This window comes from Triticum aestivum, chromosome 6B (assembly GCF_018294505.1).
Source record: "Triticum aestivum cultivar Chinese Spring chromosome 6B, IWGSC CS RefSeq v2.1, whole genome shotgun sequence".
In the NCBI taxonomy this organism is placed as follows: Eukaryota; Viridiplantae; Streptophyta; class Magnoliopsida; order Poales; family Poaceae; genus Triticum; species Triticum aestivum.
The window spans coordinates 523834511-523978689 of record NC_057810.1 but is presented as its reverse complement, the minus strand read 5'-3'; the positions used below and the strand labels follow the sequence as shown (position 1 = coordinate 523978689).

General features: G+C 45.5%; 1 pseudogene; it reads left to right on the top strand.

Annotated features, from left to right (window-relative positions):
• Nucleotides 1-26657: 26657 nt before the first annotated feature.
• Nucleotides 26658-28499, top strand: LOC123135834 (uncharacterized; annotated as a pseudogene).
• Nucleotides 28500-144179: the final 115680 nt, after the last annotated feature.

Genomic DNA, 144179 nt, shown 5'->3' with positions numbered 1-144179 from the left:
TGATCGGTGTGAACAAATTTGCAATTACTTATTGCATTGTAATCTGCAATGTGACGATAAACAAAGTCAAAATTTATTGATGGTTCTAGGCCTACAAAGCCCCCTTTGGATCAACCGTATGCCACGCATCGAAAGCCCAAAACGTGGGCCCGTGTTCTCGGATGTACGTGTACGTGTCTTCCCACTATCACACATGGTCATGATATCCCCATCGTGTCCTATGGATGCGCCATCGTGTCTCCCACGGGATGCCAGAAGGTTGACCACGTGGTTGCTCGCCGTGGCGTCCCTGTGCGCGCTCTGCTCGCCATTGAGGCAAATTTACAATGGCAACGGCTAATAATTGTCTTACAAATTCAGGATAATTTAAAATGCCACATGCGGCAAGGCACAAAACACTCACGACCTACTTATGCATACAATTATAATAAATAACATATAGGCTAAAAGGCTGAGCCGGCGGCCTTCCGACGACGGTCTTCTCGGACTCCATGATCAGCATATCACCCTTGCGGCCGTTCATTATGTGTAACTTACTAGTCACTGCACATGAGTACTCGCAGACGCATCATGTGCCATACTCCAAGCCACCGCGAGCAAATAGTTTCCATTTTTTAAAGTTTTTTGTACGAACAAAATCGCACATGAACTTACTATAGTAATCTTCGGTGTTATAATTTCTTATCGCAAACAGTTCATCCGAGTGGGTTGTTTGCTGCATATCACACTGAAAGGATCGAGAAGAAGTGTCTAGAGGGGGGGTGAATAGACTCTAAGCAAGAAAAGTTGCAGTTTTTAATTTCTTTAAGTTGAAGTGGAGTTTTGGCACAAGTTTAACATTCACAATACATATCCAGCAAGCATGCAAGGAGTATATGAGCAGCAGAAAGTAAAGCATGCAAATTGCAAGAATGTAAAGGGATGGGATTGGAGTGTGCAAACGCAATTTGGAGACACGGAGATTTTTGAGTTGTGGTTCCGATAGGTGGTGCTATCGTACATCCACGTTGATGGGGACTTCAACACACGAAGGGTAACGGTTGCGCGAGTCCACGAAGGGCTCCACCCATCGTGGGTCCACGAAGAAGCAACCTTGTCTATCCCACCATGGCCGTCGCCCACGAAGGACTTGCCTCACTAGGGGCAGATCTTCATGAAGTAGGCGATCTGCTTGTTCGTACAAACTCCTTGGTTCAACTCCATAATCTTGTCGGAGGCTCCCAAGTGACACCTACCCAATCTAGGAGACACCACTCTCCAAGAAGTAACATATGGTGTGTTGATGATGAACTCCTTACTCTTGTGCTTCAAATGATAGTCTCCCCAACACTCAACTCTCTCTCACAGGATTTGGATTTGGTGGAAAGAAGATTTGAGTGGAAAGCAACTTGGGAAGGCTAGAGATCAAGATTTATGTGGTAGGAATGGAAGATCTTGACCTCAACACAAGTGTAGGTGGTTCTCTCTCAGAAAATGTATACTGGAAGTGTAGGTACATTCTGATGGCTCTCTCCATGAATGAAGAGTGGGTTGAGGGGTATATATAGCCTCCACACAAAATCTAACCGTTACACACAACTTACCAAACTCGGTGGGACCGAATAGTGAAACTCGGCCGGACCGATTTAGGAAATAATGTGACAATTAGGATTTTCGGTGGGACCGACATGTCATCTCGGTGGGACCGGTATGCTTAGGGTTAGGGCATAACGTAATCTCGGTGAGACCGATTACACAAACTCGGTGAGCCCGATTTTGGTAATGGACACACAGAGGGTTGGTCAGGAAAACTCGGTGGGACCGATTCACTCATCTCGGTTAGACCGAAATGTTACGAAGAGGAACAGAGAGTTTGCATTGTAAGCTCGGTAGAACCGATTACACAAACTCAGTTGGACCGATTTTGGTAATGGATATACACAGAGAGATTACAATCCCATCTCGGTGAGACCAAGATACCTATCGGTGAGACCGAAAAGACTAGGGTTTTTTGGCAGTGGCTAAGTCACGAGAACTCGGTGGCGCCGGGTAGAAAGATTCGGTAGGGCTGAGTTTGACTTTTGGTTTGGGACATATGTGGATGTGAGAAAGTAGTTGAGGGCTTTGGAGCATATCACTAAGCACTTTGAGCAAGCAAGCCATTAAGCAACACGTCATCCCCTCTTGATAGTATTGGCTTTTCCTATAGACTCAATGTGATCTTGGATCACTAAAAGTAAAATGTAGAGTCTTGTGCTTTGAGCTTGATCCAATCCTTTGTCCTTAGCAACTTGAAGGGGTTCCACATACTCTAGTCCATGCCACTCCATTGTTGAACTTATCTTAAACATACTAGGTAAAAGTATTAGTCCAACAAGAGATATGTTGACATTAATTACCAAAATCACCCACGGAGCACTTCTGCTTTCAATCTCCCCCTTTTTGGTAATTGATGACAACATACATCAAAGCTTTAGATAAAGATATAGAGAATTAACAAGTAAAGCTTTGGAAATACATGTAACATGCATAGGCTCCCCCTACATGTATGCAATCATGTAAATGTGGAATATAGGAGCATGTGAATGCATAAGCATGACGAGTAAGCATGTGTTACATGTATCTTGTCTATATGCATCAGAGCAAATGATGTGAATATAGGAAATGTACCTTCATGCTCATGAGTCCTTCTTGCAAACTGTATGTACATCAGCAAGAAAACCTCATACACATGACTGTGATGCATATACTTACCTTGTGGTCTTGAGTTGGCTTAGGAAGGAATGAACCTGCGTAAACAAGGTTAGATAACACAGATACACCTACTAGCTAGAGCAAACAAAAGAAACCACAAGAGAACCAAGATTGGGATGACATGTAGAGAGTGAGTACTGAGTACCACATTGGATATAGACATGTCCCCAAAGGTAAAGATGTGCAATGAATTCAAAGGATTTCCTTCCGTTAGATGTCTTGCTCCCCCTGAATCTAGCATGGGATACTGGGAGAAGATAGGGAACAGAAAATCAGAGCAAAGAAAAGAAACAGAGCTAATGCAAGCAATCAAATATGAACATATCGTTCCCCTCTTAAAGACGTGTGACTTATCTCCTCTTGAACACCAAGCATCTGGGTCTCACTCCCTTCCTGATTATTCCTCTTCCTATAGAAATGATTAAGCTTTGATGTGATCTCTCTCTCCCCCTTTGACATCAATTTCCAAGAAGAGTTCTTCTAGATATTTGTTACAAATGGGTTTGCTCCTTGAGTCACAGAGCAAAGCAGCGAGTCGAATGTGATGCTGGTAGAGGACAAGAGTCATTGAGTGGAGCTGGATCAAGAAGAATGCAGGAACAAGTGGCAAGCTGTTTTTCCTGTAGTGAAATTGGTGGCACCGAGTTGTGTGCTTTGGTTGCACCGAAAACAACAGACCGGTGTGACCGAGTTCATCATAGAGAAAACACTTGTCACCTCAGCTCACTAGACAAGTAAGATTTCACAAGCATTTGCAAGGAATTAAATGAAGGATTTGCAATGAATTGGATGCAGGGAATGCAGAACAGAAATAAGAGAAAAGAAATCTAGATAAAGTTTTTTTTTGAAAGGGGAAACAAATATGCATGAGACAAATGCAAGAGCACAGAAAAGAACACAAGAGAACTTCATCTAGAATTGGTCGGTAACAAAGTCACCTACGTTAGAGTATATTGACTTAGGAGTCAAGTGAGATCACTTGATCATAGGTCATACTCATCGTTTAAGCTCAAAATGGGGTTACCATTTTTCGTTTAAGAATCTTGATGTATTCACATCTTGTCGAGTTGTTTTGACCCATGACTTGGAATAAAGCTTCTCTAAGATGGAATAACATACCTTGGGTGGTGGTGTTGATCGTGATCATGTAGTTGAACTTGTGTGGGTTGCTCAAGGTTGATGTAGCTCATCAAGAGTTGGGAGCAACACTTGGAGTTCGAGTTCATCTACCTACATGGGTTAGTTTTTGCAAGGAAGAGCACTTGTGTATCCAAAATGACAATCATGAAACTCAATGTAGAATTTGTCAAAGGATATGTTTGAATGGTTTCGTGCTTCCTCGTCTTCAACCACCATTGTGTAGAGACTTGGTGATGTAGAGATTCCTCAAGATGTGAGTGAGTTGCAATCTCATAGATTTAGATTCATCCAAGTTCCTACAAGGGTTAGATAACATGCAAGGTGCAAATATATCCAAGACATAAAATTTTCATCATAAGAGAAATATCAAGGATTTTTCATAGGCTCATGTCTTGCATGTATCCAACATGGAGTTCCTACTCCAAGTTTGAAGCATCAATGATGTTCAGTTCACCTCTCAACCTGCAAAACACTTTCTTATCAACTGGTTTAGTGAATATATCTGCCAATTGCTTGTCGGTACGAACATGATTCAGGTTAATATCACCCTTAGCAACATGATCTCGAATGAAATGATGACGAACTTCAATATGCTTAGTTCGAGAGTGTTGCACGGGATTGTGAGCAATCTTGATATCACTTTCATTGTCACAAAGCAATTGAACATGTTTCACATATATCCCATAATCTTTAAGAGTTTGGGTCATCCAAAGTAATTGAGCACAACATGAACCAGCGGCAATGTATTCCGCTTTGCCGGTGGATAAGGATACCGAGTTTTGTTTCTTGGAGGACCAAGACACACGAGATCTACCAAGAAATTGACAAGTACCCGAAGTGGACTTTCTATCAACCTTGTCACCGGCATAGTTCGAGTCGGAGCAGCCAACAAGATTGAATGAGGCCCTCTTAGGATACCAAATGCCAAAATTTGGTGTATGGATTAAGTATCTCACTATCCTTTTCACAGCCTTAAGATGACATTCTTTAGGGGCGGCTTGATATCATGCACACATGCACACACTTAGCATGATATCGAGACGTGAAGCACATAGATATAACAATGAACCAATCATGGAGCGGTAAACTTTTTGATCAACTGGTTCACCATCTTTGGTAAAATCAAGATGTCCACTAGTAGGCATGGGTGTTGCCATACCTTTGCATTCTTGCATATTGAACTTCTTGAATAAGTCCTTGGTGTACTTCATTTGAGAAACAAAGGTACCTTCCTTAGTTTGCTTGATTTGCAAACCAAGAAAGAATTTGAGCTCACTCATCATCGACATCTCAAACTTCTCCGACATTAGCTTTCCAAACTTCTCACTAAAGTGAGCGTTAGTTGAACCAAATATAATATCATCAACGTAGATTTGGCACACAAATAGTTCTCCATTAACCCTTTTAGTAAAAAGAGTAGAATCAATTTTTCCAATTTCAAAGCCTTTTTCAATAAGGAACTTGGTCAAGCATTTATATCACGCTCTAGGAGCTTGTTTAAGACCATAAAGAGCTTTGTGAAGTTTGTAAACATGATTCGGTTTCTTAGGATTGACAAAGCCGGGAGGTTACTTAACATAAACTTCCTCCTCTATTTCGCCATTTAGAAAAAGCACTTTTAATGTCCATTTGGTACAAGGTGATATAATGGTGATTAGCATAGGCAAGTAAGATGCAAATGGACTCAAGTCTAGCAACGGGGGCGTATGTCTCACCATAGTCCATACCTTCGACTTGAGTGTAGCCTTGGGCGACGAGACATGCTTTGTTGTGAACTACTTGTCCATCTTCATCTTGCTTGTTGCAAAACACCCATTTGGTACCGATGATGTTGTGGTTGTTGTCGGGCTTCTCAACCAATGTCCAAACTTGATTTCTCTCAAATTTGTGTAGCTCTTCGTGCATGGCGTTTATCCAATCCGGATCTTCCAATGCTTCTTCAACCTTCATAGGTTCAATGCTAGAGATGAATGAATAATGTTCACAAAAGTTAACTAAACGAGTTTTAGAGCGAGTGATTCTCCCGGTTTGGATATCATTATAGATTTGCTCGACGGGATGGTCTTTAGCAATTCTTGCTCGAACTCGTGAAAGCTTTTGCTTGGATCTTGGTGGAACATTTTCTTCATCTTGTTCTTCTTTGGTCTTCTTCATTGTTGACGTTGTCGTTCTCTTGTAGTGGTGGAGAAGGAGGTTGTTGTTGTTCATCTTGATGTACTTCCTCGTTTTCTTCATCTTGGTGTGTCCCACTTGTGGATGCTTCCATATCAACTCTTGGTTCACCTTGTCGTGAGGTGGAAGCTTCCACTTGGACTGACGAGGTACTTCATTCACCTTCGTTGGACGAATCTTGCCAATAGACAAGTCTTGGATTGCTTCCGAAGGGTCTTTGTCTCCTGCATCGATTGGCAATTGCTCTACTTGCAAGCCATTAGATTCATCAAACTTCACATCTACCGTCTCTTCAACCTTTCGGGTGAAATTATTTTAGACACGGTAAGTGTGAGAGTTTGAGCCATAACCAAGTAGGAAACCTTCATGAGACTTAGGAGCAAATTTAGAATGACGATGCTTATCAAGAATGTAGCACTTTGAGCCGAATACTCGAAAGTATCCAACTTGGGGTTTGTTACCGGTGAGGAGCTCGTATGCCGTCTTGCCGAGTAGCTTGTGAAGATACAAGCGATTTGTTGCATGACAAGCTGTCTCAACCGCTTCTGCCCAAAAGTGCTTCGGCGTCTTATACTCATCAAGCATCGTTCTTGCCATTCTGATGAGCGTCTGGTTCTTCCTCTCAACAACTCCATTTTGTTGAGGTGTGTACGTGGCCGAGAACTCATGTGAAATCCCTTCTTCGTCAAGAAAGGTGTCCACATTTGCGTTCTTGAACTCCGTTCCGTTGTCGCTGCGAACCTTCTTGATCTTCACTTCAAATTGATTTTGGGCCTTCCTAGTGAAGTTTTTGAAGATCTTTTGGACCTGCGATTTATAATCCAGAAAGAACACTCACGTAAATCTTGAAAAATCATCAACTATAACTAGACCAAAAGAGTTTCCACCGAGACTCTTGTAAGCGTTGGGACCGAAAAGATCCATGTGAAGTAGCTCAAGCGGCCTCCTTGTGGTCATGATGTTCTTTACGGGATGCCTTCCTCCAATCTGTTTACCTGCTTGACAAGCACTGTAAAGTCTATCCTTATGAAATATGACATCGTTAACGCTAAGGATATGATTTCCTTTAATAAGCTTGTCAAGGTTTCGCATGCCAACATGACCTAGCCGTCTATGCCATAACCAGCCTTTAGATGATTTAGCAATTAAGCAAGTTCTAGGTTGAGCCTTTTTAGTGAAATCAACAATGTAAAGATCACCTCTGCGTATACCGGTAAAGACCATTTTATGATTATCTCTACAAAACACTTGGCAATCTACTTCAGTAAATAGGACACTGAAACCGAAATCAGAAGTGTAGATACTGAAAGTAAATTATACCCAAGAGATTCAACGAGCATGGCATTTTGTATGGAGCTATCATGTGAGATGGCCACCTTACCGAGGCCAACCACCTTACCCTTTGAGTTATCACCAAAAGTGACATACTTTCAAGGGACGTTGTTTTCAGCAAGCTCACGGAACATATCTTATCTCTGGTCATGTGATCGGTCATCCACTATCAAGAACCCATTCCTTTCCTCCTGCCATATATCCCTGAAGATTTTCCATAAGACCAAAGTGTCTCATTGCATCATCAAGATCAAAGTCACTATCATCATCCTCATCATAGTATCCATGTTCAACATCGTCATGTGATGGATCAATTCCTAGAGAGGGTGATTCGTTAGAATGAGTTTGACAATGATCTTCTTTATGAATTTTAATAGCTTTAGAAATAGTATCACTAATAATTCCAACATCTCCCTTGGCACGCATAAGATTTGTAAGCTCAAATAGACAATCACCAAACTTAGGATCATTGGAATTCATCTTACTCAAGGCAATAGACTTATGGAGAATTTCATCTAGATTTTTTAAGGAATAATTTGGAAAATGTTCCTCAAGAAATTTCCATATAGTATAGGCACACTCAAGAGTAGGCAAACATCCAATCAAGTTTCTAGGCAAGCCCCTAGTGATAAGATTAACAGTTCTAAGATTGCGAATCATGTCAATTGACTCATCAAGGGTAGGATGCATAGGATCAACATGAGGTTCACAAGGGCTAGTAATGTACTTTTTCAAATGATATTCATTAAAAATCACAAGCATCTCATTTTTACACTCATGAAAATACTCTCCATCAAGTATAGGCACTCTATGTCTAAGACTCCCCAAAGTAGACTCATCCATCTTCGTCCAATGGTGTTTAAACCAAAGCAATGGAGACCAAAGCTCTGATACCAATTGAAAGGATCGAGAAGAGGTGTCTAGAGGGGGGTGAATAGACTCTAAGCAAGAAAAGTTGCAGTTTTTAATTTCTTTAAGTTGAAGTGGAGTTTTGGCAAGTTTAACATTCACAATACATATCAAGCAAGCATGCAAAGAGTATATGAGCAGCCGAATGTAAAGCATGCAAATTGCAAGAATGTAAAGGGATGGGATTGGAGTGTGTAAATGCAATTTGGAGACACGGAGATTTTTGAGCCATGGTTCCGATAGGTGGTGCTATCGTACATCCACGTTGATGGAGACTTCAACCCACGAAGGGTAACGGTTGCGCGAGTCCACGGAGGGCTCCACCCACGAAGGGTCCATGAAGAAGCAACCTTGTCTATCCCACCATGGTCGTCGCCCATGAAGGACTTGCCTCACTAGGGGTAGATCTTCATGGAGTAGGCGATCTCTTTGCCCATACAAACTCCTTGGTTCAACTCCACAATCTTGTCGGAGGCTCCCAAGTGACACCTAGCCAATCTAGGAGACACCACTCTCCAAGAAGTAACAAATGGTGTGTTGATGATGAACTCCTTGCTCTTGTGCTCCAAATGATAGTCTCCCCAACACTCAACTCTCTCTCACAGGAAGGTGGAAAGAAGATTTGAGTGGAAAGCAACTGGGGAAGGCTAGAGATCAAGATTTATGAGGTAGGAATGGAAGATCTTGACCTCAACACAAGTGTAGGTGGTTCTCTCTCAGAAAATGTATACTTGAAGTGTAGGTACATTCTGATGGCTCTCTCCATGAATGAAGAGTGGGTGGAGGGGTATATATAGCCTCCACACAAAATCTAACCGTTACACACAACTTACCAAACTCGGTGGGACTGAATAGTGAAACTCGGTCGGACCGATTTAGGAAATAATGTGACCGTTAGGATTTTCGGTGGGACCGACATGTCATCTCGGTGGGACCGATATGGTTAGGGTTAGGGCATAACATAATCTCGGTGAGACCGATTACACAAACTCGGTGAGACCGATTTTGTTAATGGACACACAGAGGGTTAGTCAGGCAAACTCGATGGGACCGATTCGCTCTTCTCGGTTAGACCGAAATGTTACGAAGAGGAACAGAGAGTTTGCATTGTAATCTCGGTAGGACCGCTTACACAAACTCGGTTGGACCAATTTTGGTAATGGATATACACAGAGAGATTACAATCCCATCTCGGTGAGACCGAGATCCCTATCGGTGAGACCGAAAAGACTAGGGTTTTGTGGCAGTGGCTATGTCATGAGAACTCGATGGCGCCGGGTAGAAAGATTCGGTAGGGCCTAGTTTGACTTTTGGTTTGGGACATATGTGGATGTGAGAAAGTAGTTGAGGGCTTTGGAGCATATCACTAAGCACTTTGAGCAAGCAAGCCATTAAGCAACACCTCATCCCCTCTTGATAGTATTGGCTTTTCCTATAGACTCAATGTGATCTTGGATCACTAAAAGTAAAATGTAGAGTCTTGTGCTTTGAGCTTGAGCCAATCCTTTGTCCTTAGCAACTTGAAGGGGTTCCACATCCTCTAGTCCATGCCGCTCCATTGTTGAACTTATCTGAAACATACTAGGTAAAAGTATTAGTCCAACAAGAGATATGTTGACATTAATTACCAAAATCACCTAGGGAGCACTTGTGCTTTCGCACACACATATGGTTTACACGAATCGTTTGTGTTCTTTTGGCTCATCGCAAATGTCGCATATCACACACATCTTGTTAAGATGAACCATTTCCGTTCTCTTGCCTAATCAAAAACAGTTTGTCTGAGTGAACCATATGCCATATATCACACACACCTTGATCTGGCTGACCGTTTTTGTTGCATTCCCTAATAGCACACAGTTCATCGGAGCGAACTGTATGTCGTATATCGCACAAACATTGATATGGATGCCTGTTTCTGTTCCTCGCACACAGTTCTGCTGGATCAACCGTATACCCAGCATCGCACACGTAACTAAAATCTGACTCATGTTTGGTGTCTTCGTCACCGCACACGTTTTGCACCTTTTTTGACGGATTTTTTACACCACCGTTTGCCATTATTGCATCGCACACAGTTTCGTTGAAGGGTCTCTGATCGTTGTGTCACGTTAGCAGCATCCTGCAGCAGTGAGGGCCATCCCGTCTAATCTTATACCGCAATGCACCGCATACCGAGCATGCATTCAAATTCTCGTACTCCTCATCACGGTAGAGGATGCAGTCATTAGGGCATGCATGTATCTTCTACACCTCTAATCCTAGAGGGCAGAGAACCTTCTTTGCTTCGTACGTATTGTCAGGCAATTCTTTATCCTTCGGAAGTTTCTTCTTCATAATTTTCAGTAGCTTCCCAAATTCGTTGTCAAATACACCACTGTCTTCCTTCCATTGCAGCAATCCCAGTGTGGTACCGAGCTTTGTGTTGCCATCTTCGCAATTTGGGTACAACCCTTTTTGTGATCCTCTAACATGCGATCGAACTTCAACTTCTCCCTTTCACTTTTGTATTCTCTCTGTGCATCAACAATGACCCGGCGAAGATCATCATCGGGCACATCGTCTGGTGCCTCTTGATCTTCAGCTTCCCCCGTTGCAGTATCAACGTATTCAGGGAACATAGGATAGTTGTCATCATCCTCTTTTTCTTCGTTGTCGTCCATCATCACCCCTCTTTCTCCGTGCTTGGTCCAAACATTATAGTGTGGCACGAAACCCTTCTCAAGCAGGTGGAAGTGAAGGTTTTTGTGATCAAATGTTATTACTGAAAAAATAAATACATAGAGTTCATACATAGTTCTCATAGAACAACACACAGCTCTCTAGAGCATCTAATTAAAACATGCATTGAAACTTACATACAACTATGTAAAACATTTAAATGCAACAACAAATGCGATCATAATCGCACCTAAGGTAACAATTGATCCAACAACATAATGATATCAAGCCTCATTATCAATGGCATATTTTCTAATTTTTCTAATCTTCAAGCGCATTGCATCCATCTGGATCTTGTAATCATCGACGACATGGGCAACATGCAACTCCAATTTCATCTTCTCCTCTTCAATTCTTTTCATTTTTTCTTTCAAATAGTTGTTTTCTTTTTCAACTAAATTTAACCTCTCGACAAGAGGGTCGGTTGGAATTCCCGGTTCACATACCTCCTAGATAAAGACATCTATGTCAAGTTGGTCGGCATAATTTTCATAAACACTAAATGAAAAAATAGTTATAAAAGATAATATACCACATCCGAATCATAGAGCAGACGAGAGCCGACAGGGGCGATACCAAAACCATGGCACTGTATAATATCAAAAAATAATACAAGTAAGAGAATCATACAAGTAGCTATATAAATCATACAAGTAAGAATTTTTTTCTTTAAAAAAATAAGAACAAGAGGCTCACCACGGTGGTGTCGGCGACGAGATTGGCATGGGCGATCGACAACGGTGAGGACCGGGACGGGGACGGGATGGCACCCTACACATGTGCACACTAAGAAGTTAATTTGAGCTCACATTGTGCATCTAAATCAAATAAACTCACACATACACTCCTCAACTAAAACCCACAAACCACACTACTTCTAGAGCATTTGAAATGAGATAAACTAGAAGTGAGAGATGAAAGAATGAAGTTGCTAACCTTTTTAGAACACTTGTATAGTTGGTGCACCACCAAATATAGACAAATCTTGCGGAAAATGGAGCTTGGAGGCCGAGCTTGGAGGAAGAACAGAGGAGAAAGCTTAAGTGTGGCTCCGACATTTCATCGAACACCTCATGTGCATATATAGGCAAAAAACAGAGTAGCCCACACCTCCACCCTTCCACGGCCAAAAAACAGAGGAGAAGGGGGCGTGGATATATATAGGCAAAACTTTAGTCCCGGTTTGTGTCTAAAACCAGGACTAATGGCATACCCTTTAGTCCCGGGTGGTGGCTGGAACCGGGACTATAGGTCCCAACCGCACCGGGGTTGATGCGTGCCGAGGCCCGGCCGGCATCCTAGCCTCTCGAACCGGGACTGGTGCTCCCATTAGTCCCGGTTCGTAACACGACCGGGACTGATGCTCTGATCTGCCCAGGACCAAAGCCCTATTTTCTACTAGTGTGGGCATGTGGGTAATACTTTTCTTGGATGTCTAATAAACTTTCAAAATAAGTATTTGAGTTCTTTATGACTAGGGTGAGTTTACGGACTATAAGCGCTTCCACCTATCCATATTTTGCTAGCCTCTTCGGTATTGTGTGTTCCCGTTCTCACTTCGAGACTTGATGCAAACTTTGACTTGGTGAGTTTTTATACACCCTTTGTTCTTAAATCTCAAAAATATCATACCCACCAAGAAGATCATTAAGGCACAACAAGATATTGGGTAGCTGATTACTAGAGGTTGCAAGTGAGGCACAAAGAAAAATAAAAATAAAAATAAAAATGAAGGCATCACGAAGATAAATCAGAAAGGAAAACCTACAAAAAAAGAAGGGGAAGGCTAGCAATCGGAGCCAACCGAATCCTCAGGAAGTCGGACCTGTACCGTCGTGGCTTGGCGAGGCGAGCCAGGTGCGACGATGAAGGTCCTAACTAGCCAAGACCACACCTTAGTACACTGCGTCCTGTACACGTCATCGAATGGCAGTACAAAGTCAAGCGACATTGTGGGCACAACCCAACCAAAGCTAGAAACCAAGAAGACACCCCACATATTAGAGTCGTCACCACAACACCAAACACAAGGACTAGGGTGGAAATATGTGGACACCAAGCACATGAGCATGCCGATTTCAAAAGGGCATTGAATAACTGAGAATAAACTTTGACACCAGTGTGGTGTTGGTGAACGAGAAAATCAGTGGACAACCGAGACCAAGTTTCACAATGATGCGACCACTAAAGTCGAAGGCAAACCGCCAAGGTGCCAAGGCACACATCGCGAGAGGGAGGATTAGGCCCGCAGGGGGGGTGGCAAAGGATGCCTCAATGGACCAAAACTAAACTTTCAAAGTCGGCACCATCATCGTGCAAATCGAACTGAGTTTCCTTCTCAATGCCCATATTGCGGAGGGTTTGTGTGTGTGTGTGTGGAGGGGGGGGGGGGGGGGCAAAGGATGCCTCAAGGGACCAAACCAAGACTTTCAAAATGTTCGAGGTATCAAATAGTTCATGTAAATGTGGAATGTGAAATATATTGAATGTGTGCACATCTTCCTTGTAAGTTGTAACCAAAAAGTAAGGAATTGAACACAACATTGTGGGAAAAAGTATGGATAATGCCAATCTAGCTTCTTTCGAGGGGCATCATATATTGAATCCAAATTTCCTAAAAGAAAAGAGTAGCTTCGGGCCCCTGGATCCATTGACGATACACATATCCATCGTTTAGTGCGAAGTATGAGGTTCACATAGTAGTAATTCAAAAGGATAAAAACAAGGGTATGCTGACCGACATGCAATAAAGATTACATGACACTCATGCTGAACTAATAATCCTAGAATGAGACCAACGGCCACATAATAGTCGTACGCGTGCGCTCTGCAACCCACTTATTCACTGGTCCAAGTTCAACATGAGTTACCCGTTGTGAAACGTTCACGGTAAAGACGATCATGCATGTAGCCGAGCAGTAGGCGCGGCCGCGGTCACTGTTCCCGAGAGAAGCCGGCCTGCGGCCGCGGCCAGAAGCAGCCGGCAGGAGCACAGTGCGCGCGCAGGCGGCAGAGGTGTGGGTGAGGGCGGCAGGAGCACTGGTGAGGAAGACGGTCGAGCGATATTCAACGAGCGAGCACAGTGCACAGGAGCCGCGCAGGGGACCAAGCAAAAAAGAAAGCCAAAGGAAACGGCCATGTGCTAGCTGGGTGTGCGTCTATGCATGGCCACGTAGCTTTCACGCGCCGATCAACAACCCGTTTCCTGCCCTCGCTCGTTGGGCCGAAGCGCCCGACCATGGAAGCGGACCGGAAAGAGCGCGTACTTTTTCTTTTGGATTTGGAATGCATGAAATACTAATGATGGCGAAGTAGTTTTGCAACGTACCACTGTATAAATGCCTCTGCAATGTACATATACGGTACATACGTACGTACTACGTGCATGCGTGCTTTGCTTTTGCATGCCACGCAACCTTTTAATTACCCTCTCCAGTCGCCGTAGACCTGCCGGGAGAGTGGCTGCAGCAGCCAGTGCCCGCGACAGTTGCCCTAGCTCCCGACGTCTATAGAGTGGTGTCAAGCACAAGGTACAACGTATTGCTGGCATCTTCGCTTCGTGCCACCTTTGATTGCTGTAGCCATGTAGTAGTTGTATAGTAGGAGTGGCATCTTCGACGCTTGGTGCCACCTTTGCTTTGCTGTAGCCGTGTAGTTATGGGAACCTTTGCCGCGACGGAAAGCTCACATGGCATGCATTGAATTGCTGGGCGGTAAATAACCGAATATACAGAGGAGTTGTTGCGGGCACACAGAAAGAGAGGGAGACGGAGAGGAGGGGCAGAAATCACAGATTTGACCTGAGGCAGAAATCAAATCACAAACTGACCTGTTCAGGAAAAAATTTCACTCTGCTGACCCTTTGGTGTGGCGCCCGACTGCTGGGCGCCGCACCCTACTGTGCAGCGCCTCTCCCTTAGGTGTCGCACATCCTGCCAGCGTGGCAGCCCTGGTCCAGTTGCGGCCCCACACGCACCTATGCAGCGCCTAAGAGCTAGGCGCCACACTTTGACGTGCAGTGCCTAGTCCTTGGGCGCTGCACAGTGACTTAAGCGCGGCCGCCCCAGCCCGACCAGGCAGTTCTTCATCTCTCCGCTCTCTGGACAGAGAGCAGCGGCGGCGGCGGCGTCCCCATCTAATCCCCCCACATCCCTTTCAGATCTGAAGATTTGATCCGTGGATTCGATCCCAATCCATCCTACTAGGTAAACTCTTCCCTTCTCTTTCTTTTGCTCCGTAAATTTGTTGCCATTCTAGAGAGTTGTCCATGATTTGATGGAACCCTTGATTTGTTTGGTTTGCTCGATTTAGGATGTGTATTCATATTGGTAGTACCGTAGTGTTATTTATTAGTTCACAATATATGATTCTTGTTGTTGAAACCCTAGATTGTTTAGTTTTTTAGATATATATGAGATGCCTATTTTATAGATAACTATGAGGTGTTGATTTTTGTAGACATATATGAGAAGTTTGTTTAGATATATATTAGATGTTCAGTTTATTTCAAATATTAGATGTTGAGTTTATTTGAAATATTAGATGTTTAGTTTATTTGAACACATATGACATATTCATTGTGTGAGAAGGAGATGTTGAGATTCTTGTAGTTGAACACATGTTATATGTTTAGTGTATACCGATATTTGAGATGAAGATGAACTTTTATATGTTTATTGTTTGAAATTGTAAGGATGGTTTGGCTTCTGGACGATGTCTACGACGTGCAACACCGGGCCTACATGATGCGCGAGAAGGATAAGGTAATAATGAGTAATCTAAATATTTTGCAAATTTGCTTTTAGTTGAAATTTACATGCCCTAAGATTTGTCATTACTTGTTTTTTGCAGAAGCTTGAACCTCTGAAGATTCGGTATCACGGGGTCTCTGGTCCTGCCATGCCTTACGATGAGCGGTACACACCGTACATCAAGCAGGCAGGACTACTCCCGTGGATTCTGTTGGTCAGCCGGTCCACGCCGAATCTGAACGCTCCACTGGTGTCCGCTCTTGTTGATCGGTGGAGGCCAGAGACCCACAGTTTCCATCTTCGGACCGGGGAGATGACCGTGACGCTCGAGGATGTCTCGTTGATCACCGGTCTTGCTATCGATGGGAGGCCTCTATGTATGAGCACCGATTCTGATGGGTGGCGCGAGCAGATGATTGCTCTTATCGGTATGGCTCCTACCGAGGCTGAGGATGATGTAGAGGAGGGAGAAGAGAAGAAGAAGAGGGAAAGGAAGGCAGCCGGAGCTGCTTTCACGTGGATTCAAAATAACTTTGCGACGTGCCCTCCATGGATGTGGTACATTGTGTCGAGGACTTTGTTTCCTGACTCCATTGGCAAGAACGCTCCATGGATGTGGCTGAAGGCGTTGACCATCTTCGATAGCAAATGGAGCTGGGGTTCAGCGACTCTTGCCTACTTGTACCGACAGGTAGTTGGTCTGTTTTGTGATCAACTCATTTATTCATTAGCAATGCAAGCTTGCTGTCAAGTTAACATTGTTTTTCTTTCATATGTAGTTGGATGATGCGTGTTGCAGGATCACACCTAGTGCAGGCATTGGTCGTAATCTGCTTCTACTTTCTGTATGGAGCTGGGAGAATCTGCCTGTTGGACGCCCGAAGAGCGTCAGGTTTGATCCTTAGTATGCAGATAAACATGACGAATTACGGCGCCCCACGTGGGCTTATAAGTGGGATATCGTTTCCGAGATGACGAACGATGTCAATCTCATGTACCAAAAGTACATTGCCGAGTTGGACACGATTACGCCAGAGCAGGTAAGGAGGTCATTACTTTAGTCCTTTCTCATGCTTGCTTGAAAAATAGTTGGACACGATTACACCACGACCTCTACCACCACCACGGCCAAGACCTTCACCACGACCAACACCATCACCACGACCTCTACCACCAGCACGACCAAGACCATCACCACGGCCAAGACCTTCACCACGACCAAGACCATCACCACGACCTCTACCACCACCACGGCCAAGACCATCACCACGGCCAAGACCTTCACCACGGCCAAGACCATCACCACGGCCTCTACCACCACCACGGCCAAGACCATCACCACGGCCAAGACCACCACCACGACCTCTTCTAAGACCAAGATGACTCCCTCTTTGTTGCCTAGTTCCTCGTTGGCTTGTTTGATTTGAGTGGTTTGGCACTCCACCACTTGTTTGACTTGGTTGGCTACCCCTTGGTTCACTTGGTTGGCTATCATTTGTTTGGCTTGTGCTTGCACCATTTTTTTTTTGATCTCTTTCTTGGTTTGGGACAAGTTCTTGTGTTGTGTCCCCCATTACTGCAGCCCCCACAACGTGATTGCTCACGAGGCTCTTGGAATTGGCCGGTGCCGTATTCTCCACCACCACCACGACCCCATCCGTCCATGTCACCTCTAAGACGCTTTGTCTTACGTCTTCCCCGTCTAACGATCTTCAATTCCGGGTCCGGTCATAGTTGAACTCCATGATACTTCGGCCATTGTGATTGGTCCAAGTATGGCTGGAACCGTGGAGTCCATGTATTCTTTACCGTCATGATTGAGAACTCGGACTCCCTCACGGTAAGAGGGTGATTGACGTCCACATTCCTAACCCGGGATGCATTTAACAAGTGCGAGCATGGGAGATGAAGCAAAGACGGCCTCATGCAGCTGCAATCACACCGTGTTAGGGAGACCTTGAAAGCCCGGCCTCCGTGTTGGCGGCCATCGTTTGTGGTTCCTCCGGGCTCTTTCACCTCATACTTCCACTCGTTGTCGTCATATAGTACAGCTTCTTCGGAGTCTGCCTTTCGTGATTGAAATTCCAACCATTCTTCGACCTTTGGTGGGAAATTGTACTTGTGCTTATCCTTGTTCTCACCAGCAATCTGCTTATCAGTCTCCATTGAGTGCTTTAAAAAGTATTCATTCAACTTGTCAAATGTGTATTGAACTATTGCCGTCACGGGTAATGCACGTACACCCTTGAGCACCTTATTGAAGCATTCTGCCATATTGCTTGTCATTTGACCGTACCTCCGGCCATCTTCATCGAAAGCACGTGCCCACATATTCCTTTCGGCAATGTTCTTATTCAGAAACTCCTGACCGCCGGGGTCAAGTTTCTTGTGTCTGAGCAATGCATTGAACAATGTGGAAAACCACTTGTTGGTGAAAGCGAGACAACAATCCTGAAGATCATCGGCCAACTCCTTGATACCACATGCCCTATAGAAGTTTGCACAAAAGTGCCTCATGCACCATCGATGATGCAACTTTGTATGTCCGGGAATGTCAACCACCACCGCATTTAGAATTCCAGGATGGCGATCCGATATGACACAAATTTCCCTTTCAGCAGGTAATACCCTTGTTCTCAGTTGACGCAAGAACCACTCCCAGTTATCATTGTTCTCCACCTCAACCAAAGCGAAAGCCAAAGGCAACACCCGGTTATTGGCATCACTTGCTATTGCAACCAATAAAGTGCCCTTGTATTGTCCGGTCAAGAACGTGCCATCAATGGCGATGACGGGCCGACAATGCTCAAAAGCCCTCACGCATTGCTCAAAGGCCCAAAATGCACGGCCAAATACTCGGACGGTCCTCCCGTTATGAATCAATGTTTGGTGCCCATGAGGCTCAACCACGTGAACCATGCCTGGGTTTGTGGCGGCCATAGCTAACAACAACCTAGGGAGTCGGTTGTATGCTTCCTCCCAATTGCCATACAACATCTTGAATGCGGCTTGCTTCGCCTTCCATGCCTTGCCGTACTTCACCTTGTAATGAAAGATGGCTTTCACAAGGTCAATGACACTCTTGATGCTCATTGTTGGAAGTGTGGATATTTGGTTGGACAGCCTGTAAGCAATGAACTCGGACGTGAGTTGTCTGTGTTGTTGGTACACAAGCTTGCCATCCGCATTCTTGTGCCGGCACATGTGAGTTGGTAGACAACTCACTATGCGCCAAGTGGGACCTCCTTTCCATGGCCTTGCACGCACAATCCATGGACATGTTGGCACTTCACATTTGACCGTGTAACGCACATTCACGTCCGAGTTGGCCACTTTATGTGGACGATAATGTGTAACCGAGTAGTTGTCGAGCCACATCTTCAATTCCAAGAAGGATTGAAACTCACAACCGGGATATATCCCGTTCTTGCCGTCTTCCAAATCACGGTGAGAACTTGGCCTAGCTCCAAGAGATATGCATTTTCCACCATCCACAACGGCTTCATCCGCGAGACTAAGATCCTTGAACAATGGTGTCTTGTGATCCCGCCCGAATACCTTCTTGAATGCTTCGGCCTCCTTCGGTGTGAACCCCTCCTCATCAACTTCTTCATCAGGACCATCGTCATCCGAGTCCGATGCATATGCACGGGAAAAAGGGATGGATTGGTCCATTGTCTCTTGCACATGATATTGGTCGAGATCACCCACATTGTTGTCATGGAGGTCAACTTCGTTGTCATCCTCCTCGTACTCATCATTCTCCTCTTCAAAACCTTCATTTTGGTTGTTTGGAGTCGGGCTCAATGTTGGCCAATCTTCTTGCGTGAATTGAGGTTCACTCATTTGATCTTGGTTCATGGGTGGGGGAGTGCTAGCAACCAACGGGGAGGGGTTCCGGTTCAAGTCTAAATTCAAAGTAGACTCAACCTTCTTGGAGGCAAATAACTCAAGAGCCTTGTCTAGAGATTCCGCAACCGTCTCCTTGTATGCAACCCAACGTTGCTCGGAGTTCACACGCATTGTCTTCCAACGGATGTGCATTCCTAAACCAACATTATGCCTTCCCTCGAACTCAACAACGTCACTTGGGTCCATCCAATTCAAATCTTTCCTCACTTGTTTCAAAAGCTCCGCATAGCTAGGACTACTCTCAAACACCATGTCAAGCTCATCCGGGTCCGTCTCAACATTGCCTTTCAAAAAGGCCTCTTTATCCACATGATGAACATAAACACATGTTCTCCCCATCCCTACAATAATCAAAAACACACATATATCAAGTAAATACTTAAGAAAAATATTTGCACACATATGCCCTAACATATATATGAATTAATAACCCTAACCCCCACATAACAATAACCACAACCCTAACACCAACATAACCCTAACACCAACATCAAACACACATAACCCTAACCCTAGCATACTATGGAAGCCTAAACAACCCAAATTAGCAAAGAAATATAACATCATTCAACACAAATTTCCAAATCCTATCAAAATCTAGGGTTTCCCCAAACTAGCAAGATTTGAGCAAATGTGACAATTCCTATGGATGAAAACGAGGGGATCGGAGGAGATTACCTTAAGGGAGGGGTTGGCTTCGAAATCCACGGTGTGTGGCGGATTTGCAAGATTTGAGAAGGATTTGAGAGGGGGGAGAGGGGAAGAGAGGAGGGCCGCAAGTCTAAGGGTTTGGGTCGGGTGGGGTGTGTGGGGTGGGGGTGGGAGGGGAGAGAGGGTGGGGCCAGCCCAAGTGGAACACAGACTGTGCAGCGCCCAAGAGCTAGGCGCTGCACATTACAGGTGTGTGGCGCCTAGATCTTAGGCGTTGCACAGGTGCGTCTGGGGCCGCAACTGGACCAGGGCTGCCACGCTGGCAGGATGTGCGACGCCTAAGGGAAGGGCGCTGCACAATAGGGTGCGGCGCCCGGCTGTCGGGCGCCACACCAAAGGGTCAGCAGAGTGAAATTTTTTCGTGACCAGGTCAGTTTGTGATTTGATTTCTGGCTGAGGTCAGATATGTGATTTCTGCCGAGAGGAGGCAGGGCATGCATGCAGTTATAAAGAAGGGAAGGCCTTTTCCAGTACTTTTGGTGATTTGACCTCACACTATCCCATCACCTCGCCCCGCAACAAAACTGCCAGGAGCAGTACAGGACAGAGATCCTCTCTACTGCACACGACACGCCGCGTGCCCTACACCTCCTTTTTCCCCCTCTCTCTCTACATTCTCTCTCTCTCTCCGGTGGTATACTTCACTTTGAATTCCTCAAATTCCGCCCGTCATACTTTTTCTGCCGACCACCCAGTTGGTCTCCCGGAATATGTACGGACACACAGAGTATTTTCCGCTCTCAGCGGACGCAGGCAAAACTTGCTTTCGCACCGTAGTGTGCTGTGGATGGCGTCTACGAGATACTATCGAGGCAGTGATCCATCGGTACATTTTCCATGTCACGATGCAAGTCTATGCAAAATTTGTATATTAGCTGTTTGCGCTCTACAATGTCCAGAAAGTAAGGAGATGGGTTAGGGCATCTCCAACACTGACCTGTGAACCAGACACCGCATACGTCTGCGGGTGGGGAATCAATCCACGGACACAGATGCGGAAGCCGGCCATCCAAAAAACTATCTGCATACATTTCAAATCGTCTTTAAAGTAACCGAAAAAATTATATGCAAACAGGATGAAAATATTTACATTTCGCGCATATTTTAACTAAACTCTACCGGTATGAGGTAAAAGTAGTCTATGGCCGACCACGGTGGATCTCCACTTTAGCGAAATGTCTTCCCTATATTTGACAACCCGCTCATCAGACTGTCGAGAACCCTGTAGGGATATGCTTCAGTGAGAGGGGGAGAATAGCCTCGCTCCGCTTTCATGAAGCACAATGTTTGGGCGGGGGAAGACGGTCATCGTGGTCTACGCCCCCGCTCACCGGGTAGGACACCGGTTGTGTAACACAGCGACGCAGTGGCGGTGGCCTTCGTGGGACCCAAGCGGCGACGGCCTCCCATGATCTACTTTTCCTCGTTGTCTGCGGTTGCGGTGGACGTGCCAGCCTCCGTCGACATCGCTTTTTTCCCCACCTGCCTGACGCGTTGCCGTCATTGCTCGCAGCGGATTTGCCAGGAGACGGCATTTTCCAGCCTGGATCTGGACGAGAAAGGAGGTGGTGGCGATGGCGATGATGGTGGCACCGGATTCAGAGGGTTTGCTGGGAAGCCAACCTGTATCTAGATGGCTCGTTGGGTAACCGAGGCAGCTACAATGCCGTAGAACTCCTTCGTATGTTTACAGAGGCCATGTTGGGTTTTGTACAAGGAGGAGATGGAGAGAGTACGAGGTGAGGTGTGGTTCTTGCACAGTGCCTATACTCGTTTATATAGCGGGCGAATGTGAGGAGCTAGCTGGAGAGACGTTTAATGTAGGACGACATAGGAATGGACATGTGGCATTCGGGACGTCGGAGTAGATTCCTCGCCACATGCGCCTATTAATGGAGGTAGTCGGGTAGACAGATGTTGTTTCAATGCGAAGAGAAAGCATGCACAACAGGTCAATGGCGGGTGGTGGCGCTCTTGGCCGGTGAGCCGCTTCAATGCTGGCTCCAATGAGTGGTCGCGTCCGCTCTAGGCCGGCATGAATGCGGACAGCTGGCTTCACATGGGAAAACACGCGGGCACGGGAGAGGGGTTTTTGGTGGACCGGGTCAGTCAGACGCGAGCGTGGCAGCGGTCCAGACGCACGCAAAGCCCCACCTTTTAGTTTGTCTTGGGTTTGCAAGAAAAAGTGTGGCAGGACCGTCAAACGGACCAATACAGGACAATGTTGGATGAAAAAACACGTTCTGGACATGTGCAGGTGGTTTGACAGTCGCATTGATTTAAAGGCCTCTTTGATTCATCGGATTGTAAAAACGCGGGAATAAGAAAAACACACCAATGAAATGTCATGCCCATTCAGTTCCTATTGGATTTGTACTTGTTTAACTGCATCACTATATTAACAAAGGTTTTTTTCTAAGGGGTTGGGGTAGATGCTATTTAAAAAAAAGTTAAATTGGTTCCACTGAAAAAATCCCTATGGTCCAATCCTGAGAATCAAACAACCAAACGTATAAAAATTTATTAAGGATTCTAATACTTCAAAAATCCTTTGATTCAAAGAGGCCCTAAAGGTTTAACCACACCACTGAAATGGAGAGACTTCTTTTAAATGTGGAAGTTTCTTGAGGACACTAAACTGAAAGACTGCATGTTTTTTTAAGAGCAACTCTAACAGAGTCGCCATTTACGCAGCTTGCGCATAACGTGTATGGAGTGCACTATGTATTTTTTTGCAGGCAGCCGAGGCGGCACGCAAACGCGGCGCCGCCATAACAGAGCTTCCATAATTTGATTTCTATTTGTTTCTTTTCTTTTGATTTTCATTTGAAATTTGTAGATGCCATTTTAAGCAATCAAACAGCGAGCAATTCGACTAATTTGAGACTAAAGTTGATTAAGAAATAAATATATTTGAGTTGGTTATATAGTGATCAAAAATTCATCCATTTGCATGTATTTTATGACTTGAAATGTCGTTAAGCGACATTTGTAAAATATTAAATATGCAATGTCGCTATTCGACATTGCTAGCTACTACTAATCGAGGCCTTCTAGCCCTCTTCATCCTCCTCATATACTACTAATTGTGGTGTGAGTACGAAGAACATGAAGTTTAACTCGTGCCATGACAATTGGGTTTGGAATGCACTCCAAACCAGGCATACGCAACGTCCAAATGTGGAGGCTACGAGAGCGAGCTCCATAAATTATGACAATCCAGATGTATATGACAACTCTGCTAAAGAAACATTTGTGTGTTGTTCTTTATATTAGCTGGTACCGCACTTGATTGTATTTTGCCGATCCACGGTGCACACTAGATCATAGGAGGTACCAGACTTAATTGTATTTTTCCGATCCATAGACCACACTAGATCTGAAAGTACGTACTGTGTTATATCACATCAGAGGACTCACTTCGAACTGGAGCTGTTCCTGCCTGTTCACTCCGCATTTCCATGGATCTATCATCTATGTTGTTGCTTTACCGGTGCATGTCCCAACTGCCCATCCACAATGACTGATGTGCATCCGAACAAACCAAAAGAACACGAAGAACGGAAGAAGCTGCGCAAGACTAATCAAGCATGCGCGAGCGCTCTCTCATCGAATTTCTTCATTTAGTTCTCAATTTGCAATAAAGTTTGTGGAGGCACTTCACAGCTCCAGTGCTCCACATGCTCTTACTGTCAAGCTTTATTCCCTTCTCTGGCCCTCCATCTGATTGTTGAGTTTGCCATGGATGATCACTTTGGTGCCTACATTTGTGGCACACAGAAAAGTGCCCCACAAACTTGGTTTTCATGGGCCATGCGGTGCATTTACCATCCGTAGAAGTTATCTATGCTCACCTGGCATTGTATTTCCATTTGGAGCCGTGTACTCTGCCTAGGTGGCGTAGGGTGGGTCCCACCGTTCAACAAACAATACAAATGAATAGTAATTGCCTACGTGGCACCAGGTGGGTCCCGCCTATCAGGTAAACGATACAAATTGTAATAGATTGAAAACTAGTCCGCTCGGGCGTTCGATCTGGCGAACTATAGCTAACCCGCGTGCGGGGCTAAGCCACCCCACCTCGATTACATGTGATGTCTTAAGCAGTACACTCGCTTTAGATCTTTCGACTGAACAACATAACCAATGACATTTCACGTCTCGATAGGATTGTTATTGTTTATGTTTATAACACAACGCGTTCGTGGGGTTAAAATATACTACAGTTACTGTGGACTATTTTCAACATGTTACTTTCCTCCACTTTTAGAGTTTTTTAAAAATATGAAAGTTATAATTGTGTGTTTTAAATAATATACATATAAATAAAACATATTACATTAAAAAATATTCATGTAATTTCAAAAAATGTTCACATATTCATTTTACAAAAAATCCACAAAATTAAACTATATATTTTTAAAACATCCATAATTTTAAAAACTTTTGACATTTAAGGAAAAATATTAAAGTATTTTTAAAAATATTTCTTTAACTAATTTCTAATATAAGTTCAAAATTTTCAACTTTATGACAAAAATATTCATGTAGTATTTAAAAGTGTTCGCGTGCAGGCGTCTGGACCACTGCCACGCTTGCGTGTGACTAACCTAGCCCACCAAAAAAACCTTTCCCGCACCCGTGCGCTTTCCTGTCCGAAGCCACCCACCTGCATCATGTCGGCCCCGAGCGGACATGACCGCTCACTAGAGTCGGCGTTGAAGTGGCTCACCAGCCAAGAGCGCCGCCAGCTGTGCACGCCTCCTCTTCTCATTGAAATGACATCCAATTGCCTGCCTACCTCCATTAAACCGGCACCTGTGCGGTGGAACCTACTCCGGCACCCCGAGCGCCACACATGCGTTCCTGTGTCGGCCGACATTAAATAGCTCTGCGGCTGGCTCCTCGCAATTGCTCGCCATATATATGTGTCCAGGTGTCGGGCAAGAACCACATCTCACCTCTGCTATCTCCATCTCCTCCCACTAGTAGAAAAAGGACCTAATATGAGACATATTAGTGCCGGTTTGGTTTTGAGCCGGCACTAATGTGTCCAATAGTGCCGGTTCCAACGGCTAGCCGGCCGTTCTCATTAGTACCGGTTCGTGGCGAACCTATTGTACCGGTTCGTGGCACGAACCGGTACTAAAGAGGGTGGTGGCAGGGTGTTGTCAGTCTGGGGCCCCTCCAGCACCTTTAGTACCGGTTCGTGGCACGAACCGGTACTAAAGGCGACGTACATAAACCCTTCGTCCCCCCCGAGCCACTCTGTTCTTCCCCTTTCCCCTCACTTCCTCTGTTCTTCCCCCTCTCTCCTCGAGCTCCTCACAAATTTTGCCCAAAATTTGTCAAGGTTTGAAGGCCCCCATCCATTCAAATGATCACAAAGGTTAGCAACTTTGTCCTTTCAACTCTCATTGCTAGATTAGCTCTTGCAATGCTTTGTATAGTGATTAATTTGGGAGGAATAATTATATTTGCCAGTATTTGATTTACATGCAATTTGAGCACAAAAATAACACTTAGTTTGCATATGTAGGTGTGGTTTACTTAGTGCCTTCTAAATCTCCGTCGTAACCACCGTCGATGGCCCACACCGTCCCGTCGCCGGCACCACCTTCTGGTGAGGCTCTTGTTCATGAATGTTTTACATTACCAAATTGATGTTTATGTGATTTGGATATATAGTTACTTGTATAATTATCTTACCCGTATGTTGTTTGTTATACATAGTGCCATGGTTTTGATATCCGTCCCCGTCGGCCCTCGTCCTTGTTATGATTCGGATGTGGTATATTCTCTTTTAAAACTAGTTGTTGCATTTCATGTTTATAACAAATTATGCCCATCAAGTTGACATAGATATTTTTATCTAGGAGGTATGTGAACCGGAAATTCCAACCGACCCTATTGTCGAGAGGTTAAATTTAGTTGAAAGAGAAAGCGAGTATTTGAAAGAAAAATTGAAAAGAATTGAGGGGGAGAAGATGGAATTGGAGTTGCATGTTGCCGATGTCGTCGATAATCACAAGATCGAGATGGAGAAAATGAGGTTGAAGATTAGAAAGATTAGAAAATATGCCATTGATAGTGTGGCTTGGTATCATTATGTTGTTGGATCAATTGTTACCTTAATTGCGATCTTCATCGCATTTGTTGTGCATTTAAATTCTTTAGCTAAAGAGTTATTTGTATGTTGCATTTAATTAAGTGTTGTATATGAACTTTATGTATGAACTTGTATTAATTTGGTCTATTCGGTGTTGTGTAATGAAGATGAGCCGACAATGGATGTATGATGACAGATGCTCTCCCGAGTTCATTAATGGCGTGCATACTTTTCTGCTTGCCGCTAAGGCAAACAAACGGGCGGATGGTTTTATGCCTTGTCCATGTGCTGGCTGTAAGAATGGTCATAGTTACTCTACGTCAAGAACCATTCACGTCCACCTATTTGAGTCCGGTTTCATGCCCCACTATAATGTTTGGACCAAGCACGGAGAAATAGGGGTTATGATGGAAGACAATGAAGAAGAAGAGGACGACGACGGCTATCCTGGCCATGGGTTCCCTGAATACGATGATACAACAATGGGGGAAGAAGCTGAGTCGGCAATGCAGAAAGAAGCTGAAGAAGAGGCATCAGATGAGCCCACTGATGATCTAGGTCGGGCCATTGCCGATGCAAAGAGAAACTGCGCAAGTGATCTGGAGAGGACGAAGTTGCAGCGCATGTTAGAGGATCACAAGAAATTGTTGTACCCGAATTGCGAAGCTGACAAAAAAAAGTTGGGCACCACACTTGAATTGCTGCAATGGAAGGCAGAGAATGGTGTATCTGACAAGGGATTTGGAAAGTTGTTGGTAATGATAAAGAATATGCTTCCAAAGGACAACGAATTGCCCGAGAGTACGTATGAAGCAAAGAAGGTTGTCTGGCCTCTAGGGTTAGAGGTGCAAAAGATACGTGCATGCCCTAATGACTGCATCCTCTACCGCGATGAGTACGAGGATTTGAATGCTTGCCCGGTATGCGGTGCATTGCGTTATAAGATCAGCCGCGATGACCCTGGTGATGTCGAGGGTGAGCGCCCCAGGAAGAAGATTCCTGCCAAGGTGATGTGGTATGCTCCTATAATACCACGGTTGAAACGTTTGTTCCAAAACAAAGAGCATGCGAAGGCGATGCGGTGGCACGCAGAAGACCGTAAGAAAGACGGAAAGTTGAGAGCACCCGCTGACGGTTCGTAGTGGAGAATAATTGAGAGAAAGTACTGGGAGGAGTTTGCAGGTGACCCAAGGAACGTGTGGTTTGGTCTAAGCACAGATGGCATTAATCCTTTTGGGGAGCAGAGCAGCAACCGTAGCACGTGGCCTGTGACTCTATGTTTGTATAACCTCCCTCCTTGGTTGTGCATGAAGCGGAAGTTCATTATGATGCCAGTGCTCATCCAAGGCCCTAAGCAACCCGGCAACGACATTGATGTGTACCTAAGGCCATTAGTTGAAGAACTCTTACAACTGTGGAATGGAACAGGTGTACGTGCGTGGGATGAGCACATGGGGGAAGAATTTGACCTAAAGGCGTTGCTGTTCGTGACCATCAATGATTGGCCTGCTCTCAGTAACCTTTCAGGACAGACAAACAAGGGATACCGCGGATGCACGCACTGTTTGGATGATACCGACAGTATATATTTGAATAGTTGTAAGAAGAATGTGTATCTGGGACATCGTCAATTTCTTCCGAGCAGGCATCCCATAAGAAAGAAAGGCAAGCATTTCAAAGGTGAGGCGGATCACTGGACGAAGCCTCGCCACCGTACTGGTGCTGATGTACATGATATGGTCAAGGATTTGAAGGTAATCTTTGAAAAGGGTCCTGGCGGACAACCTGTTCCGAAGGACGCTGACGGACGCGCACCCATGTGGAAGAAGAAATCTATATTTTGGGACCTGCCATATTGGAAAGACCTAGAGGTCCGCTCCGCAATCGACGTGATGCACGTGACGAAGAATCTTTGCGTGACCCTGCTTGGCTTTTTGGGCGTGTATGGGAAGACAAAAGATACACCAGAGGCACGGGAGGACCAGCAACGTATGCACGGAAAAGACGACATACATCAGGGTCAGGCCAGCTATGCTCTTACCAAAGAAGAGAAGGAAATCTTCTTCGAATGCCTGCTCAGCATGAAGGTACCATCTGGCTTCTCGTCGAATATAAAGGGAATAATAAATATGACAGAGAAAAAGTTCCAGAATCTAAAGTCTCATGACTGCCAGGTGATTATGACGCAACTCCTTCCGGTTGCATTGAGGGGGCTTCTACCGGAAAATGTTCGATTGGTCATTGTGAAGCTATGTGAATTCCTCAATGCAATCTCTCAGAAGGTAATCGATCCAGAAATCATACCAAGGTTACAGAATGATTTGGTGCAATGTCTTGTCAGTTTCAAGTTGGTGTTCCCACCATCCTTCTTCAACATCATGACGCACGTCCTAGTTCACCTTTGCGAAGAGATTAACGTTTTGGGTCCTGTATTTCTACACAATATATTTCCCTTTGAAAGGTTCATGGGAGTCTTGAAGAAATATGTTCATAACCGTGCTAGGCCAGAAGGAAGCATCTCGAAGGGCCATGAAAATGAGGAGGTCATTGAGTTTTGTATTGACTTTATTCCTGACCTTAAGCCGATTGGTGTTCCTGAATCGCGGCATAAGGGCAGACTGGAAGGAAAAGGCATGCTAGAAGGGCATCAAATAATATGTATGGACGGGCATTCTCTCACTGAAGCACACTACACAGTTCTATAGAATTCCGCCTTGGTGGCTCCGTATATGGAGGAACACAAGAATTTTCTATAGTCCAAACACCCAGAGAAGTCTGACGACTGGATTACACGCGAACAAACGAGGACTTTCGCCGGTTGGTTGCAGATACGTGCCCTGAATGATGGCAATATTCAAAATGACCTGTACTCACTGTCCCAGTTACCATCTTCGAATATAATGACTTTCAAAGGGTACCAGATAAATGGGAATACATTTTACACGATCGCCCAAGATAAGAAGAGCACCAACCAAAACAGTGGTGTCCGCTTTGATGCAACAACCAACACGGGAAAGCAAACATATTATGGTTACATAGAGGACATATGGGAACTTAACTATGGATCAGGTGATTTGAAGGTCCCTTTGTTTCGGTGCAAATGGGTCAATATGACACGAGGCGGGGTAACGGAAGACCCACAGTACGGAATGACAACAGTGGATCTCAACAATCTTGCGTATGCAGACGAACCATTCATCCTAGCCAATGATGTGGCACAGGTTTTTTATGTGAAAGACATGTCTACCAGGCCGAGAAAAAGAAAAGATAAGGAAGCGAATGGATCATACGACGAGCCAAAGCGCCACATAGTTCTTTCACGAAAAAGAAACATCGTGGGAGTGGATGACAAGACAGACATGTCAGAAGATTATGAAAAGTTTGATGAAATTGCTCCATTCACAGTGAATATTGACCTGAGCATCCAGTTAAATGATGAAGATTTTCCCTGGCTACGGCGCAAAGGGACACACGAGAAGAAAAAGTTTCACACCCAAATATCTGGGATGTGATTGGCTTCACTATCATCACTTTCTTCTGTGTTTCACACCCAGGAGGGAATGTCTGTAATAGTTAGGGTAGTTAATTATGTGTTTTGGCATTTGAAACGCGAAGAAATTTTATGTGCAAACAAATTCTTTTTCATACATTTACTGATTTTTTTCCAGCTAAATGACCCTGAAATTGAAAATCATTTGAAATAAACTCAGAAAAGGTTGAAAGTTGGCATGATATCATAATTTCATACAAATAGCATGTGCAAAAAAGTAGAGAGGGTGACGGCAAAAACTGGATACACTTCGTGTACAAAATGGACAATCTTTTTCGAAGTATGAGGCTTTCCGACGAAAACTGAAATGTTACAAAGGCATTTCATTTTTTAAATAACCTAAGCATTACCAAATTGAATATAATGATAAAACACACTAATATTAATCATAAGAAAAAAGAATCACTGAAAAATCTTTTTCCAAAGTTAAGTTATTCACAAACTAGTGATTCACACAAATTTCAAATAATTCAAAATTTAAACTATTCAAATTGGAAAACTACCGACACTAACAGATCAAAGTTTGTAAATTTTTGTACCTAAAGCAAAAATATTCACAAAGAAACTCTAAATACAGCAAAAAACAACTCAAAATAAATAAAACAAATAAAAAAGCAAAAAAAATAAGAAAATAAAAAAGCCCGCCTACTGGGCGAAAGCGGCCTGCATACGACTAGAAACTCAACCTTTTGTTGGGCCAGGCCCGCAAAGGCCCAGTAGGCCCACATGGCAGCAATGAATTGATAGGCCCAGTAGGCCTGCTTAGGAGAGGAGCTCGAGAGAGCTACCGCACTAGGGCTTATAAACCAGTGCGGTAGCCCTTCGACTAGCGAGGTGGGACTAAACTTGCCGCACCGCACTGCGCCAGCGCACCACCTTTAGTACCGGGTGGTGGCACCAACCGGTACTAAAGGGGGGGGGCCTTTAGTACCGGTTGGAGCCACCACCCGGTACTAAAGGGGGTGCGCTTCTCGCCGCTTGGCCTGGCCAAAACAGACCTATAGTACCGGTCGGTGGCTCCAACCGATACTAAAGGTCCATCCTATATACAACACTTGAAAAAAATTCAGTTTCCCTCTCTGTTCTTCCCTCTGTTTCCTCCCTCCGTCGCGCCGCCCTGCCCCGATCGTCGCCGCCCCCGCCCGTCGTCGCCTCGCCGTGAGCTCGCCACGGCCGCCAATGTCCACACACACACACACACACACACACACACACACACACACACACACACTACACACACACACACACTACACACATTAGTTTGTTTGTTATTAATTTTTCTGTTTTTTAGTTATGGAAATGTTAGAAATTATTCTGTTTTTTAGTTATATAAATATTAGAAATGTTAGTTTTATAGAAATGTTATAAATGTTTTCTGTTTTTTAGTTATAGAAATGTTAGCAATTTTTCTGTTTTTTAGTTATATAAATATTAGAATTGTTATGGAAATGTTAGTTATATAATCATGAAATTTTAGAATTAGTTTTAGTTAGATGAATTAGATTAATGTCAAATTGTTAGAATTTGCATATATATAGAATTTTAGTTATCTCAATTCAATCATTTAAAAAATGTTACTTTTTGCGGGCATATAGTATTTGTTCTCGACGATATGCCCGGCCCGCATCCTCGCCGTCGACCCGTTCGCGACGACGTCATGCTTCAGGGGACCCATGTCCGGGACTGGGCTCTGCCGGGCTGGCACTGGGAGGTGCTACCTGGATGGGCGCGCCGCTTGGTGAGGAACCCGACCTCGGGTCCCGTCGTCGACCCTGATCTTCTTTGGTGGCATTCGCGTGGGCCACATTCGGTGCAGAGGCAACCGGCCCCGCCGGAGGTGGTGCGTCACCGTGTCAGGGAGGAAGATGAGCACGTCCATCGCTACATGGCTGCTATGGACGACGTCAGGTTCTCCACTACTTGGCGGGTTCTTTGGGCAGATGACCGGAGATATGATCCTGTGATGGTTCCTTCTCTTTGGGTGTGCACCGCCCGCGCCCCAGGAACCGCGAGTGGCGCCCTAGATTCTTCTGTAGTACTTGATCTTTATTAGGTACCTAGCCAGTGATGTATTCGATATATAGTATTCAAGACGATGTATTCAAGATTATATATATTAAGATGATGATGTATTCGAGATTATATATTCGAGAGGATGTATTCGAGATTCAGATTTTCCTTATTGATTAATTGCATCCATGCATTGTAATTTGAATACTAAATTGTTTTATATTTCTTCTGTATTATTAGTAAAGTAAAAGCTATGGCGGACAATACCGGCAGAGAGAGAGAAGAGGAATTGTTCGACGTCATATGCAGCCCTCACTGGCTAGATGATCTGAATGAAGCAGATGATGGCTCCCAATATCTTAACAATACCGGAGAGGGTGATGAAAAGATATTCGATCTCGACGACCGGGCTGATGAAGTCATGAACTATAATTATGATTATGACACAGACAATGTTTGTGATGACACAGACAATGCTGATCTTCAAATAACAAACACTACCGGCGAGGTATATTTATATAAGCATGCATCATGGTGATCATCACATGTTTTTTTATTGAAGATATATTTACGAATCGATCTTTCTTCTTTCAGCCCTCCGGATCGAGCAAATCTGCTTCTACAGACAGCAAGACAAAGCGAGGCCCGGGCAAATTGTTGAAGGATGGTGTAAAGTACCACATCGAATCCATCAAACCTAGTGGCGAACCCCTCACGCCTAAGAACATTGCGAACAAGTGGACTCGTCAGTGCGGAGTTCTTGTGAAGGACAAACTCCTGATCTCCATTCAAGAATGGAAAGAGCCAAAGACTAAACGTCCAGGTGTTACTTGGGTCGATGGCAGAGCCAAAGAAGACCTAGTGAAATCTCTGATGGAACATTTCACCCTACCAGATCATTTCACTAAAGCATATGTGGACAAAGTCAAGGCCGCTGCTCTTAAGAAGATGGCAATTGCATTCAACACCCACAAGAAAACTGTATGGGCCAACTACCTCGCTAATGAAAGGAAGACTCCAGATTTCAAGGGAACACTGAAGAAGCAAAGAGAACATTGGGACGATTTCGTGACCTTCAAGGATTCAGACATATCTAAGGAACGGTCGATGAAAAACAAGGCAAATGCCGCAAGAAAGACGCAGTTCCATAGGCTGGGTCCAGGTGGCTACGCGGTGACATTGCCTAAGTGGAATAAGTCTAAGCAAGAGATGGAGGATGCAGGGGTCACTCCGGTTACCCGGCACTGGCCCCCCAGGTGCAGAACTTGGTTCTATGAGCATAGGGGGGCGTTGGACCTGAAGACAGGCATGGTTTCGAAGAAGGCAAGTCTAAAAGGAGCCGAACAAAAGATAATTGACGCAATAGAAGAAGCTCGAGCGGGGGTGTTCACGCCCAACAGAGAGAACGACGAGTTTATGCGCGCCCTTGGAAATCCTGAACACCCGGGAAGAACACGAGGCATGGGTGTTATTCCCTGGTATGAGGGCTTTTCAGACTGGAATGAAGACTACAGGTCCCGTGCAAGAAAGAAGATGGAGGAGAAGAAGAAGAGGAAGCTGGAGGAGGAGCAGAGGAAGCAGGACGCAAAACGCCTTCAAGGCCTAGAAGCAAGGCACGCGGACCTGGCACTCAAATTCCAGCAGCAGCAGTAGCAGGTCGACTCACTTAGCCAGGAAAGGGGGTCTCAGCAGCGGCAGCAGCAAGCGGATGATCATTCAGCATTGGATAGCACCGTCCCATCCATGCCGAGAAGCAGCGTTGGTTCTGCTCCGGGCGACACACTGCTGGATAAATACCCTGTGGATGATATCATAGAGAACACTAACTGCGAACTACACTCCAAAATGAAGAACATATCCATGAAGGTGGCGGACGGCGTTGCTTTTCCAGTTACCCCCGAAGCAACCTACCATTGCATCCCGATTCCAGAGGGCTATGCTCGTGTCATGGTGGATGAAGTGGTGGATCCATATTCGGGGCTAATGCTTGACATTCCTGGAGGTGAAGACGAGCGCACACTTGGAGAGGCCATACATCGTATTATCCTATGGAGAAAGGATTGCATAATCTTTTGAAGTCCACCGACACCGCGTCGTCTGCCGACTCCTTGAAGTCCGCCGCCGAGTCAGTAGACTCTCGCTCCTCCAAGTCCACGAACGCGTGAGACGACTCCTCTTCGAAGTCCGCCACCTCCTCCAAGTCCCCGAACGCGTGAGCTGACTCCTCCGGTTTCAAGCCCGGCACAGCGTCATGCCACTTCTCCGGTTGCAAGTCCGGCACCGTGTCAGGACACACCTCCTGCTTCAAGTCCGACACATTGTCAGGCCACTTCTCCTGGTCCAACTCCACGTCAGCCGTCTCCGCCGTCTCAGCAATCGCAGAAGAGACATCCCGCAGCTTTGGTGCGTAGCGGTACGAGTCGAGGTAGTTCAGGAAGTACAGGCGAAGGCAAGCGATATAAATATGGTCCAAGCATCGCTCCTCTTCCTCAGAGGCCTTACGACATGACCAAGGAGCAAAACACAACCATAGTGCAAGCCCAAGTGGACACCCATTTTGGACCGAAACCGGCACCGCCGCCAAAGGAGAAAGTGTCTGAGAAAGTAATTGACCACTTCATTCGTATGGCTAGAGAACCAGCTCCCAAGCCTATTGACTCGGACTATGAGCGCCAAATCAGGAAGGCACATCGAGCACGACTACAGAAGGAAGCGAGCTCAAGCTCGAGCCAAAAAGCAGCTGGCAAAAAATGCGGGAAAACCGTTCCCCAGTTGGGAGAACAGGCGGCGCAAGCGATCCCCCCGCTTGTTGTGCCAACAACACATGAGAGGAGTAGTACGCGCGCCAAATATTATTGTGGGCAAACCGTTAGCGTTCCCCAGCATGGCGATGTGGTAATAATAGAGGATCATATAATGCAGGCTCAAATGCTCAATATCTATGTTGGACAACTCCTCCAAATCGAGCCCATGTCTGCGCTTAAAGAATCGGAAATAGCATGGCAATATGTCTGGGGCAAACCTTTGGTCCATCCAGACAAGGTCAAGGACCTCCCAATGAGAATGTATCAATTGCATCAATGGTACATGAACATTACCAAGATTTCCAATCGAGAGTCCCTCATGGTGAATGTCAAGCATGAGCATTATTACCATGAGAAAGCTCTGGCCATTGAGTATCCAGAACTATTTCAGTTATTTAATCAAGACGCACTCGACAAGTCTATCGTCAGTTGCTATTGTCTGTAATTGATTTCTTTCTGTAATTTAAGTCTCAAGCTAGTTATGTAGTGATAATTTTGATCAATCATTACATGTAATTATCCTCACTATATTCTTTTTCTGTGGTATTATATGCAGGATGAAGATGTATGAAATGAAAAAAGCTGGACGCTATGGCGTTGGGTTCATTGACCCAAATACCATTAATCAGGACATATGGCAGATTGAATGTTGTCGAGATGATGTAGAAGAAAGCATGCTAGAGTTCTTGAAGCGCCTCAATACCAATGAAGATATACTACTTCTTTACAACTTTCCATGAGTCACACTGTCTTGTACTACAAATTCTGTTTTTGCTTACTAGCTAGCTAGATGTTAATAATTAAGTGTATACGATTTACGGTAGTTGATTAATTTTATGCACATACCCGCTTAATTAAGACATGCAAATGTGTGCGTATGCAGTTGACACTGGGTCTTGTTAGACATTAAAGTTGAGGAAGGAAAAGTTGAATTACTTGACTCACTAACTAAAGAAGATACAGACTACACCATCGTGAAGGGGATAGTCAAGAGGTAAGTTCAATCATTATTAACTATTAATTAGTTCCTGATATGAACTATTTAATAACCCCTTTATTAATTTTCTTTGCCGGCGGGCAAGACATGGGCAAAGTTCATCAAGGTGACTCCAGGCACGTGGCCAAAAAAGTTGTTTTGGCATGGACCCAAGGTAAGTAATTAAGTAGTACTAGCTAGCTACCATCTCTTTAATTCTTGTTTCAATATCATTATCTGATTCAATTCCATTCTCGTAAAGTCCCTAAGGCAGACGAAAGGGAATAATCTGTGTGCATACTACGTTTGCGAGAACATTCGCATGATGACGTGCGAAAGGAGCAGATCTGATAGACATGACTGGGTACGTTTTTGTCAGAACACTATTCACACCATTATCGATATCTAGTCACATAACTAACACACATGCATATTGATCTCCTTCTTAACAGTTCAGATCGGTGCGGGATAAGCTCCTACCATCGGACCGCATACAAGCACTTCAAGAGGAAATAGCCGGATTTTTGCTCGACCAGGTCATAGATCCGAAAGGAGAATACTATTACCCGCTACCGCCCCCATGAACCACTTGTCATCGTGCTCCGAAGGCACCAAGGCAACATGTAGTAGAAATTGTATATGTATATCCATGTGTATATGTGTGAATAGTTAATGGTGTTGGCTGTGAGACATTCGATGATATATATATATATATTATATATATATATATATATATATATATATATATGCGGTTCTACGTACGAGAAAATCTATTTAATATATATGCATAACGTGTAAAATTTGTAGTATCGTGAAATACCAGCAAACAAAAAAGAATTAAATGGAAAATAAAGCCAAATTGAAAACACAAAATTAAAGCAAAAATTAAAAAAAACACCCAAACATTTAGTACCGGTTGGTGTTACCAACCGGTACTAATGTCCTACACACACACGGGCCTGGCTCGTGCCACGTGTTTGCACTTTAGCGTCGGTTCGTGATGAACCGGTACTAAAGGAGGGGGGGGCCTTTAGTCCCCACTCTTTAGTGCCGGTTCGCCAACCGGCACTAAAGGCCGTCACGAACCGGCACTAAAGCCCGGTTTTGCACTAGTGTCCTTGTACAACACCCGCCATGGCCTCCGATGAATAGAAGGAGTTCTCCGGCATTGCAGCTTCCTGGGTTGCCCAACGAGCTAGTCCAATTCAGGTTGGTTTGTCAACAAACCCTCCAGATCCCGTGCCACCACCATCGCCATCGCCACCCCCACCTCGCTCGTCCAGATCCAGTCCGGACAACGCCATCTCCCGGCAAATCCACCGTGATCAATGGAGGCAACGCGTCAGATAGGTGGGGAAAGAAGCCATGTCAGTGGAGGCCAGTGTGTCCGCGGCCACCACGGACAGCGAGGAAAAGTAGATCATGGGATGTCGTCGTTGCTTGGGTCCCACGAAGGCCACTGCCACCGCGTCACCGGGTTACACAGCCGGTGTCTTGCCCAGTGAGCGGGGGCGTAGACCACGACAATCGTCTTCCCCCGCCCCAAAACCAACCCTAATTTGTGCTTCACGGAAGAGGGGGAGGCTATCCTTCCCCTCTCGCTGAAGCATATGCCTCCAGGGCATCCAATAGTCCGATGAGCGGGCTACCGGATATAAGGAAGACATGTCGTGAGAGTGGCGATCTGCCGCGGCTGCCCATAGACTTGTTTTACCACAACGCGGTATAATTTAGTTAAATATTCCCGAATTGTAAATGTTTTTGTTCGGTTTGAATGAAAATCATCCGGTTTGCATGGAATTCGTCCGGTTTGTTTAAAGAAGTGTTTGAAATGTATGTGACAGCATTGGATGGCCGCCTCCTGCATCTATGTCGTGGACTGCTCCCCACTATCCCCGGACGAATGTGGTGTCCGGTTTACGGGTCAGCATTGGAGATGACCTAGTAACACTATCATTTAGCCCCACGCATACTCTTTGTTCGCACACAATGCAAACATGGAACATGTCTACTTTTAAAAAATAGTAGCTTTTGATTTAGATTATTTTCTTCATATACAATTCATCTGAAATTAATCTTTAAATTTCTGGGGCAACGCGGGGAGGAAATCAATAAAACCCGGATGTAGTGCTCCATAGAGCTAGAAGGAGAAGTGCTATACACACGACAGATTTCAGACGATTCACGCACGACGGTTAAATCCAGCCGGACATGGTATGAGCTAAAAGGGCACTGGCCGCTGGATTACAGGTCGTGCAAAGATCGTGCATGAGCATCGTGCATGGAGCAGTTTCGGATTCCGTGCCCTGGTTGCCTGAGTCCTTTGAACAGCTGGTCCCCTTGGCTACATACTAGCGCTCGTACACTGCATACTGTGTCACTCTTCTCTTCCTTTTAATCCATTGTTGAAAAATCGAAACGGACAAGAGAAGAGAGAGCTAGAGCCAGGGACCAACTGTTGTAGCTAATGTTTGCACAGCGTACATGTGCTGCTGCTGCGGCTACATGCATCTAGCTGATGCTTGGCATGCAAACGTACAGGAACCCACCAGCCCCGCTGTGATGTTTCCATGCACGCCTATATGTTGTGTGAAGAGAGGGCGCGGTAAATTAATAAATGACGCGTTAATCTTGAAGCTCTCGTCTGATAGTATAAAATATTGCGCCGCGCGCGCAGGTCCGGAGCGATCACATTTGCATGCATGCAGCTGGCCGAAACACGTACGTACACCATACTGCTGCAGCTCAGAGCTCATCAGAAGCTGTATTTGCAGGAAGGCTATCGGAGTAATGAGATCTACTACTCGCAAGCTTTTGCAGTAGCTACCCGCGAGCCAAATCACAAAGTCAACTTAGCTGGCTACTCCCTCCGTTTCAAAATAAATGCCTCAACTTTATACTAACTTTAGTATAAAGTTAATAAAAAATTGGTCATCTATTTCGAAATGGAGCGAGTAGTTTGCACAAGCGGACATACATCACGTACCACCGCCATAGAAGATAAGATACAGGTAAACTAATATTTTCCTGGAGAAAGAAATAACAGCAGCTGGCCTCGCCATGATCTTCCAGGGAGTTAATTGCACGTTGATACCACACTTGCTTACCTACTCACGAATCAGTACTACTACTCGTGCATGTCGCAGTTCAGTACCAACTCAGGGCCTAAGTGATACAAAACGGTCTAAGCTGTGTATAAAGACGTATTGACGGCATATCTGACCGCTGGGACCCGCGTGCCAGGAGCCAACTTGGCATATTTTTTACAGAAAACACCTTTGTTTTTAATTAAATCACTCCCAGCCGCCTCACCTGTGCCCCACCGCCTCTACCTTGCCGGGCTTGCTCGCCGGAGCCCCGTTGCCGGGCGCCGGAGCCCAGTCGCTGGCTCGTCGGAGCAGCGGCTGGCTCGCCAGAGCACGGTGCCCCTCTCCCATCCCCTTCATTTCCTCTCCTGTTCGCTGGCTCGCCGGGGCGGTGGTGGTCGGCGACGCTGGTGGGGTTGCACAGGTGGGTGATGGTGACGGTGTGGGCGACGAGGGCTGAGGGCAGCGTGGTCGCCGGTGGCCAAACGGGAACAGCCGCTGGAGTCAAACCCCGCTGCCCGTGTGGTTCATCCACGAATCCCAGATCCGATATTCCGATCGAGGCAGATGCAGCTTCGCATGGGCTGCAGGACGCCCAACCGCGGCCCAGGACCACACACATATATTCCTAAAAAAGGATAATTCTTATCAGCTTTTTTTGTAATTATATGTTAGTACTATTTAGTGACAAGCACCACACTAGAACCAACATTAGAACATATACATTCGAATCAAGCTCGACGCGGCAGCTAGCAGCGCCATATACGTACGGCGCTACAGATACGTAGACTGCGCGTAGTATTAGAGACGACTGCTTGTGTACAAGCGTATACAGACAGATAACCTTTTTGAGGAAGGAGGAATGCGAATGGCTTTGGTAGTTACTATAGCTCTGTGTGCGTGCAGCGGGTCCGATCGAGGTGACTGGTGTAAAAGACCGAAAGAACAGCTACCAGAAGCAGCTCGAACCAAAGCATCTAGCTAGGCCTCCGCCTCTGTAACGGCTCATCAGCGGTCGATCAGTTGATGACCAGAGCCAGAAGCATTTATTATATTGCAGCCAATCATGTTCATGTTAAAATGAGGATCTTGGCCAAATTACCATGTTTCCTTTATATGTTTTGAAGCAACAATAAGAACATCTTGTAAATGTTTCTTTGTCCTTTTTTTGTTCGTACATTTTTAGTGACCTACTATTCTACCTTTTTTTGAGAAACTACTAATCTACTTCCTCCATTCCTAAATATAAGTCTTTGTAGAGATTTCACCATGAACCACATACTGATGTATATAGATGCATTTTAAGTGTAGATTCATTCATTTTGTTCCGTATATAGTCCATCTAGTGAAATCTCTACAAAGACTTACATTTAGGATCAGAGGGAGTATATTGAAAGAACGTCGTAAATATACACATATCTCTAGACTTAATTAGAATAATTAAATTAAATTATTAAATACACATCTTTTCCACACAATTTTTTTATTAAATACACATCCGACTATCGGATCGTTGTTGGCAATGAGCTTAGCATTTCTTTCTCGTAAAAAACCATGTGGACAACGATGTCACACTGGTAGACTTAATTTCTAGAGAATCAATCGGTTTTCACCTCAAAACTAAGACCACCCACTGCAATGGTAGCAAGGTTTTGTTTTAGATCACCAAAAGTGACAGATCATTCAAAAGAATGCCCATTTTTTCCCGCCAAAAAAAAGAATGCCCATTTTCAAATTAAATATTTTATCAGTCATTGACACAAAATTAAATTTACTACAAAAGGCATTTTTATATTTGCTGGAAATATCTATAGTCAAGTTTTACTCAAATATGCACAAGACTGTGTATCATATATTATAGGAGAGAAGTGTACAGAAACCCAACCACTTGGATGGGGTAAATGTTACATGGTAGCCCATCCTCTACTCTTGATTCACCCACCTAACCAGCACCGCAAAGAAGCCATTGTCTCCCTTCAGGATCCCAGCTTGCTACCATACTCGGCCTTCGTTGTCAATTTTGCCTACGACCGTTCACAGGGATGGCGAGGTGCCATCGAAGACTATGGAATTCCGGTGCTTCCACAATTCCCATAAGACTAGCGTGGTGATAGTCTGTGTTTCCTTCTGCTGCCGACCGATGCATCTCCTGCTACTGCACCAAGGAATGAGGGTGTCCCCCACAGAGGAGACATGTCTAGGTACCCAAGCGCCAACCACGTCGTGTGCCACACCGACCTTGCGAAAGTGCACTCAATCCAGATGTGGTTGATAGACTCCTCTTGTTGATCACGGAACGGGTAGCAATCGTGGTGGGGCAATCCTCTTCTCGCCGGACGATCCGACGTCCAGCATCAGATTCTCACAGCGAGCCATGCGGAATACCTGCATTGTAGCGGAGACTTCAAACTTATGTCGAATTTGATTCAACTAGACCTACAAGCACTCGCTCTATGAGCCCACCTCAGCCCATGGGGTATAATTTCTGGCCGTTTGGTACGAGTACCAAACTAGACTCTAACACATTGATGGGCTACGTAGAATCCAGCCTAAGACCAAAGATTCAGAAGATCTATGCAAAATCAATGTATCGTTAAAAGAGATTTTTTTAAGAAAAACAAGCGCGCGCTAATAGACTACTTTTGCAAACTATAAAATGTATTCCACCATTCATCATTCCCCTTGATTGGGGAGATATTTAGTTGGGCACTTTAAACAGGAAGGAATGTGAAAGTGCAACTATCCCTAGGTGGTTTTGTAATTATTAACAACATATAGCTCATTGAACTAATGCTATTTCAAGATAAATATTTCAGGAAAGTTCAATGATTGGCATTGGCATGGATTAGGAATGTGGAACCCTCAAAATGCTAAGGACAAAGGATTGGCTCAAGCTCTAAAGCTCAAGACTCTACATTTTACTTTTATTGATCCAAGATCACATTGAGTCCATAAGAAAAGCCAATACTATTAAAAGGGGATGAGGTGTTGCTTAATGGCTTGCTTGCTCAAGATGCTTAGTGATATGCTCCAAAAACCCTCAACCACTTTCTCATATCCACATATGTCCCAAACTAAAAGTCAAACTCGGCCCCACCGATCTGATCTATCCGGCGCCACCGAGTTCATTTGACATAGCCACTGCCAGAAACCCTAGTCACTTCAGTCTCACCGATAGGGATCTCGGTCTCATCGAGATGGGATTGCAAACTCTCTGTTTCCCTTCGTAACATTTTGGTCTAACCGAGATGAGCGATCGGCCCCACCAAGTTCGCAATGCAAACTCTCTGTTTCCCTTTCGTAACGTTTCGGTCTCACCGAGATAAGAGAATCGGTCTCACCGAGTTTGCCTGACCAACTCTCTGGTTAGCTTATCACCAAAGTCGATCCCACCGAGTTTGTGTAATCGGTTTCACCGAGATTACGTTATGTCCTAACCCTAAAGAAATCGGTCCCACCGAGTTGACATGTCGGTCCCACCGAAATGCCTAATGGTCACATTATGAACTAAATCATTGTGACCGAGTTTCATGATTCGGTCTCACCGAGTTGGGTAAATTATGTGTAACCGTTAGATTTTGTGTGGAGGCTATATATACCCCTCCACCCTTTCTTCATTCGTGGAGAAAGCCATCAGAACATGCCTACACTTCCATCATTCATTTGCTGAGAGAGAACCACCTACTCATGTGTTGAGGCCAAGATATTCCATTCCATCCACATAATCTTGATCTCTAGCCTTCCCCAAGTTGCTTTCCACTCAAATCATCTTTCCACCAAATCCAATCCTATGAGAGAGAGTTGAGTGTTGGGGAGACTACCATTTGAAGCACAAGAGCAAGGAGTTCATCATCAACACACCATCTATTACCTTTTGGAGAGTGGTGTCTCCTAGATTGGTTAGGTGTCACTTGGGAGCCTCCGTCAAGATTGTGGAGTTGAACCAAGGAGTTTGTACGGGCAAGGAGATCGCCTACTTCGTGAAGATCTACCCTAGTGAGGCAAGTCCTTCGTGGACGATGGCCATGGTGGGATAGACAAGGTTGCTTCTTCGTGGACCCTTCGTGGGTGGAGCCCTCCATGGACTCGCGCGGCCGTTACCCTTCGTGGGTTGAAGTCTCCATCAACGTGGATGTACGATAGCACCACCTATCAGAACCACGCCAAAAATCTCCGTGTCTACATTGCGTTTGCTCCCTCAAACTTCTCCCTTTACCTTCATGTGCAATGTTTTACATTCCGCTGCTATACTCTTAGAATTGCATGTGTAGGTTGATTGCTTGACTTGTGTAAAGTTGCTAAAATCTGCCAAGACTTAAAATTCGGAAAAGGCTAGATTTTTATTTGGTCAAGTAGTCTAATAACCTCCCCCCTCTACACATACTTTCGATCCTACAAGTGGTATCAGAGCTACGCTGTCCATTTGCCTTGATTTCCATAGCTTTTGGTGATCATAGCCTTGGTTTCACAACCTAGGAGAGTATGGCGTCTAGCGAGGGAAATTACCACCATAGAGGTCCTTACTTTGATGGTACTAATTTTGCTAGTTGGAAGCATAAGATGAGAATACATATTCTTGGACATAACCCCGACGTTTGGGCTGTTGTGTGTATTGGCTTGCAAAGTGAGTTTTTCGATGGGAGAGAACCAAACCATTAAGCTACCGCGGAAGAGTTGAAGATGCTGCAATACAACTCTCGAGCTTGTGATATTCTCTTCAACAGAGTGTGCCCCGAAGAATTCAACAAAATCAGCCGTCTTGAGAATGCAAAGGAAATTTGGGATACTTTGATTGATATGCACGAAGGTATTGACTCCGTCAAGGAATCCAAATTGGATGTGATTCAAAGTCAGCTTGACAAGTTCAAAATGAAGGATGGTGAAGGTGTTGCTGAAATGTACTCTAGGCTTGCTCTCATCACAAATGAGATTGTCGGTTTAGGAAATGAAGAGATGACCGACAGATTCATCATCAAGAAGATCCTAAGAGCCTTGGATGGAAAATATGATACCGTGTGCACACTGATCCAAATGATGCCCAATTACAAAGATCTCAAGCCAACAAAAGTTATTGGAAGAATTGTTGCTCATGAGATGTCACTCAAGGATAAAGAAGAGCTTCACAAAAAGTCAGGTGGTGCTTACAAAGCCTCATGTGATGCTCCTACATCATCAAGTGAGAAACAAACCTTCAATGAAGAATTGAGCCTAATGGTGAAGAACTTCAACAAGTTCTACAAGAGTAGAAGCAAGGAAAGAAGTTCCAAGTCAAGGTCATACAATGACAAAAGATCTTCGAGTCGTGAACAAAATTGCTACAATTGTGGAAGACCCAGACACTACTTCAATGAGTGTATGGCTCCCTACAAAAGAAGAGAAGATTCACCTAAAAGAAGAAGCAGAAGAGAAGAATCACCACCAAGAGAGAGAAAGAGTAGAGATGATCGTTATGAACGAAGAACCTCCCGGAGAAGCAAGGATTCGGAAAGGAAGGACAAATCATCAAAGAGCTACACAAAACGAAGACATCAAGCTCATGTTGGTGAATGGGTATCCGGCTCCGATTCCGACCATCACTTTGAAAGAAATTATCACTCTGACTCCGAATATACTCAAGATGAAGGTGTTGCCGGTCTAGCACTTGTGTCAACCAACTCCTATGACATATTTGACTCACCAAATGAAGGAATTGGAAGATGCTTCATGGCCAAAGGCCCAAAGGTATCACACCCCGAGTATGTTGATTTCAATAGTGATGAAGATGATTTTCTAGGTGATGATGATTTACTTGTTGATAACTCTAGTTCTGAAAACTATGATGCATTTGCTATTAATCATGCTAATCAAGATAAAACGAATGACGATGATAAGAAGGAGATTGATCGTCTAACTAAATAGCTAAATACTATTAAGTTAGCTCATGAAACTACCTTGGAAGATCATCGAGAACTTTTAAAGACTCATGAGAAGCTACACTTTGAAAAGCTCAACCTAAAGCAAGAGCATGAGTTTTTAAAGGAAATCAATGATGATCTTCTCAAGAAAAGTTCTTCTTACATTGCCAAGCATTTACTCTTGTCTACTTACATGCCACAAGTTAAATCTAGCAACAAAAGTAAGAAAGATTCTTCCTCTACTAGTAACAATAATCATGCTAAATGTAAGTGCATCTAGTGCCCCTTAGTGATTTTGGTGTATTGAAGACTTACAGGTTAAGGTACTAATATGTTTGTGAGTGTACACAGGCTCTATAAGTCGATGAGGAGTTTGATATTTACAGTGAAAGTCGACCCCTAAAAATGAATGTCTTCGGCTGAAGACTTTGGTTCTCCTAAAGACTTTGAAAGTGAAGAAATTGGTGTGACCTTGAAGACTTGGATATTCATGCGAGGATTATGAAGCGTGAAGACTTTTGTTTTTATAGTTTCATTTTCTCTTTCTTGAGTCATAGGAAACACCGTACTATTAAAGGGGGTCAAGGTAATACTAAGGAAACTAATTTCCAAGTGATGCTCATCTCAAATCATATACCTACCCAATCCTTTCGAGTGAAGCCATTGGAAATCTCATATCAGTTCAGTCAATTCCTTCAGTGACAGAGACGAAGATCTTCTGGTCTCTGAGGAATTTGTCCTGACTGAGGAGTTAAGAATTCGCCAGTGCGGATTGCCTACACAGTGAGGAACATGATAGCCCTGAGGAATTAGAACCTCAAATCCGACCGTTGATACGCCACGCGCCAGCTGTCCAAAATATCCTACCACCTAACTGTCATATCCTTTAAGGGCATTTATGTCTTATCATGTTGGGTTGCTCCCTAGGCTATAAATAGCCCCCCCCTACAACCACTAGCTGGTTGGCTGCTCGAAGAGAAACTGATACTTGTCAATTGAGAGCATCCCATCCTCCAAGGACTTTGAGTGAAAATCATCAAGTGAGGAAAACCCAAAGCCCGAACCCAAAGTGATTGAGCATCACTGAAGAGATTGTTCCTGTGTGGAACCGATGCTTGTTACCTTTGAGGACTGTGTATCCTCCAGACGGTTAGGCGTCATGGTATGAGCATCCAAGAGGAATTGTGGATCGCCGAGTGACCTAGTCTGTGAAGGTTTGGAAGTCACCTGTGAAGACTTACCACGAGTGTTGGGTGAGGTCGGTGTGATCTTAGATCAAGGAGAATACGGTGAGGAATGTGTGTCCGGGACTGTGTGACCTCGAGTTTAAATACTCAGCCGCTCCAACCAGACGTACAACTGTCACAGCAGTTGGAACTGGTCTACCAAATCATTGTCTTCACCAAGCCTACTGGTTCTATTTCCTCAACCCTTTCATTTCCTCATTCATGTGTTGACGAACCTGATCATTACTGTTTGAAGACTTTGACTGAAGACTTTCTATATTTCCTCAATCCAATTTCTTCAGCCACATTGTCTTCTGCCTTCTTATCCTGTGTTTACGCTTTCTGTACTCTGTGTCTGTCTTTCATTTTATCATGATGACTATGCTATTGCTCTATTATGCTTATGCCTGAGTACTTATTCCGCTGCTTGTACTTCATGACTTAGGAATTTCCTCACCCTCAAATTGCTTAGTGACGAATTTGTAAAAATTGCCTATTCACCCCCCTAGTCGACTTAACGCACTTTCAATTGGTATCAGAGCAAGGCACTCCCTTGTTCTGTGTGATTTTGGTTTAACCGCCTGGAGTTTTAGTTATGTCGACTACATGTATGATCAAGGTCTCAGCTGGGTGTCCTACCTTTGATGGGACGGACTACCCCTACTGGAAGAACAAGATGCGCATGCATCTTGAGGCAATTGATAACGATCTCTGGTATGTTGCGAAAAATGGCGTTCCCTCAGTCACCCCGTTTGTGAATGCTACTGATGTGAAGAGATTCAAGCAACTCGATTCTCAAGTGAAGAATATCATATGTGGCCATCTGAGCAAAGGACAGTACGACAGAGTGAGTGCACTGGAAACTACCAAGCTTATTTGGGACAGGCTGTCCAAGGTCAATGAAGGCGTCTCAACTCAACGTGACTCCCGAGTTGATGTTCTTCGCAATCTCTTCAACCACTTCAAAAGACTCGACAATGAAAATGTTTAGCAAACCTTCGATTGCCTCACTAACATCTCAAATGAGCTTCAAGCACTTGGTGCCACTGACATCAACAATCATGAGGTGGTGAAGAAATTGTTGAGATCACTTGATTCCTCATTCGATACTCTTGCGCTGATGATTCAAGAGCGAGCTGATTACAAGTCACTAGATCCCGCTGATATCCTCGAGAGGCTAAACACTCATGAGTTCCAGCTTGCTGAGAAGAGAGACCTCTATGGACCGAGCTATGGAATATCACGTGCACTGAAGGCCAAGGCAGTCTCTGAGTCTGAAGCTGAAGACTCTGGTAGCAGCCTTGGTGATCCTGAAGAACTAAGCCAGGAGCTAGCAATGCTCGTGAGGAAATCCTAGAAGTTCTCTCGCCGCGGTTGTTTTGGAAAGTCTCCAAGAAATGATGATTCCTCATCCCGTGACTACAAAAAGAGAACTTGCCACAAATGCATGAAACCTAGTCACTACATGTCCGATTGTCCTCTGTGGGAAAAGGAATTAAAGAAGAAAAGTACAAAGATGACGATTCTGATGACTCAAAGAAGAAGAAGAAATCTTAAAAGTCTTCATCATCAAAATCTTCAAAGTCTTCATCTCACAAGAAGAGCAGTTCCAAGAAGGCCTGGGCATTCATTGGCAAGGAAATGGACTCTGAAGCTGAATCTGAGGAAAATGTGGAAGAGGAGGAATCTGAGGAATCAGACTCTGTTGTGGCGAGCTTAGCCCTCGCTACCGCTTACGTCAGCAAGTCCATCTTCAACACTGAAGAAAATGACCTCCCAAACTCTGCTGACAAGAGCGTCAATGGCTATGCTCCCACCTACTGCTTCATGGCAAAAGGTGCCAAGGTACTCAAACATTCCCCCTCTAACTCTAGTGAGGATGAATCTGATGACAATCTCAAGCCTAGCTATTCCAAACTTGCTAAAATTGTTGTTAAACAACATAAGGCTTTAGAAAAGATTCAAAATCAAGTAGACAGAAGCGATGACCTGTTGGGTGAGGAATTGAATCGAACCAAGACTCTGACAGGTAATCTTCGGAGACTTCAAACTAGGTTTGACAACCTTCAAAATCATCATAACACTCTCTTAACTGATCATGAGAAGCATTCTTATGAATTTCTTCAGAGAAAGCAAGATCTCGAGAAGTTAAAAGTGAGTTATGAAGATCTTCAGAAGGAAAACGATTCATTGCTTGCTCAACATATCAGTTCCGCTGAGGAAGAATTTATTCCACCATGTCTGAAATGCATTGAGCGTGAATCTGCTAATTCATCACCTAAATGTTGAAATGCTTCTATTCCTGCAAATTCTTCAACTGTCTCTATGGTCTCAAATTCCTCATCTGAGGATACCACAAGTATCATTGACGATAATGCAGGGCTGAAGAAATTGTATGTGACAGGCATTTACAAAAGCCTCAAAGGGCATCAGACTCTATGTGATGTGCTCAAAAAGCAGATCTTGAACATGAACCCTAGGAAAAAGGGTATTGCCTATGAGAGGAAACTCAATGCTGATGGGACCTACTGGAAACCTGAGCAGTATCCCAAAACCTCATGTGTTGCTGCAAAAGGACCTCTTGTAGATTCATGTACTCTATCTGCTTTACTTGTGATTCTTCATATTCCTCTAATGAGTCATTTGACTCCAACTATAAACTGTTTAAGAATCAGAATGGTGAAGTATTTGCTCGATATGTTGGAACTAACTACAGGAACGGTCCCCCTATGAAGAAAATCTGGGTTCCTAAAAGGTGCCTTGAAAATCTTCAGGTGAATGTCATCATGACACCAACCATGAAGAAACCCCAGATCAGATTCTTCATATGGATCAAATTCCTCACATGGATCAAAATCCTCATATGAACATCATCATGCTAACACTTCGGTTTCTCAAGGAATGTCTAGAGGCCATGAATATGTGCATTATTCTTCAAACCATTATGTTCATAAGTCCTCGAAGAATTTCTCTGCGTATTCATATGCTTATCCTAATCACTCTTCTATGAAATGAAGTGCACTGGCTTCAATGCCATCTTTTTCTTATGGAGCTCGCAGAATGATAAATTCTTTGCCACCCCTCCAGATGTGGGTGTTGAAGAAAAGGAACTAATCTCCTATGCAGGGTCAGGTCTCCAGACGAACTTGATCGTCTGAAAAAATTGCCGGAGACCTGAATGTGCTTCAAAGGACGCAAGCTAATCATGAAGAAATGAATCACTCATTTCTCACGTCCTCATATTACTATGTCTTTTACTGTTGATGAAATTGACATCATATTCTTCACTGATGAAGTATATGGGTTCGTAAGTTGCACTAATCCATCTGCATGATGAACAACCTAAAGCTATTGAGTGGGTCCTCGACAGTGGATGTACAAATCACATGACCGGTGACAGGAACTTGTTGATGACACTAATTTGTCACCATCTCATCTGAAGCATATCACCTACGCTGACAAAGGCAAAAGCAAGGTATTGGGTCTAGGTAAGGTTGCAATCTCAAAGGATAGACACATGGACAAAATCATGCTTGTCGAGTCCCTAGGATTCAACCTCATGTCTATCTCAATGCTTTGTGATCTTGATATGGTTGTCATCTTTGGCAAATATTATTGCATTGTGCTGATGGAATCTGACAATTCCAAAGTCTTCGAAGGCTTTAGGAAAGGAGACTTGTATATTGTTGATTTCTCTGCAGGACCACAACCTGCCACATGTCTACTTGCAACAGCTTCAGAATGCTGGCTATGGCATCGACGACTTGGTCATGTTGGGATGAGGAACTTGCATACACTCGCGAAGAAGAAGCATGGCATTGGCATCGAGGGTGTCAAATTCCTCAAAGATCATCTTTGTGGGGAGTGTGAGGCTGGAAAGATCACTAGATCCAAGCATCCCTCGAACACTATCATGACCACTTCTAGTCCCTTTGAATTACTTCATATGGATCTTTTTGGCCCTACTCATTATGCCATGCTCTCTAGTTCTGCATTATTATATGGCTTTGTCATAGTTGATGACTATTCTCGTTACACATGGGTGCATATCATCACTTACAAAAATGAAGTGCAGGAAGTCTTTAGATGATTTTCCTCAAGAGCTACTACTAACTTCGGTGTGAAGATCAAGCATATCAGGAGTGATAATGGAACGGAGTTCAAGAACACTGTCCTCGATGAATATCTTGATATACTTGGCATTACTCACGAGTTATCTACTTCCTATACTCCTCAGCAGAATGGCGTCGTGGAGCGCAAGAATAGAACTCTTGTTGAGATGGCTCGCGCCATGCTTGATGAATACAAGACACCTCGGCGCTTTTGGCCCGAAGCCATTGATACTGCATGCCACATCATCAACGGGGTATATCTTCACAAATTCTTGAAAAAGACCTCATACGAACTCCTCACTGACAAGAAACCCAGTGTAAGTTATTTCAAAGTCTTCGGTGCTAAATGCTGGATTAGAGATCCTCACCATCACTCTAAATTTGCAACGAAAGCACATGAGGGTTTTATGCTTGGTTACAGAAAGGACTCGCACACCTACAGAGTCTTCAACATCAATCATCACAAGATTGTTGAAACTATAGATGTGCGGTTCAATGAAACTAATGGCTCGCAAAGAGAGCACCTACCTCCTGTGCTAGATGAACTGTCACCTGGGGAATCCATCAAGTTCAAAGCTACTGAGGATATCATCCCTACCGAAGAATCCGCTGAAGAAGGCATTCTGGATCGTGAAAAAAATCCCTTTGGTACTGCTGAAGAAACTGGTCCTGAAGAAATTGTCTTGCCTAAGCAAAGTCGTCAACCCGCACATCCTCGCATTGAAAACAAAGTGCAGATCGAGAAGATCATCGATGACATCAACGCACCAGGTCCTCTCACGCGCTCAAAAGCCTCACATTTATCTAACTTTTGTGGGCATTTTGCGTTTGTATCTATCACAGAACCCACTAAAGTTGATAAAGCATTCATGGAATCTGACTGGATTCAAGCCATGCAAGATGAATTGCATCAATTCGAGCTCAACAAAGTGTGGGAGCTTGTCAAGAGACCAGACCCACGCGAGCACAACATCATCGGTACCAAATGGATCTACCACAACAAACAAGATGAAAATGGCCTTGTGGTGAGGAATAAGGCTCGTATTGTAGCTCAAGGCTACACACAGGTTGAAGGAATTGATTTTGATGAAACTTTTGCACATGTTGCTAGACTTGAGGCTATTCGCATATTGCTTGCTTACGCTAACCATCATAATATCATCTTACATCAAATGGATGTGAAAAGTTCATACCTCAATGGTATGCTTGAAGAAGAAGTATATGTTGCTGAACCACCAGGTTTTGAGGATCCAAAATATCCAGATCACGTCTATAGACTCAACAAGGCCCTCTATGGCCTCAAGCAAGCACCACGGGTGTGGTATGACACAGTCAAGAAATTCCTCATGAAGAAAGGCTTAAAACCCGGTTCACTTGATCCAACTCTTTTCACCAAAGCATATGATGATGAATTATTCGTGTGCCAAATATATGTTGATGATATTATCTTTGGTTGTACTAACCAACGTTACAGTGACGAATTTTCCTATATGATGAGTGAAGAATATCAAATGTCTACGATGGGAGAATTGAAATTTTTCTTAGGTCTTCAAATTCGTCAACAATACAATGGCATATTCATATCTCAGGAGAAATACCTCAAGGATGTGTTGAGTAAATTCGGTATGCAAGATTGCAAAGGCGTCAAAATCTCTATGCCCACAAATGGCCATCTATGCATTGATGAAAATGGTAAAGACTTCGATCAAAAGGTATACCACTCCATGATTGGCTCTTTATTGTAGCTATGTGCATCTAGGCTGGATATTATGGTTAGTGTTTGCATGTGTGCCCGATTTCAAGCTACACCGAAGGAATCACACCATAAGGTGTGAAGCATATTCTTCGATATCTAGCTCACACACCAACACTTGGATTATGGTATCCCAAGGGCTCTTCCTTTGATCTCATTGGATATTCAGACTCTGACTATGCTGGTGATCGGGTGGACCACAAGTCAATGTCAGGCACATGTCATTTCCTCGGACGATCCTTGGTATGTTGGTCCTCGAAGAAGCGGAACCGCATATCACTCTCTACTGTTGAAGCTGAGTACATCGCTACTGGATCTTGCTGTGCTCAATTGCTATGGATGAAGCAAACCCTCAAGGACTATGGCATCAATGTGAAGAATGTGCCACTCTACTGTGACAATGAAAGTGCTATCAATATTGCACACAACCCAGTTCAGCACTCGAAGACAAAGCACATCCTGATTCATCATCATTTTCTTCGTGACCATGTGTTGAAGGGCGACATCTCCATCGACCATGCAAATACTGAAGACCAGCTGGTCGATATCTTCACAAAGCCCTTGGATGGGAATAGATTTAGCAAGTTGCGGTGTGAGCTAAATATCTTAGAATCTTTGAATGTTCTTTGAAAAGAACACACATCCTAACACTTATGCAAACTTGATGACTTAGATGTGCAACACACGAAGTAACATTTTTCTTCAATGAATGAAGACTAACCCTCTAAGTGTGAAGAAATTAATGAAGAATTTGATTCTCAGAACCCTACGACAATTGTATGTGGTGTCTGAAATCATCATTCTTATACGGTGGGTTGCGCTACCAACCAAAGTTGAAAATCTTCAATTTGAGTTTTTCTTCATTTTTTGAAATTTCTCTGTTTTTCAAATTCTTCAACTTTGCATTGTCTTCACTCTTTCCGTCGTTGTTCCTCATTGACAATATATATAAATATATATATATATATATATATATATATATATAGAGAGAGAGAGAGAGAGAGAGAGAGAGAGAACATGGATTTGCTATCAACAGCCACTAGAGTGGGTGCTATCGGAACCGTCGGCTCTCTTCGAGATTCGCACCTTCTGAAGATAAGGTTCTGAATTCCTGATTTGTTGATTTTCGCCATGACCGAAGCGGAAAGTTCTGAAACCTACCTCTATGCTAGTGCACACCCTGTTTGGAAACCTAGCGCCTGACATGTCAGTGTATTTTAGGGCGATAGCAGCGGTTCCTTTCTTGTGCTGCAGAGTGTGACAGTAAACCTTTTCGGTAAACAGCTGCAGGGTCCACTTTAGCTCATTTTTAGCAAGAATTCCTTGCTGCGCTGCCCCGTGGTGAAGTTCAAAACTGACATTTTGGGCATTGTTCAACTCATTATGCAAGGTTCCGCACCGTTTTGGGTGGCTCTTTATGTAGCAGTAGGGGTTTTGTGTTTAATCCGGCCACCGAAACAATGTGCGTGAGTAATTTTGTAGTAACGTACGCAGCACCGTCCAACTGCCCCTGCCCTCTGAACCCGCACCGTCCATACGATAGCAATAGATGAAGCCATGTTCCAGCTTTATTGTTATTGCTTCTAAGATTTTTCAGTCATAACATTTCTCCCCTTAGCCAGCGCCTCCACCTTCTCTGAACCCAGAAACACAGTCCGGGCTTCATTTGTATCAACGGTGATGGATCTGGCTGGAGATCGTAGTGCAATAGATGAAGCCATGTTCCAACTGAAAGCGTGTTTGCAGGAACCATCGGCCTCGGCCCTGCTTCAGTCGAGCTCCAGCTGCTATCTGGGCTTTTAGCAGGAGAGCAAACGACCGCCCTCGTGTGTAAGGTAGTCGCCAGGCATATTTTTCCAAGCCTACTCGTGAATCCGAGCACGGGCCGGCCTCCCCGCCTACGATCAATACGTACATGTGGATCCCGACAAGAAAGACCAGGAAAGCTCTGAAACCGGGATTCGAGGACTCACGAGAATCGTTGGTTGGCCGGTGCAGTTTTTTTTGTTTGACTTTACCCATTATAATCTTTGTTCTTTTCTGCTGCCCCTAGTCCCTACTCCTGTTCTTCTTTTCAGCTGGTCCTTCCCGGGTCAAACTGCTCGTACAGGGCCCCTCGTACCAGCCAATGCACGACGCCGCCTCCCTTTGGCCTGGTCTTCTCATCTTTTTGCTGCCACCCGCAGCCCCGTGATGCAGTACATACATCTTGCCCATGATGCAGCTATTTTCAAAGCCACCCAGGCTGCCCTTTGCACGCCCGTGTCCACACTGTAGCAACAGTTTCGACGCAGCTATGGCGGCTAGCTCGCCGGCGTAGAAGGTGCTTGGCGTCGACTCCTGTGATATGCAATTTATTTTTTATACCCTGATAAATGTTTTCTGAAATGGTGTGCAGTACATTTTTCCGTTTATCCCCTGTAATGAACATCAAATTGTTTTGCGTTCAGAGCTGTTACAATTTTTCCCTTTCTAACAATTAATATCTGTTTTTTCCACGTGTCATTTTTTTGGGTGCTATGTTTTTTTTAAAAAAGCCAATAACACAGTATAATGGGTTTAAAACTCCGTAAACACATGCACACTGGTGCTTGCGCCGACGTGCTTTTTTTCACCGTTTGATCATTTTTAAAGTACTCCCTCTGTCCCAAAAATCTTATCTTAGATTTGTCTAAATATGGATGTATCTAGATATGTTTTAGTGTAAGATACATCTATATCTAGACAAATCTAAGACAAGAATTTTGGGACGGAGGGAGTACAAAAAATGACATATAATTAGCCCACATAACAATTTTCGCATGAGTTGGAAATTAAATTCAGAAGAGATGGAATTGTATTTTAAAAACTAGGTTTGAACTAGGGGCACGAGCTGCGAGCATGCAGAACTTATGAAAAAATTCCAAAACGATTTGGGGTGCGACAATAACGAAGGACGGTTCTTGCTCTCGATATGGAAGGGACTTGGTGGTGGGAATGCACACAGGGGGCATGGGTGGGGTACGGTTCGTTCCGCGCAAAAAAGGGGTTCCCCACTCGGATCGGCGTGAGGCTCCGACAGTAAAAAGGAGTGTTCTATCCCTTTGAAGACTCCGGGGGGGGGGTTCAATATGGGAATGCATGTAGGAGGTTCGGGAGTCATATTCGTAGCGAGGGAGAATATAGTTGCACATCCATATACATGTGTTTATCAAACGTCTCGTTCAACAACCGAAAATGACATGATCGGTGGGGGGGGGGGGGGGAGGGGTCGACTCGGTGCTACGGTATCAACTGACTATGAAGCCAACATCCATTTCTGGTGTCGCTGGCACGCGAATTTTCCTTACCGTTCTCATATCGTTCCTCAACCGAGGTGCTTGAGGTTATAACACAATGGAATGTAGTCTCCTCCATCAATGAGATTGCAGGATTGTTTTGTTCTTTGGGGGCGATGCCTAAACAATGCGCACGTGATGTTTGTTTTATAATGGAATGGAATGGGCAACTCTTCCATGGGTGGCCCGATGAGTTTACAGAACTACCTGAAAGTTCCTCACGCTCAACGGAGGGTTCCCTTCATCGGGAGCGGGTGGGGTTCGTGCAGTAAGGAAGGGTTGTTCTCATCCTCTATATTTTCGTGTGATGAGGTTCCCGCAATAAAAACGAGGGCTCTCTATCTCAAGGAGGTGGGAACCGGGGGTGGGGGGGCGAATGCATATAGAATGTCCGTGCAAATGTCCCGCGAATGTTCCTCAACACCTCAAAGGGGTCCCTCGGCCAGGATTCTTGAGGATATAACACAATTAAATGGATGGTTATGCAGATGTGAGAAGGGGGATTTGTTTTTTTCTTGGGGGCATATGCCTAAACATGCACGCGCGAGGCTTCTTTCATAATGCTGCACGGTTCCTTTCACGCAGAAAGAGAGTTCCCCCTTCCTACAATAATGAAGGACAGTTCTCGCCCTATATATTACAGGGCAAGGGTCCAACAGCAAATATGAGTGTGCTCTCTCTCAGGGCGGCGTGAACCAAGGTGGGGGTGTGGTAATGCATATAGGAAATCCGTGCGTCATATTCAAAAAATCTCGTTCAAGTAAAAAAATGAGATGACCAGTGGGTGGTTCGGTGCTACTGGTTCAAATGTGTATGAAACCAACATCCTTTCCTTGTATCGCCGTCCTGCGAATGTTCCTCACAAACTCAGAGGGGTCTATCAGCCCGTGTTGCTTGAGGATATAACCCAAATAAATGGAGGGATATCCATCAGTGAGATGGGGTGTTTTTTTGTTCTTCAGGGGAGATGCCTAAACATGCACGCGCGAGGCATGCTTTCATAATGTTGCACGGTTCCTTCCACGCAGAAAGAGAGTTCCCCCTTCAGCACAGGGTGAGGTTCCGACACGTCTCTACCAAGACGAAAAACCAAACGACAGGGGGGTCGATTTTGTTTTGTTGCCCGATGAGTTTGAAAACTCCTTGAAGGTTCCTCGCGCGCGAACGGAAGGTTCCCTCGTCAGTAGCGGGTGGGGTTCTTGCAATAATGAATGACATTTCACACCCTCCATATATAAGGACGACATTCCCACTGTAAATACGAGGGTTCTCTCTCAAGGAGGAGGGCAACGTGGTGCGGTGTGGGATTCATATAGGAGGTCCGTGCGTCTCTACACAGACGGAATACATATAGAGGGCCCACATTAATTCGCATGATTCTGACCGTGCGAAGGAGAAGACTCGCCCGTCCATGTACATATGGTCTGTCGCGTCTTGTTGAAGGCAAAAAATGACATGACAGGGGGGAACCGTTCAGCGCTACTGTATAAGACTTGTGTAAAAAAACATCCGTTTCTGCCATGGTGGAGGTCCGGCTTCATATGCATATGGTTTTGACCGTGCCAAGGAGAAGACTCGCCCATCCATATACATATTGTTTTCACGCGTCTCGACCGAGATGAAAAAAATGATAGGGGGATCGATTTCGGTTCTACAAAAGGATTCTGTTATCGCCGTCTCGGGAATGTTCCCTTAGCCGGGGTGCTTGAGGGTATATCAGAATTAAATGATGCACTCTCCGTCGGTGATGTGGTTTTTTTGTTATGTTTTCTCACGAAATTCCTAAATGTGCACACATGAGGCTGCTTTATAAATGGAGTATAAGGTGCAACTATTCCATGTGTTACCCGATGAGTTAGCAGAACTACTTGAATGTTCCTCACGCGCAAACGGAAGGTTCCCTCGTCAGGAGCGGTTGGTGTTCCTGCAATAATGAAGGACAGTTCTCGCCCCTATATATTAAGGGGCAAGGGCCCAACAGCAAATACGAGTGTGCTCTCTCTCAGGGTGGCGTGAACCAAGGTGGGGGTGTGGGAATGCATATAGGAGATCTGTGCGTCATATTCAAAGCATCTCGTTCAAATCAAAAATTGAGATGACCAGGGGGTTGATTCGGTGCTACTGGTTCAAATGTGTATGAAACCAACATCCTTTCCTTGTATCATCGTCCCGCGAATGTTCCTCACAAACTCAGAGGGGCCTATCAGCCCGTGTTGTTTGAGGATATAACCCAATTAAATGGAGGGATATCCATCAGTGAGATGGGGTGTTTGTTTTGTTCTTCATGGGAGATGCCTAAAAATGAACGCGTGAGGCGTGCTTTTGTAATGTTGCACGGTTCCTTCCATGCAGAAAGAGAGTTCCCCCTTTAGCACAGGGTGAGGTTCCGACAAAAATGAACGACGGTTCTCTCTCTATCGAGACGGTGTATACTGGTGTGTGGGTATTGGCATACATATAGGAGGTCACGCGTCGTATGCATATAGTTTGGACAGTGCGAAGGAGTAGACACCCCCATCCATAGACATACGGTTTTGTTGGGTCTCGCTGAAGACAACAAGTGACAAGACATGGGGGCGTGATTCGGTGCTACGGAATCATATGTGTATGAAACAAACATCCGTTGCTGCTGGGTGGGGGTCCGGTGTAATATGCATATGGTTTTTCACGTGCCAAAAAGAAGACTCGCCCATCCATGTACATATTGTTTTGACACGTCTCTACCAAGCCGGAAAATCGAATGATAGGGGGATCGATTTTGGTGTGTTGCCCGATGAGTTTGCAGAACTCCTTGAAGGTTCCTCGCGCGCTAACGGAAGGTCTGACCTAGGGTTTCGCCTACTACCCAAAAAGGGGCCCAGGTAGTGCCAATGGCAGTCCCTCCGAGAAAGGGAACGCCCCCCACCAGCCAAACACCCCGCTCTCCCCGCCGCAAGTGTTCACAGCGCCGTCCTAAAATGCTGATATTTGCAGTGATGCCGAAGGTGGCACGGAGTGCCGTCGGACTTGCGAGCTTCGTTACAGGGCGTGGGTTGTGTGGCCGAGCGTAATGAAAGACAACGATATGTGACGGTGGCCGGAGCCCCGCACAAACTAGGGACTGGAAAACGCAGATGAAAGGACTTCCGGGAGCAGAGTAGTGGAGTGTCGGCTAAACCTATGAGCTGCAAGGGGGTGTAGCTCCCGGGTCGAGCCGGCAACTCAAAACTGGCGGCCTTTTTTTTTAAATGTTCACATTGTTTTCAAACCACATCAGCACTTTGTATTACTCTCCGTATTTTCATTTTTTACACCTTAAACCACATCGGCGTTTGTATTACTCTTCATGTACTTACTTTTTTTTAGTTCAAATGGAGATGTGCAGGGATGGATGGTGGGGCGATGCCAAACAGACAACGAGCTAGGGAGGTCGGAGAAGATAGAAAAAACAGAATTTCCAGTCGTCTAAAAAGATTTTTTAAATAAGGACCCAAAAATGCATGCATGTTCAAGTTGTTGTACAAGCACCGGGGGCAGCTTTCTGTTGAATGGAACGAGTACGCCGTGTTCGCTGCCGGTCTGTGAGGTGGGCAAGGTTGAATCCATGCAGTATATGTTTGTACGGGTGAGGTGTAGTGATGCATGCTTATTCATGGTTTGAGAGTGGATTTTTGCATGGATGAATGTATTTTTTATTGCGAAAAACGAACTACCGAGCCAGCAGAACATCTGCAGATTGGAGGGCTGCTTGGTCAATATTTTTGCGTGGCTGTCGTCGGGATGTAGGCAGTGGCGGGCAGTGATGATGTTTTGGCCGGTTGGGGGAGGTTCGAACCTTCAGGAAAAGGTTCTCCACAGCCCGCCTGCGCACACCATGGGCCCAAGGCCGGTGGTCCAAGCCTGCTGCACTGCGCGCTTGGCAGCCTAGTTCTGCCATGTTGCAGCCCGCCTGGTCCACTTTTGCTATAAGAGGTAAAAAGCATCAAATGAAAAATGGAATGAAAATGCAAAAGAGGTAAGAGGAGGGACCAGATCCCCATGCGAATGAGCGCTTGTGATTGCAGCCGCGCTAGCGAAACTTTTTATCTTTGTTTTTCCCTATATATATATATATATATATATATATATATATATATATATATATATATATACTTGAGTTTATGTCCTCTACAACATTCACTTATTGCTAATTCTTCAAGTTGATTTTTCTGCTAAGTGAATGTGATCGGACCCTTTCCCCCTCTATGCTAAACTCGACCCAGTCTGTTCACAAATTCTTCATGTGCGTTCTATTTTGAAACCCATTCAAAATCTTCACTGTGTCCTCGTCCGCTGAAGAAATTGTGTACGAAACTTTAAAATATTCTTATCTGAATTTTCGGCTTTTGCCGCTCAAACCGTTACACTTCCCACGATAAGAGTTATATATTCACCCACGATCTTACACGATCTCCACCACACTATACGTGGGTGACACATGTCGCTAGGATGAGAAGGGTCAAGGGCACGTTCGTCCATTTTCCTCGGGCGAGCGGTTTTTCACTGCGGCTATAAATACCCCTCACCCTCCTCAAACTGCATTTGCCCCGCTCGATCTCACTTCCCTCACTCGAGCTCTCAAGCCCTAGCGCCGCTGCTACCTTCATCGTTGCCGGTGAGGAAGAGCTTCACTGCCTCAACCTTGTCGCTGATACGTCCATTTTGCATCATGATTTTATATCAATATTTATTGCATTATGGATTGTTATTACACATTATATCTCAATACTTATGGCTATTGTCTCTTATTTTACCAGGTTTACCATGAAGAGGGGGAATGCCAACAGCTGGACTTTTGGCTGGAAAAGGAGCAAACATTGGAAACCTATTCTGCACAGCTCCAAAAGTCCTGAAACTCCACGAAACAACTTATTGGATTTAATAAGAATTTCTGAGCGAAAGAAATAGGCCAGGGGGCCCACACCCTGTCCAGGAGACAGGGGGCGCCCCCCCTATAGGGCGCGCCCCCTATCTCCTGGGCCCCCTGGTGGGCCTCCGGCGTCCATCTTCTGCTATATCATCACTTTTACCCTGGAAAAAATCGTGGGCAAGCTTACGGGACGAAACTCCACCGCCACGAGGCGGAACCTTGGCGGAATCAATCTAGGTCTCTGGTGGAGCTGTTCTGCTGGGGACACTTCCCTTCGGGAGGGGGAAATCATCACCAACATAATCACCAATGATCCTCTCATCGGGAGGGGGTCAATCTCCATCAACATCTTCACCAGCACCATCTCCTCTCAAAACCCTAGTTCATCTCTTGTATCCAATCTTGTATCAAAACCACAAATTGGTACCTGTGGGTTGCTAGTAGTGTTGATTACTCCTTGTAGTTGATGCTAGTTGGTTTACTTGGTGGAAGATCATATGTTCAGATCCTTTATGCATATTATTACTCCTCTGATTATGAACATGAATATGCTTTGTGAGTAGTTACATTTGTTCCTGAGGACATGGGTGAAGTCTTGCTATTAGTAGTCATGTGAATTTGGTATTCGTTCGATATTTTGATGAGATGTATGTTGTCTTTTCCTCTAGTGGTGTTATGTGAACGTCGACTACATGACACTTCACCATTATTTGGGCCTAGAGGAAGGCATGGGGAAGTAATAAGTAGATGATGGGTTGCTAGAGTGACAGAAGCTTAAACCCTAGTTTATGCGTTGCTTCGTTAGGGGTTGATATGGATCCATATGTTTAATGTTGTGGTTAGGTTTACCTTAATACTTCTTTTGTAGTTGCGGATGCTTGCAATAGGGGTTAATCATAAGTGGGATGCTTGTCCAAGTTAGGGCAGTACCCAAGTACCGGTCCACCCACATATCAAATTATCAAAGTACCGAACGCGAATCATATGAACGTGATGAAAACTAGCTTGACGATAATTCCCAATGTGTCCTCGGGAGCTCCTTTATCATTATTAGAAATTGTCCAGGCTTATCCTTTGCTACATAAAGGATTGGGCCACCTTGCTGCACTTTATTTACTTTATTTACTTGTTGCTCGTTACTATTTATCTTATCACAAAACTATCTATCACCTACAATTTCAGTGCTTGCAGAGAAAACCTTACTGAAAACCGCTTATCATTTCCTTCTGCTCCTCGTTGGGTTCGACACTCTTACTTATCGAAAGGACTACGATAGATCCCCTACACTTGTGGGTCATCAAGACTCTTTTCTGGCGCCGTTGCCGGGGAGTGTAGCGCTTTTGGTGAGTGGAACTTGGTAAGGAAACATTTATATAGTGTGCTGAAATTTTCTGTTACTTGTCACTATGGAAACTAATCCTTTGAGGGGCTTGTTTGGGTATCTTCACCCCAACCAGAAGAGCAAAGAGTTGCTCCTCAACCTACTGAACTTTATGAAAATATTTACTTTGAGATTCCTTCGGGTATGATAGAGAAACTGCTAGCTAATCCATTTGCAGGAGATGGAACATTGCATCCCGATTTACACCTTATCTTTGTGGATGAAGTTTGTGGATTATTTAAGCTTGCAGGTATTCCCGATGATGTTGTCAAAAGGAAGGTCTTCCCTTTATCTTTGAAGGGAGATGCATTGACATGGTATAGGCTATGTGATGATACGAGATCTTGGAATTATAAGCGATTGAAGTTGGAATTTCACCAGAAGTTCTATCCTATGCATCTTGTTCATCGTGATCGTAATTACATATATAATTTCTGGCCTCGCGAAGGAGAAAGCATCGCTCAAGCTTGGGGGAGGCTTAAGTCAATGTTATATTCATGCCCCAATCATGAGCTCTCTCGGGAAATGATTATTCAGAATTTTTATGCTCGGCTTTCTCTTGATAATCGCAACCTGCTCGATACTTCCTGTGCTGGTTCTTATATGCTGAAGACTATTGATTTCAAATGGGACTTATTGGAAAGAATTAAACGCAACTCTGAAGATTGGGGTTCCGACGATGGTAAGGAGTCAGGTATGACACCTAAGTTCGATTGTGTTAAATCTTTTATGGATACCGATGCTTTTCGTGGATTTAGCGCTAAGTATGGACTTGACTCTGAGATAGTAGCTACTTTTTGTGAATCTTTTGCTACTCACGTTGATCTCCCTAAAGAGAAGTGGTTTAAATATAATCCTCCTGTTGAAGTGAAAGTAGTTGCACCTATTACAGTCGAAGAAAAGACTATTACCTATAGTGATCCTATTGTTCCTACTGCTTATGTTGAAAAACCTCCTTTTCCTGTTAGGATAAAGGATCATGCTAAAGCTTCGACTGTTGTTCGTAAGAGTAATACTAGGACTTATACACCTCCTGAGCAAATTAATGTTGAACCTAGTATTGCTATGGTTAAAGATCTCTTGGATGAGGACTTAGATGGGCATGTTATTTCTTTCTTGGGTGAGACTGCTAATATTGCTAGACCTGATACTAAGACACGTAGACCTGTCGTAGGCATGCCTGTTATTTCTGTTAAAATAGGAGATCATTGTTATCATGGCTTATGTGATATGGGTGCTAGTGCTAGTGCGATACCTTATGATCTTTATAAAGAAATTATGCACGACATTGCACCCGTTGAATTAGAAGACATTGATGTTACTATTAAGCTTGCTAATAGGGATACCATTAAACCTATTGGGATTGTTAGAGATGTTGAAGTTTTGTGTGGGAAGGTTAAATACCCTGCTGATTTTCTTGTTCTTGGTTCCCCACAAGATGATTTTTGTCCCATTATTTTTGGTAGACCCTTCTTGAATACTGCTAGTGCTAAGATTAATTGTGAAAAGAATATTGTCACTGTTGGCATAGATGGTATGTCTCATGAGTTTAATTTTGCTAAGTTTAGTAGACAACCTCGTGAAAGGGAACCACCTAGTAAGGATGAGATTATTGGTCTTGCTTCCATTGCTGTTCCTCCAACTGATCCGTTAGAACAATATTTGCTAGACCATGAAAACGATATGTTTATGAAGGAAAGGGAAGAAATAGATGAAGTGTTCCTTAAACAGGAACCTATGCTGAAACATAACCTTCCCGTTGAAATTCTTGGGGATCCCCCTCCACCCAAGGGTGATCCCGTGTTTGAACTCAAACCATTACCTGATAATCTTAAGTATGCTTATCTTGATGAAAAAGAAATATATCCTGTTATTATTAGTGCTAACCTTTCAGAGAAAGAAGAAGAAAGATTATTGAAAACTCTGAAGAAGCACCGAGCAGCTATTGGATATACTCTGGATGATCTTAAGGGCATTAGTCCCACATTATGTCAACACAAAATTTCAGTGGAGAAAGATGCCAAACCAGTTAGAGATCCTCAAAGACGATTAAATCCCAAGATGAAGGAAGTGGTAAGAAAGGAGATACTAAAGCTCCTTGAGGCAGGTATTATTTATCCCGTTGCTGATAGTGAATGGGTAAGCCCTGTCCATTGTGTCCCTAAAAAGGGAGGTATTACCGTTGTTCCTAATGATAAAGATGAATTGATCCCGCAAAGAATTATTACAGGTTATAGGATGGTAATTGATTTCCGTAAGTTAAATAAAGCTACTAAGAAAGATCATTACCCTTTACCTTTTATTGATCAAATGCTAGAAAGGCTATCCAAACACACACATTTTTGCTTTCTAGATGGTTATTCTGGTTTCTCTCAGATACCTGTGTCAGCGAAGGATCAATCTAAAACTACTTTTACTTGCCCTTTTGGTACTTTTGCTTATAGACGTATGCCTTTTGGTTTATGTAATGCACCTGCTACCTTTCAAAGATGCATGATGGCTATATTCTCTGATTTTTGTGAAAAGATTTGTGAGGTATTCATGGATGACTTCTCCGTCTATGGATCCTCTTTTGATGATTGTTTGAGCAACCTTGATCGAGTTTTGCAGAGATGCGAAGACACTAGTCTCGTCCTGAATTGGGAAAAGTGTCACTTTATGGTTAATGAAGGCATTGTCTTGGGGCACAAGATCTCCGAGAGAGGTATTGAAGTTGATAAAGCCAAAGTTGATGCTATTGAAAAGATGCCATGTCCCAAGGACATAAAAGGTATAAGAAGTTTCCTTGGTCACGCCGGTTTTTATAGGAGGTTCATTAAGGACTTTTCTAAAATCTCTAGGCCTCTGACTAATTTATTGCAAAAAGATATTCCTTTTGTCTTTGATGATGATTGTGTAGAAGCATTTGAAACACTTAAGAAAGCTTTGATCACTGCACCTATTGTTCAGCCACCTGATTGGAATTTACCTTTTGAAATTATGTGCGATGCTAGTGATTATGCTGTAGGTGCTGTTTTAGGGCAAAGAGTCGATAAGAAATTGAATGTTATCCAGTATGCTAGTAAGACTCTTGATACTGCCCAGAGAAATTATGCTACTACTGAAAAAGAGTTCTTAGCAGTTGTGTTTGCATGTGATAAGTTTAGACCTTATATTGTTGATTCCAAAGTTACTATTCACACTGATCATGCTGCTATTAAATATCTTATGGAAAAGAAAGATGCTAAGCCTAGACTCATTAGATGGGTTCTCTTGCTCCAAGAATTTGACTTGCATATTATTGATAGAAAGGGAGCTGAGAACCCCGTTGCAGATAACTTGTCTAGGTTAGAGAATGTTCTTGATGACCCACTGCCTATTAATGATAGCTTTCCTGATGAACAATTAGCGGTCGTCAATGCTTCTCGTACTGCTCCTTGGTATGCTGATTATGCTAATTACATTGTTGCTAAATATATACCGCCTAGTTTCACATACCAGCAAAAGAAAAAGTTCTTTTATGATTTAAGACATTACTTCTGGGATGATCCACACCTTTATAAAGAAGGAGTAGATGGTGTTATTAGACGTTGTGTGCCTGAGCATGAACAGGAACAGATTCTACGCAAGTGTCACTCTGAATCTTATGGAGGACACCACGCTGGAGATAGAACTGCACACAAGGTACTACAATCTGGTTTTTATTGGCCTACTCTCTTCAAAGATGCTCGTAAGTTTGTCTTATCTTGTGATGAATGTCAAAGAATAGGTAACATTAGTAGACGTCAAGAAATGCCTATGAATTATTCTCTTGTTATTGAACCGTTTGATGTTTGGGGCTTTGATTATATGGGACCTTTTCCTGCCTCTAATGGTTATACACATATTTTAGTTGCTGTTGATTACGTTACTAAGTGGGTAGAAGCTATTCCAACTAGTAGTGCTGATCATAACACTTCTATTAAAATGCTTAAAGAAGTTATTTTTCCGAGGTTTGGAGTCCCTAGATATCTTATGACTGATGGTGGTTCACATTTTATTCATGGTGCTTTCCGTAAGATGCTTGCTAAGTATGATGTCAATCATAGAATAGCATCTCCTTATCATCCGCAGTCTAGTGGTCAAGTAGAGTTGAGCAATAGAGAGCTCAAATTAATTTTGCAAAAGACTGTGAATAGATCTAGAAAGAATTGGTCCAAAAAACTTGATGATGCATTATGGGCCTATAGAACTGCATACAAAAATCCTATGGGTATGTCTCCTTATAAGATGGTTTATGGAAAAGCATGTCATTTACCTCTTGAACTTGAACATAAGGCATATTGGGCTATTAAAGAGCTCAATTATGACTTCAAACTTGCCGGTGAGAAGAGGTTGTTTGATATTAGCTCACTTGATGAATGGAGAACCCAAGCATATGAGAATGCCAAGCTTTTCAAAGAAAAAGTCAAACGCTGGCATGATAAGAGGATACAAAAGCGTGAGTTTAACGTAGGAGATTATGTGTTATTATTCAACTCTCGTTTAAGATTTTTTGCAGGAAAACTTCTCTCAAAATGGGAAGGTCCCTACGTTATCGAGGAGGTCTATCGTTCTGGTGCTATAAAAATCAACAACTTCGAAGGCACAAATCCGAGGGTGGTAAACGGTCAAAGAATTAAACATTATATTTCAGGTAATCCTATCAATGTTGAAACTAATATTATTGAAACCGTAACCCCTGAGGAATACATAAGGGACACTTTCCAGAACATTCCAGACTCCGAAAAGGCATAGGTATGTGGTACGGTAAGTAAACCGACTCCAAAACAACTCTAATGGCAATTTTTATCAGTTTTGGATTATTTAAGAATTTTAGGAAGAAAGAAGTAGTCCGAAAGGGACACGAGGCTCCCACGAGAGTGGAGGGCGCCCCCCCTGTAGGGCGTGCCCCCTGTCTCGTGGGCACCTCGTGTGCCTCCCGGACTCCGTTTTCTTGTATGGTATGTATTTTGGTCGGTAAAAATTCATTATATATACTCCCGAAGGTTCTGACCACCGTATCACGCAAATATCCTCTGTTTTGTTTCAAGCTGTTTCTATTTCAGATTTAGAGCACCATGACTTCACCCTCCTCCAACAATGAAGACAAGGATGCTTGGCTTTTGAAGATAGAGGTGAAAAGAGAAGAACCAGAAGAGATCAACAAGGATGAAGGGATCAAGAAGGCCATGGAGGTTCAAGCTCCGGCGGTGAAAGAAGAAGACATCCCTCAACCTTTACCTAACCTCTTTACTCCAACAGAGATTGAAGCTTTCAAGATGATTGAGTTAGCTCACATACAGAACAAGTATCTCACACAGGAGAATATTTTGTTGAAGGATCATATTGCTGGGCTTAAGGGCATTATCCGCAAGTTGGAGGAACTTTTACGCTCAATGTGCGATTATCCACCGTCATCATCACCACCTCAATCACCTCCGAGGAAATAATCACATGGGTATGGGCACTCCCCTTGGCAACTGCCAAGCTTGGGGGAGGTGCCCCGGTATCGTATCACCATCACACTCCTATCTTTACCGCTTTATTTAGTTCGATCCTTTTAGTAGTATCTTGATCTAGTAGTTTGAAGTTTTGATATCAAGTAGTTTTGAGTTTTGCATTGTGATCTCTTTATGTAATCGAGTCCTGTGCTATCTATAATAAAGATTAGTGTTGAGTCAAGAGCTTTGCTATGTTGCTATGATCTTGAGAAAGTAGAAAGAATAAAAGAGTTCATATTGATCTTATGGATAGTGATAACTTCACACATAGAAAGTATGAGGCATAAAAATTGTTGAGAGTTGATGAACGTAGCCTTGGTCATCGTTGCAATTAATAGGAAGTGATAAGGAAAGAGGGGTTCACATATAAATATATTATCTTGGACATCTTTTATGATTGTGAAGCACTCATTAAGTATGACATGCTAAAAGAGTTGATGTTGGACAAGGAAGACAACGTAATGGTTTATGTTTTCCGACATCTCAGTTAAAGTATATTGTCATTGACCTTCCAAACATGTTGAGCTTGCCTTTCCCCCTCATGCTAGCCAAATTCCTTTCACCAAGTAGAAATACTACTTGTGCTTCCAAATATCCTTAAACCTGGTTTTGCCATGAGAGTCCACCATACATACCTATGGATTGAGTAAGATCCTTCAAGTAAGTTGTCATCGGTGCAAGCAATAAAGATTGCTCTCTAAATATGTATGACTTATTAGTGCAGAGAAAATAAGCTTTGCACGAACTTGTTGTGGAAGTAATAAAAGCGACAGACTACATAATAAAGGTCCACATACAAGGGGCAATATAAAGTGATGTTCTTTTGCATTAAGATTTTATGCATCAACCCTAAACGCGCATGACAACCTCTGCTTCCCTCTGCGAAGAGCCTATCTTTTACTTTATGTTTTTATTTTATGCTTGAGTCAAGGGGATCCTCACCTTTCCCTTTTTCATTTTATCCTTTAGCAATCTCCTCGTGTTTGAAAGATCATGGTATATATATCCAATTCGATGTAAGTTAGCATGGGCTATTATTGTTGTCATCACCTAAAGGTGAATACGTTGGGAGGCAACACAATAAGCCCCTATCTTTCTCAGTTTCTGGCTGAAACTCTATAAACACAAGTACTGCGTGAGTGTTAGCAATTGTAGAAGACTACGAGATAGTTGAGTATGTGAGCTTGCTGAAAAGCTCTATTATTGACTCTTTCTGATGTTACGCTAAATTGCAATTGCTTCAATGACTGAGATTATAGTTTGTTAGTTCCCAATGAAGTTTTTGAACCATACTTGACATTGTGAATTGCTTGTTACTTGAGCATAGGAAATCATATGACAAAATCTATATATGTTGCTGTTATTAGAATGATCATGATGCCCTCATGTCCGTATTTTATTTTTATCGACACCTCTATCTCTAAACATGTAGACATATTTTTCGATTTTGGCTTCCACTTGAGGACAAGCGAGGTCTAAGCTTGGGGGAGTTGATACGTCCATTTTGCATCATGCTTTTATATCAATATTTATTGCATTATGGGCTGTTATTACACATTATATCTCAATACTTATGGCTATTCTCTCTTATTTTACAAGGTTTACCATGAAGAGGGGAATGCCGGCAGCTGGAATTCTGGCTGGAAAAGGAGCAAACGTTGGAAACCTATTCTGCACAACTCCAAAAGTCCTGAAACTCCACGAAACAACTTTTTGGATTTAATAAGAATTTCTGAGCGAAAGAAATAGGCCAGGGGGCCCACACCCTGTCCAGGAGATAGGGGGCGCACCCCCTATAGGGCGCGCCCCTATCTCCTGGGCCCCCTGGTGGGCCTCCGGCGTCCATCTTCTGCTATATCATCACTTTTACCCTGGAAAAAATCGTGGGCAAGCTTACGGGACGAAACTCCGCCGCCACGAGGCGGAACCTTGGCGGAATCAATCTAGGGCTCTGGCGGAGCTGTTCTGCCGGGGACACTTCCCTCCGGGAGGGGGAAATCATCACCAACATCATCACCAACGATCCTCTCATCGGGAGGGGGTCAATCTCCATCAACATCTTCACCAGCACCATCTCCTCTCAAAACCCTAGTTCATCTCTTGTATCCAATCTTGTATCAAAACCACAAATTGGTACCTGTGGGTTGCTAGTAGTGTTGATTACTCCTTGTAGTTGATGCTAATTGGTTTACTTGGTGGAAGATCATATGTTCAGATCCTTTATGCATATTATTACTCCTCTGATTATGAACATGAATATGCTTTGTGAGTAGTTACGTTTGTTCCTGAGGACATGGGTGAAGTCTTGCTATTAGTAGTCATGTGAATTTGGTATTCGTTCGATATTTTGATGAGATGTATGTTGTCTTTTCCTCTAGTGGTGTTATGTGAACGTCGACTACATGACACTTCACCATTATTTGGGCCTAGAGGAGGGCACGGGGAAGTAATAAGTAGATGATGGGTTGCTAGAGTGACAGAAGCTTAAACCCTAGTTTATGCATTGCTTCGTTAGGGGTTGATATGGATCCATATGTTTAATGCTGTGGTTAGGTTTACCTTAATACTTCTTTTGTAGTTGCGGACGCTTGCAATAGGGGTTAATCATAAGTGGGATGCTTGTCCAAGTTAGGGCAGTACCCAAGTGCCGGTCCACCCACATATCAAATTATCAAAGTACCGAATGTGAATCATATGAGCGTGATGAAAACTAGCTTGACGATAATTCCCAATGTGTCCTCGGGAGTTCCTTTATTATTATTAGAAATTGTCCAGGGTTATCCTTTACTACATAAAGGATTGGGCCACCTTGCTGTTGTTTAGTTACTTTATTTACTTGTTGCTCGTTACTATTTATCTTATCACAAAACTATCTATCACCTACAATTTCAGTGCTTGCAGAGAAAACCTTACTGAAAACCGCTTATCATTTCCTTCTGATCCTCGTTGGGTTCGACACTCTTACTTATCGAAAGGACTATGATAGATCCCCTACACTTGTGGGTCATTAGACGCCATCGTACTCGCGCCGGCCGCGGACATCTTCTCTCCGCCTCCGCCGTAGCCGTCTTCCTCTGCCAAGTTAGGGCGTGGAAGATCTGAACAGACGAACTTCTAAATCTACACTCCCAGTTCGTCGTGTTCTTCGTCAAGGGTAATTAAAAGTTAATTTTACTGCCTTTGTTACTGCTGATGATTTTCATGAAATCTTCAAAAGGTGTTTATTCTTCAACTTCCACATTCTAAACACCTCGCACAATCATCTGTTCTTGATCTATTTCTCTAAGTGACGTTTTTCTTCATGATTCCTCAATTGTGTGAATCTCACAATTTGCACAACTCTGGAACCTAAGTCAAAGAACGCTTAGTGAAATTCTTCAAGACACATCTGGTCAATTTCCTCAAATTTGTTCTGTTTTGCAAAAACTTCTGAGAACGCATATGACCTCTCCAAATTCTTCGCACCTATACTCTGTTCATAGGTACACATGTCTGCTGCTGAATCACTAGGTTCTCATCAACTTAACTCATTTGCAGCGTTCCTCGAAGTAAAGCTGCATACTTCATCAGAGAACTCAATAGTTCAAATTCCTCAGCTGAAGAAAATGGAAGATGGGAAAATACCTCAGAAGGGAGGAAAGAAACTGGAAGTCAACACTGCCTTTGAGATCCCTGCCGACATTTATGCAGGGTACTGTACGCCTGATGAGGCACCTCACGGGAAGGAGACCAAGAATGAGCGCAAGGTGCGCATACAGAAGATTGAACAAATATGGGCACGGGAATGGAGGGAGTACGGATATGTTACTCCAAAATATATGAAGAAATTCGCTCTAAACCATTCTTGCCCAAGACCTCCGTTGGCACCTGGACAAAGAGATGATCCCATAAGCATCAAATGTGGTGAGGATTATGCTGATGAATGGGCCAAGCGGCAAGCCAAGTTGGCCAAGCAGGCCAAACAAGCAGTGAAGAAATTCAATGAAGATTCTGCTGCTGCCGCTGCTGAGGTTACCACAAGCAAGAAGGCTATGCCCAAGAAGCCTGCCCGCAAACCTCAAAGCTCTGCAATGCCCTCACAGCCAAGCTCATCAGTGCCCTCATGGCCAAGCTCATCAGTGCCCTCACGGCAAATACATCAAGCTGCTCCAGTTCCTCAGGTTGCAAGAACCTCAGCTCCTCCGGCAAAGACCTCGGCACCAATGCATCTTGCCACTTACCAAAGGACCACAAGCATCTCAATCGCCTCGGGAGCTTCTGCAAGTTCTTCAGCTCCTCATCTGTCTTCAAAAAACCCAACTTTGCTGAAGACTAAGGCCACTACAGGACGAGGCACTAGACCAAGTCCTCACAAGAAACAAGTTGCCTTCCAAGTACCATTTGATGATGATGAGGCTGATGATGAAGAATTAGTCGAACTCATCAAAGATAGACAGCAAAGGGACATTAGAGCCAAGGGAAGTGCTATGCCTCTTCTATTGGATCTGAAGAAGATCCTGGATTTCATTGACCTCTGGTACAATGACCCGAACACTCCTCTGCCAGAGCTAGACCTCACTCCTGGACAAAGTCACATGTTGACGACGTTCATAGCTGGAAAAAAATGGAAATATGATCAAGCCAGGACTGCGAAGAAAGCCAGTACAAGAAACAACGCTTTCTGAAGGACAACATTCTGAGGCTATCAACTGAACAACTCGTCGCTATGCAATCTGAGATCAAGAAGCTTAGTGATGAATTTGACGCCTACAAGGCAGAATGGCTGGGAGCCAAAGTCAGATTCGTCAAAATGGCAAAGAAATTCACTTCCAATGTTATTGATCCAACGCACATTGGAATTCCCTCGGCTAAAGCATCTGCTCAGCCAACTAAAGAACATGCCACCACCGCTGATGAAAATCAGGCTGCTGATGAAACTGCAAGCACCAGGGCTGAAGAAATTCTAGCCGCTGAAGAAACTGCCAGGGTAACCAGGGTTGCGCCTGAAGAACAAGTCAGGCCAGCTGAAGCATCTGAAGCTGCGCTTGAAGAAGCTGAACAAGACAGGACAATTGCATCAGTTGTGCCTGAAGAAATCGATCCAATTTCCTCTGCTCCTCCTGCACCAACACCAAGCCCAGTTCTTCCTTCTGCTCTGGAAGTGAAGAAAACAAAGGTTGTGGAACGAGCTGCTCTGAAGAAAAGGAAATCATCTGCTTCCTCGGAATCTTCTGCACCCAAAAAGGCGAAGATTTTGACAAGCTCACTTGAGAATCCTGTTGATGTTGTTCCTCTCTCAAGCATGCCATCAAAGGAACTCATTCCTTTTGGTGGAGATTATGAGATTCTTGATGAATCTAATGAAATAAATCCTTCTGCTGCTTCAACAGAGTAGATGGATGAAGAAATCGAAGTGGACACTCTCACTTCAACTCCCCTGGTATCATCGCCAATGCATCAGTTCACAACTAAAGAGGCAGGCGTTGAAGAAATGGAAGAAGATGAAGATGTGGACATTGGGAGCACCACTCCTGTGATGAACAATGACTTTTGGGACAGTCAGCACCCCAACTCTCCTCTGTTCACACCGCTTCAACAAATTCCTCAGTCCCCAATCTCTACAGAAGTTCAGATGGGCTCTGATGAAATTCATACTGCCCCTTCCATTCCTGAAGAAACTCCAACCACTAGTGTTGATGAAAAAGTTGCTGAAGAAATGGAGACCCAGGCTGCTACTGATGCAGAAACTGAAATTCCTCAGCTTGCGGCTCCAGAGATTGAGATTCCTGAGGTTGTGCTGCAATTGACTGATACTCCTCAGCCGAAGCTGAAGAATCCATTATCGAAGACACCAAAATTCAAGGCTGATGACTTCTTCCATGAGCATGTGTTCTTCACCGACTACAACCCCTATGACGCTGCTCGTCTTAGAAGGAAGCATTTCTGGACTACAAGCCAAGCCAACTTTTATTCTTCACTACTTTTCAATAAGGACAAAGTCTTCGACCATGAGCACATTCCTCATGTAGATATGGAATCGCTGCCGTGCTTCATACCAGTCCTCAGTGTTATTCATGATGCTGGACTGCTCAACTTCTGCACCGACATCTGTGATTGGAATGAAGAACTCATTCTTCAGTTCTATGCGATGCTGCACATCACTGGAAATGCTGACAATGTGAACTCTTGGGTGTTGGACTGGATGATAGAAAACACTCACTTTAAAGCACCGGCCTATGAATTGCTTCATGCCCTGCCTGTCAGTCCTCCCCTTGAAGGTGCTCCTCTTATCTATCATGAACCTGAGCTGGCTGATCATTTCATGCAAGTGTTGATGAAGCCACTAAAGCCCGGTCAAGCCTCAAGGACCAAACTCCTCGTGAAGGAACTGTTGTATGTGCCTCGGACTGTCTATCGCATTCTGACCAAGACACTGAGTCCTATCAAAGGCCACGACTCGAATGATGAAGAACTTGTTGGCATCATGAAGAATTTGCTATTCAACATAATGCATGGTATTCTAGTAAACTACCATGACTTCTTCCTGAGAACTCTGGCAAACGTTGCACTGTCTCCCTTTGAATTGAAGCCTTACGCTCCCTAGATTATGAGATTCCTCAGATCAAGGTCTTCACTCAACTACAAGGCTGACACACTCAACCATGGCAGTTACTTGCCCCCTATTGAGGTCCTCAAGCAGACATTTTCCTCAACTAATGAAAAGGGCAAGACCACTGCAATTGTTGATGAGGGCATTCGTCCATTAGATGGATAGTTCCGCAAATCTGCCTCATACTACACCAATGATGACTCGGCCACTCATGATTCTACCGCCAATGCTTCAAAGCAAAGTCCTCAAGCCACAGCTCCAAGGGTGATGACTGATCGTGAGCTTCTCCTCAGTCTTCATCAGAAGGTCGATCGCAATCATAAATGGGTCAAGCGTCAGTTTGGTGCAATTCTTCACAACATGACTGCTACATACAATTCAGTGAAGAAGAACCACTACTACCTACATGAAGTTTTTGATTGCACCTGGGCTGTTCTAAGTCATCTCTATGGTGATGAAGATCTCAAGCAGATGGGCTTCAAGCAGGACTTTCGCTGGTCTAAGCCTCTGGCGAAGAAATTCAAGAAGGTCGAAGTTCCTCCTTTGGTGCCCAGCTCATATTCTTCATCGTGAGAGACTGATGAAAATGAAGATTTGGACGACACTGCGGTAGGCCCTACTCCAACAACCGACCCCAACAACGCTGGCGCTCCTCCATTAACTTCGTGATGAAATTATTCAGGGGTGTTAGTCCTCATTTTTCATCCCTTTTGGTCATTTGATGACAAAGGGGGAGAAATTTGAGTTAGTATTCAAGCGGGTCTATCTATATGGGCGTTTTTTTGTTAAGTTGCAACTCTCGCTCTTCTGAAGTGTTTGTTGATTGAGTTGTAAACTTAAGTTCGGTGGTGACCTGATACTTTTTCTTTGTTTTTCTGCATGCTATTTCCTCATATATGTTATGCACGCATGCTGAATTACATCAGTCACCATATTTATTCATGCATTTCAAATTCTTCATTCGATATGTTAAATGCGTGTATGAATTACAAGATATAGGGGGAGATCTCCATGATTCTACTCTTCAAATGTGCATTGCTTCAAAAGCAAATTCCTCACTATGCACATCTTCAGGGGGAGTTCTTCTATATCTTGCAATCAAATTCCTCAATATCAAGCACTTCCAATTCATATGTTTATCCCCGTTGAAAACTTAACCTATATTGTCATCAATCACCAAAAAGGGGGAGATTGTAAGTGCATCTACTGCCCCTTAGAGATTTTGGTGTATTGAAGACTTATAGGTTAAGGGACTAATATGTTTGTGAGTGTACACAGGCTCTATAAGTCATTGAGGAGTTTGATATTTACAGTGAAAGTTGACCCCTAAAATTTAATGTCTTCGGCTGAAGACTTTGGTTCTCCTGAAGACTTCAAAAGTGAAGAATTTGGTGCCACCTTAAAGACTTGGATATTCATGCGAGGATTATGTAGCGTGAAGACTTTTGCTTTCATAGTTTCATTTTCTCTTTCTTGAGTCATAGGAAACACCATACTGTTAAAGGGGGTTGAGGTAATACTAAGGAAACTAATTTCCATGTGATGCTCATCTCAAATCCTACACCTACCCAATCTTTTTGAGTGAAGCCATTAGAATCTCATATCAGTTCAGTCAATTTCTTTAGTGATAGAGACGAAGATCTTCTGGTCTCTGAGGAATTTTTCCTGGCGGATTGCCTACATAGTGAGGAACATGATAGCCCTGAGGAATTAGAATTTAGAACCTCAAATCCGACCGTTGTTGTGCCACGCGCCAGCTGTCCAAAATATCCTACCACCTAACGGTCATATCCTTTAAGGGCATTTATGTCTTATCATGTTGAGTTGCTCCCTAGGATATAAATAGCCGCCCCCTACAACCACTAGCTGGTTGGCTGCTCCGAGAGAAATTGACACTTGTCAATTGAGTGCATCCCATCCTCCGAGGACTTTGAGTGAAAATCATCAAGTGAGAAAAGCCCAAATCCCAAACCCAAACCTACAAACTCAAAGTGATTGAGCATTACTAGAGAGATTGTTCCTGTGTGGAACCGACACTTGTTACCTTTGAGGACTGTGTATCCTCCAGACGGTTAGGCGTCATGGTCTGAGCATCCAAGAGGAATTGTGGATCGCCGAGTGACCTAGTCTGTGAAGGTTTCGAAGTCACCTGTGAAGACTTACCATGACTGTTGGGCAAGGTCTGTGTGATCTTAGCTCAAGGAGAATACGGTGAGGACTGTGTGTCCTCGAGTTTAAATACTCAGCCGCTCCAACCAGACGTACAACTGTCACACAGTTGGAACCGGTCTGGCCGTGAGTCGCTGGCAAGTTACCTCCGCCGCCGGGTTGAGCCTCTCCGACCCACCATTGGGTCAATCGGCCATCTTCAGCCGGCTTGTGCCCTACTATCGCCGCCGCTGCGCCGGGTCACCTCTGCTTCTGTCGACTCCGCGCCAAGCGGCCTGCCACTGTCGTCAACCCTTGGGTGTCGCCGCTGCTGCATTAAGCCGCCGGCCGCCAAGCCTTCCAAGCTGGCGCGAGTCGCCCTGACCGAGTTGTCGCCGAGCCACCCTGGCCGAGCAGCTTCACCTACGACTCGCCCTCGACACCGTGGCCTCGAGCCACCTACATATCCGCTGGTCTATGCCTCGGTCTTCGTTTGGGGTCGCGCTGAGCCGCCCAGGCCGAGCGGCCTCGCATCTCCGTCAAGCCGCCCTGGATGAGGCGGCCTCGCCTCCGCCTCGCCCTGTTCCGAAGCCGCCCCTGACGTCGGGTCAGCGGCTTCACCCCGAGCCGCCGCTTCATCGACCCGCCTCATCGCCTTAGCCATGGTTCACCTCGGTCTAGGCCACTGCGCCACACTCTCCCTCACGAACAGAGCGACGGCGGCGTCGTCGGTCTGTCTTTGGTTCCAGCCGGCGCAGATGTTTTTGACTCCACCAGGTGCGGATGTCCGGACGTGGCCAAGTTCTTTCCGTATGGAGTGGCCGGCACGGCCCCCCAGCTGCATGGGTTCGGTTCCTGCCTGGTAGTGGAGCTCGTCCACGTTTTTGAGCAGACAAAGATCAAAGGCCTCTTCAATTTGCTACTCCACCATGGGCTGCTGTATGGGATATATAGTCAACATGGATGCTCAGGCGAGCTGGTCCGTTGAAATACATGGAAAATGTTGAAAACATATGATCATGCGTTTACAAATCCTTATCTTCATGTTGTTGAGTAAAGAAGGAAACCATGGCAGGATTCGTCAGTTCCAATTTCTGCATAAATTCTTCATTGTATCAATTCACGTGCGGGTAGTGCTAGAGCCTTTGGTTTGTTGGCAACCAGAATTTGAGACATTGGCGGAGTTTGTGTTGGGAATATACAAAGATGACTGCTAATGATACTCAGTGGGAAGACAGACAATTGTTGAGATCTGGAAAGGATTAGCCCATTTAGCTGTTTTCTGGACGGGGTTGATCTGCTGTATGGATGGCCTGTTTCTGTTGCAGTTCTCATCGGTGCGCCGAGCCTGTTTCAAGCAACCCCTGTTTCAAGCATCTGCTTATTACCTTTTGGTTCAGAAGCTGTGGTGGAAAAAGTACTTATTGATCACGTGATGACCAGAGTCAGACAGAAAAATACAAAGGTGTTGGCATGCTTTGGCACTACATACACATTACGTGGAGCTAAAAGCTACCCCTCCACCTTATAATTGGATGAAACAATTGGAGCTGGTAGTATTTCATGGAGAAGCAAATAATAGCACGTCCATACTGCTGGTGCCTTCGTATATGATTTTGGATCTGCATACGGATCATCTGTCATCATCTGAACAAATCAGGTGATATTCGTCCGATCTGTTTCAACAATGCATATTAATTCTTGTGTGAACAACTACTCTGGCTTGCCTTGTTTTTTGATGCAGGAAAATTGTTCACTAAGAGCGATGGTCGTGTCATGGATATATTGATCATGCCATCATTATCATGCAATAGCATCTAACCTTGCCATCAAGCTCGATGAATATATGTGCAAGCCGCCCATGCAGCCCGGACTACTTCAACTCACTGGGACCGTCCCTGCGAATTAACTCGCTCGTCCGCGCTGGCTTACAATGCCACGGTCGACTCATCTGTCCGAGCTGCCTCTAATATTGTGGTCAACTTTACCGTCGGTCTCTCGTGGCCTGGTCTACATCAACACAACGGGCCGCACCCATCTGCAGGAGCTGTTTATTGAGTATGAGCAAGTCACTGCTTGGGAAGCCCGGTTTTTCTTCCAACAAATTGGAGGCAAATTATCATATATTATCAGCCGCCGTCTGCACTGGATGGTTCAATGGGCAGTCGCATAAATCTCCGCCACTACAGTTTGGTTAAACTTCAAACAGCCCGTTCGAAGGAGCCATTGGCCGAGTTGCCGACACGGCTCATACGGGATCATTTATAACCCGCTGCAGTCACCTCAACCTTCTGTGGATTCACATCGCGCTATCAACGCCAATGATATACACCTTCTGCTATGGTCAAATATGGAGAATCTCAAGCCAACTCCTTGAGTCGTCTTGAGACTCAGGGGCTACAATGGTATGACTCAGCAAAATTAACCGGTTTCGATGGATTCAAGAACTCCGGCTCATTGGAGGGAAGGTAACCCGGTTCCAGAGGCTACCGCGATATTGGTGAAAAATTTAAAGGCTGTCAGAAAATTTCCGGCTTAAAAAGAAGGACTTCGGTTTAAAATCCGGCTCAAGAGACATCTCTCTCCCACAAAGCACTGACACTCTTAATATCTGGTTTAAAAACCGGTTCAAGGGAAATTTATTCACCGCAAGGCTTTGAAGCTCTCAAATCCGGTTCAAATCAGGCTCAAGGTAAATTCATCTCTCTCAAAGTTTGAAGCTTTCAAATCCGGTTTAAACTTCCGGTTCAAAAAGAATTAATTTCTCGCAAGTTCGAGTTCTCAGAAAGATTAAAGGGTGCCAAAAAGAACTTGCTGCCATGCTGCGCGGTTCAAACATAGGTATCATGCCTTACGGCTTATCTTATTATGGTTACTTGGGGGCTTCCTGCTCATCGGGCATAGCTATCAGTACCCTCATGATTGGCACAATGCCAAAACTTATATGGTCACTTGGGGGCTTCCTGTTCAAACATAGGTCGTATTCGAACCAAAGAGAACGTAGCTGTCATTACCCTTTTGATTAGCAAACTACTGAACCTACTTGGGGGCTTCTTAATCGTATCTGAATCATAGCTCAACCCCTTTGGGAATCGACGCTGATCGTATTCGAATCAGCATCGTTAAACAACTCTCATGGTCACTTGGGGGCTTCCTGTTCAAACATAGGTCGTATTCGAACCAAAGAGAACATAGTTGTCGATACCCACTTGATCGGCATCGCCAAAGCCACTAGGGGCTATATGATCGTATTCGAATCTTAGCTTAACCCCTTTGGAATGGTTTACTGATCGTATTCGAATCATAAGCCTCAAAATTTTGTCTGTTTCTTGTACAGCTTTATACAATCGCAAGTATTTGAGTTGTCACAAATATCGTATGTGCTGGCTCTTACAGAGTTGAGTTATCAACTTCACTGTCCGGGTCACATAAACCGGCGGTATCATTCAAAGGATCATAGGGATCTTGTGATCTACTTGTGTGCAGAATAAGACTACATTTGGGTGGTTACCCGCCCTGGCTTTTGACGTTAAGTCGCCAGGGCGTATGTTGTCTAAACTCTGTGTAGGATTTGCAGAACTATGACTTATATAAATGCTTCAGTCCAAGCTCATCACTGAAATTGGTGTCTCAAAAGGGTTATCAATTATTGATTTTCTCAAAGGCTATAGGCCACTGGGTTACAAAAATTCCAGCTTACAATGAATGCGCATTAAGTCGTCATCGACCAAGAGCCGCCAGGTATTTAAACTCTGGATTTACTTGTCAACCGATGAGGTATTCAAATCTTTAATAGCCAAAACTGACTGGATTTTCATGATGATATTGAATGATTGAGGTTTTCATACCGGATTATATTATCCAAATCTTTAATAGCCAACATGGCTGGATTCTTATTATGGTTATCAATAGCCAATATTATGATGGAGGTCTTCAAAGTCGCTTCAGCGCAATGGTTATTATTTTATTAATGGACATGATTTATTTTTACAATAGAGGGAACAGTCCCGGGTCGCTGCAGGCTTACGACCTGACACTTGGGGGCTACATTATTCAAGTTGAAATTACATCAAATATGCAAGTCCCATGTCGCTGCCAGCATGCACCATGGCACTTGGGGGCTAATGCAAAGTCATTTTTTGCTCAACTTATTGAAGACCCGACTCATCACATTGTAATGATCCGTCCCTTGGGGGCTACCGATTGCTTTTGTCAATAATTCAAGGTACACAAGTCTTAAATTCATTATATTCAAGGGTCTACTGCTTAGTTGGTAAAGCGCAAAGCTCTTAACCCTGTGGACCTGGGTTCAAGCCCCATGGTGGAGATTATATTATATGATGTTATTATCAATAAATTATATACAAAGTCCCAACTCAGTATTATCTTGCTAAGCCGGCCCTTGGGGGTTGCACATTTGCTGTTCAAGTTTACATGGTTCTATCTACAAAGTCCCTGCTCATTATTGCATAATGACCCGGCCCTTGGGGGCTACACGGGTTGAAGTTTTTATGAGCATAAGGCAATTACAAGTCCCAAGTTTCTGCAAGCATGATAACCCGGTACTTGGGGGCTACATATGTGGAATATTCATTTTATGACTAATGATTGAGATGAATAACCCGGATTTCTTCAAGGTTGCAACACTTATATTGAAGCAAGTCTTAAGTTATCACTATGTTCTCCTCTTAAGACTTGGGGGCTACAGGTATTATGCATATAAAGAAGGAACATCTTCAAAATTCTCAGCTTTGAGTAAATCAGGAAGATCAATTATATGACCCAGTGTCAACAATAGTTATGACTCGACATCATCAGTCTTTTATAACCCGGAGATTTTGGAAATTATAACTCGGCAAGATCTACATCTTTAAGCCGGTTGAAAATCAGATGAGTATTTCAAGACCTATATTTTTTAAGCCGGCGCTTTGGAAGCCAACTCAAATGGATTATTTGTTTACAATATTTCTTCCACAAACAAATTGATTGTGAGGCTGGTCTATTGACCCGGATTTTCTAGAAGAAGGAAATGACAAGGACTTAAGGAGGTTTAGGTGCCGGTTTACAAGAATTCTTAACCCGGAGCACAACCTATCAAATATGTTCTTGTGTTTATTTTGCAGCATAAGTTTACCATGGATAAATCCAAGCTAAACTTGGGGGCTAATGTCGGAGATATACCCTGCGGTGTAACCCGGCCGGAAGTATAACCCGGCCGGACTTGGCGACTCACTAATGACCCGCCCTGGCTCGACGACACACTAAGTGACCCGTCCGATCCTGGCGACTTAAGGGTGACCTGGCAAGCGGATCAGAGGAGCGACAAGACCCGGGGGCCCAGGAGGCTCAAGGCCCAGAAGGCCGGCTTACGTTATGGAAGGTCGGTTTAAGAGGAAAGGCGTGAGGAATATCTTCCTTACAAGGAATCAAGACCCGGACTTGTATCCGGCTTGTAGTAGAAGATAGGCTAGTCCTAATCCTATTTGACTCCACATGTAACCCGCCCCTCTAACTTATATAAGGAGGGGCAGGGCACCCCAAAGAGGGACAGGTAACAAGAAACAATATCTAGGGCTAGACACAAAGGGGGAGCCAGCTTATGCGGCGACTCTCGATGAGCATAATGAGACCTAGCCTCAAACAGCATGTAGGGCTATTCCGGATGATGTTTCCCGGGGCCAGAAGCTGTCTAAATCCTCGTCTTGTGTGATGATCCGCCTAGCGTCTCTCGATTCCGCCCAACCCCTCTCAAGCTACCACATAGATGCGTTGTCCTCGCGACTAAGTCCTCATACTAAGGACATCTGCCGTGACAAATCTACGACAGCTACAGCTTCAGTGCCACCTCCAGTAGCCACTCCACCACCTCCAACTACATCGACTGATGCCTTCATCCTTGGAATTCTCTCTACACCTGAAGACCAAGCCTGAGAGACGCATAACACTATGCATATTTGAACTTTTTGCTAACTTGTTGCCAAAGGGGGAGAAATGTGTATAGATCATAAGCTTCATGAGAGAGTGTTGCTTTTTGTCTCTCTTGCTATTTGTTTGGTTGAACTTTATTGTGTGCTTGTTTGATACCTTATGTCCTTGTGTGAGATACTTGTATGATTATGTGTTTGATCATATGCTACTTTAATGTTTGCTTGGATGATATTATCTCTTATATCCATATATGATCATTCACTTTGCTTGGTGATGAGTGCATGCTTTCAATTGCTATCATTTTGAGCGCTCCACCAAGATGTATGTGACATGGAAGAGTAACCCATGATACTAATCGATTGTGCATTTGCATTCAAAAGCAAGTCTTAAATAATGCACAAATTTAGGGAGCTCTTGCTTATCACATACTTCTCAAAGCGACGATGTATTTCAATCTTATTTTCATTTGTCGAAACTTTGATCTATATGTTGTCATCAATTACCAAAAAGGGGGAGATTGAAAGTGCAACTATCCCCGGGTGGTTTTGGTAATTATTAACAACATATAGCTCATTGAACTAATGCTATTTCAAGATGAATATTTCAAGAAAGTTCAATGATTGGCATGGCACGGAATAGGAATGTGGACCCCTCAAAATGCTAAGGACAAAGGATTGGCTCAAGCTCTAAAGCTCAAGACTCTACATTTTACTTTTAGTGATCCAAGATCACATTGAGTCCATAAGAAAAGCCAATACTATTAAAAGGGGGTGAGGTGCTGCTTAATGGCTTGCTTGCTCAAGATGCTTAGTGATATGCTCCAAAAACCCTCAACCACTTTCTCATATCCGCATATGTCCCAAACTAAAAGTCAAACTCGGCCCCACCGATTTGATCTATCCGGCGCCACCGAATTCATTTGACATAGCCACTGCCAGAAACCCTAGTCACTTCGGTCTCACCGATAGGGATCTTGGTCTCATCGAGATGGGATTGCAATCTCTGTTTCCCTTCATAATGTTTCGGTCTAACCGAGATGAGCGATCGGTCCCACCGAGTTCGCAATACAAACTCTATGTTTCACTTTCGTAACGTTTCGGTCCCACCGAGTTTGCCTGACCAACTCTCTGGTTAGCTTATTACCAAAGTCGGTCCCACCGAGTTTGTGTAATCGGTCTCACCGAGATTATGTTATGCCCTAACCCTAAAGAAATCGGTCCCGCCGAGTTGACATGTCGGTCCCACCGAAATGCCTAATGGTCACATTATGAACTAAATCGGTCTGACTGAGTTTCATGGTTCGGTCTCACCGAGTTTGGTAAATTATGTGTAATGGTTAGATTTTGTGTGGAGGCTATATATATCCCTCCACCCTTTATTCATTCGTGGAGAAAGCCATCAAAACATGCCTACACTTCCAACATTTATTTTGTGAGAGAGAACCACCTACTCATGTGTTGAGGCCAAGATATTCCATTCCAACCACATAAATCTTGATCTCTAGCCTTCCCCAAGTTGCTTTCCACTCAAATCATCTTTCCACCAAATCCAATCCTATGAGAGAGAGTTGAGTGTTGGGGAGACTATCATTTGAAGCACAAGAGCAAGGAGTTCATCATCAACACACCATCTATTACCTTTCGGAGAGTGGTATCTCCTAGATTGGTTAGGTGTCACTTGGGAGCCTCCGTCAAGATTGTGGAGTTGAACCAAGGAGTTTGTACGGGCAAGAAGATCGCCTACTTCATGAAGATCTACCCTAGTGAGGCAAGTCCTTCGTGGGCGATGGCCATGGTGGGATAGACAAGGTTGCTTCTTCATGGACCCTTCGTGGGTGGAGCCCTCCGTGGACTCGCGCAGCTATTACCCTTCGTGGGTTGAAGTCTCCATCAACGTGGATGTACGATAGCACCACCTATCGGAGCCATGCCAAAAACCTCCATGTCTACAGTGCGTTTTGCTCCCTCAAACTTCTCCCTTTACCTTCATGTGCAATGTTTTACATTCTGCTGCTATACTCTTAGAATTGCATGTGCAGGTTGATTGCTTGACTTCTGTAAAGTTGCTAAAATCTGCCAAGACTTAAAATTGGGAAAAGTCTAGAATTTTATTTGGTCAAGTAGTCTAATCACCCCCCCTCCTCTAGACATACTTTCGATCCTACAGAATGGGGTATATAAACAACCCTCGGTTAAGGCCTTTTGTGAGAGAACATTATTAGATGTCTTGGATTCATACTAAAATCTATATCCAGATTATGATTTTGCTGCTCTCTCTTTTGTCACTAAATAGAGATTTGATGAGGATACAGACCTGGTGTAGGGTCATAGGCCTGACCTATACGTCCTACCCAAAGTCACTACCCTAGAAGATAAGAAGTTCAAGAGACAGCAAGAAACCCCCAGTCAAGGATGTCGAGTGCAATCCACTCGACAGTTATGTCACTGGGATTCCTCCTACCTATTGTCACTCGACCACCCAAGGAATCACTCGACCTACCGAAGATCAGGAGTCACTCAGCATTGCAACGGGCAGGCGTTCACTCCATAGTCTTTAAGGTCATTAATAGCACTTAAGGCTGGCGCTACCTGTAACGCCCCTACTTTATGTACATTAAGCCCCTTGTAATGGAGGACGGTGAGGGTCCTGGCGTACTCTATATAAGCCACCCCCTCCTTTGGCACAAGGGTTTGCACCCCTTGTAATATCACACACATATAATCTAGTCGACCGCCTCCGGGCACCGAGACGTAGGGTTGTTACTTCCTCCGAGAAGGGTCTGAACTCGTACACCCCGTGTGTACACCTTCATCATAGCTAAGATTTTGCCTCTCCATACCTACCCCCTTTCTACTGTCAGTCTTAGAACCACGACAGGATCCACATCAAAAATTTACATATGAACCGTGCTACAATACCAAAAATGTTATATACCCTTTTACTAGTGCTCTCGTACAGCGACGTGACGTGAGTTGCGGTCTAGTTAGGAAGAACGGTTTTCTTTATGTGTTCTTTTTGAAGGAAAAGTCTATGGGCACTTTATTCCAAAATGGACATAGTAACATCTTTGAGTACATGTGATCCGCTTAGGATCGACACTTTTCTTTGTGTGTTTTACGTAACGTGCAACTGCCTTTGTTTTTCTCATGTGTTATCTTAAGCCGGTTTTCTATGCTTCTAGCCTAAACTTGTTAGGGACTAATGGCTTTGTTGTTGTTGTCATTGTCGTTGTTGTTGTTGTTTTTGAATCTTCTGACCATCTTTTTAATTCTTTGCTTTTCCGGTTTTTTGTTCATTTTTTATTTTACGTTTACTTTTTTATTTTGCTATTTTTATGGTTTCCATTTCAAATCTCATGATTTTTCTTTTCAAATCCAAGATACTTTTCCTTTTTTTCCTTTTATTGGGTTTTCGAATTTCCTATGTTTTTTTATTTTTCTTTCACTGGTTTTTGTTTTTCCTGTTGTGTTTTCCACATTTTTTTCCTTTTCTCCTGCTTTCTTCTTCTTGGTGTTTTGCAATGGTTTTTTTCTTTCCCTTTTTTTATCAGTTTGTTTTCCACAGCTTTTTATTTTCTTTTGTTTTTATCTTTTCCTCATTTTCGTCAACTTAGTTTGGGTATTCACAAACATATTTATAATTTCAAACATTTTTTCAAATGTATGTTTTTTTTGAATTAATGGACATTTTTTGAATTCATGAAAACTTTCAAAGTCCTGACAATTTTACAAATTCATGAATTTTGAACTTGTGACCAGGTTTTCAATTTGCCAAATTTTTTAGTAATGAACAACTTTTAAAATCAATGAGCATTTTTTGAAATTTAAGACAATTTTTGAATTCACGGCCAGTTTTGCAATTCGTGAAGATTTATCGAATTCATGCACATTATTTTGAACCATGAACTGTTTTTGAATTAGCGAATTTCAATTCATGATTTTTTTTTTGAATTACTACACATTTTTTCAATTCATGAGCAAATATGGACTTTGAACTTTTTTTTCAATCCATGTACATTTTTCAATTCGTTGACAAAATTTGAAACCACAAACATTTTTGTATTCACAAACAATTTTTGAATTCACAAACATTTTTTATGATTCCATGAACATTTGTTGGATCCGTGACCTTCTATTGAATTTGTAAGCAATTGTTATCTATGAACTTTCTTTTTGAAAATGTGAATTCATGAAAATATTGTGTACGTTTTCTCAAATTCGAGAACCCTTTTCGAGTTCATAGACATACTTTGGAATTCATGAACTTTTTTATTTGGTGATTTTTTTCACAAAGTCGTCAAACATTCTTTGAACTCGTGAATATTTTTACAAATTACTGAGCCAATTCTGAACTTAGTGACATTTCTATATTCACTTTTTTTCAAACATGTGTAGATTTTTAGAAATGTCCAAAATCCATATAAAAAGCCGTAAGCAAAAGGTAAGACAAAAATGCAAACCCTTACATGAGGCAATCTCCTACGTTCATTCAGGCAAAGCAAACTCGTGGCAAATCCCATACGTGAGCGTTCCTCAAAAATAAATAAAAAACATACGTGAGCGTACCGTGCAAAGAATGGTACGTGAGCTGGTCAGCGACTTTGTTATTCGCTGGGGCTGGCTCATTTAGCGATCGCTGTGAGTGATCGCTCCTTCGGGATTGGCATAGGCGATATATATGAACCCTCGCCCAGAGCAAGCCCCAGATGGGAAGGCCAGCCGCGCGGGAGGGCGCGGCCTGTTCTTTTTATTTTTCTTCTGTTTTCTGTACTTGTTTCTTGCTTTATTTTTGTACTATTCTTTATGATTTAAAATATTCTACATACATAATACAAAAAACACTCTTCAAAACACATTTCAAAATGTGTTGAACAAGTATTTGGAAAAAATGTTAAATAAGTATTAAAAATGTTGAACAAGTATTTTGACAAGTTGAATAATTATAAAAAATGTTGAATAAGTACTTTAAAAAATGTTGAATACGTATTAAAAAAATGTTGAACCAGTATTTAAAAATTGTTGAACAATTATTTGAAAAACATTGAATAAGAACTAAAAATTGTTGAACGGGTATTTGACAATGTTGAATAAGTATAAAAACATTGAATAAGTATTTAAAAATGTTCAATAAGTATTAAAAAATGATGAACGGGTATTTGAAAAATGTTGAACAAGTATTTGAAAAAATATTATATAAGTATTAAAAGTGATGAACAAGTATTTAAAAAATGTTGAATAAGTATTTAAAAATGTTGAATGACTATTTGAAAAATGTTGAACAAGTATTTTAAAAATTATTATTAAAATGTTGAATAATATTTTGAAAATTGTTGAATAAGCGTTCGGACAATGTTGAACAAGTATACGGAAAATGGTGAGCACCTACTAAAAAATTGTTTTGACATATGCGAAAAATAGAGTGAAAATGAAAAAAAAATAAGAAAAAGCAAAAGAAAACAAAATGGAGAACAAAAAACAAACAAAAAATGAGAAGGAAAAAATAAAACCGAACAAAAAACGAAGAAAACACCGTCAAAAAAAAAGAAAAAGCAAAAATAAAAAACAATAAAACACGGGCTAACTATTTTTTCAGTGGTCGAAACTCGGGCTAAATATGCCTCAACTACAACCCGCCCTGTTATGTGATCAGATTCCAGACCTTACACTACTAGGGAAAAGCTTAGCAGCAGCGCGGGTTTTAGGCCTATCAGTAGTGCGTGCTGGTACGCTACTAGTACGGCGTTACAGCTAAAGGTTAGCAGTAGCGTGCCTTAACCCACGCTACTGCTATATCGACTTAGTAGTAGCGCTTTCCCCGAGGAGTGCTACTGGTAATTAGTAGTAGCGCTTCTCCCTGCCCGCGCTACTACTATTATTTCGTATTTATTTCTTTTTATTTCATGTTGTATTCATACACCTTTACACAAGTTTTCATACAACAGGAATTTAGAGATTGTTTTTACATCATAATGAGTTATTACATCACGGGGTGAAAGAACCGTGGACTAGTTTCAAGTGGATGTCCATCCACTTGAAACTAATCCGCGGTTCTTTCACCCAATGATATAATAAATATCATCATCATCATCATATCATTAACAACTTATCATCATAATACATCATTGTCATATAACACCTCCTCAAGATCATCGTTTTCATCAATGAGACATCACATAGCAAATTGGTCACTAGTCGTAATCACAACTACTCATTATCATCAACTCTAACACATTGTATCACATAATAAACATATTGTACCTCATAGGACCTACTACATTCTCTTAGGACCTACTATATTCTCTAAGGCAAAATAGCAAAAAACAAGATAGCCCCTGACTCTCCATTATGGAGAATGGAGATTATCCTGTCTCCAATTCTTGCATTTCGCTTAATGTTACTTCCAAGAACCTCCTTACGAATGTCCAAACATTTTTCCCATTCTTTGATTAGCATGTGTTCATCGGTTTTAGAAATCCGATATGCACATGTGAGATCCGTAGGTTGACCTGGCTGTATGTTTAGAACTGCAAGGCGACCATTCTGATACATCAGATGAGGCACACAATCCATCGGGATTTTCTATTGAAAAACATAGTAATAACTTCGTAGTTAGCAATGATGTACTAGTTTTAGAAGTATGCAAAAGATGCACAGATGTCATAATAGTAAAAAATCTTACCAGGGTATCTCCATAGAAGTTACCGTGGTTCAACACGTGCACCAGTGGCACGTATTCACCATAATTTGGAGGAGTTCGATAATAGGTATTGGAATTCTCAAGAAAAGTACAAAATGCGATCAGATGATTTTTCTCCTTATAAGTTAATTCGGAGTCATCGGTATAGTGAGTTTTGTCTACCATCTTCCGCACATTCTTTGAAGAATCCAAATAAGTTGCCAATGGAAATAAGCTGTCAACTATTTTGAAATAAACAATATAAATTAGTTAATAACTATGTTTGAAAAACTCACATAACGGTAGAATCGGAAGTGTATCAACAAGGACCCAAATGTCCATATTGTCTTGCTCGATGTCAGGATCACCAAGATCCATGGTGACAATCATACCCTCATAAAAATCATACATTTTGCAAAGTGCTTCCCAATTTTGGCAACCAAAATGGGTTACGCTCTGGGAATTGTACAGATCTACTTCGAAATCCATATCATGATGGGTCCTTAGGTGTATTTTCTTCGTTTTAAAATTTTCATGGTCTTCAAAACCCATCCTCTCCAAGACATAGCGTCTTGCATGGCATGGGAAAAGCTAGTCGAAATGTAAAAGATGAAAATTAGACGTTGAAATAGTTGAAGTCATGCTTAATTACGAAAAAAACACTTGTCGTCATTGCGTACCGTTTCACCATCGAAGGTCTCCTCGAGCTTAATGCTGAAGCGCCGATCTTCGTCCAGCTGAAGGAACCTGTCGCACAGACCTCGATCATCGTGGCACCAGCTGCACTCCCCCGGGAGACTTTTGTCGTCCCGGTACGACATTTCCTACGTTCATAATTCAAATATTAAACTTGTACAATTGAATATATGTACTAAAAAACCTAAATTAGATCATTATTTTTCGAGAAAATCCAGGCCACTCGATATTTCCTACATATTCTAGCACAAGTCATGCCAGAATTCATGGAAAAATCCGGCATGACCTTTGCTAAAAAAGGACATATCGAGCGCCTGAAATTTGCCGGAACGGAAATTAATCAACACTCCGGCAAAACATAGGCCACTCGGAGGTGTAACCAGAACATGACCGGACACTTGGGCAACCACATATACTATTTGAGCAACACAAGATATACATGGAGATTTAACTGGTCTTACCTCGAGGTCGGAGGGGGTCCGTGACGGGGACGATGGCGGGGATGATGGAGGGGCTCCTTGATTTCTGCAAAAGCAAAAACCCTATAAGTTATCACTAATACATCCCGAATAATTGCTTAAACTAAAAAAATAACAACAAATATGACATGTTCAACTAGTTCTATTAATTCAACTAGTTCTTACTAAATATAAACTTACTATAAATAGAAAAAATACTAGTTCTTTCTAAAAATAAAGTAGTTCAACTAGTTATATTAATTATCTTACTAAAAATACATTAGTTCTCTTAATTCAACTAGTTCAACTAGTTTATTAATTTACTTACTAAACTAGTTCAAGTAAAACTAAACTAGTTAACTAGTTTATTAATTTACTTACTAATTATTTTAAACACTTACTAAAAATAGTAAAAAAACTACATTATACAATAGTAAAAACATCTACTATTAACCATACTGCCCTAGTTAACTAGTACCATCACTACTACTAATTAACATCTACTACTACTAGAAATCATTATCTATGAACCCTAAATTAACATCTACTACTACTAAAAAACATCTAGTACTAACTAAGCAGAGAGAAAGGGGGTGGGGGGCTTACAGAGAGGGGAGAGACGGTGGCGGGGAGGTGCTCGACGACGGAGAGGTAGGGGCGAGGAGGGCGGGCTCGGGATCGGGAGGCGGCGGTGCTGGGCGGGCTCGGGCGGCGGTGGTCAGGTCGAGGACGGTGGAGGTGAGGTCGAGGGCGGCGGCGTTGAGGTCGAGAACGGCAGCGGGCGGCGGTCATGAGGTTGAGGGCGGCCTCGGGCGGCGGCGGTGAGGGCAGGCTCGGGTGGCGGCGACAGAGGAGTAGGGGAACAGGGGGGAAAGGAGGACTTAGCAAAATTTTGAGCCCGCGGGTGGTTAAGTCGAACTAGCAGTAGCGCACTTTAGTAAATGCGCTCTAGCTAATGTAGCAATAGCGCGTTTTACATAAAAACGCTACTGATAAGTCTAAGCACGCATCAAAAATATACATTGGTCATCATTGATCTTTTTGTGTAGAATCTAAATAGTCAACATGAATCCTCACAATACCTATATAGGCACTGGTGAAGATTCATATTGCAGCCACAAATCCTACACATATAGTTCAATGAAGACCAAGTGCTCGAGATAGTTTGAGAAGTAACATATTTAAGGTGGTAAACACCTTGTTCGCTTAGCAGTATGGGACTAATTAAACTTAATTAGGTGCAATACTTAGCAGCAGCGAGTTTTGAAGAAAAAAACTGCTACTAAGTACTTTAGTAGTAGCGCGTCCAGGGAAGGGTGCTACTACTATATCTAGCCTGGAGGCAACGTCGTGGCAATTATAGTAGTAGCGCTTGTTTCACCTAGAGCGCTACTGCTACCGCGTTATTAGTGGCGAGCTTTTGTCAAGCTCGCAACTGCTAATTAGCAGGAGCGTTTGTTTTCAAACCGCGCTACTGCTAAGATTCTGTGTATAGGGTTTTCCTTAGTAGTGTTAGCCTGGTGGCTAGCTATGATGCCCCTAATTCAACCGTACACTAATCATGCAAGCAAATGTGTACGACCAAGATCAGGGACTCACGTGAAGATATCACAACACAATTCTAGACACAAATAAAAGTCATACAAGCTTCATATGACAAACGAGGGGCCTCGAAGGCTCAAATACATAAGCTCGGTCATAAACGAGTTAGCAGAAGCAACAATATCTGAGTACAGACATAAATTAAATAAGGTGTCATAAGATGGCTAGCACAAACATGGATACAGATCAAAGAGGCGTAGGCCTCCTGCCTGGGATCCTCCTAAACTACTCCTGGTCGGCAGCGGCCTGTACGTAGTAGTAGGCAACCTCAGGGTAGTAGCAGTCGTCGTCGACGGTGGCGTCTGGCTCCTGGGCTTCATCATCTGGTTGCGACATCCAAGAAGAACAGGAAAAGGGGGAAAAGAGGGAGCAAAGCAATCGTGAGTGCTCATCCAAAGTACTCGCAAGCAAGGATCTACACTACATATGCATCGGTATCAATGAAATGGGTAGTATCTGTGGACTGAACTGCAGAATGCCAGAATAAGAGGGGGATAACTAGTCCTATCGAAGACTACGCTTCTGGCAGCCTCCATCTTGAAGCATATAGAAGAGAGTAGCTGGTAAGTTAACCAAGTAACATCGTATAGCATAAACCTAGTCGACGATCCTCTCCTCATCACCCTGTGAGAGATCGAACACCGCTTTATCTCTGAAACTTATCTGGGTCTGTTTTATTAAGTATCCGGTTCTAGTTGACATGAGGTCGGAGTACAACTCCAAGCATTCTGTTAATGTGGACACAGCTATTCGAATAGATCAACTTGCCTGTAGGGGTGCACCACATTGCCCAACACGTTCGATCCCTCTAGACGGACACACTTTTTCGGGTTCATGCCCGGCCTCGGAAGATCAACACGTCGTAGCCCTACCTAGACTCAACAGAGAGGCCAGCACGCTGGTCTACATCCTTAGCGCACAGGGGTCTTGGGCCCATCGCCCTTTGCACTCATGCATGTTGCGAGGGTGGGTGGTGAGTAGACCCGGCAACCTCCATTACAAAGGAGGGTGCTTTACGCAGTCCAACCAGGCGCGCGCCGCTCAGTCGCTGACATCTGGAAAGCTTCGACTCATACTACGACGCCAAGTGCCCATAACTGTCCCTGCGTAGTTGGTTAGTGCGTATAGGCCGAAATACCAACTCAGATCAAATATCCAAATCTCGTTAAGTGTGTTATTTTGAAACAACCGCGGACGCCGACCAGGGACCTGGCCCACCTCTCTCATGGGTGGTTAACAACCTACCCTGTCGCTCCGCCACAAAGAATCACTCGGGGGCTTTCGGGAACCCAGGCCCATCACAACCTGGATGGAACCACTTGCCCCTTCAGCCCCCACTTCCGTGAATCACTTGTGGGTACTCTACGAGCCGACCCGACTTTACTCACCACATGTATTAAGTATAGTTTGTATGTAGTATATCCCCGTGATCACCTCCCGAGTGATCACGACCCAATAGTATAGCATGGCAGACGGACAAGAATGTAGGTCCACTAAAGATAAACTAGCATCCTATACTAAGCATTTAGGTTAGCAAGTAAGGTATCAACAATATTAGCAACAAGGACAGGCTGTGCATCAGTATAGGATCAAACTGATAAGTAATAGGTACACTACTCTAATGCAAGGAGTAGAGAGAAGAAGTAGGCGATATCGGGATGATCAAGGGGGTTTTGCTTGCCCAGAAGCTCCGCGGAGAAGGACGGGTCGTCACCACCGTAGTCGAACGGGGCACCAACAGCGTCAGTCTCGATGTCTACCAGAGAGAAGATGTGATGCCCGGATAATCAAGCTACAATAAACCTCTGCTGATGATGCCATGTCACCTCGATTACTGTTGCTAATCTCGCGTTTGGTCAAAACTGTTCAAATTCAAATTTGAATTTTTGTCAAACATTAAAAAAATTCAAACATTAGAACTAAAATGTTCAGAGTGTACCAATTAATGCTTAGGTATTTATGGTGAAGGAACCGCACTTTTACCGGATGCCTAAATATTTTAAAATGAATTAAAACACAAAAGGAAATAAATAAAAAGGAAAAGAACAAAAATAGAAAACAAAACTAACAAAGTAGAAAGAAAAGCAAAACCCCCCACCTCACTGGGGGCTCCAGCCCAGCAAGCCACCAGCCCAACTGGGCAAAGGCCCAACCGGCCAGCCCACCCCACTCCCTTATCCCCTCACGCCCGCAAACCCTAACCCCCGTCGCCCCACTCCCCCCACGTTCGCCTCCTCCTCCCCGATCCAGATCGGGATCGGGGGAACGAACCCACGGTCGCGCCCGAGCCCGACGCACCCCCGCCGCTCAACACCGACGCTGTTGCCGTCCCTCACCGCAGCCGCTCGTCTCCCCGTCGCCCGGCCGTCCCCGTCCTCCTCCCCGAAAGGCCTCCATGAGCCCGCGCCACTGACTCGCTAGACCGCCACCTCACCGGACCGCCTCCCCATCATCGTCGCGCGTCCCCGTCATCCTCCCCTTGCCCCGCTGCCAAAATCCCTAGGGCCCCTGTCGGTGTCAAAACCGGCGGATCTCGGGTAGGGGGTCCCGAACTGTGCATCTAGGCGGATGGTAACAGGAGACGAGGGACACGATGTTTTTACCTAGGTTCGGGCCCTCTTGATGGAGGTAAAACCCTACGTCCTGCTTGATTAATATTGATGATGTGGGTTACAAGAGTAGATCTACCACGAGATCAAGGAGGCTAAACCCTAGAAGCTAGCCTATGGTATGATTGTTCTTCGTCATATGGACTAAAGCCATCCGGTTTATATAGACACCGGAGAGGGCTAGGGTTACACAGAGTCGGTTACAATGGTAGGAGATCTACATATCCGTATCGCCAAGCTTGCCTTCCACGCCAAGGAAAGTCCCATCCGGACACGGGACGAATTCTTCAATCTTGTATCTTCATAGTCTTGGAGTCCGGCCGATGATGGTAGTTCGGCTATCCGGACACCCCCTAGTCCGGGACTCCCTCAGTAGCCCCTGAACCAGGCTTCAATGACGACGAGTCCGGCGCGCATATTGTCTTCGGCATTGCAAGGCGGGTTCCTCCTCCGAATAATTTATAGAAGATTGTGAACACCAGGATAGTGTCCGGCTCTGCAAAATAATTTCCACATACCACCGTAGAGAGAATAATATTCACACAAGTTCAATCTGCTGACGTATTCCGTGGCGTGACGTCACACCACAACCAAGCCTTTATTTGAAACATTTTTATTGTACCACTTCAGCGCGTTTAGCGAAGCGGTTTCCTTGGCACGTCCTGTCGAAGCAGAGATCGTGTTCCCCTTATTCCGGGATTCCCATCAATACGGACGTGGGTAACCCAACCGGCCCATTGATTGCAGTGCTTGGGAGATAAGCGAGTTTTATCAGGCCGGTGGGGATGCATGTTTCCGTCCGCCCATATAAGGGGATAAAGATCCAATCCTTTTACCTGCGCATTCTTCCTCCTTGGCTTATCCAACTCTGCGAACTCGAGCTCTAGCACCCAAGCCCGCACATCTCACCTCAAGCTTCTCCAAATATGTCCGGAGCGGGAGGCAAGTGGATGGCCTCCTCCATCACGGAGGGGCATATCCAGAAGCTGCGCAGCGCCGGATACTTGTCCAGCGACATCGCGCATCGGCTCCCCGAAGAGGGAGAGCTCATCCCCACCCCCAGGCCCCATGAGAGGGTAGTATTCCTTCCCCATTTCCTCCGCGGACTGGGCTTCCCACTTCATCCCTTTGTCCGGGGGCTCATGTTCTACTACGGCCTAGATTTCCATGATCTGGCCCCGAATTTTATCCTCAACATCTCGGCATTTATCATCGTGTGCGAGGCCTTCCTCTTCATCCAGCCCCACTTCGGCTTGTGGCTCAAGACCTTCAGTGTCAAGACGAAGGTTGTGAAGGGCAGCCAAGCGGAGTGCGGAGGCGCCATGGTGGGCAGGATGTCCCACGTTACGTGGCTGGAGGGCACCTTTGTGGAAACCATCAAGGGGTGGCAATCGGGGTGGTTCTACATCACTGAGCCGCGTGATCCCGAATGGGCAGCGGCCCCCGAATTTAGATACGGCATCCCCACATGGCTCACCTCCTGGAAAGAGAGCGTCCGGATTTGGGGCGATTCGGAGGAGCTGACCGGACTCCAAGCCTGCGTCCAAAAGCTGGTGGACAAGAAGCTCAAGCTTGTCAACGTAGTCCAGGTCATGCTCATCCGCCAGATTCTCCCGTGCCAACGACGGGGCTTCAATATGTGGGAGTTCAATCCGGCGCAGCACCAGACTTTGAATGGCCTCTTCGACACTACGTACGAAGAGGACTAGAAGGTGCTGTTCAAGGGCGTCGAGGCTCCCGCATCCGCTACCGAAGATCGCGGATTCAGCTCGCAGCGTCCAGCTGATGAGGTAAGTGATATTGTCCTTTACGGGACGCTTGTTATTCATAGTTTGACTCTATGCGGGATCTAAACTCCCTTTCCTTTGACAGGACTGGCTGAAGAAGGCCGCACAGGCTATCTGTCCGGCCCCATTGCCAGAGGACCCAGCTGACGCCCGCCTCACGGGGCTGCTGGCTCCGGCACCCCACGTGGTGCCGGAGAAGAAGGCCAAGAAGAAGGCCACGGGGACTCGGAGGAGTTCCCGTTTTCAGGTGCTATCGGACGATGAATCCGAGGCTGACTCCTCCCACCAAGGCAAGGAGGAGAAGAAGAAAGCCTCTCCCCCAGCGGGGGGAGGGAAGAAAAGGAAGGCCTCCCCAACAAGGGAGGCCGAAGGGTCCAAGAGGGGAAAAACTCTACCCCCGGACTGTTCCGCCAACGCCAGTGACGATGACGAGGACTGGCCTCCAAGGGCCAAGCCTCTGGCGAGATCGTAAGTATCCGGACTCCCGAATAACTTCAAGGTTTTCGTTTTCCGCCACATTATGTCTTTCTAATGCCGCATACAACCCTGCAGTCCGCCTAAGGATGATCTCCCCACTTCGTCGAGCGGGTCCTTAGGGGCGTCGGATATGGATTCTCTTCCGACTGCCTCCACCACCCGTGATGTGGACGATGCCTAGGTGGGATCCTAGGAAGGGACCCACCAGGAGGAGAGGGCCCCGGAGGTGTCGCAGGACAACCTTCCGGACTTTGCACCGGACTTAGCCCCGGAACCCATAGTGGCTCCGGAGTCCGGCGGGCGACCCCTTCGGAAGAAGGGCAAGACCACAACGCCGGCTGCCTCCGTCCAACCAGAGGTGCCAGATAATTTGCTGGAGGCGCTCAACGGCGCCTCCATCGAAGAGGAACACCACACTGTTATGAGTGCGGTGATTCAGAAAGTTCAGCTCGCCAAGAACGGGCTGACCGAAGCCTGCAGCAGCCTTCTAACAGGCTTTGAGGTAAGAATTTCAATATATGTAAAATGGTACCGCATAGACAGTAGCCCCTGATGCTCGGTTCGGTGTTCGGAAAGAAAAGCCGGACTGAGGATCTTTAGAATATGTCAATATGGGATTGCAGGCTGTGTTGCTGACCTCTGCCGCACTGACTGCAGAGGTCAAAACTTTGAAGGAAAACCTCGAGCGGTCCGAGAATGAGCTCGGCCATGCCAAGAAGCAGCTTGAGGAAAGAGAAGGTGAGTAATACCTTATGAAAATTGTACATTACAGAAAAGGATTTGGTTGCAAGAAAAATGACAAGGATAACTGGGGTATTGCAGGGGCCACTAACGAGGTGGCGACCCTGAAGGAGGTGGTGGCCGCGGCCGAACACAATGCGGCTGCGGAGCGCACCGAGCGAGAGAAACAGGAGGCGCGGGTGGCGGAGGTACAGCAAGAGCTCCAGGATCTCGTGAGGAAACATGAGAGCCTGGAGCGTGACTCGAAGACTCGAGAGTCTGAGCTTGCAATGGCTCTTGAGAGTGCCAAAGCCGCTAAGGCCGAAGCCTACAGGGCCCTCCAGGAGATCGAGGCGGTAAAGAAAATAGCAGCGGGTAAGGCATTTTTCATGCAAAGTAAGCATGTGAGTGTTAATTACCTGTCGCTTACCCGAATTCGGAGCTCTCCAGGAGCGTTCGCAGATCTTCCTCGCAGCGTGTCCGATGCTGCCGCATTCTACCGGGCCGAGGAGGGGAGCTCAACGGAGAAGGTCTTCTGGTCTCAGTATGCTGAGGCCGGACATCCGGTGCCCCTTAGCGACCAGCTGAAGCAGCTGGTCGAGCTCCACAAGGCGGCCGAATAGGCCATGAAGGGCCTCATAGTTCGGCTGTGGCCTAAGGAGGCTATGCCTGGGAGCTACTTCGGCCTGGTGCGGCGCTGGTGGACGCGTGCCTGTGGGTTGAAGTTATCAAGCACTCCGCCTGTATCGAGGGTGTGCGTCGGGCCCTTGCCCGCGCAAAGGTGCACTGGGGCAAGATGGATGCCCAGAAGCTTGTGACGGACCTCCCACCAGAGGGCAAGGAGCATCGCACGCCCGAGATGTATTATAGGAGTGTGCTGAAGGGCGCCCGCACTATTGCGGGTGAGTGCTCCAAAGATGTAATATTTGAGTAGACTCGCATTTTGTTATCCTGCGCGCTGAAAACTTGGTTCATATGCGCTAAGCAACGCTTGTTAATTTAAAATATTACCTTCTGTGCGGCTGTTTATCAAATCTGAGAGATGGCAAGTCGTCGGCTTCAGCCCCCATGCCACGAGTGCTGGGGTGTTCGAGATAAACTCGAGCGCTCTTGTTCCCATTTTTGTGTCCATCTAGGGAGGCGCTCAACACAACGAACAAGGCAACCGGACTTATAATGCTCGAACACTCTCACTTAGCCATAGAATTCTATAATTTTAAATTTCGGCGAAGCCCCTAGTTTTCGGAAGGCCGAATTTGGGGTGCTATCCACGCCTTGGCCGGACAGAATCCGGCTCCTCGCTCGAAGCGGCATAAGTCTTTAGGGACTCGCAAAGAACCTCTCGAACAGCGACTAGCTCTCGCCTCATCATGACGGTCAGTTTTAGCTTTCTCCACTGAGGCGTTAACCCAGCTCAACTGGGGTGCAATCGTAGTGGTTCTCCCAGTGCTACCTTAGCCGATAAAATGGAACGTAAGGTACCAAAACATGGGAGCCGGGCAAACCCAACTATTGGCCCAAGAACATGATTCAGAGCCGATGCATATAATGCTATAAGTTCGGGGGGCCGCACTTGTGAAAGTATTCGGACTTGTCACACCATAACGCGGGAAACATAAGCCCCTGGTGTATTTAGCCGTACCAAAACGTATGGATGCAACATGTCATAGATGAACATATGTGTAAGAAAGAAATGCAATTAGAAGCAAAAATGTGCTGCATTGCTTTATTCAATAAAAACTGTTGTAAGTGCAGGACGATACAAGTGGTGCGGTAAGCAAGGGATGGGACTGTTTAACATGTCCCCCTCTAGGGGTAGGCTACGGAATAATGCATAAAACAGATTTAATGCTCATGATGGAGACCACCTGGGTTTTCGTTGTAGCCTTTCTCCTTCCCTGGCTGTTGCATCGTGGGTTCGGCATGTCTGCTGCCGGACAGGGCCTCTGACGAACGGAGTCCTGTAGGTAAAAAATAAAAGAAAAAGAAACGACACACTTAAGAGCCCCTGGTGCGGTTGAGCCGCAGTCTGGGCTTATCGTGGTCGAGCCCCTTGCCCCATGCCCATGGTATCTTCAGAGCGTAATGGAGTACGCGAAGGGTCTGTCTTAATGTTTTACAGGGGCTGGGGTTGGGGCCGCACTGCTACGCGTTCTCGGAACGTGCCAGGTGGTCGTGTTGTAGGTTACTCTGGGCACGCTTAGCTGCGTCCGGCCGCTTAGCAGCCGGACTCGAGAATTGCCTTAAAAGGCTGCTTTGTACTTCTGCCGCGAGAGCCGCTGTATGTTCCTCCGTTCGGAGGGAGCGTTCAGTGTTTCCGTTGACCGTGATGACTCCTCTAGGGCCTGGCATCTTGAGCTTGAGGTATGCGTAGTGCGGCACCGCGTTGAACTTTGCGAACGTGGTACATCCGAGCAAGGCATGATAACCGCTGCGGAACGGTACTATGTCGAAGATTAACTCCTCGCTTCGGAAGTTATCCGGTGATCCAAAGACCACTTCCAGTGTAACTGAGCCTGTACAATTGGCTTCTACACCTGGTATGACGCCTTTAAAGGTCGTCTTGGTGGGTTTAATCCTTGAGGGGTCTATGCCCATTTTGCGCACCGTGTCCTCATAAAGCAGGTTTAGGCTGCTACCGCCGTCCATCAGGACTCTGGTGAGATGAAATCCATCGACGATTGGGTCTAGAACCAATACGGCGAACCCACCATGGCGAATGCTGGTGGGGTGGTCCCTTCGGTCAAAGGTGATCGGGCAAGAGGATCCATGGATTGAACTTCGGGGCAACTGGCTCCATCGCGTATACATCCCTGAGTGCACGCTTCCGCTCCCTTTTGGGTATGTGCGTGGCATATATCATGTTCACCGTCTGCACCTGTGGGGGGAAACCCTTCTGTCCTCTATTGTTCGGCGGTCGGGTCTCTTCCTCGTCGTCGCTATGTAGCCCCTTGTCGCTGTTTTTAGCAATTAACTTGCCTGCCTGCTTGAACACCCAACAGTCCCTATTGGTGTGGTTAGCTGGTTTTTCAGGGGTGCCATGTATCTGGCACAAGAGGTCGAGAATTCGGTCCAAATTGGACAGACCCTGAGTTGTTCTTTTGAATGGCTTTTTCCATTGACCGGGTTTAGAGCCTCTGAATCCGGCATTGACTGCCGTATCCTCACTGTTATCGCCGTTAATGCGGCGTTTGTTTTTGTTGCAACGCGACCTGCCACTACGGTCCTTGATATCCGGACTGCCAGAATTTTTGCTGAGGTTGTTGCTGCGTGCTAGCCAGCTGTCCTCACCCGCACAGAAGCGGGTCATGAGTGATGTAAGAGCTGCCATGGATTTCGGCTTTTCCTGTCCCAGGTGCTGGGCAAGCCACTCGTCGCGGATGTTATGCTTGAAGGCCGCGAGGGCCTCGACATCCGGACAGTCGATGATTTGGTTTTTCTTGGTTAAGAACCGTGTCCAGAATTGTCTGGCCGATTCGTCTGGCTGCTGAATTATGTGGCTTATGTCATCTGCATCTGGTGGTCGCACGTACGTGCCTTGGAACTTATCGAGGAATGCGGCTTCCAGGTCCTCCCAACTCCCGATTGACTCTGCTGGCAAGCTGTTAAGCCAGTGCTGGGCTGGTCCTTTAAGTTTGAGTGGGAGATATTTGATGGCGTGGAGATCGTCTCCGTGGGCCATGTGGATGTGGAGAAGATAGTCCTCGATCCAAACCGCGGGGTCTGTTGTGCCATCATAAGATTCAATATTGACGGGTTTAAACCCTTCTGGGATTTGATGATCCATTACCTCATCTGTGAAGCACAGTGGGTGTGCGGCGCCTCTGTACTGGGCGATATCGCGATGGAGCTCAAAAGAGCTTTGTCTGTTGTGTTCGGCCCGGCCGTACTTACTGTGTCCGGGGTGACGGTGATCGTCACGTATTGTGGGGCGCCCACGTGATCCATAGATCGATCTTGATTGTCTTGCCTTATCCTCCAATATGTCTCGCAGGTCCGGAGTGTTCCCCTGTGGTCTAGTGAAGGGCCTTGAGGCCTCTCTGTCGCGACCACGGGGTGGTCGATCAGCCATATTGTCTCTTGGTGAAGCGGGATCATATGCCTCCACCTCTAATCGAGGGAGCAGCTTACGTTTGGGGTAGCTTTTGGAGGGGCGTTCAAGTTCATGCTCTTCGGCCGCGAGGACTTTGGTCCATCTGTCGGCTAGCAGATCTTGATCAGCTCTAAGCTGCTGCTGCTTTTTCTTGAGGCTGTTTGCCGTGGCCATAAGCCTGCGTTTGAAACGCTCCTGTTCGACGGCATCCTCAGGCACGACGAATTCGTCGTCGTCGAGGCTTGCCTCGTCTCCGGAGGGAGGCATATAGTCCTCTACCTCTTCTTCAGCCGCTCTCTCATGAGGGCTGGCGTCCCCCTCCTCCTGTGCTGGATCTTGCTGGAGTGGGTTGTCTTCGGTGCTATCCGGTGTATTATTGTCTCTGGTGCCGGAATCCTCATTCCTGCTATGGCGGGATTTAGAGCGGCGCCGCTGACGCCGGCGCTTGGGCTGTTTCTTGGAGGGGTCATCCTCCGCTATTCCTTCGCCGTTCCCATCCTTTGGGATATCCACCATGTATATGTCGTATGAAGAGGTGGCTTTCCAGTGCCCGATGGGCGCTGGTTCTTGGTCGTCTCCGGCATCGTTGTCCATATCGTCGATGTCCTCAGAGTCGTAATCTAGCATGTCGGTTAGATCGTCGACAGTGGCTACCAAGTGGGTGGTGGGTGGGCTCTGAATTTCTTCGTCGTCCGCATCCCAACCGTCCCGGCCGCAGTCCGGCCAGGCCTCTCCTGATAATGAGAGGTACTTTAGTGAACTCAAGATGTCGCAAAAAGGTGAGCGTTGAAAGATGTCCGTCGTGGTGAACTCCATGATCGGCGCCCAATCGGATTCGACTGGAGGGGGCGTGGGAGGTCCGGAGTCCGGCAAGGAGTCCGGCACCTCGGAGTCACGAGCTTCATGGGGGACAAGATAGGTGTTCGTCTCTATCGCCGTAGAGGCTGCAGCCCCCGAGGCGGTGTCTAGCCATCCATCCTTGGTCTGCGCAGCCAGCTCCAAGTCGAAGATCGGAGCGGGTTCGAGTGCGGCCTCCAGGGTACTGTCCGGCTGTAAAGATAAATCATGCCCATCGTGACAGTACGGCACGCTCGGCTGTGGCTCGAATCCGTCGAGGATCAAGTCCCCGCGGATGTCAGCCGTGAAGTTCAAACTTCCAAATCTGACCTGACGGCCAGGGCGTAGCCTTCGATCTGCTCCAGCTGGCCAAGCGAATTGGCCCGCAGTGCGAAGCCGCTGAATACGAAGATCTGTCCGGGGAGGAAGGTCTCACCCTAGACTGCATCGTCATTGATGATCGAAGAAGCCATCGAGCCTATCGGTGACGACACAGAGGAACTCTCAATGAAAGCACCAATGTCGGTGTCAAAACCGGCGGATCTCGCGTAGGGGGTCCCGAACTGTGCGTCTAGGCGGATGGTAACAGGAGACGAGGGACATGATGTTTTTACCCAGGTTCGGGCCCTCTTGATGGAGGTAAAACCCTACGTCCTGCTTGATTAATATTGATGATGTGGGTTACAAGAGTAGATCTACCACGAGATCAAGGAGGCTAAACCCTAGAAGCTAGCCTATGGTATGATTGTTCTTCGTCCTATGGACTAAAGCCATCCGGTTTATATAGACACCGGAGAGGGCTAGGGTTACACAGAGTCGGTTACAATGGTAGGAGATCTACATATCTGTATCGCCAAGCTTGCCTTCCACGCCAAGGAAAGTCCCATCCGGACACGGGACGAAGTCTTCAATCTTGTATCTTCATAGTCTTGGAGTCCGGCCGATGATGGTAGTTCAGCTATCCGGACACCCCCTAGTCCGGGACTCCCTCAGCCCCCGTGAGCTCCCCCTCTCCCTCGCGTGCACGCGCTCATGCGTCGTCGTCCTGCGCCAGCTGCAGCCCCGGGGCCGCGGCCTCCTCCCCGCGCCGTGACTGGACCGATGCCCCACGCGCGCCCACCGTGGCCGTGCCTCGCACGCGCCCCATCCCGAGCGCGCCCACCGTGGCCCCCTCCCCTGCTGCTGCTCTTGCTGCCACTTCCCCGCGGCCTCGCACGCTGTGGCAGCTCAACTACCTGAGGCCGCCCTTGCGCACTCCCCGCTGCTGCGCTACCGCCAGCTGCCTGCTGTCGGTGCCACCACGTGCCGAGGCGACTGTCGTTGCTACCCTGCTCCCCGCTGCTTCACCCGCCACCGCCCCGTGCCGTCCCGCTGCTCCCTTGACCGCATCGGCCCGGCCGCGCCACCACTCCGGCCGCCGCGCGCCCCCGCTACCCACTGCACGCATCCGCCATGGCCACGCCCACCCCTGGCCGGCGTCGTGCCCCGCCGTGGCCGTCGTCCCCGCCCGGGGCCGCGCCCTTTTCCCGCCTGGCCGGAGTCCGCTCCTCTGGTAGCCACGGGGGCACGCCCGCACCCAGACGCGTGAACCCGCTATGGCCCCTATGGGCCTATGGCAAATGGGCCCTGCCCTAGAACATTTTTATAAAAAAAATTAATCAAAAATAATGTAAAATTAATTAATTAAGTAATTAATTAATTAACTAACTAACTAATTCTGTTTAGATTAACCTAATCATTAGGTAAACTAATTAACTCTGTTTAATTACCCTCCTAACCAAACAGCCTATGACATGCGGACCCCACATGTCAGTTTGACCCAGTCAACACCTATGTTGACTGTTGATATCATGCTGATGCATTTATTAATTTTGAATTAAATCAAAATGTTAATTCTACAAAATTGATTAAAACTCTGAAAATTAATATAAAATAATCCGTAACTTGGATGAAAAACTTTGTACATGAAAGTTGCTTTGAACAACGAGATGAATCCGAATACGCAGCCCGTTCGTCAGCCACACGTCCCTAGCATAGAAAACCTGCAACATTTCACCTCTGGTTCGTCTGACCGAAAATGCGAAACACCGGGGATACTTTCCTGGATGTTTCCCCCCTTCACCAGTATCACCTACTGCAGCGTTAGAGCCCACCTAGCACCGCTCGTTGTCATGGCATGCATCATCATGCATGTGTTTGCATTATATTTATTGTTTCTTCCCCCTCTTCTCTCGCTAGACACCGAGACCAATGCCGCTGCTACCCAGTACGACTACGGTGTTGACGACCCCTCCTTCTTGCCAGAGCAACCAGGCAAGCCGCCCCCCCCCCCCTTGATCACCAGATATCACCTATTCTACCCTCTATTGCTTGCATTAGAGTAGTATAGCCTGTTACTGTTTTCGACTAATCCTATCCTGTTGCATAGACTGTCACTGTTGCTACATCTGTTGATACCTTACCTGCAATCCTAAATGCTTAGTATAGGATGCTAGTTTATCATCTGTGGCCCTACATTCTTGTCCATCTGCCTTGCTATACTATTGGGCCGTGATCACTCGGGAGGTGATCACGGGTATATACTATACATACATACTTACGGATGGTGACTAAAGTCGGGTCGGCTCATAGAGTACCCGCGCGTGGATCCTTGTGGCGGAGCGACAGGGCAGGTTGAGACCACCTAGGCGAGAGGTGGGCCTGGCCCTGGTCGGCATCCGCGGTTACTTCAAAATAATACGCTTAACGAGATCTTGGTATTTGATCTGAGTCTGGCCACTGGCCTATACGCACTAACCAACTACGCGGGAACATTTATGGGCACTCGGCGTCGTGGTATCAGCCGAAGCCTTCTAGACGTCAGCGACTGAGCGGCGTGCGCCGGATTGGACTGGAACGCCTGCTCTTGTATTAGGAAGGTTAGGTCTGCTTCCGGCCGCCCATGCAACGTGCAGGTGTGCAATGGGCGATGGGCCCAGACCCCTGCGTGATTAGGATTTAGACCAGCGTGCTGACCTCTCTGTTAGGCCTAGGTGGGGCTGCGATGTGTTGATCTTCCGAGGCCGGGCATGACCCAGGAAAGTGTGTCCGGCCAGAGGGATCGAGCGTGTTGGGTTATGTGGTGCACCCATGTAGGGAAGTTTATCTATTCGAATAGCCGTGTCCCTCGGTAAAAGGACGACCCGGAGTTTTACCTTGACCTTATGACAACTAGAACTGGATACTTAATAAAACACACCCAGACAAGTTCCAGAGATGACCCGGTGATCACTTTTCCACAGGGCGACAAGTGGAGGTTCGCCGGGTAGGATTATGCTATGCGATGCTACTTGGGGGACTTCAATCTACTCTCTTCTACATGCTGCAAGACGGAGGCTGCCAGAAGTGTAGTCTTCGATAGGACTAGCTATCCCCCTCTTATTCTGGCATTATGCAGTTCAGTCCACTGATATTGCCTCTTTACACATATACTCATGCATATGTAGTGTAGATCCTTTCTTGCGAGTACTTTGGATGAGTACTCACGGTTGCTTTGCTCCCTCTCCCCCCTTTTTCCTCTTCTTCTCGGATGCCGCAACCAGATGTTGGAGCCCAGGAGCCAGACACCATCGACGATGACTCATACTAAACTGGAGGTGCTTACTACTACGTGCAGGCCGCTGACGACGACCAGGAGTAGTTTAGAAGGATCCCGTGCAGGAGGCATGCGCCTCTTTCGATCTGTATCCCAGTTTGTGCTAGTTATTTTATGGCAACTAGTTTAACTTATGTCTGTTCTCAGATATTGTTACTTCCGTTGACTCGTTTATGTTTGAGCACTTGTATTCGAGCCCTCGAGGCCCCTGGCTTGTAATATGATGCTTGTATGACTTATTTTACTTTTAGAGTTGTGTTTTGATATCTTCCCGTGAGTCCCTGATCTTGATTGTACACATTTGCGTGCATGATTAGTGTATGGTTGAATCGGGGGCGTCACAAGTTGGTATCAGAGCCGACTGCCTATAGGAATCCCCCTTCCACACTCCTTGGCCGAAGTCGATTCTAGTCATTGCTAAAACTTTTACTAACATGGCTCTGTGGCTTACGGGCCCACGTTGCCATTGGGTGGTAGTGTCGGTGTCAAAACCAGCGGATCTCGGGTAGGGGGTCCTGAACTGTGCATCTAAGGCTAATGGTAACAGGAGGCGGGGGACACGATGTTTACCCAGGTTCAGGCCCTCTCGACGGAGGTAATACCCTACTTCGTGCTTGATTGATCTTGATGATATGAGTATTACAAGAGTTTATCTACCATGAGATCGTAGAGGCTAAACCCTAGAAGGTAGCCTATGATTATGATTGTTGTTGTCCTACGGACTAAGCCCTCCGGTTTATATAGACATCGGAGGGGGCTAGGGTTACACAGATTCGGTTACAGAGAAGGAGATCTACATATCTAAATTGCCAAGCTTTCCTTCCACGCAAAGGAGAGTCCCATCCGGACACGGGACGAAGTCTTCAATATTTTATCTTCATAGTCCAACAGTCCGGCCAAAGTATATAGTCCGGCTGTCCGAGGACCCCTTAATCCAGGACTCCCTCAGTAGCCCCTGAACCAGGCTTCAATGACGATGAGTCCGGCGGGCAGATTGTCTTCGGCATTGCAAGGCGGGTTCCTTCTCCGAATACTCCATAAAAGATTTTGAACACAAGGATCATGTCTGGCTCTGCAAAACAAATTCCACATACCACCGTAGAGAGCACAATATTCCTCAAATCTAATATGTTGACGACTTTTCATAGCGTGACATCAAGTCGTGGCCCGGTCATTATTCGAACCATTTTTCCCAACCTGCCACCGCACATATCGCGAGGTGGTTTTATTGGCACGTCTTGTCGAAGCAGAAATCGTGTCCCCTTATCATGGGATTGTCATCAATACGGGTGTGGGTAACCCAACCGCGCCATCAATCGTGGCGCTTGGGGAATAAGCGAGTTTACCAGGCAAGTGGTGAGGCGCAGGATCTCTGCTGCCTTTATAAGGGGATAAGAACTCCCTTTTTCACCCACGCCTTCTTCTTCCTCTGCTCATCCATTCCTTCTCGCTCGAGCCCTAGCGCCCAAGCATTCATCTTCTCCGCCCAAAAAGGTTTCCCGAAAATGTCCGGATCCGGAGCAGGAGGCAAGTGGATGGCCTCTACCATCCGGGAGAAGGATATCAAAAAGCTTTGGGGGGCAGGTATTTGGCCAAGAGAATCGGGCACCGTCTTTCAACGGAGGGATAGATCGTCCCCACTCTGGAACCCCACGAGAGGGTGGTATTCCTCCCTCATTTTGTCCGCGGGCTAGGGTTTCCCCTCCACCCATTCGTTCATGGCATCATGTATTATTACATGATTGATTTTCATGATCTGTCCCCAAATTTCTTCCTCAACATCTCGACATTCATCGTCTTGTGCGAGGCATTTCTCCGCATCCTGCCACACTTCAGCTTATGGCTGAAGGTTTTTAATGTGAAGCCCAAGGTAGTGAGTGGCGAGCACACCGAGTATGGAGGCGCCATGGTGAGCAAGATGCCCAACATTACATGGCCAACATGTACTTTCAATGATTCCATCAAGGAGTGGCAGCAGCAGTTGTTTTACATCACTGAGCCGCGCGGCAAGGAATGGTCCGCTGCTCCGGAATTCAGATCCGGAGCCCCCCTGTGACTCACATCCTGGCCTAAGAAGGGCCTGAACTGGGCCTCATCTGACGAACTATCGGTGCTCCAGACGCGTGTCCAGGATATGGAAGACAAGAACATCAAGCTCGTCAATATAGTCCAGGTGATGTTAGCTCGCCAGATCCTACCTTGTCAACACTGGGCTTGCAATTTATGGGAGTTTGACCCGGCCAAGCACCAGACCCTGCTAGAGCTCTTTGGCTCCTCGCACAAGGACATCTAGAAGGTTCTTTTCAAGTCCGGCAAATTGTGGCAGGACTCCGCTGAGGACCGCGGGTACCAACTGTCCCGCCCTGCAAGTTCGGTAAGTCACTGTATGTTGACAATTCATGTGTTTTATTCGCATATCCTTAGGAAAATGCTTAATGTGTTTCCCACAATACTCTTAGGGCTGGGCGAAGAAGGCGGGGCGGATCTACTGTCCGGCCCCGCTGCCAGAAGAACCGGCCGGCCCACTTCTGACGAAGATGCTAGTCCCGGCGCCATACAAGGCGCGGAAGAAGAAGGCCGAGAAGGAGGCCAAGAAGACCAGGGGCAGCCTCCATCGCTGTGGCGCTTCGGACACAAAATCCGAAGACTCCAATGCCCGTTCTTCCTCCGAAGAGGACGACGAGGAGGAGGAAGACGAATCCCCAGCGGGGGGAAGAAAGAAAAGAATGGCATCCACATCCTTGGAGGCTGAGTCGCCTAAGAGGGGAAAAAACTCCTCTTCCAAAGGAGTCCACCGCCGCCGCCGATAGCAGCCCGGAGTGGGATCCCAGGGCCCAGCCCCTGGTGAACTCGTGAGTATAAAATCCAAACACGCTTATGCGTCAAGACTTCTCATGGCATAATATTTTAATCTCAGGCGTACTTTTTACAGTTCGGCGAGGTCCCGCGCCGAACAATCCTCGTCCGAGGATTTGCTGGGTTTGGTTGCAATGGAGAGCGGGACACCCCCGAAAGCCCCCTCCCCCAAACATGTGAATGACACCGAGGTTTCGTCCCAGAAGGACCCGGGCGACGGAGGGGGGGGGGAGATCGCAAAGGCAGCGTCAGGAGGCCAGACCTCAGGGTCCGGACACACGGGAGAGAAGGCTCCCGTGAACGTCGACGACGGGGGTCATCTTGAATCTGGCCCCCACCCGGACACGATCCCGAGACCAATAAGGCCCCAGAATCAGGCAGGCGGCCTCCGTTGGCTGGAGGGGGTGTGTCTGTTCCACCGACAACCTCTGTCCAACCAGAGGTGGCGGATGCTTTATTGGCGGCTCTGAAGAGCACCTCCATCGTTGATGAACACCGTGCCCTTATGGGTGCGGTAATTGCAAAGATTCAGTCTGCTGAGAGTGGACTAAATGAATCCTGTATCAGCCTCATAAGAGGCTTTGAGGTATGTTTTATGAGGTTTGGAAGAGTGTCATGGTATAGATAGCAGCCCCTGATACACTGCTCGGTGAAAGAAAGAACCGGACAGAGAATCAAATTTATGTTCGCAGGAGACTCACTTGATGACATCTATCTCTTTTTAACAAGCAGGTGTCTATAGCGACTGCCGCCTCTCATGCTGTGGAAGTATCCGGACTGAGGCATAGTCTAAAGTGGGCCGAAGGAGAACTTGGCCGAGTGAAGAAACAGCTGGGGGATAACCAAGGTATGCAGAAACCTTGTTCATTGAGCACAAATGCTTAAGTGTGCATGATGAAAATATTTTTATGATGTGCTCTAGGGGTGACGGCCAAAATTGAGGCTCTTAAGAAGGTTGTGGCCGAAGGCGAGAAGAAGGCAGCCGCAGAGCAGGCTCTTCGCGAAAAGCACGAGGCCCGAGTTATTGAAGCTGAGCGAGAGCTTCAAGAGGCCGTGATGAAATGCGAGACCTTGGAGCAGAGTTTATCAGGGAAAGAATCCGAACTCTCCCAAGCTCGCCAAGCCGCAAGTGATGCCTGGGGGGAAGCCCAAGGTGCCCTGAAGGAAATCCAGGAGGCGAGGAAAATTGTGGCTGGTAAGGCATTTTTATACAAAGCGGGTATTTGAAAGGACAAAATCAAGTTGATAGTTTGAATTCTGATTTCCCCAAGTGTATTTGCGGAGCTGCCATGCAACATATCTAATGCCGCCCAATTCTACCGAGCTGAAGAAAGGAACACTACAGATAAGCTCTTCTGGATGCAGTATCTGGTGCTGAATTATCCGGTGCCTTTTACCGATCAAGTGAAGCAGCTGATCGAACTGCATAAGGCGGTCGAGCTAGCCATGAAGGATTTGATTATCTAGCTATGGCCCGCCGAGCCGATTCCGAGCAGTTACTTCGGGCTTGTGAGGCGGCTTGTGAGTGCCTGCCCTTGACTCGAAGTCATCAAGCGGTCAGTCTGTATACAGGGTGTGCGAATGGCCTTCGCCCATGCAAAGGTGCACTGGGGGAAGATGGATGCAGAAAAGATGATGACCGAGGGACCGCCGGAGGGGAAGGAGCACCGCAAGCCCGAATTATATTATGATGGTGTCTTGAAAGGAGCCCGCCTTGCGATGGAGCGATGCACCAAGGACATTATATTTCCATGAATATAGTCATGCTATCCTTTGTAATGTTGAACAAGGTCATTTATATTACTTATTGCTTGTTATTTGAAAGCTTTTCCTCCTGGGCGACCGTTTTTATATATTAATCCTGAGAGTTGGTCAGTCGTCGGCTTCTGCCCCCAGGTAGTAAGTACGGGGGTGTTCGGGATAAACTTGAGCACTCTTTATCCCAGTGTTGGGTCCTTGAAGGAGGTGTTTAGCACAACGAACCAGGCAATCAGACTATAGGGCTTTATCACTCTCACTTAGCCATAGGAGTTTTAACAAAAGGAAGGTAGGCGCAGCCCCTGGTGTTCGGAAGACCGCACGAGGGGCATTATAAGCACCTGATCGGAAGAAAAGACAATCCATCGCACACTGCATTGGTTATGGCATTATGCGGAAGAAATCCTTAAAGATTTTACAACCTCTCGAACAGCTGACCAGCTCTCGCTGTATCATGATAGTCAGTTTTTGGCTTTCTCTACTGAGGTGCTCGTCCGGAAGAACCGGGACACAATCGCAGTAGTTCTCCCTGTGCTACCTTAGCCGATATAGCGGAACGTAAGGTACCAAAACATGGGAGCCGGGCAAACCCAACTATTGACCCAAGACATGATTCGGAGCTGATGCATATAATGCTATAAGTTCGGGGTGCCGAACTGCCGTGAAGGTGTTCGGACTTTATTGCCATATTATGGGTATAATGAAGCCCCTGGCATATTAAGGCATATCGCGATGTGCCGCTGCCTTTTGACAAAAGAGTTTCAGTAAGAAAATAACAGCAGATAAGCATCATATAAATCCACATGTTGTATTTGAATAATAGTCGATGCGTATGAGTACAGGTAATGTGATAAAAAGAAATATGACTGCGGAACCTGCTGAGACCAGGCGTGAGGAAGCTGTATGCGAATCCGGAGTGTAGTCGGATGATCATCGAGGGGAATATCTATAGATTCCCTTATGCGCTCGAACTGTTTCCACACCATCCGTCCTGGCCTACGCAAAGGTGAACCTGCAAAGAAAATGCAAGAAATGGTTTTGTGCCACAGAGCGGTTGAGCCGCAGTATGTGGCCTGTCTTATCTTTTGCCGAAGTGTTTTAATTGATCTCCGGACGAGCTGGGTTATCCTGCGGCGCAGTAGTTCGGACTCCTTTGGCGGTGTCCGGGAGCTTGGCCGTCGACTCGAGCTTCGATTGAAAGGTTCCATTCATTGCTTCTACTGTTAAAGCGGCGGTAGACTCTTCGGTAGTGAGGGGAAGTTCGGCCCTGCCTTTAACCGTGATGACGTCGCGCGGACCGGGCATCTTGAGTTTACGGTGGGAATAATGTGGCACCGCGTTGAATCGAGCAAACGCGGTTCGTTCGAGCAGTGCCTGATAATCACTGTGAATGCGGATGATGTCGAAGACTAACTCTTCGGTACGGTAATTGTTTGGTGATCCGAAGACTACCTCCAGAGTGATGGAGCCTGTACAATTGGCCTCCACACCTAGTATGACACCTTTAAAGGTGGTTTTAGTGGGCTTGATCATCGGATGATCGATACCCATTGTCGGTGTCAAAACCGGCGGATCTCGGGTAGGGGGTCCCGAACTGTGCGTCTAGGCGGATGGTAACAGGAGACAAGGGACACGATGTTTTACCCAGGTTCGGGCCCTCTTGATGGAGGTAAAACCCTACGTCCTGCTTGATTGATATTGATATTGTGGATGTTTACAAGATTGGATCTACCACGAGATCAAGGAGGCTAAACCCTAGAAGCTAGCCTATGGTATGATTGTAAGGGTTGTTGTTGTGTCCTACGGACTAGATCCATCCGGTTTATATAGACACGGGAGAGGGCTAGGGTTACATAGAGTCGGTTAGAATGGTAGGAGATCTACGTATCCGTATCGCCAAGATTGCCTTCCACGCCAAGGAAAGTCCCATCCGGACATGGGACGAAGTCTTCAATCTTGTATCTTCATAGTCTTGGAGTCCGGTCGATGATGATAGTCCGGCTGATGATAGTTCGGCTGATGATGGTAGTCCGGCTATCCGGACACCCCCTAATCCAGGACTCCCTCAGTAGCCCCTGAACCAGGCTTCAATGACGATAAGTCCGGCGCGTATATTGCTTGGCATTGCAAGGCGGGTTCCTCCTCCGAATGATAGAAGATTGTGAACACCAGGATAGTGTCCGGCTCTGCAAAATAAATTCCACATTCCACCGTAGAGAGAATAATATATACACAAGTTCAATCTGCTGACGTTTTTTGCGGCATGACGTCACGCCACTACCAAGCCATTACTTGAATCGTTTTTTACTCTACCACCTCAGCGCATTTAGCGAAGCGGTTTCCTTGGCACGTCTTGTCGAAGCAGAGATCGTGTTCCCCCTTAATCCGGGATTCTCATCAATACGGACGTGGGTAACCCAACCGCGCCATTGATGGTGACGCTTGGGGGATAAGCGAGTTTTACCAGGCCGGTGGGGGACGCGTAGACTTCGCCCGCCCATATAAGGGATAAGGATTCACCTTTTCACCTACGCCTTCTTCCTCCTTTGCTTATCCATCTCCGCGCACTCGAGCTCCAGCGCCCAAGCCCGCACATCTCGTCTCAACCTTCCCCAGTCATGTCCGGAGCGGGAGGCAAGTGGATGACCTCCTCCGTTACGGAGGAGCACATCGAAAGACTGCGCAGCGCCGGCTACCTGTCCGGCGACATCGCGCACCGGCTGCCCGACGAGGGGCAGCTCATCCCCACCCCCAGGCCCCATGAGAGGGTCGTTTTTCTTCCCCACTTCCTCCGCGGACTGGGCTTTCCACTTCACCCCTTTGTCCGGGGGCTCATGTTCTACTACGGCCTGGATTTCCATGATCTGGCGCCGAACTTCATCCTCAACATCTCGGCGTTTATCGTCGTGTGCGAGGCCTTCCTCTGCATCCAGCCCCACTTCGGCTTGTGGCTCAAGACCTTCAATGTCAAGCCGAAGGTAGTGAAGGGCACTCAAGCGGAGTGCGGAGGCGCCATGTTGGGCAAGATGCCCAACGTCCTTTGGTTCGAAGGGGCCTTCGTGGAATCCGTCAAGGGGTGGCAATCGGGGTGGTTCTATATCACCGAGCCGCGCGACCCTACGTGGGCGGCGGCCCCCGAGTTCAGATCTGGTATCCCCACGCAGCTCACCTCCTGGAAAGAGAAGGGCTTGCTGTGGGGTAGTTCGGAGGAGCTGACGGGACTCCAAGCCTGTATCCAGAAGCTGGTGAAGAAGCTCAGGCTGGTTAACGTGGTCCAAGTCATGCTCGTCCGCCGGATTCTCCCATGCCAAGAGCGGGCATTCAATCTGTGGGAGTTCAATCCGGAACAGCACCAGGCGCTGAGCGGGCTCTTCGACACGACGTACGAAGGCGCCTGGAGGGTGCTGTTTAAGGGCGCCGAAGCCCCCGCATCCGCGACTGAAGATCGCGGATTTCGCTCGCAGCGCCAAGCCGACGAGGTAAGTGATTCTACCCCTTTACGGGACACTTGCTTTTCATAGTTTGACTCTATGCGGGTTTTAATTTCCCCTTTTCCTTTGACAGGACTGGATGAGGAAGGCGGAGCAGATTATCTGCCCGGCTCCTATGCCAGAAAACCCAGTAGACGCCCGTCTAGCGAGGCTGCTGGTTCCGGCACCGCACGTGGTGCCGGAGAAGAAGGCCAAGAAGGAGGCCACGGGTGCTCGAAAGAGTTCCCGTCTTCAGGTGTCCGACGACTCCGGGGCGGACTCCTCCCCCGAAAACGAGGAGGAGAAAGAGGACTCTCTCCCAGAGGAGGGAGAGAGGAAGAGGAAGGCTTCCCCAACAGGGGAGGCCGAAGGGTCCAAGAGGGGAAGGACTATTCCCCCGGACAGCTCCGCCAACATCAACATTGGCGAGGAAGAATGGCCTTCAAGGGCCAGGCCTCCGACGAGATCGTAAGTATCCGGATTCCTGAATGATTTATAATTTCTTTTTCTGCATCACATAGTGTCATTCTGATGCCGCATGCTGCCTGTAGTCTGGCCAATGATGATCTCCCCGCTTCATCTAGCGGGTCGTTGGCTCCGTCGGATGTAGACTCCATCCCGACCGCCTCCACCCCTCGCGACACCGAGGACGCCGAGGTGGGATCCCAAGAAGGGACCCATCAGGGGGAGGCTCCGGAGGCGCCACAAGGCGGCCTCCCGGACTTTGCGCCGGACTCCACATCAGAACCCGCAGTGGTTTCGGAGTCCGGCCGGCGGCCCCTTCGCACGAAGGGCAAGACCGTGACGCCGGAGGCTTCCATCCAACCGGAGGCGCCGGACAATTTGTTGGAGGCGCTCCAGAGCGCTTCCATCGAGGAAGAACACCACACTATTATGAGTGCGGTGATTCAGAAGGTACAGCTTGCCAAGAGCGGGCTGACCGAAGCCTGCAGTAGCCTTCTATCAGGCTTTGAGGTAAGAAGTTAAAAATATGCAATGTAATACCGCATAGACAGTAGCCCCTGATGCTCGGTTCGGTGTTTGGAAAGAAAAGCCGGACTGAGGATCTGAAAAAAAGATATACGCATGGTTGCTAAAAAATTATGTCAATATGGGTTGCAGGCTACGCTGCTGACCTCTGCCGCACTGACTGCGGAGGTCGGTGCTTTGAAGCAGGAGCTCGAGCGGTCTGAGCAAGAGCTCGGCCGCGCCAAGAAGCAGCTCCAGGACAAAGAAGGTGAGTAACACCACTTTGAACTTGTACCTTACAGAAAAGGATTTAGGTTGCAACAAAAAATAACAAGGATAACATGGGTACTGCAGGGGCCACGAACGAGGTGGCGACCCTGAAGGAGGCCGTGTCCGCGGCCGAACGCAATGCGGACGCGGAACGGGCAGAGCAAGAAAAGCAGGAGGCGCGGGTGGCGGTGGTTCGGCAAGAGCTCCAGGCTCTCATGGAAAAGCATGAGAGTTTGGAGCGTGACTCAAAGACTCGAGAGTCCGAGCTTGCCTCGGCTCTCGAAAGTGCCAAAACTGCCAAGGCCGATGCCCATAAGTCCCTTCAGGAGATTGAGTTGGTGAGGAAGATAGCGGCGGGTAAGGCATTTTTCATGCAAAGCAAGCATGTGAATGTAAATTACGTGTTACTTACCCGAATTCGGAGCTCTCCAGGGGCGTTTGCAGATCTGCCTCGCAGCGTGTCTGATGCCGCCGCATTCTACCGAGCCGAGGAGGGGAGCTCAACGGAGAAGGTCTTCTGGTCTCAGTATGCTGAGGCCGGCCATCCGGTGCCCCCTAGCGACCAGCTGAAGCAGCTGGTCGAGCTCCACAAGGTGGCCGAGCAGGCCATGAAGGGCCTCATAGTCCGGCTGTGGCCTGGAGAGGCCATGCCTGGGAGCTACTTCGGCCTCGTGCGACGGTTGGTGGATGCGTGCCCCTGGGTGGAGGTTATCAAGCGCTCCGCCTGTATTGAAGGTGCTCGTCGGGCCCTTGCCCGCGCAAAGGTGCATTGGGGCAAGCTGGATGCGGAGAAGCTAATCACTGACGCGCCACCAGCGGGCAAGGAATATCGTACGCCCGAGATGTACTATAAGACTGTCCTGAAGGGTGCCCGCAAGATTGCGGATGAGTGCCCCAGGGATGTAATTATTGAGTAAATTCGCAATGTGTTATCCTGTGCGCTGAAAACTTTGTTCATATGCGCTAAGCAACGCTTGTTAATTTAAAATATTACCTTCTGTGCGGCCGTTTATTAAATCTGAGAGATGGCAAGTCGTCGGCTTCAGCCCCCATGCCACGAGTGCTGGGGTGTTCGGGATAAACTTGAGCACTCTTGTTCCCATTTTTGGGTCCATCTAGGGAGGCGCTCAACACAACGAACAAGGCAACCGGACTTATAGTGCTTGAACACTCTCACTTAGCCATAGAATTCTATAATTTTAAATTTCGGCGAAGCCCCTAGTATTCGGAAGACCGAATTCGGGGCGCTATCCACGCCTTCGTCGGACATTATCCGGTACTTCGCTCGAAGCGGCGTAGGTCTTTAAGGACCCGAAAAGACCTCTCGAACAGCGACCAGTCTCTCGCCTTATCATGACAGTCAGTTTTAGCTTTCTCCACTGAGGCGTTAACCCGGCTCAACCGGGGCGCAATCGCAGTGGTTCTCCCAGTGCTACCTTAGCCGATAGAACGGAACGTAAGGTGCCAAACATGGGAGCCGGGCAAACCCAACTATTGACCCAAGACATGATTCGGAGCCGATTCATATAATGCTATAAGTTCGGGGTGCCGCACTTGTGAAAGTGTTCGGACTTTATCACACCATAATGCGGGGAACATAAGCCCCTGGTGTATTTGGCCGTACCAAAATGTACGGATGCAACATGTCGTAAATGAACATATATATATATATATATAAGGTAATGCAATTATGGGCAAAAAGTGCTGCATTTTATTCGAGAAGATCTGCTATGAGTGCGGAATGATACAAATAGTGCGGAAAGCAAGGGATTGGACGAATTAAAGGCGTCTCCCTCCAGGGGTAGGCCGCGGAATGGTGTATTTAACAAATTTAATGCTCGTAATGGAGACCACCTGAGTGTTCGTCGCAGCCTTTGTCCCTCCCTGGCTGTTGCATCATGAGTTCGGCAGGTTCGCCGCCGGACAGAGTTCTGTATAAAAAAGAGAGAAATAAAAGATAAAAAGAGCGACACACTTGGGAGCCCCTGGTGTGGTCGAACCGCACTCTGGGTCTGTTGTGGTTGTGCCTCTCCCCCTATGCCCATGGTATCTCCAGGGCGTAATTATGTACGCGGAGAGTTTGTCTTACAATTGTGCGAGGGCTGGGGTTGAGGCCGCATTGCTACGCGTGCTCGGAACGTGCCAGGTGGTCTTGGTTGATGTTGCTCCGGGCGCGTTTGGCCGTGTCCGGTCGTTTAACGGCCGGACTCGAAAATTGCCTTAAAAGGCTGCTCTGTACTTCTGCCGCGAGAGCCGCTGTATGTTCCTCCGTTCGGAGGGAGCGTTCCGTGTTTCCATTGACCGTGATGACTCCACGAGGGCCTGGCATCTTGAGCTTAAGGTATGCATAATGCGGCACCGCGTTGAATTTTGCGAACGCGGTTCGTCCGAGCAGAGCGTGATAGCCACTGCGGAATGGGACTATGTCGAAGATTAACTCCTCGCTTCGGAAATTATCCGGGGATCCGAAGACCACTTCCAGTGTAACTGAGCCTGTACAACTGGCCTCGACACCTGGTATGACGCCTTTGAAGGTTGTCTTTGTAGGTTTAATCCTTGAAGGGTCTATGCCCATCTTGCGCACTGTATCCTGATAAAGCAGGTTCAGGCTACTGCCGCCGTCCATCAGGACTCTCGTGAGGTGAAATCCATCGACGATTGGGTCTAAAACCAATGCGGCGAATCCGCCATGGCGGATACTGGTCGGATGGTCTCTTCGATCGAAAGTGATCGGGCAAGAGGACCATGGGTTGAATTTTGGGGCGACTGGCTCCATCGCGTATACGTCCCTTAGTGCACGCTTCCGCTCCCTCTTGGGTATATGCGTTGCGTATATCATGTTTACCGTCCGAACTTGAGGGGGGAATCCCTTTTGTCCTCTGTTGTTCGGCGGCCGGGTCTCTTCCTCGTCATCGCTGTGTAGCCCCTTGTCATTGTTTTCGGCGATTAATTTGCCTGCCTGCTTGAATACCCAACAATCTCTGTTGGTGTGGTTAGCTGGCTTTTCGGGGGTTCCATGTATTTGACAGGAGCGGTCGAGTATTCGGTCCAAATTGGACGGGCCCGGAGTGGTTCTTTTGAATGGCTTCTTCCGTTGACCGGGCTTGGAGCCTCGGAATCCGGCGTTGACTGCCGTATCCTCATTGCTGTCGCCGTTAATGCGGCGTTTGTTTTTGTTTTGACGCGACCTGCCATTGCGGTCCTTGGTATCCGGACTGCCAGCGTTTTTGCTGAGGTTGTTGCTGCGAGCTAGCCAGCTATCCTCTCCCGCACAGAAGCGGGTCATGAGTGATGTGAGGGCTGCCATGGATTTCGGCTTTTCCTGTCCTAGGTGCCGGGCCAGCCACTCGTCGCGGATGTTATGTTTGAAGGCAGCGAGGGCCTCTGCATCCGGACAGTCGACGATTTGATTTTTCTTTGTTAAGAACCGTGTCCAGAATTGCCTGGCCGATTCGTCTGGCTGCTGGATTATGTGGCTTAGGTCATCTGCGTCCGGTGGTCGCACATACGTGCCCTGGAAGTTGTCGAGGAATGCGGCTTCCAGGTCTTCCCAGCATCCAATTGACTCTGCGGGCAGGCTGTTAAGCCAATGCCGAGCTGGTCCTTTAAGCTTGAGCGGGAGATATTTGATGGCGTGAAGATCGTCGCCGCGGGCCATATGTATATGGAGGAGATAATCCTCAATCCAAACCGCGGGGTCTGTTGTGCCATCGTAGGATTCGATATTAACGGGTTTAAACCCTTCAGGGATTTGATGATCCATTACTTCGTCAGTGAAGCATAGTGGGTGCGCGGCGCCTCTGTATTGAGCAATATCGCGACGTAGCTCGAGAGAGCGTTGTCTGCTGTGTTCGGCCCGGCCGGAGTAGTTGTATCCGGCGCGACGGTATTCGTCGTGGGTCTTGGGGCGCCCACGTGATCCATAGATAGATCTGGATTGTCTTGCCTTGTCCTCCAATATATCCCGCAAGTCCGGCGCGTTCCCCCGTGGCTTCATGCTTTTTGAGCGATGCCGGGGTACGGTTTTGGTGGAGGGCTTGCACGCCTCTCTGTCGCGGCCACGAGGTGGTCGGTCTGCCGTATTGTGCGCTGGTGATGCAGGTTTGTACGCTTCCTCCTCTAGTCGGGGGAGCAACTTGCGTTTTGGGTAACTTTTGGAGGGGCGTTCGAGTTCATACTCTTCGGCCGCGAGGACCTCGGTCCATCTGTCGGCCAGTAGGTCTTGATCAGCTTGAAGCTGTTGCTGCTTTTTCTTTAGGCTGTTTGCCGTGGCCATTAGCCTGCGTCTGAAACGCTCTTGTTCGACGGGATCCTCAGGCACGACGAATTCGTCGTCGTCGAGGCTTGCCTCGTCTCCGGAGGGAGGTAAGTAATTATCATCCTCGACCTCTTCGTCTGCCGCCCTCTCGTGAGGGCTTGCTTCTGCCTCCTCCTGCGCTGGATCGTGCTGGAGGGGGTTGTCTTCGGCACTTTCTGGGGTGTTATTATCTCCTGTGCCGGAATCTCCATTCTTGCTGTGGCGGGATTTAGAGCGGCGCCGCTGACGTCGGCGCTTGGGCTGTTTCTTTAAGGAATCGGCCTCCGTTGCTTCTTCGCCGTCCCCATCTTTTGGGGTGTCCACCATGTATATGTCGTATGACGAGGTGGTCTTCCAGTGTCCTGTAGGCACTGGTTCTTGATAGTCTCCGGCATCGTCGTCCATACCGTCGATGTCTTCGGAGTCGTAGTCGAGTACGTCGGTTAGATCGTCGACGGTGGCTACGAAGTGGGTGGTGGGTGGGCTCTGAATTTCTTCGTCGTCCGCGTCCCAACCATCCTGGCCGTAGTTCGGCCAGGGCTCTCCGGATAGCGAGAGATGCTTCAGCGAATTTAAGATATCGCCGAAGGGTGAGTGCTGAAAGATGTCCGCAGCGGTGAATTCCATGATCGGCGCCCAATCGGATTCGACTGGCAGGGGCGCAGGAGGTTCGGAGTCCGGCAGAGAGTCCGGCACCTCGGAGTCATGAGCTTTATGCGGGACAAGGTAAGTGTTCGGCTCCATCGCCGTAGAAGTTGCAGCTCCCGAGGCGGTGTCCAGCCATCCGTCCTCGATCTGAGCGATCGGCTCCGGACTATGGGTCGGAGCGGATTCGTGTGCGGCCTCCAAGGTGCTGTCCGGCGGCAGAGTTAGGTCGTGCCCATCGTGACAGCGCGGCACGCTCGGCTGTGGCTCAGATCCATCGAAGATCAAGTCCCCGCGGATATCGGCCGTGAAGTTTAGGCTTCCAAACCTGACCTGACGGCCAGGGGCGTAGCTTTCGATCTGCTCCAGATGGCCAAGTGAGTTGGCCCGCAGTGCGAAGCCGCCGAATACGAAGATCTGTCCGGGGAGAAAAGTCTCACCCAGGACTGCGTCGTTGTCGATTGAAGAGGCCATCAAGCCTATCGGTGACGACACAGAGGAACTCTCAATGAAAGCACCAATGTCGGTGTCAAAACCGGCGGATCTCGGGTAGGGGGTCCCGAACTGTGCGTCTAGGCGGATGGTAACAGGAGACAAGGGACACGATGTTTTACCCAGGTTCGGGCCCTCTTGATGGAGGTAAAACCCTACGTCCTGCTTGATTGATATTGATATTGTGGATGTTTACAAGAGTGGATCTACCACGAGATCAAGGAGGCTAAACCCTAGAAGCTAGCCTATGGTATGATTGTAAGGGTTGTTGTTGTGTCCTACGGACTAGAGCCATCCAGTTTATATAGACACAGGAGAGGGCTAGGGTTACATAGAGTTGGTTACAATGGTAGGAGATCTACGTATTCGTATCGCCAAGCTTGCCTTCCACGCCAAGGAAAGTCCCATCTGGACACGGGACGAAGTCTTCAATCTTGTATCTTCATAGTCTTGGAGTCTGGTCGATGATGATAGTCCGGCCGATGATAGTTCGGCTGATGATGGTAGTCCGGCTATCCGGACACCCCCTAATCCAGGACTCCCTCACCCATCTTGCACACTGTGTCCTGATACATCAGGTTTAGACTGCTGCCTCCGTCCATAAGGACTCATGTGAGGTGGAATCCATCAATTATTGGGTCAAGGACGAGTGCGGCTGGATTGCCCTAATTAGTATTGGCCGACGATCCTTACGATCGAAGGTGATCAGCCATAGGTTGTATTGTGGGGCGCCTGGCTCCATTAAGTCGACATCCCTAAGAGTGCACGTTCGTTCCAGCTTGGGAATGTGGGTGGCGTTTATCATGTTCACCATTTTGATTTGCGGGGGGAATTTCTTTTTCCCTCCTATATTCGGTGATGAGGGATCCTCGTCGTCATCGTCGCTTTGAGATCCCTTCCCCTTGTTTTTGGCACCTGACCTGCCGGCTTGTCTGAAGACCCAACATTCTCTATTGGTATGATTGGCTGGTGTTCCTGGGGTGCCATGAATTTGGCATGGACGGTCAAGTATGCGGTCCAAACTGGACGGGCCCTAATTGTTTTTGTGGAATGGTTTTTTCTGCTGACCGGACTTGGAGCCACTGAATCTGGCATTGAATGTCGTGTCTTCGGCGCTATCACCATTTTTGCGACGCTTGTGTTTGTTGCATCATGGTTTGTTGTTGCTATCTCTGGCTTTTGATGTGCCAGGATTGCTTGCTGTGTTGTTGCTACGAGCCAACCAACTATCCTCGCCCGCACAAAAGCGGGTCATGAGTGTCATAAGGGCTTCCATGGACTTTGGATTTTCTTGGCCGAGATGTCGGGCAAGCCACTCGTCACGGATGTTATGCTTAAAGGCCGCTAGGGCTTCGGCATCCGGGCAGTCGACAATTTGGTTCTTTTTAGTTAGGAACCAAGTCCAAAATTTCCTGGCTGACTCTTCGGGCTGTTGGGTTATGTGACTTAGATCATCAGCATCCGGTGGTCGCACATAAGTGCCCTGGAAGTTGTCAAGGAATGCGTCTGCCAGGTTCTCCCAACTCCCGATGGAGTTTGCCGGCAAGCTATTCAGCCAATGCCGAGCCGGTCCCTTGAGATTTAGTGGGAGGTACTTGATGGCATGTAGATCATCTCCACGGGCCATGTGAATGTGGAGGAAGAAATCTTCTATCCATACCACGGGGTCTGTAGTACCATCATATGATTCAATGTTCACGGGTTTAAACCCTTCTAGGAATTCATGATCCATTACTTCATCAGTGAAGCATTGGGGGTGTGCGGCGCCTCTCTGCCGGGCTACATTGTATTCGGTCCGACCGGATTTGTTGGTATATCCGGCGTGACGGTCATCGTCACGCGTTGGGGCTGTTGGGGAACGTAGTAATTTCAAAAAAATTCCTATGCACACGCAAGATCATGGTGATGCATAGAAAAGAGAGGGGAGAGTGTGTCCACATACCCTCGTAGACCGAAAGCGGAAGCGTTATGACAACACGGTTGATGTATTCATACGTCTTCACGATCCGACCGATCCAAGCACCGAACGTACGGCACCTCCGAGTTCAGCACACGTTCAGCTCGATGACGATCCCCGTACTCCGATCCCGCAGGGTGTCGGGGATGAGTTCCGTTAGCACGACGGCGTGGTGATGATGATGATGTTCTACCGACGCAGGGCTTCGCCTAAACACTACAACGATATGACCGAGGTGGAATATGGTGGAGGGGGCACCGCACACGGCTAAGGAACGATCACGAAGATCAACTTGTGTGTCTAGAGGTGCCCCCCTGCCCCCGTATATAAAGGAGGGAGGAGGAGGTGCGGCCGGCCCCCTAGGGATGCTCCTGGAGGAGTCCTACTCCCACCGGGAGTAGGACTCCCCCCTCTTGCCTTGGTGGAGAAGGAAACGGGGGGAGGGGAAAGAGGAAAGGGGGGCGCCGCCCCCCCTCCTTGTCCTATTCGGACTAGGGGGAGAGGGGGTGCGCGGCCTGCCCAGGCTGTCCCTTCCTCTTCTCCCTCATGGCCCATGTAGGCCCATTAACCCCCGGGGGGGTTCTGGTAACCCCCCGGTACTCCGGAAAAATCCCGATTTCTCCCGGAACGATTCCGTTATCCAAATATAGGCTTCCAATATATCAATCTTTATGTCTCGACCATTTCGAGACTCCTCATCATGTCCGTGATCATATCCGAGACTCCGAACAACCTTCGGTACATCAAAACAAATAAACTCATAATAAAACTGTCATCGTAACTTTAAGCGTGCGGACCCTACGGGTTCGAGAACTATGTAGACATGACCTAGAACTGTTTCCGGTCAATAACTAATAGCGGAACCTGGATGCTCATATTGGCTACTACATATTCTACGAAGATCTTTATCGGTCAAACCACATAACAACATATGTTGTTCCCTTTGTCATCGGTATGTTACTTACCCGAGGTTCGATCGTCGGTATCCAATACCTAGTTCAATCTCGTTACCGGCAAGTCTCTTTACTCGTTACGTAATGCATCATTCCGTAACCAACTCATTGGCCACATTGCTTGCAAGGCTTATAGTGATGTGCATTACCGAGAGGGCCCAGAGATACCTCTCCGACAATCGGAGTGACAAAACCTAATCTCGAAATACGCCAACTCAACATCTACCTTTGGAGACACCTGTAGAGCTCCTTTATAATCACCCAGTTACGTTGTGACGTTTGGTAGCACACAAAGTGTTCCTCCGGTAAACGGGAGTTGCATAATCTCATAGTTTTAGGAACTTTGTATAAGTCATGAAGAAAGCAATAGCAACATACTAAACGATCAAGTGCTAGGCTAACGGAATGGATCAAGTCAATCACATCATTCTCCTAATGATGTGATCTCTTTAATCAAATGACAACACATGTCTATGGTTAGGAAACATAGCCATCTTTGATTAATGAGCTAGTCAAGTAGAGGCATACTAGTGACATTAAGTTTGTCTATGTATTCACACATGTATCATGTTTCCGGTTAATACAATTCTAGCATGAATAATAAACATTTATCATGATATGAGGAAATAAATAATAACTTTATTATTGCCTCTAGGGCATATTTCCTTCAGTCTCCCACTTGCACTAGAGTCAATAATCTAGATTACATAGTAATGATTCTAACACCCATGGAGTCTTGGTGCAGATCATGTTTTGCTCGTGGAAGAGGCTTAGTCAATGGGTCTGCTACATTCAGATCCGTATGTATCTTGCAAATCTCCATGTCTCCCACCTGGACTTGGTCTCGGATGGAATTGAAGCGTCTCTTGATGTGCTTGGTCCTCTTGTGAAATCTGGATTCCTTTGCCAAGGCAATTGCACCAGTATTGTCACAGAAGATCTTCATTGGTCCTGATGCACTAGGTATGACACCTAGATCGGAAATGAACTCCTTCATCCAGACTCCTTCATTTGCTGCTTCCGAAGCAGCTATGTACTCTGCTTCGCATGTAGATCCTGCCACGACGCTTTGTTTAGAACTGCACCAACTTACAGCTCCACCATTTAATAAAAACACGTATCCGGTTTGCGATTTAGAATCGTCCGGATCAGTGTCAAAGCTTGCATCGACGTAACCATTTACGACTAGCTCTTTGTCACCTCCATAAACGAGAAACATATCCTTAGTCCTTTTCAGGTATTTCAGGATGTTCTTACCCGCTGTCTAGTGATCCACTCCTGGATTACTTTGGTACCTCCCTGCTAAACTTATTGCTAAGCATACATCAGGTCTGGTACACAACATTGCATACATGATAGAGCCTATGGCTGAAACATAGGGAACATCTTTCATTTTCTCTCTATCTACTGCTGTGGTCGGGCATTGAGTCTTACTCAACTTCACACCTTGTAATACAGGCAAGAACCCTTTCTTTGCCTGATCCATTTTGAACTTTTTCAAAACTTTATCAAGGTATGTGCTTTGTGAAAGTCCAATTAAACGTCTTGATCTATCTCTATAGATCTTGATGCCCAATATGTAAGCAGCTTCACCGAGGTCTTTCATTGAAAAACTTTTATTCAAGTATCCCTTTATGCTATCCAGAAATTCTATATCATTTCCAATTAACAATATGTCATCTACATATAATATCAGAAATGCTACAGAGCTCCCACTCACTTTCTTGTAAATAGAGGCTTCTCCAAAAGTCTGTATAAAACCATATGCTTTGATCACACTATGAAAGCGTTTATTCCAACTCCGAGATGCTTGCACCAGTCCGTAAATGGATCGCTGGAGCTTTGCACACTTTGTTAGCATCTTTTGGATCGACAAAACCTTCCGGTTGCATCATATACAACTCTTCTTCCAGAAATCCATTCAAGAATGCAGTTTTTACATCCATTTGCCAAATTTCATAATCATAAAATACGGCAATTGCTAACATGATTCGGACAGACTTAAGCATCGCTATGGGTGAGAAAGTCTCATCATAGTCAACCCCTTGAACTTGTCGAAAACCTTTTGCAACAAGTCGAGCTTTGTAGACAGTTATATTACCATCAGCGTTAGTCTTCTGCTTGAAGATCATTTGTTCTCAACAGCTTGCCGATCATCGGGCAAGTCAACCGAAGTCCATACTTTGTTCTCATACATGGATCCTATCTCAGATTTCATGGCTTCAAGCCATTTTGCGGAATCTGGGCTCATCATCGCTTCCTCATAGTTCGCAGGTTCGCCATGGTCAAGTAACATGACTTTCAGAACAGGATTACCATACCACTCTGGTGCGGATCTTACTCTGGTAGGCCTACAAAGTTCAGTAGAAACTTGATCTGAAGATTCATGATCAATATCATTAGCTTCATCACTAATTGGTGTAGTTGTCACAGGAACCGGTTCTTGTGATGAACTACTTTCCAATAAGGGAGAAGGTACAGTTACCTCATCAAGTTCAACTTTCCTCCCACTCACTTCTTTCGAGAGAAACTCCTTCTCTAGAAAGGATCCGAATTTAGCAACGAAAATCTTTCCCTCAGATCTGTGATAGAAGGTACCCAATTATCTCTTTTGGGTATCCTATGAAGACACATTTCTCCGATTTGGGTTCGAGCTTATCTAGTTGAAGTTTCTTCACATAAGCATCGCAGCCCCAAACTCTAAGAAACGACAACTTTGGTTTCTTGCCAAACCACAGTTCATAAGGCGTCGTCTCAATGGATTTTGATGGTGCCCTATTTAACATGAATGCGGCTGTCTCTAAAGCATAACCCCAAAACGATAGCGGTAAATCAGTAAGAGACATCATAGATCGCACCATATCTAGTAAAGTACGATTACGACGTTCGGACACACCATTTCGTTGTGGTGTTCCGGGTGGCGTGAGTTGCGAAACTATTCCGCATTGTTTCAAATGTAAACCAAACTCGTAACTCAAATATTCTCCTCCACGATCAGATCATAGAAATTTTATTTTCTTGTTACGATGATTTTCTACTTCACTCTGAAACTCTTTGAACTTTTCAAATGTTTCAGACTTGTGTTTCATCAAGTAGATATACCCATATCTGCTCAAATCATCTGTGACGGTGAGAAAATAATGATACCCGTCGCGAGCTTCGACATTCATTGGACCGCATACATCGGTATGTATGATTTCTAACAAATCAGTTGCTCGCTCCATAGTTCTGGAGAACAGCGTTTTAGTCATCTTGCCCATGAGGCACGGTTCGCAAGTACCAAGTGATTCATAATCAAGTGATTCCAAAAGTCCATCAGTATGGAGTTTCTTCATGCGCTTTACACCGATATGACCTAAACGGCAGTGCCACAAATAAGTTGCACTATCATTATTAACTCTGCATCTTTTGGCTTCAACATTATGAATATGTGTATCACTACTATCGAGATTTAATAAAAATAGACCACTCTGTAAGTGTGCATGACCATAAAAGATATTACTCATATAAATAGAACAACCATTATTCTCTGATTTAAATGAATAACCGTCTCGCATCAAACAAGATCCAGATATAATGTTCATGCTCAACGCTGGCACAAAATAACAATTATTTAGGTCTAAAACTAATCCCGATGGTAGATGTAGAGGTAGCGTGCCGACCGCGATCACATCGACTTTGGAACCATTTCCCACGCGCATCGTCACCTCGTCCTTAGCCAATCTTCACCTATTCCGTAGTCCCTGTTTCGAGTTGCAAATATTAGCAACAGAACCAGTATCAAATACCCAGGTGCTACTACGAGCATTAGTAAGGTACACATCAATAACATGTATATCACATATACCTTTGTTCACTTTGCCATCCTTCTTATCCGCCAAATACTTGGGGCAGTTCCGCTTCCAGTATCCAGTCTGCTTGCAGTAGAAGCACTCAGTCTCAGGCTTAGGTCCAGACTTGGGTTTCTTCTCTTGAGCAGAAACTTGTTTGCTGTTCTTCTTGAAGTTCCCCTTCTTCTTCCCTTTGCCCTTTTTCTTGAAACTGGTGGTCTTATTGACCATCAATACTTGATGCTCCTTCTTGATTTCTACCTCCGCAGATTTTAGCATTGCGAAGATCTCGGGTATAGTCTTGTCCATCCCTTGCATATTATAGTTCATTACGAAGCTCTTGTAGCTTGGTGGCAGTGATTGAAGAATTCTGTCAATGACACTATCATCAGGAAGATTAACTCCCAGTTGAATCAAGTGATTATTATACCCACACATTCTGAGTATGTGTTCACTGACAGAACTATTCTCCTCCATCTTACAGCTATAGAACTTATTGGAGACTTCATATCTCTCAATCCGGGCATTTTCTTGAAATATTAACTTCAACTCCTGGAACATCTCATATACTCCATGACGTTCAAAATGTCGTTGAAGACCCGGTTCTAAGCCGTAAAGCCACGCACACTGAACTATCGAGTAGTCATCAGCTTTGCTCTGCCAGACGTTCTTAACATCATCAGTTGCATCTGCAGCAGGCCTGGCACCCAGCGGTGCTTCCAGGACATAATTCTTCTGTGCAACAATGACGATAATCCTCAGGTTACGGACCCAGTCCGTGTAATTTCTACCATCATCTTTCAACTTAGCTTTCTCAAGGAACGCATTAAAATTCAACGGAACAACAACACGAGCCATCTATCTACAACAAACATAGACAAGCAAAATACTATCAGGTACTAAGTTCATGATAAATTTAAGTTCAATTAATCATATTACTTAAGAACTCCCACTTAGATAGACATCTCTCTAGTCATCTAAGTCATCACGTGATCCAAATCAACTAAACCATGTCCGATCATCACTAGAGATGGAGTAGTTTCAATGGTGAACATCACTATGTTGATCATATCTACTATATGATTCACGTTCGACCTTTCAGTCTCCGTGTTCCGAGGCCATATCTGTATATGCTAGGCTCGTCAAGTTTAACCTGAGTATTTCGCGTGTGCAACTGTTTTGCACCCATTGTATTTGAACGTAGAGCCTATCACACCCGATCATCAAGTGGTGTCTCAGCACGAAGAAATTTCACAATGGTGCATACTCAGGGAGAACACTTCTTGAATATATTTTTAGTGAGAGATCATCTTAAAATGCTACCGTCAATCAAAGCAAGATAAGATGCATAAAGGATAAACATCACATGCAATCAATATAAGTGATATGATATGGCCATCATCATCTTGTGCTTGTGATCTCCATCTCCGAAGCACCGTCATGATCACCATCGTCACCGGCGCGACACCTTGATCTCCATCGTAGCATCATTGTTGTTACGCCATCTATTGCTTCTACGACTATCGCTACCGCTTAGTGATGAAGTAAAGCAATTACAGGGCGTTTGCATTTCATACAATAAAGCGACAACCATATGGCTCCTGCCAGTTGCCAATAACTTCGGTTACAAAACATGATCATCTCATACAATAAAATATAGCATCACGTCTTGACCATATCACATCACAACATGCCCTGCAAAAACAAGTTAGACGTCCTCTACTTTGTTGTTTGCAAATTTTACGTGGCTGCTACGGGCTGAGCAAGAACCGTTCTTACCTACACATCAAAACCACAATGATAGTTCGTCAAGTTAGTGTTGTTTTAACCTTCGCAAGGACCGGGCGTAGCCACACTCGGTTCAACTAAAGTTGGAGAAACAGACACCCGCTAGTCACCTATGTGCAAAGCACGGCGGTAAAACCAGTCTCGCGTAAGCATACACATAATGTCGGTCCGGGCCGCTTCATCCAACAATACCGCTGAACCAAAGTATGACATGCTGGTAAGCAGTATGACTTGTATCGCCCACAACTCACTTGTGTTCTACTCGTGCAAATAACATCAACGCATAAAACCTGGCTCGGATGCCATAGTTGGGGAACGTAGTAATTTCAAAAAAAATCCTATGCACACACAAGATCATGGTGATGCATAGCAACGAGAGGGGAGAGTGTGTCCACGTACCCTCGTAGACCGAAAGCGGAAGCGTTATGACAACGCGGTTGATGTAGTCGTGTGTCTTCATGATCCGACCGATCCAAGCACCGAACGTACGGCACCTCCGAGTTCAGCACACGTTCAGCTCGATGACGATCCCCGGACTCCGATCCAGCAGTGTGTCGGGGATGAGTTCCGTCAGCACGACGGCGTGGTGACAATGATGATGTTCTACCGACGCAGGGCTTCGCCTAAACACTGCAACGATATGACCGAGGTGGAATATGGTGGAGGGGGGCACCGCACACGGCTAAGGAACGATCATGAAGATCAACTTGTGTGTCTAGAGGTGCCCCCTGCCCCCGTATATAATGGAGGGAGGGGGAGGTGTGGCCGGCCCCCTAGGGGTGTGCCTGGAGGAGTCCTACTCCCACCGGGAGTAGGACTCCCCCCTCTTGCCTTGGTGGAGAAGGAAACGGGGGGAGGGGAAAGAGGAAAGGGGGGCGCCGGCCCCCCTCCTTGTCCTATTCGGACTAGGGGGAGAGGGGGCGCGCGGCCTGCCCTGGCTGGCCCTTCCTCTTCTCCCTCATGGCCCATGTAGGCCCATTAACCCCCCCCCCCGGGGGGGGGGGGTCCGGTAACCCCCCGGTACTCCGGAAAAATCCCGATTTCTCCCAGAACGATTCCGTTATCCAAATATAGGCTTCCAATATATCAATCTTTATGTCTCGACCATTTCGAGACTCTTTATCATGTCCGTGATCATATCCGGGACTCCAAACAACCTTCGGTACATCAAAACATATAAACTCATAATAAAACTGTCATCGTAACTTTAAGCGTGCGGACCCTACGGGTTCGTGAACTATGTAGACATGACCTAGAACTGTTTCCGGTCAATAACCAATAGCGGAACCTGGATTCTCATATTGGCTCCTACATATTCTACGAAGATCTTTATCGGTCAAATCACATAACAACGTACGTTGTTCCCTTTGTCATCGGTATGTTACTTACCCAAGGTTCGATCGTCGGTATCCAATACCTAGTTCAATCTCGTTACCGGCAAGTCTCTTTACTCGTTACGTAATGCATCATTCCGTAACCAACTCATTGGCCACATTGCTTGCAAGGCTTATAGTGATGTGCATTACCTAGAGGGCCCAGAGATACCTCTCCGACAATCGGAGTGATAAAACCTAATCTCGAAATACGCCAACTCAACATCTACCTTTGGAGACACCTGTAGAGCTCCTTTATAATCACCCAGTTACGTTGTGACGTTTGGTAGCACACAAGGTGTTCCTTCGGTAAACGGGAGTTGCATAATCTCATAGTTTTAGGAACTTTGTATAAGTCATGAAGAAAGCAATAGCAACATACTAAACGATCAAGTGCTAGGCTAACAGAATGGGTCAAGTCAATCACATCATTCTCCTAATGATGTGATCTCTTTAATCAAATGACAACACATGTCTATGGTTAGGAAACATAACCATCTTTGATTAATGAGCTAGTCAAGTAGAGGCATACTAGTGACATTAAGTTTGTCTATGTATTCACACATGTATCATGTTTTCGGTTAATACAATTCTAGCATGAATAATAAACATTTATCATGATATGAGGAAATAAATAATAACTTTATTACTACCTCTAGGGCATATTTCCTTCAGGGGCGCACCCCCGTGATCCATAGATCGATCTTGACTGTCCCACTTTGTTTTTCAATTTGTCTCACAGGTCATTGCTACGTCTTGAGCTTGCGTTGGTTTTCCTAGAAGAGGAAAGGGTGATGCAGCAATAGTAGCCTAAGTATTTCCCTTAGTTTTTGAGAACCAAGGTATCAATCCCGTAGGAGGCTCCTCAAAAGTCCCACGCACCTACACAAACAAAAAAAGAACTCGCAACCAACACAATAAAGGGGTTGTCAATCCCTTCACGGCCACTTGCGAAAGTGAGATATGATAGAGATAGTATGATAAGATAAATATATTTTTGGTATTTTATATTATAGATGCAAAATGTAAAGATGCAAATAAAAGTAGATTGAAAGCAAATATAATAAAAGATAGACCCCAGGGCCATAGGTTTCACTAGAGGCTTCTCTCAAGATAGCATAAGTATTACGGTGCGTGAACAAATTACCGTCGAGCAATTGATAGAAAAGCGAATAATTATGAGATTATCTAGGCATGATCATGTATATAGGCATCACGTCTGCAACAAGTAGACCGGCTCCTACCTGCATCTACTACTATTACTCCACACATCGACCGACTCCTGCCTGCATCTAGAGTATTAAGTTCATAAAGAACAGAGTAACACATTAAGCAAGATGACATGATGTAGAGGGATAAACTCATGCAATATGATATAAAGCCCATCTTTTTATCCTCGATGGCAACAATACAATACGTGCCTTGCAACCCTTTCTGTCACTGGGTAAGGACACCGCAAGATTGAACCCAAAGCTAAGCACTTCTCCCATGGCAAGAAAGATCAATCTAGTAGGTCAAATCAAACTGATAATTCGAAGAGACTTGCAAAGATAACTCAATCATACATAAAAGAATTCAGAGGAGATTCAAATATTTCTCATAGATAAACTTGATTATAAACCCACAATTCATCGGATCTCGACAAACACACCGAGTTTACATCGAATAGATATCCACAAGAGAGGGGGAGAACATTGTATTGAGATCTAAAAAGAGAGAAGAAGCCATCTAGCTAATAACTATGGACCCGAAGGTTTGTGGTGAACTACTCACAACTCATCGGAGGGCTATGGTGTTGATGTAGAAGCCCTCCATGGTCGATTCCCCCTCCGGCGGAGCGCTGGCGAAGGCTCCATGATGGGATCTCGTGGATACAGAAGGTTACGGTGGTGGAAATTGTGTTTCGTTGGCTCCCTGGATGTTTTCAGGGTACGTAGGCTTATATAGGAGGAAGAAGTACGTCGGTGGCCGCCCGAGGGGCCCACAAGATAGGGAGCGCGCCCAGAGGGGGTGGGCGCGCCCTCCTATCTCGTGGCCGCCTCGGCTGCTTCTTGGCTTGCACTCCAAGTCCTCTGGATCACGTTCGTTCCAAAAATAACGCTCCCAAAGGTTTCATTCCGTTTGGACTCCGTTTGATATTCCTTTTCTTCGAAGTACTGAAATAGGTAAAAAAACAGCAATACGGGCTGGGCCTCCGGTTAGTAGGTTAGTCCCAAAAATGATATAAATGTGTAAAATAAAGACCATGAACATCCAAAAGGGGTAATATAATAGCATGGAACAATCAAAAATTATAGATACGTTGGAGACGTATCAAGCATCCCCAAGCTTAATTCCTGCTCATCCTCGAGTAGGTAAATGATAAAAACAGAATTTTTGATGTGGAATGCTACCTAGCATAATTCTCAATGTAATTTTATTTATTGTGGCATGAATGTTCAGATCCAAATGATTCAAGATAAAAGCTTATAAAACATAAAAATAATAATGCTTCAAAGCATACTAACAAATAATCATGTCCTATCAAAATAGCATAGCCAAAGAAAGCTTATCCCTACAAAATCATATAGTTAGGCCATGCTTCATTTTCATTACACAAAATACTCCCATCATGCACAACCCCGATGACGAGCCGAGCAATTGTTTCATACTTTTTAACGCGCTCAGCTTTTTTCAACTCTTACGCAATACATGAGCGTAAGCCATGGACATAGCACTAGGGTGGTAAAAGATGGTGGTTGTGAGGACAAAAAGAGGGAGAAGATAGTCTCACATCAACTAGGCATACCAAAGGGCTTTGGAGATGCCCATCAATAGATATCAATGTGAGTGAGTAGGGATTGCCATACAACGGATGCACTAGAGCTATAAATATATGAAAGCTCAACAAAAAGAACTAAGTGGGTGTGCATCCAACTCGCTTGCTCACGAAGACCTAGGGCATTTTGAGGAAGCCCATCATTGGAATATACAAGCCAAGTTCTATAATGAAAAATTCCCACTTAGTATATGAAACTGACAACATAGGAGACTGTCTATCATGAAGATCATGGTGCTACTTTGAAGCACAAGTGTGGAAAAAGAGATAGTAGCATTGTCCCTTCTCTCTTTTCCTCTCATTTTTTCTTTTTCTTTTTTTTTCTTTTTTTTCTTTTCTTTCTTTGGCCTTTCCTTTTTTCTTTTTGGCCTTTCTCTCTCTTTTTTTTTCTTTTTGTAAAGTCCGAAGTCTCATCCTGACTTGTGGGGGAATCATAGTCTTCATCATCCTTTCCTCACTGAGACAATGCTCTAATAATGAAGATCATCACACTTTTAATGATTTACAACTCAAGAATTACAACTCAAAGCTAGAACAAGATATGACTCTATATGAATGCCTCCGGCGGTGTACCGGGATATGCAATGAATCAAGAGCGACATGTATGAAAATTATGAAGGTGGCCTTGCCACAAATACGATGTCAACTACATGATCATGCAAAGAGCAATATGACAATGATGAAACGTGTCATAATAAACGGAACAGTGGAAAGTTGCATGGCGATATATCTCAGAATGGCTATGGGAATGCCATAATAGGTAGGTATGGTGGCTGTTTTGAGGAAGGTAAATAATGGGTTCATGATACCGGCGAAAGTTACGTGGCATAATAGAGGCTAGCAAAGTGGAAGGATGAGTGTGCGTATATCCATGGACTCACATTAGTCATAAAGAACTCATATACTTATTGCAGAAGTCTACTTAGCCCTCGAAGCAAAGTACTACCACACATGCCCCTAAAGGGATAGATTGGTAGGAAAATACCATCGCTCGTCCCCGACTGCCACTCATGAGGAAGACAATCAAAAGAGCACCCCATGCAACAAATTTGTCACACAACTTTTACCATACGTGCATGCTACGGGACTTGCCAACTTCAACAAAAGTATTTATCAATTTCATAATTATCCACTAGCATGACCCTAACATTACTACCTTTATATCTCAAAACAATTATCAAGCAACAAATTGATCATAGCATCCAATTCACTTCCTATGATAGTTTTTATTATACCCAACTTGGATGCTCATCATTCTAGGACCAAATTTGTAACCATAGCAAATACCATGCTGTTCTAAAAGACTCTCAAAATAATATAAGTGAAGCATGAGAGACTAGCAATTTCTTCAAAATTAATCCACCGCCGTGCTCTAAAAGATATAAGTGAAGCACTAGAGCTAAAACTATCAAGCTCAAAAGATATAAGTGAAGCACATAGAGTATTCTAGCAAATTCTAATCAAGTGGGCTTCTCCCAAAAGGTGTGTACAGAAAGTATTATTGTGGTAAACTAAAAAGCAAAGACTAATATAATACACGACGCTCCAAGCAAAACACATATCATGTGGCGAATAAAAATATAGCTCCAAGTAAAGTTACCAATGAACGAAGACGAAAGAGGGGATGCCTTCCCAGGGCATCCCCAAGCTTAGGCTTTTGGCTATCCTTGAATATCTTGGGGTGACATGGGCATCCCAAAGCTTAGGCTCTTGCCACTCCTTATTCCATAGTCCATAAAAGCTTTACCCAAAACTTGAAAACTTCACAACACAAAACTCAACAGGAAATCTTATAAGCTCCGTTAGTGAAAGAAAACAAAACCACCACATAAGGTAATGGAATGAACTCATTATTTATTTATTTTGGTGTTAAACCTACTGTATTCCAACTTCTCTATGGTTTATAAACTATTTTACTAGCCATAGATGCATCAAAATAAGCAAACAACACACAAAAACAAAATCTGTCAAAAACAGAACAATCTGCAGCAATCTGTAACTAACGCACACTTCTGGAACTCTAAAAATCCTACCAAAATAGGAAGTCCTGGAAAATTTGTCTATTGATCATAATCAATGCAAAAGCACATTTCTGTGATTTAACAAAATTAAATTCATGCATGCAAAGTTTCTGTTTTTCAGCAGAATCAAATTAACTATCATCATAGGTTATCCTATAGGTTCTACTTGGCACAAACACTAATTAAAACAAAAAAACACATCTAAACAGAAGGTAGAAGCAAAATTTATTACTAAACAGGAACAAAAACAAAAAACACAAATAAAATTGAGTTGCCTCCCAACTAGCGCTATCGTTTAACGCCCCTAGCTAGGCATAAAAGCGAAGATAGATCTAAGTAGTGCCATCTTTGGCACTTAATTCATATGTAGCTCGCATGATAGATTCATAAGGTAATTTGACTTTCTTTCTTGGAAAGTGCTCCATGCCTTTCTTTAACGGAAATTGGAATCTAATATTCCCTTCCTTCATATCAATAATCGCACCAATCGTTCTAAGGAAAGGTCTACCAAGAATAATAGGGCAAGAAAGATTGCAATCAATATCAAGACTGATAAAATCTGCGGGCACCAAATTTCTATTTGCAATGATGAGAACATCATTCATCCTTCCCATTGGCTTTTTAATGGTGGAATCTGCAAGGTGCAAATTTAAAGAGCAATCATCAAGATCATGGAAACCTAGAATATCACATAAGGTTTTCGGAATCGTGGAAACACTAGCACCCAAATCACACAAAGCAAAACACTCATGATCTTTAATTCTAATCTTTATAGTAGGCTCCCACTCATCATTAAGTTTTCTAGGTATAGAAACTTCCAAATTAAGTTTTTCATCATAAGATTGCATAAGGCGTCAACGATATGTTTAGTAAAAGCTTCATTTTGACTATAAGCATGAGGAGAATTAACAACGGATTGCAACAAGTAAATACAACCTTCTAAAGAACAATTATCATAATCAAATTCCTTGAAATCCGAGATAGTGGGTTCAATACTATTTAAAGTCATGACCTCTCCAATCCCACTTTTACCAAATTTAGCATCAAGATCTAAAAACTCCGAATTTTTGGGATGCCTTCTAATTAACGTTGACTCATCTGCAGTCCCATAATTATCAAGATTCATATTGCAAAACAAATATCTAATAGGAGACGCATCAATAACTTTAAGATCTTCATCATTGTTTTCATGGAAACTAGAAGAACACGCCTTTACAAAGCAATCTTTCTTAGCACGCAATCTAGCAGTTCTTTCCTTGCACTCGTCAATGGAAATTCTCATTGCTTTGAGAGACTCATTGATATCATGCTTAGGAGGAGAAGATCCAAGTTTAAGAGAATCAACATCAAGAGAAAGTCTATTGACGTTCCTAGCCAAATCATCAACTTTGAGCATTTTTTCTTCAAGCAAGGCATTAAAATTCTTTTGAGAAATCATAAATTCTTTCACACTATTCTTAAAATCAGAGGGCATCTTATTAAAATTACCATAAGAATTATTGTAAGAATTTCCATAATTATTAGAGGAATTACTAGGAAACGGTCTATAATTAAAGTTTCCTCTATAAGCATTGTTACCGAAACTATTCCTACCAACAAAATTCACATCCATAGATTCATTATTATTCTCAATCAAAGTAGACAAAGGCATATCATTGGGATCAAGAGGAGTATTTCTAGTAGCAAAAAACTTCATAAGTTCATCCATCTTTCCACTCAAAACATTGATTTCTTCTATAGCATGCACTTTTTTACTAGAAGATCTTTCGGTGTGACATTGAGAATAATTAGCCATAATATTATCAAGAAGTTTTTTAGCATCTCCTAACGTGATTTCCATAAACGTGCCTCCTGCGGCCGAATCTAAAAGATTTCTAGAAGCAAACTTCAAACCGTCATAAATTTTTTGTATGATCATCCATAAATTCAAACCATGAGTAGGGCAATTTCGAATCATCAATTCCATGCTTTCCCAAGATTGGGCAACATGCTCATGATCAAGTTGTTTAAAATTCATAATATCATTCCTAAGAGTGATGATCTTAGCGGGAGGAAAATACTTAGAGATAAAAGCATCTTTGCACTTGTTCCAAGAATAAATACTATTTTTAGGCAAAGACGAAAACCAAACTTTAGCACAATCTCTAAGTGAAAATGGAAATAACTTCAATTTAACAATATCATTATCTGTATCTTCCTTATTTTGCATATCACACAAATCAACAAAGATTTTCAGATGAGTAGCGGCATCTTCACTAGGAAGTCCGGCGAATTGATCTTTCATAACAAGGTTTAGCAAAGCAGTATTGATTTCACAAGACTCAACATCATTAAGAGGAGCAATCAGAGTACTAAAGAAATCATTATTATTGGTATTGGGGAAACCACACAATTTGGTATTATCTTGTGCCATGGCAACAAGTAATCCAACACACAAGCAAACAGAAAAAGGCAAGCTAAAAAAGAGAGGAGGAGATTGGGAAAGAGAGGGCGAATAAAATGGAAAGGGTGAAGTGGGGGAGAGGAAAATGAGAGGCAAATGGCAAATAATGTAAATGCGAGGGAGATGAGTTTGTCATGGGTACTTGGTATGTCTTGACTTGAGCAAAGACCTCCCCGGCAAAGGCGCCAGAAATCCTTCTTGCTACATCTTGAGATTGCGTTGGTTTTCCTTGAAGAGGAAAGGGTGATGCGGAAATAGTAGCGTAAGTATTTCCCTCAGTTTTTGAGAACCAAGGTATCAATCCAGTAGGAGGCTCCTCAAAAGTCCCACGCACCTACACAAACAAACAAAGAACTCGCAACCAATGCAATAAAGGGGTTGTCAATCCCTTCACGGCCACTTGCAAAAGTGAGATCTGATAGAGATAGTATGATAAGATAAATATATTTTTGGTATTTTATATTATAGATGCAAAAAGTAAAGATGCAAATAAAAGTAGATTGAAAGCAAATATAATAAAAGATAGACCCGGGTGCCATAGGTTTAACTAGAGGCTTCTCTCAAGATAGCATAAGTATTACGGTGGGTGAACAAATTACTGTCGAGCAATTGATAGAAAAGCGAATAATTATGAGATTATCTAGGCATGATCATGTATATAGGCATCACGTCCGCAACAAGTAGACCGACTCCTACCTGCATCTACTACTATTACTCCACACATCGACCGACTGTTGCCTGCATCTAGAGTATTAAGTTCATAAAGAACAGAGTAACGCATTAAGCAAGGTGACATGATGTAGAGGGATAAACTCATGCAATATGATATAAACCCCATCTTTTTATCCTCAATGGCAACAATACAATACGTGCCTTACAACCCTTTCTGTCACTGGGTAAGGACACCGCAAGATTGAACCCAAAGCTAAGCACTTCTCCCATGGCAAGAAAGATCAATCTAGTAGGTCAAATCAAACTGATAATTCGAAGAGACTTGCAAAGATAACTCAATCATACATAAAAGAATTCAGAGGAGATTCAAATATTTCTCATAGATAAACTTGATCATAAACCCACAATTCATCGGATCTCGACAAACACACCGCAAAAAGAGTTTACATCGAATAGATCTCCACAAGAGAGGGGGAGAACAATGTATTGAGATCCAAAAAGAGAGAAGAAGCCATCTAGCTAATAACTATGGACCCGAAGGTTTGTGGTAAACTACTCACAACTCATCGGAGGGCTATGGCGTTGATGTAGAAGCCCTCCGCGATCGATTCCCCCTCCGGTGGAGCGTCGGAGAAGGCTCCAAGATGGGATCTCGCTCATACAGAAGGTTACGGTGGTGGAAATTGTGTTTCGTTGGCTCCCTGGATGTTTTCGGGGTACGTAGGCTTATACAGGAGGAAGAAGTACGTCGGTGGCTGCCCGAGGGGCCCACAAGACAGGGGGCGTGCCCTCCTATCTTGTGGCCGCCTCGGCTGCTTCTTGGCTTGCACTCCAAGTCCTCGGGATCACGTTCATTCCAAAAATCACGCTCCCTAAGGTTTCATTCCGTTTGGACTCCATTTGATATTCCTTTTCTTCGAAATACTGAAATAGGCAAAAAAATAGCTATACGGGATGGGCCTTCGGTTAGTAGGTTAGTCCCAAAAATGATATAAATGTGTAAAATAAAGCCCATGAACATCCAAAAGGGGTAATATAATAGCATGGAACAATCAAAAATTATAGATATGGTGGAGATGTATCAGTCATGCGTGGAGCCCGGGGCCTTCGTGATGCTTGTTTGGCGTCGGGGTGCGGGCTGGACTTCAGGCTGAAACGCCGCTTTGTCTTGGCCACGAGGTGGCCGGTCAGCCGCGTCATGCACTGGTAGTGTAGGCTTTAATGCATCCTCCTCTAGTTGAGGTAGCAACCTGCGCTTTGGGTAACTTTTTGTAGGGTGCTCGAGTCCATATTCCTCGGCTGCCAGGACCTCAGTCCATCTATCAGTTAGCAGATCTTGATCTGCTTGAAGCTGTTGCTGCTTTTTCTTCAGGCTTTTTGCAGTGGCTATAAGCCGGCGCTTGAAGCGCTCCTGCTCGACGGGATCCTCAGGCACGGTGAATTCTTCATCGCCGAGGCTTACTTCTTCTTCGTAGAGGGGCATGTAATTGTCATCCTCTGACTCTCCATCTGTTGCCTATTCCTTAGGGCTAGCTTGCCCAACCTCCCGCCCGGCCTGCTCGAAACCTGGCTGGGCAGGATTGTTTTCGTCTTCGGCACCCTTCGGATTACTATCATCTCTTGTGCCGGTATCATTATTTTTGTTGTGGTAGGGCTTAGAGCGGCGCCTATGATGCAGGTGCCTAGATTGCTTCTCCAAGGGATTATCCTCTGTTGCCTCATCGCCATTGCTTTATTTGGGGGTGTCCACCATATATATATCATATGATGAGGTGGCTGTCCAGCGCCCTGTGGGCAGTGGTTGTTGTTCTTCTCCTGCACCGTCGTCCATACCGCCGATGTCTTTGTAGTCGAAGTGAAGCACGTCGGTCAAGTCATCGACAGTGGCTATTACGTGGGTGCACTAGTAGAAAACGGACCTTTAAAACCGGTTTGTAAGGGCCTTTAGTGCCGGTTATGGAACCGGCACTAAAGTGTGGGCACTAAAGGCCCCCCCCCTTTAGTACCGGTTCGGCACGAACCGGCGCTAAAGTGCCACCACGTGGCGTGAGCTCACGCCCTGGTATGCGGGACCTTTAGTACCGGTTGGTGTTACCAACTGGTACTAAAGGTTTTTTTTTTTTGAAAATTTTGGAAAAAAAATTGATTTTTTTTCAATTTTTAGTTTTTTTGAATTATTTGATAATTTAGTCTCTAATCACCACCTCTCTTAACTGCTCAAGTGTGGATCACTCATTCCAAATCATCTAACTTACCGACCGGTCACCCATCCCTCTCACTACTCCAGCCCAAGCACGCTTAACTTTCGGGTTCTATTCTCCTTCGTTTCCAAGTCTGCACTTGTTGTTTTCCTGACAATAGTAAGATGTTAATCCTATTAACCCTCAGGAGTTTAGCTTGAGCATGAAGTCACACATTTCACCGTTTGAGTTTGAAACTATTATTCTAAAAAAACAGTAATTATTTAGTAACACTAATATTTCTTGAATAAGTTTGACCATAGTTTGACCACAGTTTGACCATAGTTTGACCATATTTGACCAAAATTCAAAAAATTGAAATAATTATTTAGTAACACTAATATTCTTGAATAATTATGTAGTAACACTAATACTTCTTGAATAAGTAGTTTGACTAGATTTAACCAAAAAAATTTAGAAAAACTGAAATTTGACCATATCTTTTTTTCCTTTTGGAATTTGAGGATTCTAAAAAATTCCAAACAGGCCGTAGGCAGTCTCCATCGGATGCGGATTTTCGTGCTGAATTTTTTGATATATTATACGTTTTTTTCCGACATCGTATGCAAAAGTTATAGCCGTTTTACATTTTCCCTACACTTTTTGCAAAACATGTCCAAACTTAAGTTTTCAAATTTTCCTAACTAGTAGATGTAGTAATATAACTACCTCTCGAAAGATTTTATTTTCTGAAGTTCTTATCATTTTCTTTTGATTTTTTCAAAACTGAAATGGCTATACACAGGGGGGGAGTTTGAAAATTGCCCTATAGTGCCAGTTTGTGTCTTCAACCGGGACTATAGGTTAAGACTCTGTAGTGCCGGTTGGTGACGCGAACCGGTACTATAGGTTAGATCTTTAGTACCGGTTTGTGTCACAAACCGTCACTAAAGGGGCTCGTGGGGCCCTGGCCTGACGCCAGCCTGCCACCACCCCTTTAGTACTGGTTCGTGGCACGAACCGGTACTAAAGGTTCATTAAGAACCGGCACTAATGCATAGCCATTCGAACCGGCACTATTGATCACATTAGTGCCGGTTTGTTTCCAAACCGGCACTAATGTGCTTCACGTTTGACCCTTTTTGTACTAGTGGTGGTGGGTGGGAACGAATTTCTTCGTCGTCCGCTTCCCACTCCAGCCGGACATAGTTCAGCCAAGAGTCCCCTGACAGAGAGAGAGACCTTAACGAATTTAGCACTTCACCAAGGGCGAGTGCTGAAAGATATCCACGGAGGTAAACTCCATGACCGATGCCCAATCAAATTTGATAGGCACAGACGTACGCGGTTCGGATCCTATGGCCGGAGACGAGTCCGAGGGTCCGATGACACAGATATCTTTAGAGATGAACTCTGTGTTCGGCTCCAGCACCGATGAGTGTGCGGCCTCTTTGGCGGGGTCCATCCACCCGTCCTCGGATGGCACGATCTGCTCCGGATTGATTCCCGGGGCCGCCACAGGTGTCGGTGTCAAAACCGGCGGATCTCGGGTAGGGGTTCCCAAACTGTGCGTCTAAGGCTAATGGTAACAGGAGACTGGGGACACGATGTTTTACTCAGGTTCGGGCCCTCTCGATGGAGGTAATACCTACTTCCTGCTTGATTGATCTTGATGATATGAGTATTACAAGAGTTGATCTACCACAAGATCGTAGAGGCTAAACCCTAGAAGCTAGCCTATGGTATGATTATTGTTGTCCTACGGGCTAAACCCTCCGGTTTATATAGACACCGGAGGGGGCTAGGATTACACAGAGTCGGTTACAGAGAAGGAGATCTACATCCAAATCGCCAAGCTTACCTCCCATGCAAAGGAGAGTCCCATCCGGACACGGGACGAAGTCTTCAATCTTGTATCTTCATAGTCCAACAGTTCGGCCAAAGTACATAGTCTGGCTGTCCGGATACCCCCTTATCCAGGAATCCCTCAGTAGCCCCTGAACCAGGCTTCAATGACGATGAGTCCGGCACGCAGATTGTCTTCGACATTGCAAGGCGGGTTCCATCTCTGAATACTCCAAGATAAATTCCGAACACAAGGACCGTGTCTGGCTATGCAAGACAAATTTCACATACCACCGTAGAGAGAATAATAATCCACTAATCCAATCCGCTGACAACTCTTCGTAGCGTGACATCACGCCACAACCCGGCTTTTATTCGAACCGTTTTTTATAACCAGCCACCATACACATTGTGAGGCGGTTTCTTTGGCACGTCTTGTCAAAGCAGAGATCGTGTCCCCCTCATCGCGGGATTCTCATCAATACGGGTGTGGGTAACCCAACCGTGCCATCAATCGTGGCGCTTGGAAAATGAGTAATTTTGACAGGCAAGTGGGGAGGCGCACATTTTTTCACCGTCTTTTTAAAGGGATAAGGATCCCCCATTTTCACCCATGCCTTCTTCCTCCTTTGCTCATCCGTTCTCGCACTCTCGAGCCCCAGCACCCAAGTTCTCACCTTCTCCGTAGGACCATCCATAGTATGTCCGGAGCGGGAGGCAAGTGGGTGGCCTCCTCTGTCACGGAGGAGGATATCACCAAGCTTCAGGCGACCGGATACCTGGCCGAAAACATTGCACATAGGCTCCTGGCGGAGGGACAGATCACCCCTACCCCAAAGTCTCAGGAGAGAGTAGTATTCCTCCCTCATTTCATCCGTGGACTAGGATTTCCACTCCACCCGTTCGTCCGCGGGCTCATGTATTACTATGGGCTAGATTTCCATGATCTAGCCCCAAATTTTGTCCTCAACATATCGGCGTTCATCGTCGTGTGCGAGGCCTTCCTCCGCATCAGGCCCCACTTCGGCATGTGGCTTAAAATCTTCTCCGTGAAGCCAAAGATCGTTAGCGGCCAACAGGCGGAGTGCGGAGGCGCCATGGTGGGCAGAATGCCCAACGTTACATGGCTTAACGGCTCCTTTGTGGAGACCGTGAAAGGGTGGCAATCAGGATGGTTCTACATCACCGAGCCGCGCGACGCCAATTGAGTGGCGGCCCCCAAATTCCGATCTGGAATCCCCATGTGGCTCACCTCTTGGGAAGAGAAGGGCCTGGCCTGGGGCGAACCTGTGGAGCTGACCGGACTTGAGACCTGCATCAAAAGTATGAGGGACAAGAAGATCAAGCTTGTCAACGTGGTCCAGGTCATGCTCGTCCGTCGGATTCTCCTGTGTCAAAGACGGGCATTCAATATGTGGGAGTTCGATCCGGCCGAACACCAGATGTCCACCATATATATCATATGATAAGGTGGCTGTCCAGCGCCATGTGGGCAGTGGTTGTTGTTCTTCTCCTGCATCGTCGTCCATACCGCCGATGTCTTTGTAGTCGAAGTCAAGCACGTCGGTCAAGTCATCGACAGTGGCTATTACGTGGGTGCACAAGTAGAAAACGGACCTTTAAAACCGGTTTGTAAGGGCCTTTAGTGCCGGTTATGGAACCGGCACTAAAGTGTGGGCACTAAAGCCCCCCCCCCCCGTTAGTACCGGTTCGGCACGAACCGGCGCTAAAGTGCCACCATGTGGCGTGAGCTCACGCCCTGGTATGCGGGACCTTTAGTACCGGTTGGTGTTACCAACCGGTACTAAAGGTTTTTATTTTGAATTTTTTTTTGAAAATTTTGGAAAAAAATTGATTTTTTTTCCGATTTTTAATTTTTCTGAATTATTTGATAATTTAGTCTCTAATCACCACCTCTCTTAACTGCTCAAGTGTGGATCACTCATTCCAAATCATCTAACTTCCCGACGGGTCATCCATCCCTCTCACTACTCCAACCCAAGCACGCTTAACTTTCGGGTTCTATTCTCCTTCGTTTCCAAGTCTGCACTTGTTGTTTTCCTGACAATAGTAAGATGTTAATCCTATTAACCGTCAGGAGTTTAGCTTGAGCATGAAGTCACACATTTCATCGTTTGAGTTTGAAACTATTATTCTAAAAAAACAGTAATTATTTAGTAACGCTAATATTTCTTGAATAAGTTTGACCATAGTTTGACCACAGTTTGACCATAGTTTGACCATATTTGACCAAAATTCAAAAAAATTGAAATAATTATTTAGTAACACTAATATTCTTGA